Genomic DNA, 144179 nt, shown 5'->3' on the forward strand with positions numbered 1-144179 from the left:
GGTGTGCAAGTTTCTAAGGAGGCCTAATACTTGATACTAGTAGGGTTCGAATCCTGCCTGTGCCACTTACCAGCTACGCAGCCTCGAGCAATTTACTTACCCTCCTTCTGCCTCAGTTCGCAAACGGGAATAACAGTGTGCGTGGACCATGGGATTGTTGCAAGCATGACATTAGATTTTCCGTAGAAGGTTCTTAGAATGGTACTTGGCACAGAGCAAGGGCATGGTAGCGTCAGGTATTATTGTAATTACCACCATTAAAATGGAAATGGTATTTACTCTATAGCAGGATTGCAAACTTTATTTGAAGGATCACAAAGAAAAGATTTCAGCCTTTGTGGTCTCCGTGGCCTCTGTTGCAAATACTCCACTCTGTCCTACTGTGGAGAGAGTGACCACAGGCAGCGCATACACAGATGAGCACAGACGTGCTCCCATAAAGACTTCATGCACAAAAATAGGCGGCGGGTGGATTTGGGCAGCAGGCTCTAGTTTGTGCTGGAGGCTTACAGGTATGGAAAGCAAGAACAGGCCAAGTGCTTTGTGGACTACTTTGAATAAAACATGTATTTTTTATATCCATGTGAGGCAGCATCATATCTCACACCTTAGCCCAAATCCCAAACTGTGGAAGTTACTCTTACACACCTCAAATTTAGCTTCTGCTCTTACTACCTCCCACCGTCTTGACCGGTCCCCCAACGGCCATGGGACTGCACAGTTTCTGAACTTGAGGTGAGATCAAAGTTAAAAGCGTGGGCTTGGGAGTCAAAGGACTCCTGCAAGGCCGTCATTTTCTTCGTACACTCGAGGACATTGTTGCTCAGCAGGGGGGAGTAATTTGCCCAAAGTCAGGCAGCTAACCCATGATCATCAATTCCACGAGTCTGAAATGTGGTTCTAATCCAGAAACCCCAGGACCAGCTATGCGTCATCCTGACATTTTCTTTTCCTATTTCTAATCTCTAGGATAAAGGAGGGGAAGACTTGAGAAGAATTGATATTGAGTTGGTAATGAGGCTGATCGCTTGGGGGCACTTGAGACCCAAGGAGGAAGGAGAGCCCAGCCCTCAGAGACCACAAGAGAAGGTAGAAAGTGCACAGGGCTGACCTGCTCTGTCTTTCACTGGTGAACCCTAGCCTTGTACCTGGGCAGGTCTTCCCACCTCTTTGTGTCTCACTGGCCCCCAGTGTAATAAGAAGCAGCGTTTATTGAGTTCATACACAGGGCACAGTGCTTTCCAATACCTTTATCTCATTTTCTCCTTACCACAACCCTGAGATTTTTATCCCTGTGGCACCGATGAGTTACCCGAGGCTCGGAAAGCTCATTTGAATCGCCCGGGGTCACAGAGCTAGAAGTAGTGCTGCTGAGATTTGAGCAATAGCCTGACTGGTTACAAGTTTCTTGAGTGCAAAATACTCCTTAAAGGGGTCCACAAATGAGGGGCATGAGCACGGATGTCCTATAATCCTAGGAACAGAGCTAACGCATGTTGCACTGTCTATGTGCTTGGCACTGTGCAAGACCAGCCCTTCCAAAGAACCCTATGCACTGCGGGCTGACGGTACCCTCTTTCAGCACATTTGGAAACTGATGCTCATAGACTTCAAATAACTTGTCTAAAGTCATTCAGCTACTAAGAAACAGGTTGTGGTTTGAATCCAGGTCAAATTCACTCTCAAACCCATGCTCTTAATAGAGTGTATTGTTCAGCCCAGAACACTTTTTTTTTTTTTTTTTTAAGTAGGCTCCACCACCAGCATGGAGCCAACGCGGGGGTTTGAATTCACAACCCTGAGATCAAGATCAGAGCTGAGATCAAGAATTGGATGCTTCATGGACTGAGCCACCCAGGCGCCGCTGGCCCAGAACCCTTTTTAAAATATATATATATATATATTTTATTTGTTTATTGGAGAGAGTGAAAGAGAGAGAACAAGCGAGCACAAGCAGGGGGAGCAGCAGAGGGAGCGGGAGAAGCAGACTCTCCGCTGAGCAGGAAGCCCGATGTGGGGCTTGATCCCAGGACCCCAGGATCATGACCTGAGTGGAAGGCAGATGCTTAACCGACTGAGCCACCCAGGCGCCCTGGCCCAGAACACTTTTGAGAGTGAAAGTTGCCGTTAATGCCAGACAGAGGCAGACACAGGGACGTGTGGTCATCTCAACTCTTGACGCCTGAGTTCTCCCCACCCCTCAGGACCACCATGAATCATCATGACATGAATCTATGGCAGCTGGCAACACTACCATTTTTATTAACAATTAACAATGACATTGATCTCAGGAAGCATTTTAAGAAAGGGGCAAAGTCCTGTGGAAGTGAGGCATTTGGGATCGGGTCCTTGAGTTCTTTGGGAAGGGGTGAGTTTAATTGCCTCTGGGGCTGAGACAAGAAGCGGTCAACGAGCAGCTGGCACCAACCCCCTAGATCCCTTTGCGCTCTGACTGCAGGCGCTGGGTGAGACGGAGAGATGGATTAAAAGAGCAGTCCAAGGAAATGGAGATAAATGACTTCAGATTTGGTACGATAAGAAGACCACGGCATTTCTCAGATCCAGAAAGGCGACCAGACCATTATCAGGCTATTGTTTGAAACCACACATACCTCTAACTCAAGGCTATTATCAGGTGGGGGCAATGCTGGGGAGAATTGTCTGCATCAGAATTCCCAGAATTCTTCCATAAGGGCCTTATCCCTTTGGGTAAAAGTTTCATTCCTCTAGGACACCAGTTTTAAAAATAAACAACCCTAGAACTGTTGGAGTTCATGATCAGTTATACACGGGGCACTTATTACATTACAGATTTCCTTCTGAATCTGACAGTTGGCTGGGATGCAGGAAAGGTAAGTTGTGGCAGAGAAAAGGGCAGAGGGGAAGCTTCAGGACATGGGTTTTTGCCTGAGGAGGTTAGCTTAGTGTGGGGTTCCTGGCAGCCAGGAGGCATTGGAAAAGGCTTTGGGGCCTAAGTGCTGAGAAGATGGCCCTAGGAGGGCCAAGCCCACCTCTGCTGCCTTGACCATGCCAAGCTCCTGGGCAACCACCCTGCAGAGAATGGTGAGGTCATGGGAGGCAAAGTGGTACAAGGCAAAGAGGCTGGGGATCCAGGACCCTGGGGTGCTGGGGGGGCTCTTCTCGAGCGAGACTCCAGGCAAGATCATCACCCTGTGGCTCCTCATTGACCAAGCATGAAGCTGGGCTGAAAACAAATTAATCTCTGGGGTCTTTTCCAGCTCTCCTACCAGATGAGGCTCTAGACTGTGTCACTAAGTGAATCTCCTGGTGCCTAAATCAGCGGCTTACAGCTAAAAGGCTCCCGACTGGAGTGTAGGTGTGGCCCAAGCCAGGGGCCTCTCCCCCACACTGTCCCTTTGCCTTCATTGGTGACCGAGGGGGCTTTTCACCTCTCCTAGTCCCATTCCTTGTTTTTGATCTCTGAAGAGGGGGCAGGAAAGAAGGGCCAGCAAGCGGGCAGTGAGCCTGGGAAAAGGCTTCTGGTGGGTTCTACCTCCTAGGGTACCACCTTGGGGGGAGATCAGGAATTGCCTAAGAGAGAGCGGAAGAAAATAGTTGAGATCTTTGACTACCAACTACAGCAAAGATAGAATCTTATCTGGAGATGGCCCAAGGACTGACCGCAACGTCTCAGAGACGTGCTGGGTAATGTCAGCTAAGATTTAGCTTCTTGTGCTTTGGGTTTTCGTCATCTTTAATGAAGAATCAGGGGTAGACTATTAATATGAAATGGACATCTCCTCTGACAGGAGCTGGCTCGGTGCTTCCTGTATTATCTCATTTAGTGCTCACACAACCCTCCCAGGGAAATAGTATTTTCATCTTACACAGCAAGAAACAACAGCTTAGAGGAGAGAAATCATTTGCCCAAGTTTATACAGGTCAGAGGTAGAAGAGCTGGGATGCACGCCAGATCTGAGTGACCCTACGGCCAAAGGCTGGGCCCTCACATCCTGCTACTATCTTATGAAGGAGCGGATTTCATGATCCCTCCAGCTCACTCGACGGGTTTTGGTGCAGCAGTAGGGGGAGAGGGCAGGCTACCAGAGTCCCAATCTCATTTATTAGCCTGTTACTTGGAGCAAATTATTTAACCTCTCTGAGCCTTAGCTTCCTTACCTGTGCCGGGGGGATTAGAATAGTCCTGATCTCGGAGATGTGCTGTGAGGACGAAATGAACTTTCATTTCAAGTGTGAAATGGGTTTCCAGGCCCATAGTGAAGGCTTCACCCTTTTTAGCCATTATTATAATTCATGTTATTCTTAAATAGTATGCAAACCAAATGGTAGCTCCCCTGACTTCTACAGTTGGGGGGGTATATTCTCATAAATCCCTGCTGCTTTCAAGTGTCATTTGTGAAAGCTAAGAAGTCACTCCCACCATCGTCCGAAACCCTAACATGGGGCTGGTTCACGAGGAGTTTTTGCGGGATTTCATCAGCATGGCTCACCCATGAGGTAGGGAACACAGATGTGCTGGCTGACCACTCTGTGAAGGTAGGAAGAGTCGCCACAGTTGGAGGTGGGACAGAAGGCCTCTTTTGGTTTTGTGTTTAATTCCCAAGCCCAGAGCTTTCATCTACTATGTCATAGAGAATGAAATGCCTTCCCTTGGACCCTTCAGGTGTTTCTGTACATGGACAGATAGATGGCTACATTAATGAGGAAAGAGGAGAGAGTAGGCCTTGGACACCCCAGATTGAGAAAGGGATGTATTCAAGCTAAGCGCTTCACCTAACCCCTCGGCAATTCTTGGAAATTTGGTTTCTGGACTTGAACTCGGAGTGACTACACCACTCGATCTTACTCCTGGGCTGTGTCTCCTTGCACCAGGCAAAGTCCTTCCCCTCAGCGCTTTGCCAGGAGCCAGTGACTATCAGCCTTCATTGGGGACTTGTGGAAATGCACCTACCCTGATGTGTTCCCTTCCCAAAGCTTCCTGGGTATGGGTTGCAGCTGATCTCCAGGAGCCCCTTAGCTTGGTGTTGGCCACGTGGCTTTAGGAGATAATAACATTGCGTTGTCCCAGCTGGGTCTACTTGGCTACCCTGCTGCCTGTCTGCTGTTTCCCACTCAGGACTCTGTATTAGAAGGGCCGGCTCTGGGAGGATGGGCGGCTGGGAGCCTTCCTGTCCATTCTGCGACCCAATAGCGGCCTCTTGTGTCCATAAACAGAACTACAGGCACTACTGTCTGGTTTCCCTCTAAGTTTCTGGGTTTTCTTCAGCCTTTCTGTTCATCTTTGAGACCTACTGTGTGCCAGCCATGGTTCTAGACAGAGTGGACACACTAGTGAACAAAATAAAACCTTTCACTCATTACGCTTTAATGCGTGTGCTGGGGAGGCAGAAAATACACATACATGTATGTGCAGCTAGATGCTAGATGTTCAGAACTGTGGGAAAATTAAGCAGGGAAGAGGGGTCAGGTCGTGACGGGGAGGAGGGTAACTTTTCAATAAGGTGGTCAGAAAAGCCTCACTGATGAGGTGAGCTCTAAGAAGGACCCAAGAGAGATGGTGAGAGGCATCCGGCTGGGTGAGAGGGCAGGAATGAAAGCCCTTGAAGTGAAGGGGCACCCGGCTTGTTTCAGGGGCAAGGAGGCCAGTTGCACTGTGAGAAGAGCAGCAGGTGATGCTGTCTGAGAAGCCGTGGGGCCAGGTGGAGTAAGGCCAGGGTCCCCAGCCTAGCTTCAGTGTCTCGTGGGAGCTGGGTCCACATGCAAATTACTGGGCCCTGCCCCAGACGGGCTGAGCCGGGAACTCTGCGAGTGGTCTGGAGCAGTGTGTGTCCTCACAAGCCCTCCCGCTGAGTCTGCTGCCAGCTGCAGCTGAAAACCACTGATTTGGGGCCTTAGAGGTCATGGCTTTGACAAAGTCAAAAACGTTGACTTTTATTTTGAGATGAGAAACTGTTGGAAGTTTGGGGTGGAGGAGTGCCATGATAGACTCTAATAAAAACATGCTTTGGATTCTGATTTAATGAGTCTGAGATATGGGCTGGGCAATGAAATTTCTAAAACTCTCCAGGTAATTCTAAGGTGAGGCCAAGCATGAGGTCACTGGCTCCTGGCTTGAGAATAGCCCGAAGGGGGTCAAAGGAGCAAGCAGGGAGCTCAGCTGGAAGGCTACTGCTGTAACCGGGTGAGGCATGAAGACAGCTTGGACCGGAGTGGCAGTGGCAGAGGCGGTGAGAAGTGGTCAGATCCTGGATATACCCTGAAGGTAGTACTACCAGGATTTTCTGATGGGTTTGATGTGGGGTGTAAGAGAAAGTGAAAAGTCAGGATGACTCCCAGGTTTTTCCCCTGAGCAGTTGGAATGATGCAGTTTCCATTTGACACCGTGGGGGGAAACTGTGGGAGGGACAGGTCTCCCTAGGCAGGGGAACCAGGAGTTTGATTTTGAACATGTTAAGCCTGACATATCTATTTGAGAACCAAATGGAGATGCTGACTAGGCTCTGGGGAAATGGCCAGGCTGGACGTCCAAGTTCGTGCCTTGTCGGTGATAGATGACATTGAAAGCCATGCGGTTGGATGACACTTAGGGAGGGAATGTAGATAAGAAAAGAGAAGGCTGAGAAAGCCTTAGGGGCACTTTGATGTAGGAAGTAGGAAGAGAACCAAGAGCCAGTGGTGTCCCAGACACCCAAGTGAGAAAGTACTTCAAGAAGAAGAGACTGGTTCACGGTCACAAGCTGATGACCCTGTTATGCAGCATGAAGATTGCTGGACATAGCAGCATCTAGGTCATGGGGGCCACAGTGACTGTGGACAATGTCAGTGGAGGGAGTGGACAAGGGTGAAGGCCTGTTCGTAGAATGGGAGGAGAGGAGCTGGAGACAGAGGATAAATAAGTCTTCTGCAAGATGTTGCTGTAAAGGGAGGATGTTGGAGGAGGACGGGGTCAAGAAACCCCCCCCCCTTTTTAATATAAGAGAAATAACAACATGTTTCTACCTTTGTCAGGAAAGATCTTCCAGCACAGGGAGAAATTAATAGATATTTTAATAACAACAAACATTAGACACATTTTTATGCTCCTGGCACTGTGTTTAATGTTGTGCACGAATTATTTTCCTTACAACATCTGCTCCTCTCCACGATCCTAGGGGAGGGTCTATTATCATCCCCAGTTTATAGACAAGAGAGCTCGAGTGCTGAGGAATGAACTAATGCTCGACGCACAGCCAGGGCAATGGGAGAGCAGAGGTTGCATCTTGGAGTTGTTTCCAGGGCTAGAGCCCTTGACCCCTGCTCTAAAGCCTAGCTGTCAGGCTCCCCGCATGTGGGACACCCTCTAAAGTCTTGAATTTTTGGTGCTCAGCTAAAAGAGATGAAATGACTCAAAACTGTCCCAAAGAAACCAACAGTCAATTAAAAGTCATCACGACAAACGCACTGTTACAAAGTTTCCCAGTTACAACTGAGAGAAGCTTCTGGATATCTTACTCTTTACTCTGTCACCCCCAGCACAGCGTTGCTGTTGCATGGAACTGTTTATTGCCTGGAACATCCTGGGTGTTCAATCTGGCAGTGGTACCTATCTGCAAGGCACAGTCTCTTTGATTCCATTAAACATTCTCCCTTCCTTTGCTGGAGCCTTGATACTCAGCTCTACTCCCTGTCTCTTCCTCACAGAGGGCCCCTCTCTGCATGACCTCTGCAGGCTGCATGACCTGCCCAGCTCAGTGTCTGCTAATGGACACTGCTGTAACAGTCCGTATCCTTGGTAGAAGAAAAGGAAATAGCTGAGTAGTTTCCCCCCAAACTTCATGTCCACCTGGACCTTAGAATGGGACCTTATTTGGAAATGGGTCTTTGCAGGTATAATAGCAAAGTTACAGATGAGTCATACTGGATTGAGGTGGGGGGACAGCCTTTCTCCAGTGGTGGTCATCTTTATAAGAGAAAACAGAGACACAGACAGATCCTCAGGGGAATGCCATGTGAGCATGAAGTCAGAGATTGGACTGCTACAGCTACAAGCCCAGGAACACCAAGGATTGCTGGCCAGACCAGAAGCCTAGAAGAGGCGAGTATGGCCCTGCTGACACCGTGATTTCAGACTTCTAGCTTCCGAAACTGTGAGGGAGTATATCCCTTTTGTGTTAAAACCGCCACATTCGAGGCCGTTTATTCTGGGAGCCAAGGAAACGAACACAGTGCCCACTGGGCAGAACGTGGTAGTACACTTGTGAGGTAATGCAGGTCAGGCAGCTTAGTTTAAAGATGTGGAAGGTAAAGTCCAAGAAGGGCAAGAGGTTTCTCCGAGATCACATGGCTCTCTCATTTCAGGCCTCGTATCTGTTTGGTTCACATTGTACCCTCTATAACCTGGAACCCTGCCTGGTACCTAACAGGGTACAAATTTTTTTTTGTTGAATGAACAAATGATTATCTGGCTCAGGGTTCCTTCAAATTATGTTCTCATGACTTGCCAAGTTTGAAACCAACACTGCTTTTTCCAAATTGGCAATTCCTTTTCTCCCAGTGTTCAGATTAACACCTACCCACGATGGATTGATTTTTGCTGTTGAAAATGTCAAGGCTTCTTGGAGAACTAGCCAGAGAAAATTTCTAATACTGAGGCATAATGCTTTGTAGGTTTTCCTTTACTACCTAAAAAGGACTTTTCCTGTCCCGCCAGACATTCCTCTTAAATAAAGGGCTGAGTATCCCGAAAACAATGCCACCTAAAATTTCCTAAAATTGTGCCAACCCATTGACTCTAGTTACATTCAGCCTCAGGCCTTGGGGATAAATTCGCAAGGATAAAGGCAACATGACTGAGAGCCACCATCTATCAGGTAAATCTAGGGTGTCGGAGATTTGTTAAGGACTTTGCTATGTTATCACCTATCTTCGCAATAAAGATTAATGATACCTTTCAAGGTATTGATTGTACCTATGTTGTCCAATAAGATAGCCACTCCATGGAAGGAGCTATTTTCGGAGGCCTGACATTAGCGGGGACAAGCTTATGGCTTTACGAACATATTGGAGGATGCTGTGCTGGGTTTTAAAACTTCTAAGAACTTATTTTACAGATAAATCCCTTAAGTGTGCAAAGATATATGTCCAGAGATATTTGTTACAGAAATGTTTTTAAAAGCAAGAGATTGGAAACATCTAAAATGCCCATCAACAAGAGTTGGTTGAAGGGTACATTCCATTAATGGAATGCCAGAAAGCCACTCAAAAGAATGAGGCAAATCGATTGCTATTCCTACAGGAAAATGTTCAAGATATAGGGTCTGAATAGTTCCATTTGTGTATGGTTCTATTTGGGTGAAAACAAACAAACAAACAAACAAACAAACAAACAAACACAATGATATAAGATCCATATAGGAAGGAAGGTAGGAAAGGAGAGTATAATCTTATTTGTGTAAACTGAAGACAATTATGTAGAATGTACTTAGGGAGGAAGGGAGAACATTCCTGGAAGAATGTATAAGTCACTGCTAATATATAGGGAGTATAACCAGGAAGCAGGGTGTGGGAAACAAAGAAGAAATTGTTTTTTTTTAACCTAAAAACCTTCTATACTGTTCATATTTTAAAATAATATGCATGTATTAAACTTATCATTTAAAACCCACTTATTTAAAAATAATAAGAAAAATAGAGGGTGTGTGACTCGTTATTAACACCCTTGGGGGCTGCAAAGAGAGCACAAAGAAATCATGCAAGCATATTTCTGCACGGATGCTCAGAAATGAAGACAGCGTTGGCTCTTAGCAGAATTTATACTGCTACATGCAAGCTCAGGTTAATAACATGCTCAGAATAGATAGACCAGGGATAGCAGCATTGAACACATGCAAAACAGAGTTGGCCAAGCTGTTAGAGGAAAGATATTCCAGAGCACAAATGTGGGACAGATGGATGGTGCAAGATGCTTCCCAAAATGTTACTAAGTCTCAAAAGAATACGGAAAAATATAATATGTAGTTCTTAGTTCATAAGGGGTCTCTTTTTTTCCTGAAGGAAACATTCACTTCCAAATTCTTTCTCCTGTTTTATTGGGCTGATGTGTTAGCCATCGGCTGGTACGCTGTATGATTACAGAGCGATCTTAATATTTACTGACTGCTCTCTCTGTGCCCGCTGTTTGGCACTCACAACTGTCAAGTGAGGTCGGGTTTCACAGATAGGTAAAGCGGTGTTCAAAGAAGTAACTTAAGATTACTCGTTGAGTAGGTGGGAGAGACCCCTTTGAGCCTCCTGCCTGCTAAGCTGGGTGCCTCTCAGCATTGCCGAGAGTGGAGGGCCCCGTAGGCGCCTTATTCTGAGGAGAGGAAGCTGAGGTCCAGAGGGGAAGAGACCTCCCCAAGGCCAGGCAGGCCTCTGTTCCCAGTGCCTGTTCATCCGGCCTACAAACTTCTCCTTAGAGCAGAGGGTCCAGACAATGTCGGACTGAATTAAACTGGGCTCTTAACATGAACACTATTGTAACAGGCCTCCAGTAATGAGGTTTCTTTCTGAAACCTGCACTTTCCAAACCTGAATATCCACTTCTCGATTTTTGCGCTGCGTCTGTGACCCTGAACGCCACCTGTCAATTCCATAGCTTGTGGAAGGTGGATTACTGTGGCACACCTCTTTTAATCTCGTCTGAGCCAAAAATATGTGTGAAAGCACAAATGGGTTTAGTGGGTGCTTAATTTTCTTATAATACACATTTTGAGGTATAATGCTGACTGTGTTAACTCCTCTCTTTAAAAGCACGTAAGTTGTTTTTAGAATGAAGACTCAAATTCCTAGCCCGGCCCTTGGGGAGGCGGGGTCTACAATCTGGCCCCTCTGACTCTGTGGCACTATCAGAAGCCATGCTGGTCTTCTTTTGTCTGCTCAAATGCACCTTGGCTTTCACACTTCACAGCCCCTACACACGCCTCCCATCTTCCCGGGAACACTCTCCCCCTGAACTACTTGTTAGTAAGAATCAGCTTAAAGGCCATTTCTTTGGGGAGGCCTTTCCCAAGTACCAGGGGAGGCCTTTGAGATTCTTATCATACTTGTACTTGCTTGTTCGCTGTCATCTTTCCCAGCAGATTGTGGGCTCCAGGAAGCCAGGGGCCACATTTCTCTTGCTTATCACTCTGGGTAGAGTTCTCAGTCACCAGTCTGCTGGTGCTAATTGCCCTACTTGTTGATTAAATCAGTGAGAGAAGAGAGAAAAACCCTGGCAATACACACAAGAGATCTCAGAAAGCATAATAGTTCTACGTTTCTGTGATTTCAGAGTATAACACTATTTGATACCCAAATATAATAATATAAGCTTATAATGATGTCCCCAAGTTAGTGACAAAAAGGGCTCTGTTTGGTGTGCTGTCAGAGAAAGTGGCACTGAAATTCATTTGAAAACTATTTCCATTAAAACAGTCAAATTGAAAAAAGTCTACTTATAATGGGAACATTAACTATCTGAAAAAACAAAACACTTAGCAAAATACCTATTGATGCCAGATAAACAAAGTATTACTCTACTTTGAATTAATGTAAGCTGTATTTATGAATTTTTATATTACGAATGGGTACATTTCATTTTCCCCCATCTTACGCAGTCCCCAGGAGGTTCACGGTAATAAAACAAATGAATTTCTTTCTCCATTAGGCTGTCATTGCCACTTTCAAATGGCTCCTTGCCCATGCACTCCAATATTTTTCTCGTAATAAGTGGTAAAGCCCTCAGCCTTCTCATTATCTTAACCGCAGCCTTTGTGTTTCAGGAGAGACAAGTAGTATAATACCTTCAACCTACATCAGGGAAGGAGGTAAGTTGAGGCAAAGATGCTAAATGATTTACATTCACACAATTGTTCAGTATTCACTCATCCATCTTTATCAATGATGCAACAAATATTTAGTGACTGCCAATTTGGTGTCAAGCTCTATTTTAGTTCCTAGAAATATAATAGGAAATAAGATACATTAGGTCCCTGTTTTCGTGTAACTGATCCCCTAGCTGGGGGAAATTGCTGATTGACAAGCAAACAAGCACATAAAAAATTAATATAAAATAGTGCTGTAGACTAAATGTTTATATTCCCATAAATTCATATGTTAAAACCCACCCCTTAGTGTGATGCTATTAGAAGGCATAGCTTTTGGGAAGTGATTAGGTCATGAGTGCGAAGCCCACATGAATGGAATTAGTACCCTTATAAGAGAGGCCCCAGAGAGCTCTGTCACCCCTTTCCAAAGCTTGTGAGGACACAGTGAGAAGACAGCCATCTGTGAGCCAGGAAGCAGGTTCTCACCGGACACCCAGTCTGTTGGCACCTTGATCTCAGACTTCCCAGCCTCCCGGTGAGAAGTAAATGCGTGTTGTTTAATCCGCCCAGTCTGTGGTATCCTGTCCTAGCAGCCCAAATGGACTAAGGCAGGCAGTGACCAACACTGTGATGATAATAAAAGAGAGTTATGTAACCCCAACTCTAACTTCAGCCCTGGGTGCACCTCCCGTGCTGTGGTCGGGGAGGCCTCTCTGAAATGGGGACAAATGAGCTGAGATCTGCACACCAGGAAGAAGCCAGTGAAGGGCCCATGTCGGGGAAGATCACTCTAGGCGACTGGAACGAGACAGAGGTTTTGAGGTGGGAGCAAGCTTGCTGTGTTTGAGGAACAGCATGGAGGTCAGGATGACGTAATGAGTGAGTTGGAGTAGTAGGTGCTGAGCTCAGACACGCAGGAAGGACCTACCTCGTACAGGGCCTGTGGGCCATGGGAAAGACTTTGGGTTTTCTTCTACGATTTTCTTCTAATGATGGGAAACACTGTGGAATATAAACAGAGGATGACATGATGTGATTTATGCTTTTGAAAGTTCATTCTGGTTGTAGTGTGGAGAATGGATGACCTGGGGAGAAGAGTGGAAGCAGCTTGCTCAGAGGGGCCTCAAGCAGCACAGGCAAGAGGTGATGGTGTCTTGGACTGGGATGGAGTCAATGGAAGTAGAGAGTAGCGGGTGGATGAGATACATAGTTTTTGAAGCGAGACAGTAGAACTTGCTGATCTATTGGATATGAAAAGTAAGGCAAATCGAGTCAAGGATGACACAGGTTTTTGGCTTGAGCAAATGAGGGGATGGTAGTGCCATTTGCTCAGAGAAGATGGTGGGGGTAGAAACTGATGTATTCTTTTGTTCTCAGGGCAGGGAATCAAAAATTCTGTTGTGGGTGTATTAATTTTGAGATGCCTTTTAGAGATGCCTGGCCAAGTGGAGATGCCAAGTAGGGAGGTGTTAGATCCACGAGTCTGGAAGGGAGCATTTAGAGCCAAAAATATCCATTTGGGAGTTACCAGTGTGAAAATGGCTTTAAAACTTTGAAAGTGGGTGATGCCACCAAAGAAGAGAGTGCTGTTGGAGAAGGGGCAGGCACCCCCCCCCCAAGCCCTTATCCCTAAGTCCCAAACTGACCAATGGTCATGGTCATATACCATAACACAAGTTTCACCCCTCGCATTGCATTAAATTAAACAAACATTTACTGTCTTTTCTATATGAAAGGTGTTACCCTAGGGGCCACAGAGATAGGTGACTAATACACGATGCCATCTCTCAACCTGCTCACAAACTGGCAAGGAAAGAATATAATATAAAAGGAAGGATATGTTAGTGTATTTCTAAGGGAGTGGAAGGGTCCTCAAATGATAAACTTGGGGAGATAAATTAGTGAAGAAATTGGATTTGTTTTCTGCTTCCATCATAGGACACCATCAAAGTTTCCTGAGTTCCATGATCAGATTAACCCACGTCCTTCCCATCCGTGACTTCTTCAAAGTATTGCCCATCCTCTGCTACCACTGACTTTTCATCTTTAGCTCTTCTGCATTTATTATCTAGTGCTAATCCACTTAGCACTTGAAGATGCACTGTCTCTTTCAGGTGGTTTACTGTAGAAACATCTTACCTTTTCCATGGATCTATAAATTCCTTCTAAGTGGGATCCATGACTTAAATCCATAGTTTCTTGCTCAGGGATAGGAACATAATAAGTTCTCAAGCAGAGCCTATTGCTTCAAGTGTCCCTTCTTTAGGGAATTCTTTTCTGATCTCTGATTAGATCAGGCATCTTTGTTCTAGGCTCTCCCTGAATCGTTTTTTGCACACCTCTGTTTTTAATTATATACCCTCTGTGTAACTATTTGAATAGGCTCTGTCTTCCCCCAGGCTCTAAGTTCCCAAAAGCAGAGATCACCTCTGATTTTGCTTGTGATAGTTTGTGTGCAACAAACATTTGTTGAAAAATTGAATAGGCATGGCCTGTGGTGCTCAAGGGGTCAAGGGGCTCGAGCGGAGTAGCCTCAGGCGTGGTTCAACTGTCTGCCGGCTGCTTGTGAAAGAGCAAAGAAATTCACACAGCAAAACTACTGCACAGAGGGGGTTTCTACTGATGAACGTCCCTTCTGCTTAGGGACAAACTATTTCCCAGGGGGTGGCTCTTCTATCGGGAGGAGGCCCCTCGAAGGCTGATTTATCATCACTCCGGGCACTTGAGTCCTCCCTTTCGCACAGCGGAGCAGGAGGCAAAGCGGAGTTCCCGACTGCCAGGAAGAACAAGCACGCTGGCGGGAGCCACAGATCTTCCAGGCAGATGGAGCGACATATGCATATTTACATATATATTTCCTAATCAATAGGTTCCAGTGAAAACATGAAAACTCAAGAACATGATTGGAATTCAAGGAACTCTGAAGGAGTTTAATTCCTTAAAGAAGATTAGCACAATTGTTTCTTTAGCTGCAGATGACTTCAGGACAAAATAGTGCCATCGAATGATCAAACTTTCCTCCCTAAATCTGTAAATCTCCTCTTCCAAATTAGGTACTTCTAGCATTTCTTCATTAAAAAAATGCATTTCTGGGGCCAGCCAAAACAAACTTTGAAAACTTTTAACCATATTTCTGGCCCCTGCCTGCTTCTCCCTCTCACCTCACCAGCCACACATGCCTATTTCTTCTTTCTCTAACAGGCCAACCTTGTCCCCTAGGAGCTTTGTCATTGCTTGTTCCTTTGCCTGGAGCACCTCTTCCCCTAACCTTTGAATGTCTGGACCCTCATCAGTTCGGTCTCAGCCCAATGCCTTCTTTGGAGAGGGTTCTCTGGCCCTGATTAAAGATACCACCCGCCCATCACTACCACTGCAGAGTCCCTGGCCACTGGAAGCACCTGGCACGTAGCAGGTGGTCATTCAACATCTGTTAATGAATAAGCAGATTAAGATAAGACAATTATGCCCCAGCAGTATCCTATAACCTACCTGTCTGCTATTTGAGATCTTTGACACATGAGATCCATGTGTATTGGAGACAACATAAGTGATGGCTTCAAGATTTAGACTAGGATTTATTGCTTCTGATTCTTGCTTTGCTTGCAACTTTATCCACTACAGAACCCTATTTTGCTCCTGTTAATTCATGTGAAGATGACCTTGTTGCACATTACCAGTTGCCTGCAACTTCCACTCTATCCTTCCTTCCTTCATAATAGAACCTTTTAAGGCAGTGTGTCCAGTTAAAAAATACACATAGTCCTCTCCCCAGGCTTTCTTACAGTGACAACAGGTGCCATGTCACCCAGCTCTGGCAGCTGAGTGACAGAAGTCAGGTGAGGCTTCAGGAAAGCTATCTTCTTGATAAAAAGGTAGACTCAGGTGCTATGTGTCTTTGCCCTTTGCCCTTCTACCCTTCTCCCTGCCTGGAATGCAGACATGATGCTGAAGGTGCAGTTGTCTGTGTAGCGGGTGTTATCAGCGTTCCACCCGTGATCCCCCGACACTCACCATTCCTGTATTCAACACAGGCTTCCCTCCTGAAAGCTCCTGACTCTGAGGGCTTTTGCGGGTTATAGGATCATGCGAGCCTATGTGTGGCAGGTTGAAAGTGCCAGGGTTAGTGAACTTGGGGGCAGCCCTCAATGACAGATGGGAGTTGGCGCATGAATATCTGAGCTCCTTGGCCTTCAGGTGGGACGTCTGAGGCATGAGCTACATATACTGGGAGCAGAGCTCCCTGAGGTCCCCAGTGGGACTGCACAGCAGTTGCCCAAAGCAGTAACCCACTCATTAATGTACCCTGGATTTGGCTTCCTTTTCCCTGTCTCACTTCCCTACTCTCCTATCTCCTTGGGATCACCTTCCAAATAAACTAGTTACAGATGAATCCTTGTCTCAGGCATTCCTAGGGGAACCCAAGTTAGGGCATTTGTGACCATGTGGATGAAAGCCACATCTTAAGGGTGGAGAGGAATCTAGAAGCAGCCTGAGTACTTAATGCTGGATTGAGCCCTGCACTAGCCTGGGACTGGCTTCCCCTGTACTTATTATTTGAGAAAAATAAACGTCTTATTTGGGTAAGCCACCACAATTGGTTTTCTATGGCATGCAGCCAAATGCAACTATAACTGAGGTCTGGAGGAATTTGTAGTTGACCCCAAACACAAACAGTCATGGCCACTAACAAAGCTGACACTCTGAATGCACCATTATTGGCCCCTTACCCTCTATGGCATGTTAGAGCTAGCACAGTGTTTGCTGATATGTTGCTTTATTTAATGCCCATATTAATTTTGTGAGGTAGGTATCGTCACCTCCAGTCTGAAGTCCAAAGAGGCCAAGTCACATTGTTACACGGCTAGTGGTGGAATCGGGACTCCAAGTCCAGTGATCTTTTGCCCTAGGGAGATAGAAACTAGGTTTTCATTCTAAGAATGACAGATCTGTGGTATTTAGGTGATGAATTGTACCGTTACCTATTCCCTTTGCCTGTCTCCCGAGCTCCTGTGCTTTTCCATCATCACGCTTCACTCTTACGGGACTGCAGGCATTTGCTTGTACCACAGGTACCCCTCCCACACGCCAAATCTCGTCATACTTTATATACTAATTGCATTTTCCAAAACACATGCTAAATCCTCTTTAGGCCTTGCCAGGAATCCTTTACCTCAGAAGGGAAAAGCTGCTGCCCTTAGGTCTGCTAACTACATCCTCATGGTGACCGTGGGCAAGACATCCATCTTAGTATGGCCCACAGCACCAAAAGCATATAGATGCTCATTAAATATTTGTAAAATTAAAATGCATAGCCATGGAAGAATCCAAGTTGAATTCAAATTTACTCCTGTTTAAAATCGTTAACATCAAATTCCATCACACATAAAAATGTGTACTCAATAGAAGATTTCAGACAAATGAAATATAGTCCACTCAACATTTAATAAATATATTCAAGCATGACTTTAAAAGGACAAAATCATAATGCAAGTATTCATTAAAATGGTGATCATTTAAGCGTCATCTGAACCATACCAAATAACACTCACTTTTATGAAATGTGCTGAGAACTTAGGAGTTTATGTATAAAGCTGAGCATTTTCAAAATTCCCGGCCTAGATGAGACAAGATTGTGTTCTCTTACCGGTGACTCAGGACATATGATATGCTTGTGTTATAAGTGCTGGTGTGTGGAGTCAAGGCTAGCACCAAGGCCGGCTGTGCTCTGGAAAACAAGCATGCCATGCTCCCATGCCACTCTGGGACCCGGGAGAGTCTGATCCAGGGTGAAACTACATGCAGGGGGTGGAGAGGAATGCACCGAGGGGTTCACAGGGGCTCGAGGACCGAACAGAAAGCAGCGTGCTTTGACTTCAAAATGCATGTTAAGTGAGGCGAAGAAGCCAGGAACCTTCTCAAAACTGTTCCAGATCAGCAACTCCTAAGGTAATTATGTCAAGGTAGTTGGGAGAAATACAAATGCTCACTGGTCCTGAATCAAGAATTTAACGATCAGAACAGATGCGACTTCGAGGACAGGCTTATCAAACTACCTAAAACTCAAGTTGGATATCAGCTCAAAAGATGCCTGTCCTGGTTTCAGCTGGCAAGGAATCTATAAAAATGTTTACATATCTCTTTTTGTAAATTTATTTCACAAAGCCACCATTTCACTTCTTTTCATAAGGACTATAAGGTTCATTAAGTCACAATACAAAATTTATAAATGAGATAACAGGACTATTTAAACACATTTGCTGAGTAAAGGCATTTTTACTAACTATAAAATCCAGTGAAACAAAAGATTAATTACACCACAGTTATTGTCAAAAGACTTTTAGACTGTAGTTTAAGTTCAAAAGGTGAAGGATTTTACAAAAACATAACATGAGACTATTAATTATATATGAAGAGTATTTGATTAGATACAGAAAATAATAATGTGTGGTTTTCTTCCTCTTAGAAACTAGCTTAAGAAAGTAACACCAACTCCAATTAAATTTTGACTACTGCATTTCTTTATCACTGGCACCATAATCTGGAATATTCAAAGTAATCCATTCAGTTATTTTGGCCACCAAATTAAGTCACCAGTATGTTTCTAAAGTAATTTAACCAGGACACACTGGAGTATACAGTATTGTGTAAACTTACAGATTTTTTTCATTAGTTCTTATATTTTTCCAAAGTCCCATTTCCCAGGACTCTGACCGTTAAAAATGTCTACCTGAAGGTTCCAAACACTCATGTCCATTGTGAGAACATGTGGGATAAATCCATTTTCTTTAATGTGAGAAGTTACATTCTAAGAAATGACCCCAAACTCCCTACACTGGGATAGGTCTGGAGGTACTATCTAAAGATCTGAGGGATGGTCAGGGAACAGACCTCAGAGAAGAGATTTTTAGCATTTTCAATTTTTTAAGAGAAACAGCCTGGGAGGGGAAAAAGTGTTCTATAATCTAGGGTATGGTGAACAGCCCTTGCTCTCATAGCCAACTGTATGAAAACATTATTCCTTAAAGACATGCAGGTCTAGGAGCCAAGGCAAGCTTTGGTTAAAAGACTGGTAGCTTTTGTTTCGCTCTGGAGGTTTCCATGGAAACAGCCTGAGAGACAGAAAAGGCAGCATTATCATCTTTATCCGTAATGCCATCTGATAAAACTGCACACTGATTCATTCATGCTATCCAGAAGAGATGTATTACTTGCGATAAGCCTGGACAAAGGGAGGTGTGAGCTCTATCTGGTTATGCTATTTCCTTGCCTTCCTCCATTTGAAACCTTAAATTAAAATCCTGATAAAGCCTCTTCTGAACATTTCCCTCAGGAACCTCTAGTTCAAGTAATGCTTCAATAATCAGAAGCCAAATGAGGAAACATGAAGCACCAAATGGAGCTCCACTGCCAAGTTCTTAAAAATCGTATGACACCAAACTTCCTGTAGCTGAAGACATTATTCTGAAGAGTATTTACAATTCTATTATATATCAGGCTCAGTCAGGCAAGAAATACTGTCTCAAGTGTTCATTATACACAGTTCAATCAGGTGGCATCATCCATAATTTTTCTCCCTCTTTAAATCTAGATTATTTGTGTGTGTATATATATCTGCGTACTGCTGCCTATACCTATGCCTACATATTTAATATATTCACATATACCACACATCATTATCTAATCTTATTTCAGGTTAGTGCTTCTAAGAAAGACCATAAAAGCAGCCCTAGCTCAGAATTCTATATCTGAAGTGCACAAAAATAAAAACCTCAACAATAAAATATAAACAAAATAAACCAGATAGGGAGGCATGCAGCCTTTAGCACCATATTAACGATCAAGGAGGGCAAGAGTGTTGACAGAAGTCTAAAGAGGAACCTCCCGGAATGGGATCCCAAACACAGAACCCTCTTACAGAGTCCAGTACTTTCAAAAAGGGAAAGCCTGAGAAATTCTATTAACAGAAATGTCAAAAATCCATGATTTACCAGAGATAGATAGATGATTTAACATTGTTTCTTATTCTAGAAGCACTGAAGACATTATTCCTTAAGAACAAATTGCTCACTTTTGGAGATCAGCTGGGAAATCACCGCCAGCTCAATGAACTAAATGATACTTCAGTAAGTTAAAAAGACATGATGTATCCCCCAAAAGGACCAATTTACTCATGGAAAGTAGTTTATTAATGAGCAGTTAGCGCCCTGATATCTGTATAACAATACAGACATTGGCTACACTAAAGAGACCCAACCTAGCACATATAATTGCACACTCCACATGGCAAAACATCTGAAAAACACCCATACTTCTATGCACTATGGCATTGGTGTGGGAATCTAAATCACAAAATAAAGTCTCAGCTTGATCCTTTCCATAACAAGGGACTTAAAGTCTAGGGAAGGGTTTACTTCAAGATGTGCTGATGATTCTGGTGGTTTAAAGGGGACAGGTAAGATATTACAGGGCTAGAAATGACTTTAGATATCATCTAATGCAAATCCCTCATCTTACTGGTGGGAAAACTGAGGCCCCAGGATAAGTGTCAGCCCTAACCACTGGAAGAACCATGACGAGAAGAGAAGCCATGGAACTCTGAGTGTGGTACTTTATCCATTATGTTTATCTCTCAAGCTCCTTTAAGTCTTAGCATGTGTCATTTAATCAAGCTTGAGGAAAATGACTGAGAAATATCAGATAGGAAAAACACTGAATTTTTACAAAGATTTTGGCAATAATTCACATTCTGATGTGCTTAATATTAACAAGGGGAACCCCCCCCAGTTATCTTTTGGTAAAAATGTTATTTCCTGCATGAAACAGGTTCCTTTTGAGAGAGCTGTTTGTGTAGGTACTGGCATAGCTCACAACTGACGGCTTTCGTATGACCCATCTTTGGAGTAAGAGTTTGATTCGGCAGATCCCATATCATCAGATGGGCTGAAATGACTGCTGTCTTGAGAATCTGTATCAATACTTTTGGTTTCTGACTGAAGGTGGACAGAAACCTGAACTGCTATCTCCTGACCTTGTTCATTCAGAGAACCGTCATCTGAATCTCCTCCCGGTGAATTACTCCGGCCCATCTCCGGGTTAATGACATAGATGCCACCTTGAGCATTCAAGGCAGGTCTCTCTTTAATTCTTTCTCCCATGTCATCAGGGTCGTCCACTCGCACAGCCTCAAACATCTCCTCAACAAAGGCCCGACAGTTTAGAATAAGGGGCGGAAGAGGGACGCTTCTTGCCAACTCTTCGATGTAACGAGCAAACTCCATGGTCTTAAACTGTGTGACCTTGGCGAGCTCCAGAGTCTTGGCTGAGGTGATGATGGGGATGCGCTTTGCGATCTCAAAGGCCTTCTGAAGCTTCTCTGCGCCTTCAGTTCTGAAGAACTCATTGATCGCCTTCTCGGTCTTACGAAGATGGCTGCTCATCATGCACAGCCGTGTGACGTTCAAGATGAGGGTGATCGTAAAGGCGATCAGGCAAACAATCATGTAGTAGACACTCATGTCTCCCGACGTGAAGATAACACGCAGGGTGACAGAGTAGGAGGCACGAATTGGAGAGGTGACGAAACATGTATAAAGCCCTCGGTCATCAAAGACTACACTGGTGATATTCAGGAAGTTACCAGAAACCAACCATTTTCCACCTGATAACCCAACAGAAATAAAAACATTAAGGCATAAAGAATAGTATTACTGAATAAGCCAACTGCCTTGCCATAAATATGCCACCTCTTCATGACAGTGCTTTACCTCAACTCATCTCTTTTGTTCTGCTACTTGTTTAAATCATGTAAGAAAGGGCAGACTTTTCTGTCCAGAGTAGGAATTTAAACAGCATGGAAGTTCAAAAGGGAATCAAGATCTTCCTTCCTGATGTGAATGATACCATAGCTACATTTCGTGGCTAGACATAACAAGCCCTTCAGGGAGACGGGTATGTCTATACAATGCTAAGTGACCAATCCCCCCCCAAAAAAACTATGTGTGTGTGTACACCACAATCTCTAACCTATACATTTTCATATACTAGAAGGAAGCGCCTCAGAAATACCAAACAACGGTATTTCTGGGGTAATGCGTTGAGTGATCTACATTTTCTTCTTTTTATTTAACTGTATTTGTTTACTTTTGATAACAAGAGACAAAAATTAAAAATGAAAACAAAAACCAAACCCCCCTACCAATTTAGTGCATTGTTCAACTATTAACTGGCTAATCTGCACATTTGTTTTGTCTTGTTACAAAAGGTTTGTTGGTGATATCTTGATTTTCTGGCAAGAGTGACTGGAGCACAAGCCAAAAGACAGGTGTCACAAGTCAGGGTAAACGAACTGCTTGGCAAAGAGAATAAAGTTGCCCTTAAGATGCCTGAAGGACCTTTGGGTTCTGTTTTAAACCTAAGACATGCTGCCTGTCTTCCATATACGAAGGCATCTTCATTTAGGGAACATGAACACAAAAGCATCTAAGAGTATGAAAAGCAAAGCCTACGGACTACCCACCTTGATTCAACACCCTTTCGTAACTGGGCTCTGCCCACACAATTCTGTTTGTGGTCAATTCTCAGTGTATCCTGTACTTTAACTACAAAAGCCATTCAAAGATGGGATGGGCAGGCTAACCTGGGGTGTAGACGTGAGTCCTGATGACTAGAGGTGCTGTCCTGGAGGAGGCTTGGGGACTGCTTGTTAAGCACCAACTGAGCACCTAATCTTAAGATCTTGAAGTTGAGATCTTCAAGATTTCTTTTATCCCTGAGATTCTACGGTTCCAGATTATTTTAGTGGTACATCAATTAGTAAGCACTCTGGATTATGCCCATTTTTATTGTCATCAAAATTTGTCTAAATTCTATGGTTATATTTAAGAGCCATCACTTCACAAATGTAAAAAAAAAGAGTAAAATATATAGCTATGGAATATATTCATTATTCCACAAGCTTCTGTTCTATGAATTTGGAGCTATGAAAAGGCTATCCTAGGAATCCAAAGTATGGAAGTACATACACTCAATTCATCAACCACTGTACTACGACCACAATGTAAACTCTCTAGCTTACTTGCTGATAATAGCTCAAGATTTATGAACCTTATACTAGACTGACGGGCTCTTTAAACTCCTCTCACTGGAGATTCATAAAATTTAATACAGTTTTGCAGAGCTGCTACTGAAAGCATCAATGATAGATGTTAGTGGTTTTCAAAGTAAAGGCAAAAAGGAAAATGAAACTGCCATTTCACTTGTTGGTCTCATCCTAACCTAAGCTTTGTTGATGTGGTCAGTCTGCAATGATCACACCTACTCAATAATTCAAACCTCAGATGTGTTTGGTCAGGATCCTAGAGCCCAAAGGAAATAAGAGTCTAGATCATTGCGTCCAAATATGAAACCCCACATCAGGTTCAAAATATACATTCTAGGCACTACTCTAGAGATCCTGACTCAAAAGCTTCCTTAAGAAGCTGATTACAAATATTCTGTTTTTTCTAACAATTTAAACTCTTCAATCTCCTGGTGGCCAATTACTCAGTTTATACAAAGTTAAAATGTTTAGCGTGTACTTTAGAAGAAAACACCATCTGTCTCCTTTATTGTTTTCCATTCTAATATGAATAACCAAATATCCTTTCTATTCCAAGAGTTTAGACTACCTGTCTAGCAAAAAAGACAAGAAGGGCCTTTTCTGAAGGTGTAGCTTATGAGTATCCCAGAATTTAATCTTTATCCCATTGATTTTTCACGGTGATTTCTTTTTGAGGTACTTTAATACAAGCAGTTTCCAAAAAGATCTTTCTAGCAGAATATTAGTTAAGGAAATAATATTCTGATTAAGATGTGTTCACAGGTTCATAAACAGCAAAATCAAATAAAAACCTGTCAAAAAGGAGACCTTGGTTGCACTATTATGTCTGGGTGATTTTTAAGACTGAGAGGCAAAGGTACATGAAAAGCTCTCCTGTTTTCAAGTAAATCAAGGCATAGCACAGAAAAAAATTGAGCTGGAAGGGCTTATAGTGCTCCTTCTCAGTGCCTTTCTAATTCTCAGAGGGACTTAAAGTTTTATGCACAGAGCTATAATCTTTTAAAAACCATCCTAGATTTCCTCTAAAATTTTTAGTGACTCATTTTAAAACAAAATTTTAAAATTTATGACAAGCTTACATTAAGTCTAGCCACAACTCTTCCTCCTGTATTCACAAAGGGCCATCACACTATATTATTCATATTACAGTCTAGGTGAATGGGGCTGTGCAGTGCACAGCCTGCATAGCTGTCTGCAGCAGCCCTGATGTAGTCTACCTTCAATGAAGAAGGAAACCAGCTCACCAACAGGGGAGACGATAGCTCCCTGTCATCATGTGAGTATCTGTTAAATTTATACCTATTCTTTCTTTCTTCTTCTGGTTAAGTAATTATAATTATTTTGCTTCTTCCCACAGTTAGAACACTCCAGGCCTTTCAAAAGTTTTAACTATTCCCCCCAGCACTTCATCACTGACATTCCTTGTTGCATATGCCATCAAACCAAGGAGACAGAAGTAACAGGAAATGAGTAGCCTTGATTAATTATACCCTGGCATAGTTACCTCTGCCTCTGCCATCCAGCTGCTGTCCTTTTGAGTTGTACCAACGGACATCTTCATAGTGGTCGACTGTGAGAAGACACTCGAGTGAAACACTAGTTCCCTCTTTGGCTATGATGACATCGTCCCCTGAGTGGGAACCTGCTGAGAGCTCAAAGCTTGGAGGAAATGATGAATTGAAGGAACTATGATTTGTTCCCAGTGGGGTCATTTGGTTGAAGCCTACATCTTCCAAAACAAAAGCTGCTGGCACAGTAACACTCACCACTAAAGTGAACAGACAACAATGTGGCTTCATGGAAAAATGGGAGGAAGTCTTGTTTAGATTTGGAGAACTCAAAAGCTTCTATTCTATAACAAATGCACGGTAGGTGATTTATTGCTTGGTATTGGGAGTTTTCCAAAAAAAGTGGGAGATTCAGGCGTATTTTGAAATCTTCAAGATTAAAAGATGTGAGTGGAGACCAACCTAAAAGAAAGCCAGATATAAAGTTTAACCAACAAAGACTCATAATGGGGGGGAAACTCTAATGTTCTAGAAATGAATAGATGTGAAATTGATTAGAATAATTGGCACTGGCATCAGAGAGCAAAACAGGAAGAACACCACCTAAAAATCTCACACAGAGACAGCAGAAAGAGTACTGAATTAGGAAATGGCAGGCAGACCTAGATTCTGGCCCTGGCTGTGCTACTAACAAGCTGTAAGACCTTGGCAAGTAGCATTCTCCCTTGGCCGTTTTCTCATCTGTCAAATGAGAGACTAGATGAGACCTCTCTAAAGACTCTTCTAGTTCAGAAAGACTATGATTCTATTTTACTCTGACAAATCTTATGCCACAGGGAGCCAATGAAGGCTAAAATATTTACCTTAACGATCTTTTATTTCAACCTGCACCACTACCATCTGTTGTTATGTCAATAATGTAAATCTACTGATACATCATGATCACAACCATGGAGCTCAAAATTTGAGCAATCCAAGTATATAATATATTAGCTTTAAATAATGTAAGGACACTTAAGGTAGTTTTCTGTTTGTTTTAATATCAGAAAGAAAACTGCACTACTACCTACACATAAACAGTTATTGACTTCTGAGAATTTAGAACCTCCCTCTTGGGCAAGAATGTTAGACAAAAGAATTTTCCTTTAACAAATTCTTCAGTATCAAGAGACAAAATACGGTATATTTAATAGTTCGTGAGAATACCAAATTTTCGCTCAAAGTCTGCAAAATCAGCTCAGGGAGGAATTGACATCTTCAATGTCTAGTTGGTAGAAATGCAAATATAAGCTACAGGGAAAGAGTGCCAGACAAATAAAATACCACGAACAAAGAACAAAATACCCCAGCCTAAGAGTTCATGTGATTATGAGCATCTTCTTGGTAATTTGATTCCTCTTTTAAATCAATGACTCTCAAAGAAAAATTTCAACTTCCATTTCTATAAAATAGGATGAAATGCCTAGCTTTATTTCCTATGAAGGCCCAAAATAATTAGTTTTGGAAATGACTCTCCTTTGTACTTACGCGAAGGCTGCTTGATCACAGAACATAAAAAGCAATGGATCATTGTATTTAGCCATTAAACCCCTCAAAGTCTGAATCACAGTAAGCTGTAAATGTCATTTAATTTTCATTAGCCCTTGAAAGGATGGTTGAATGATAATAATAATTTTCTATATCTTGCTATATCTTTAAAATATAAGAATGGACTATTAAGAGTAAAACAAAAGACTTCAGATTTTGTCATACATAGTAGATAGAACACATGTGTTTCTTTCTATTTCTTCCCCAAACCCAACTAAAATGACACTACAGTAAACAAAGAACTTGGCATTGGAGGGGATTTTGGAAGATCCAACTCATTCACTTTACAGTGACTTGCTCCTTTAAATTATACTGTATGTTAGTAGGTGAATCCTGGTCTCTATTGGGCAAAGAGTGGTGAGTGGAAACAATAGAACCCTTAGTAAATGACTGCTACAACCCAGGCACCATGCTTGGAGCTTGACACGTGTGAGCTCCCAAGTTCTTTTTCAGTACAATATATACAACCGGTGGACAAAACTTTTGTCCTTTATTCTAGACTACTGCTTCCCAATCGTGAGAGGAAATGACTGCGCTGAAAAAGCGCTCTAGGTCTTCCCCAGGATTTTGATAATGAGTTCCTGTGGCTGTATCCAAGTTAGCATTTTCCCAATTTCATTCATTTCTTCTACTGGTATGATTTTTTTTTCTTTAAGTCAAGAATTTAAGTCATTATTTTACTTTCATACATTTATTTCAAAAGGAACGTCTATATCACATCTGTAAATAAGAGTAATCGTACACAGAAAGACGATAAAAACAAAGCAATGTTATTAACTGCTGTCTGCTAAAGGCTCTGAGCTGGAGGCCTCCTCTCTGTCAGGAAAACAAAAATAAAACAAATAAACCACCCACAACTCTACTTTATTCTAATACCACCTCATTTCTTAACCTGCCATCATCCCCTTCTTCCCTACCTATTTCACCAAGTCAGAACCACAATTTAATTATTTTATTTCATTCCATTTCAGAGAGAGAGAGAGAGAGCATGCACACGAGCAGGGGAGGGGCAGAGAGAGAGGGAGAGAGAATCTCAAACAGGCTCCACACTCAGCCCGAAGCCCAAAGCTTAATCTCAAGACCCTGAGATCATGACCTGAGCTGAAATCAAGACTTGGACGCTTAACCAACTGAGCTACCCGGGTACCCCAGAACCACAATTTTTGACTAGAGGTACACATTTTCATCTATTCACCTGTATCTACTGAGCACTTTCTATGTGCCAACCTATTGTGTAAGGACACCGTCTCTGCCTTCATAGAGCTAAGTCTGGCAGAGGACACAGATACTAACTAAACACATGCAAATACGGTAAATGCTGCCCAAGAGAAAGTACAGGATGCTATGGTAATACCCAATGTGGGGAGCTAAATGTGTCACAGAGAGCCGCCTTGAGAAAGTGAGGTGTGCAACAGTACTTGAGGGATAAATAGGAATCGATAATGGAAGAGAAATGTCCTAGTAAAGGAACAGAGGAAAAAGCAGAAAGATCACTGGTTAGGAGGTGTTGAGGAAAAATAGCTACAAGTTGTGGTAATGAGAAGGGATGGTCAGAGCGCTGGGAGTAGTCTCGGCCAACAGCAAATCTGGAGGTGGACTTTGGGAGCTGGAGTGAAGGCTGAAGTGAGTGAAGGAGACAGCCATCTAACAAGAAAAGGTCAAAGAATGTGGAGGCTCAAGAGTGGGGCAGATCACCTGTAGGAAAGGGAATGTACCCCAGGATCAAGGCAGCTAGAGTGGAAGACACTGGAAATAGAAAAAAAAAAATGGACTTTCTCTCCCTGCTGAGATGCAGGAGCTGTGGAAGAATGAACAGCCTCCATATGAGAGGGCTGTGGGTCAAGCGGGGTCCTGGCAATGTTACTACTGTGTGGAATTCCTTCGTGCAGCTTCCCCGAGTCTCCTCTCCAGTCCTGGCTCTCCCTCCCACGTGGTCCAGAGTACACCTGGATGCAGGCCGGCTCCCACCCCCCCCTCCCGCCCCCGCCGAGCTCCTATAGCTGTCGCCATTACGCTACTCACCGGCTCTGGTATGTGCTGCTCTGTACGTCTAGACAGTCCACCCCATCTCACCGAGGAGTTCCTGAAGCACAGGGACTGTATTTTGTGTTGCTATACTTCAAAACTAGCACAATAAATATTTACTCATGGAAATTAGTTTAAATTTGATAAAGTATGTGGTCTATCTTTGTAAACTGAAGAATGTTATGCACTAGGGATTGTAATTATTCAAACTGACATGCCTTTACTAGCACTTATTACATTGAGACAGCCAATGCTAACGATCTCCAGAGAACTCAAGAGGCATAATGCCTAAAGGCAGTCCTTGAGTCAACCCCAACTCCCAAAGTCTTCATTCACCATATTGTCCTAGAAGAAAATCGTGGGGATAAAAGATTACCAAGCCCAGGCTGACTACTAATATCCAGAGAGCTTGTTAAAAATACGGATTCCTGGGACCCACTCCAGCCCTAGTGAAGAAGAACCTCTGGACTTGGACCTTGGAATTTATGGTGTTTAATTAGCTCCCTGGATGATTCTGAGGCCGAGGGTCCATGGATTGGCATCCAGAGACTATGACTATACTTCCTTGTTTCCTCTACAACAGCACTGCAGACCGAACAGAAGAGAGAACTGTCACTCACATTCCATTCTGGACTTAGATTACCCTGGATCAGCAAACTGTAGGCCTCTGAGAAAGGCAGGGTAGCAGAGAGGTTCAGAGTACAGTCTCTACAGCCAGATTTCCTGGATTTGAATCCCGATGGACTCTGACCAGCTTTGCCACTTTTATAAATGACTTAATCTCCCTGTGCCTCAGTCCCCTCATCTTTAAAATAGGGAAAATAATAGTACCTGTTCTATAGGACTGTTGTGAGGTTTGAAGGAAATTGTCTGTATAAAACACTGCGTCTGGCAGTAGTAATCACTGAATAATCTCTAGTTATTATTGTTGATTGTCCTTTTAGATACTGTGCTAAAATCTACATCTGATAATAAAACATTATTTAAGATAAATGAAACACCTTTACTCAGAATACTATGCAACCATTTAAAAATCTTGGAGAGGAGAAATGATGTAATTTCAATCTGTAATTTTAAATTTCACATTTTTCTTTTGCTCATTGTAAATAAGTGATAATATGGATCAAACAGCCATTGTAAACTGAACTTGGGAGTCCAACCATGACACGTTAAATTATTTTTTGTGCATTCTGAGTTTGTGGTAAATTATCTTTGTTGTGACGTGCCTAGCTTACCTTCTTCCCCTTTTTTAAGACTTGCCTCTACGTTCGGGGGCCCAGGAGGAAGTCAACCTTTTGGCCAACTAAACTAATCAGACTTTGATATTGGAATTTGGATTTGAGACACAGTGGGTTAGGGCCATTTGAGAAAGAGAAGGCGCTGAGGCAGTCAGATTTGGGCCACATACAGACAGAAGCAGAGAGACAGGCCCACAGGGATGCAGAAGGGAAAGAGAGTGGTGAAAAAGAAGAAAGGGGAAAGGGAAGAGAAGTGGAAGGAAGGGGTGGGGGGGAGCAGAGGGGAAGAGAAAGAGACTCACTAAAGTGCTGCTCTGGCTCCTGACAGAATTCTACTCCTCCCTCCAATATGACTTCTTCTTCTTCTTCTTTTTTTTTTTTTTAAAGAAATAAACATCTTTATACAATTTCATTCAAAATTAAAACCACAAAAATTAAGACTAAATGTAAAACCAAGAAAGGAAATGGAGAAATGATTAGGTAGGAGAAAAAAGAAAAGTTCCCCAAACGGACTGAACTGTGGCTGTGGCTACCAGGCAATCTTCATCAAAGATTTCTACTGCCTCTCCTCCTTATGCACCAGAGTGTGGCGCACAGACTACCCATGAGGTCAAGATTTGCGGTTCCTATTCTGTACAGACACAATCATTAGCCTCTACTAGAAGTTTAGAGAAACCTATAAGACAGGGTTAAGAAAAATATGATGAACACTCTTAAATTGCTCTTATGACAAAGGTGGCAGAAGTAGCCTGGTACACTGATTTTATGCCAGAAGAACAACAGGTCCTACACTATTCTTACATGTCTGGTCAATAAAGGCAGGCTCAGCGTGGGCACTTTGTACTCTCATACATGGGCATCCCGAACACAAAGGACTTCTAGTCTGAGCTACTGAGACACAATCCACTTGCAAATAAGAGGCTGTTGAGCAGGTGGGAGAGAAAACAGTGGCAAAGGTATGGGTCCAAAAAGGTAACAAAGTGACAGAAAACAGAGTGAAGGAACAAATCACCCTTGGGATCAGAATAGGTCTTCGTACCAAATTTCCTTACTTGTATTAGAATCAGTCTGCTACTTTCAATAAAAATTACACTGACTACAACCATTCTACTCACTTTGGTGAGTATTTTTAAATAGCTCAGCTAAATCAGGGGCCCATCTTGCTCAAGATGAAGTAATGGGTGCTGCAAGGGATGGGTATTAGGATACTGTCTCATTGCCTCAGGAATTTACACACTAGTTTCAGGACTTCCCATAATAATATCATGCCTGCTGATTTTTTTTTTTAAGTTGGTCCCATGCTCAACGTGGGGCTTGAACTCACGACCCTGAGATCAATTGTGTGCTCTACCGACTGAGCCAGCTATTTCTTAATGCTGCAGTTGACATCTAAGGCTAAGAGGAAAGAGTTCAAAAAGGAAAATCAAAGTGCCACCTTATAAACAGTTAAAAAGGATTATGCTATACTTGTAGGTAAAGTTACTTGGTAGAATGTTTTATTACCTTTCTGCAGCATTAATAAGAATAACAGAAAAGTGATACTAGAATTTAATCCAACTCCTTTTTCATCTTTTAGGTACAATAAAACATAAGCTCTTCTAGGATCATGAATAATCAGAAATGTAGATAATTTTACCTGATAGAACCATTCTAAATATTGGCTATATGATAAAAAAAAATAAAGAAAGAAACAAAGAACAAAGAAAAGCCCCTAAGCTGTCATCCCTAACAGATTGCGTTGTTGCTGTTCCTGCCAACTTCAGAGAGAAGAAATATTTCCATTCTGCTCCAATTCTCAACAGAAGTAAATAAGGAAGTAATGTGGCTGATTTCCGTTCTCATGGCTCAATATTAAGTTGGCTGAGGAAACTGCTGTTTGCAGAAATAGTTCTGGGGTAACACAAAGTGGGGAAAAACACGGATGCCCAGATGGTATTGGTTTCAAGTATACTGGGATATTAATGCTTTATTCTCCATAATAAATGTATTCCAGGTTGTATTTACAGCTTATCTACTCTTCTCTGTCTGCACTGTTACACTTGGAAAATGGAGAAGATCCCCCACGCCGGGCACACAAATGGTCAAAGTAGCATTCTGAATTGGCAAGGGGGAGAAAAAGCAAATGAAGAGCAGATTGTCACTACTCCTCTATTCTTTGCAAAGAATAAACATAAAACTGTTCTGCTTATACTCAAGCTTATTATAGAGATCCGAACCATAAAAAGGTTAGTAATACTCCAACAGATCACCATTTTGAGGATCATTTTCTGAAAAGTTCCTAATTAAAAAAGCCCTTACGCTCCCAGTAGTATCTTGGAACCATCATACACTTCATATCTGGCATTTGGGCACTCACTTCAAACTTCAACTTGTTTTCTGGCCCACTGAAAAACACCTTCTTCTGTATTTACTGGAGCTTTGTTTTAAACTCAGGATTATTTCCTATAACTGTGACTTATACCCTTTTGCCATAAGCGTTCGCTGAAGCTACTGGATGCAAATGACAAAGATACCTACTGGATATAGTAAGTAATGGGCCTAGATTTTATGATCTCCTTACCCACTTTTTTTTTTCCCCTCTATAGCCTAAAAAATTACACTCGATATAACGAAAACAGAACTTCTCATTCTCACCCTCAGATCTATTTGCCAAGTATATACCTATCTTGGATGCTGGCCACACAATATAATTCTTTCAGTTTTGCAAGATCAAAGTTACAAGATCATCATGGCTTCTTGTTTAGTAGCATGGACTGAAGTACCTGATCCTATCCTTGGATGAAGCCGTGGGCTTGTGAGACCTTAGTTTTCACATCTACTGAATAAGGTTATTAACAGTAATGACCTCGTAGGGTAGTTATGAGCATTAGATGAACTAATGTGGGTATATTATAAATACATGCTATTGTTATTGTTATTCCATTTCCTAGATGTTTTTCAATTAAATCATACTGTGTCACCCACCCTAGGTCACAGTCCTTTTACCTTACCTGAGCACCAAACTATTCTTCAAATTTCTAAATGGGTCTCATTAACTCCAACTATACCCCAAACACTGCTCCTCTCAGAACTGGTCCTAAACACAAACTCAAAAAAGTGACTATGATTTAAAAATCTATTGCTTTTCCATTGCCCAAGAGATAAGCTTCAAATTTTGGTCAGGCATCCATAATTTCCAGAAAGATTCAGGTGGTAGAACAGAAGAAATAGCCGTAGGGAGCCCAGTAGTGTCTGTGTGCAGAATAATTGCTCGCTGAAGGAATGAATGGATCTAGAAGTTGGGTCTTCAGTTACACCTCTGTCACCAATTAGCTATGACCTGTAGTGGTCTGTTTCCTCATCTGGAGGCTAATTATCATTATTATTCCTTTCTTTGCTTAAATCTTATAATTTTCCCAGCTTCCTGTCATGGCTCAAAGCCTTAACTACACTTGTTCCACTCTAACCTCTCCAAGTAACTTTTTACTTTAAAGTTCTAGTTCTAGCTGTCCCTTTTGCTTGAAACTTCCCGATCCTCCCCACCAAAATCTTCCTGCAGAAATTCCACCCTCTCTACGGTATCCAACTCAAATTTCACCTTATTCAAGAAGCCCTCTCAACCTTTATCTTCTTCATTTTGGATGAATTTCTTTTGCTCTGTCAGTCGCCTAGCACACTAAGAGTCCTCAACTGTAAGACTTACCAGTTTCCCTCTTCTATCAGTTATCTATTTGTCCAAAAGACTGTAAGCTTACAGATCAGAGTTTAAAAACTTTCTCAGTTTTTGGCATAGGACTGGATTCAACAATTTGAATTCAGATGCTCATCAACCTGGCCGTTAGAAAGGTACTTGCTTTAGGTACAAACTTCTTGCTGACTTTCTAGAGTCTCAGTCTCTGGGAAGTGTTAATGGAGATTTTTGAAGATATGGAAATAACAGCTTTTAAAATTTTAGTGGGGAAAACACTCTAGAGTGAATTTGATCTGTAGCTGGTTTTCTCAAATTGCAGTTTTTGAGAACTTATATCAAATTCATCTGTGGTACTTGTTAAAGATAAATATTTCTTGGTCCCACTCAGACTTACTGATTTGGTATCTCTAAGGGCAAGGCCTGAGCACCTGCTTTTTAATGTGCATATAGTTCTAATGACTTACAAATCAAGCCCGTATTTCCTTGGATTGCCATAACAATATTGCAATCCAGTGATTCTCAAAGTGTGGTACAGGGGCCTTTGGGGTCCCTGGGACCTTTTCAAAATGATCTTCATAATAATACTAGGATCTTATTTACCTTTACATTCTCATTTTCACACAATATGTGCAATTTTCCAGATGCTACAAGACGAGTGCTATCACAAGAGAATGAATGCAGGAGATACGAGAATCTAGCTATCTTCTATTAAACCAGTCATTAAAAAGACTTGTAAAAATAAGCCTTTTTTTTTTTTTTTTGGAGAGGGAGAGGGGGGGTGGGAGGTAGAAAAAGATAAAAAGAAGGAGTGGGGAGGGGGAGGTCTGGAAGGGCAGAGGGAGATGGACAGAATCTTAAGCAGACTCCACGCCCAGCACCGAGCTCAATGTGGGCTGAGATCATGACCTGTGCCAAAATCAAGAGTCGGACTCTTAACTGACTGAGCCACCAGGCGCCCAAACAATGCCATTCTTAATGATTTTTTGTTTTGGAAAATATTCTTCATAGAAATGCTATTTATGTTAACACGTAATGAATTTATTATCTTAAATAAATTTTTCAAAGTTGTTTTGATACCTAAAATGGCAAACATTGATAGACACAAGTCCCACGCACAAACTCCTTGGTGTTCTCAGTAAGTTTTAGAAGTGTACTGGGATCCTGAGAACAAAATGTTTGAAAACTGCTGCTATAGTTATTATCAGCAGCATTTTAAATGTAAGATTAAGACACGGTTAAGTGACTTATCAGAGATTCCATTCTTAAGCCCCAAATTCTGTGCCATTTCCATTACCACAGAAAACCAGAGGAAACTACCTATCTTATACAGATTTCTTTTTGGAATAGGCATTTTAAACAAGCCACCAGGTGACAGTGATGCCCTTAAGTGGGGGAGAACCACCATGAAAAGCAGAGGAAACTATCTGAAGGGTTTTAGGAAGTGACAATTATTATATATGGACATTGAGATGATCATCCTGAAGGCAACAGATGGAGTTCAAAGACCTGGGTTCTTAAAAGACCAAATCCCTTCACCATTCTGGGACTTAGTTTTTCACATCTGTACAATGAAGTTGTCTCTAATGCGTCTTTCTGGCTTTCAGTCTGGGTTTCATGACCATTCTCACTGCTCAAAGACAAATGAAGACATGCATCTTTCTGATGAAGGTCAGTTTTAATTTTAAAGTCATAAATCAGAGCACTCTTCTGCATAGAAACCTTCTGCATAGAAACCTTCAATGGTTTCCCATTGTTCTCCAAATAAAAGTCCAACTCCTTGTCCTGGCTCATAGACACTACGAGATATGGCCCATTTAAGCCTCTGGCCTCATCTTCCTTCCTCTTTTTGCACCAGTAACAATGGCCTTTTTTCTTTTCCTTGACCTTGCTAAGTTTATTACCACTGTAAGTCCTTTGCACTTGCTATTCCTTCCGCCTCAAATGCTCTCCTCAAGATCTTCTTAAGGATTACTCCCTCACTTTGTTCCATTACATTATGCTGTTTAATTTTCTTTAAAGTACTCACAACCATCTTTCCCCGCCCACACTCCTATTTTAAATGATACTGTTTGCTTGTTGACTTGTTTACAGCCGGCCTCGCCCTAGAATGTCAACTACTTGGGAGCAGGGCCAGTGTCGGCTCCTAACCCGGTGTGTCCCAGGCCCCCAGGGTAGTTCCTGGCAGGTAGCCGATGCTTAGGAAACACGGACGGTGGTTGAACTGCAACTCAGACGGAGCCTTCAAAACGGACCGGGGATATCCTAGCTCCCTTCACGTCGGACCCCGACCCATCAGCTCAAAGCCGTGTGTTGAGCACCCCCAGTAACCTTCGCGCACGACCCCGACAGAACCCTCACTTACCAGACTGGCAGCTTCGCTTGTTTTGGCCCCAGCGGAGGCTTGACCCGGAAGTGCTCTGGAGCAGGCGGGACCGCCTCGCCCTGATGGTGTACTTCCGGGGAAGTAGGAGCGGCTCCTCGGCGGCTGTGGCGGCGGTGAGGGTGGCGGTGGGCTGGGTGCGGGGCTTTCAGGGAGGAGAACTGCGGGGTGCGGGGGCTCGGGACTCGGGGCCGGACCCTCCAGGTGGCTGGGGAGGGGGAGGAGGTGGTCTGGGGCTGGGCGGCAGACACCTCCCGGCTGGAAGCGGAGGCTGTAAAGCGCTTTGGTTATTGAAGCGCTACGTTTGTGTGAGGAACTCTGGATGTCCGCGTCGGAGAACTTGGGAGCGCTGGTTGACCTCAGATGTCCCGTTTGGGACCTGGTCTTGTATGTGGGAAGAAGTGAGAGCGCCTGTTTGTCCGTCTAGAGACAGCCATGTTAATAACGACAGTAATAACATAAACAACCACCTCCTCGGTCCTAATAGCAGCTGTTACTACGCGAGGCTGTGTGCCAGACTCTGTTCCAAGCCCCTCGCTTACCTCATGAGGTGGAATCCTTGTGGGAACCCTGCCAGGCAGGTGTCCAAGCCCCGTGTTACAGTTGAGGAAGCGGAGACACAGCTAGGTGAACTGACTTCCTCGCGGTTACCGCCCTCAGGAAAGTTGGAAGAAAGTCTTATTCCGGAGCCCGTGCTCTTAGCTGCTGAACTAAACCTCTTCCATTTTGGTAATTGTGTGACTGGAAGTTCCCAAGGAAAATGGGGGGAGGTATATGTGTACGTATGAATGTGTGCATTTTTATTTTTGAGAAATAGGACTCAGCTATTTAATTTTACTTGTAATGTGTCAGTTCTTGGAGTCTTTCCACTCCATTTATGAAAATAACATGCTCACTATGGGATACTTGGAAAACTTACAAAAACATTAAATACTGCGATTCCCTATACCTGAAATTTATTCCTTTTTTTTTTTTTTTGCTTTTCTTGTTAGAGTATGAATCCATTGAGAACAAGGATAGCACAGCCATTATAATAATGAAAGTGATAGTAATGGTAATATGAACAGCCACCACCTTTCCACTTAGCCGAATGTCTAGCACATTCTAGGTGCTCATTAAATCTTCGTTGCACAAATGAAGGAATAGACCCAGTGTTTACTATTTTGGAATATGTCCTTTCAGTCTTTTATAAAATTATATGAATTATTTATGTAATATGTATATTACATATACTATATAATAGTTGCCCCATATCTACAGGTGATATATTCCAAAACGTGAGATGATAAAATGCTTATGTGGTGAGATGTTATGAGGTGAATGATGTAGGCACTGTGATGTAGCATTATGCTGCTATTGACCTTCTGACAACACCTCACAAAGAGGATCATTTCCTTCCAGACTGTGGTTGACCACAGTTAACTGAAACCTTGGATAAGGGGGACTGCTGCATATAGTATACTATTTATAAAATTTATATTATTATGTGTTGTACTTTGGAAAGCACATATAAGGAAAGTGAGATGATAGTGTAAAAAAAGTACATATTAGCCACACAAAACATTGATTGAACTTTATGCAAAAACTGTGTAGTCTTTCCTATTAGGTTCTTGGAGTAAATGGGGCAGAAATTGTGTCATAAATTAATTCTTAATCTCCAAAACTTGGTACATAGTAGGTATTCAAAAAATGTTTGCAAATGAATGAATATTTCAGAGGTGGTTTGTATGTGTGTGGGTAGTTGCATCTGAATTTTTTTTTCTGTGTGTTTTGGGAATGTATAATGTATATATGTCATACACCCATATGATCTAGGTTCCATGATGTTCTGTAAATCTACCTTTCTAGCCTTTTGCCTTTTTATCATTCTCTCTGCTATATTAATTACTGTTATTTGTAGATATTCCATGTCTGTCCATTCCATTCACACTTCTTCCCATGTGTTGTTTCCACACCTTTGCATTTTCTCATTGGCACCTTTACCTGTCAAATCCCAAGTGCCCTTTAAGGCTGGTGTTGCAAGCTCAAATGTATACAGGGGCTAATCAGGTAAAAAATGAGTCAAGTAGATTTAGGTGGAGATTGTGGAGAACTAGAAAACATTATCCTGTCTAAAAAGGCCCAGCAACTCTGGTTTGAGCTAATTTTTACCATGTTAAAAGTGGGCCCATGTTACCAGATATTTCAACTTTACTAGAGAAGTTGAAAATCTGTATTCATGTATGAAGTCTGATTTTTAAATGTAAGCAATTAATATAAAAGTTTAAACACTGTGCAGGCCAAATAACATTTAAAGGCTGAATTTAGTAGTCACGTTCTCAGTTTGCGGCCACTATTCTATGCTTATTTCAGATACTTTGTGCATGAATCATATTCTCTGATTCCAGCAGACTTTTTCTTCTCTGTTCTTTCAGCATTTTATATATACCTCACTTACAGTGCTGTTTCCAAGGTGCCTTAGATCTTTTTTTTTTAAAGATTTTATTTATTTATTCGACAGAGATAGAGACAGCCAGTGAGAGAGGGAACACAAGCAGAGGGAGTGGGAGAGGAAGAAGCAGACTCATAGCGGAAGAGCCTGATGTGGAGCTCGATCCCATAAGGCCGGGATCACGCCCCGAGCTGAAGGCAGACGCTCAACCGCTGTGCCACCCAGGCGCCCCCCCCCTTTTTTTTTATATGGAGTGGGGAGAGGGAGAGGCAGGGGTGGGAGTGGGAGGGAGAGAATCCTAAGCAGGCTCCACACCCAGCATGGCGTCTGATGCGGGGCTTGCTTTCACAACCCTGAGATCATGACTTGAGTGGATGTCAAGAGTCAGATGCTTAACTGACTGAGCTACCTTGGTGCACCTGCCAAGCTGCCTTGATTCTTAATATGTTTTTCTCTTCTGTACATTGGAAACATTTGATGGCTTGGATTGGGTCTAATTCTGCACTTGGTAAATATTGGTATAAAATAAATGCTTATATACATAAGGCTTTGGTATATATACATTTATTTCTCCTCTGGTTATCTTTATTTCTCCTCTACTTGGTTATCTTGGAAACCAGCATCTGCTTCTTGTAAAAACACCAGTGGTATCTTGGCTTTAATTGGCTTTAATTGCTGAAGAGCTGTACTTATGGAAGGGACTGAATTGGTTAACATTGCTACTCAAAAGCTGGTTTGATTTAGATTCTATCTGATGGCTTAAATTTTATAATTTAATTTATAAATTGAGGTAGAAATAATGACTAAGATTTTTTAATGATAGTCAATAAGAAGAAAAATTGATAAATTGGACCTCATTGAAATGAAAAACTTTTGCTCTGTGAAAGACCCTGTGAAGAAGGTGAAAAGATAAGCTACAGGCTGGGATAAAATATTTGCAAACCACATATCTGACAAAGGACTTGAATCTAGAATATATAAAGAGCTCTCAAAACGTAAACAACAAAACAACAACAACAACAAAGAAAATGAGCAAAAGGTACAAATAGGTATTTCACTGAAGGGGATATACAGATGGCAAATAAGCATATGAGAAGAGGTTCAAAATCATTAGCCATTATAAAAATACAGCTTAAAGCCACAGTGATATTATTATTACACACCTGTCAGAATGGCTCGAGAGAAAAAAAAAAAAACCACCAAATGCTGGTGAGAATGCTAAGAAACGTGATCACTCATACATCACTGATGGTAATGTGAAATGGAAAGAGTGGCAGTTCTTATAAAACTGAACAAGTATTTAACATGATCCAGAAGTTGCACTCTTGGTCATTTATTTCAGGGAAATGAAAGCTATGTTCCCACAAAAACCTGTACATTAATGTTCATAGCCATTTTACTTGTAATAGCCCCAAACTGGGAATAATCCAGATATCCTTCAATGCATAAATGGTAAAACAAACTGAAATATATCCATACCAAGGAACACAGCTCAGCCAAAAGGAAGAAACTATTGATAAAACAACTACGATGGATCTTGAGGGACTTATGCTGAGTGAAAACAGTTGATCTCAAAAGTCACATATTGTATGAATCCATTTATATAACATCTTGTATAGAAATGGAGAACAGATTAGTGGTTGCTGTGGGTTGGTGGTTGGGGGTTGGGTGGGGGAATGTGACTGGAAAAGGACAACACAAGGGATCCCTGTGATTGAACTGTTCTGTATCCTGACTGTGGTGATGGTCACACAAGTCTTTACATATGATAAAATTTCATATAACTAAATACCCATATGTGAGTGCCTGTAAAACTGATGAAATCTGAAGATGGTCAGTGGGTTGTATCAGTTTTCTGGTTGTCATATTATACTGTGGTTACATAAGTTGTTGCCATTGGAGGAAACTGGGTGGAAGATATACAGATCTGTCTGTATTTCTTACACCTGCATGTGACTATGATAATCTCAAAAAGCTTAAACAAATAACTTACACCAATAAAGCCTATAAGATTAATTTTTTTCTTTGACTTTTATTTTACCAGGCAATGATCTAATCATGTCAGAGAAAGATGGTATTGAGACTCCAGTGATAACTGAAGTAACCTCCACCCTTGAAGATGGGAACTGTGAGCCAGCCAAGAATTCTGAGTCTGTTGATCAAAGTGCCAAGCTGGAGAATAAACCAGAACCTGTAGCTATCACTCGGAAAAGACCAGAGTCCAAACCTTCCAGTGACCTTGAGACTTCAGAAGTTCTCCCTGTTGAGGCATCACAGGCTGCAGGCAAAGTAGAGTATCTATTAAAACACTGGGATTAAAAGTTAGGGTTAAAAGGAATTTGGAACCAAAACCAATTTAAGATTGTATCTATTTCTTTTTTTTAAAAGCTGTAAAATTTTTTTCTCAGTTTTATAAATGACTTTATGAGTAGTTGCCTCTGCTACATGGTGCTTAAATGCAGGTGACATAACATCTGTCAGTGAAGCAATACAATTCTTTAGCTTAATGATGTGTATTTCTCTACCTGTACTTTGGGCTAATAATTAGATACCTTGTCTATACGCTCTCTTATTCTCTCCTTTTTCCCTTTTCTTTTGCCTTTTGTTTTTCTGCCTACTGGGAAGAATAGGAGACTGTTTCCAAAGATGTACCTCAAACTGGATGGGGATATTGGGGCAGCTGGGGCAAGTCCTTACTCTCTTCAGCCTCAGCTACAGTAGCTACAGTAGGTAAGATCATCCGTCATTTCATTAATTTTTGTGTGTATGTTGCTATAGATCTGTGTTAAAAATGACTTTGTTAATAATTCTTCCATATTTACTTACGGGCTTTATAGTTGGAGAATTCATTAGGAATGATGGGCTGATTTATAGTACACCTAGAGTTTGCAGCATTTTCTCATTAGCATTTCTTATTAGAGTTTCTCGTTAACCAGAAATTGTTAATACAAAACTATTGTGTGGTGGTAAATCAAGTTTGTTGGGTTTTTTTGTTTGTTTTGCTTTTTGGTAAGATTACACTCCCAAACATTAGGTATGTATAGGTCAGAATAACATGTCTGTGACCATAGTGATTTTAAAAATCTGCAGGATTGTTTTTGGTTTATTTCTTCAGTTTTGGTGACTGATAGTAGTATTCAAATGTAAAAATGTTACCATTTTTCTCCTTAGGACAGGGTATTTCAAATGTCATTGAGAAGGCAGAGACTTCTCTTGGAATTCCTAGTCCCAGTGAAATTTCAACCGAAGTTCAGTATGCAACAGGTCAGTATGTGGAAACATTAAGACCTAGAATTATGGGTCAAAATGAAACAGTTGAGCTCATTTTTCAGTATATATTTAATGAGTGTCTAATATTCAGGGCATCAGGGGACTGGTGAGAAAGTTTGGAATCTTTGACTACCAGAGGTCTGTGTCTTTTAGCCACTTTAGTCATCTACGAAGTGGGGTAATCTATGTCACAGGACTCTTACAAACATTAAATAAGGTCGTGAATGTAGAATATAAGAATTGCTCAGCATTGTGTTTGGCACAAATGAGTAAGAGCCCAAGAAGTATTAGCTGAGTTTGACTCCGTTGTGACACACAAAAAAATTTTAACATGTTTAGTTTTGGGGGTTTGTTTTTTTGTCTTTGGATTTTTATGAGGGTGAAATTTAATTTTGGATACCTGCTTTGATCACTGTACTCTCACTTAAGCCACAAAAGACAGAATTATAACCAGGGATCAAGATGGCCTGGGACCAGAAAACAGGAAGCTTTTCAGGCCCTGATTTTGCTTTTCTCCATCTCTTAGGGGCTTTATTGTCTCCCACTCTTGTTTCTCTTTGATTGTCTCATTTTTTTTTCTCAAATAAGCATAATTTTCTAGGATAAAATTTAAAATGGGCCATATTTTAAAAACTCAGATTTATTGCTTTTATAATTTATATGTATAATTAATTATAAATTATATGTAAATGTATAATTTACATACAGGAAAGCTTACTCTTTTTAGGTATACAGTTATGTGTTTCTTTTTTTTTTTTTAATGTTTTTTTATTATATTATGTTAGTCACCATACAGTACATCCCCGGTTTCCGATGTAAAGTTCGATGATTCATTAGTTGCGTATAATACCCAGTGCACCATGCAATATGTGCCCTCCTTACTACCCATCACCAGTCTATCCCATTCCCCCACCCCCTTCCCCTCTGAGGCCCCCAGTTTGTTTCTCATAGTCCATAGTCTCTCATGCTTCATTCCCCCTTCTGATTACCCCCCTTTCTTTATCCCTTTCTTCCTCTACCGATCTTCCTAGTTCTTATGTTCCATAGATGAGAGAAATCATATGATAATTGTCTTTCTCTGCTTGACTTATTTCACTTAGCATTATCTCCTCCAGTGCCGTCCATGTTGCAGCAAATGTTGAGAACTCGTTCTTTCTGATAGCTGAGTAATATTCCATTGTATATATGGACCACAACTTTTTAATCCATTCATCTGTTGAAGGACATCTCAGTTCCTTCCATTATTTGGCTATTGTGGACATTGCTGCTATGAACATTGGGGTGCATACGGCCCTTCTCTTCACTACGTCTGTATCTTTGGGGTAAATACCCAGTAGTGCAATGGCTGGGTCATAGGGTAGCTCAATTTTTAACTTTTTAAGGGACCTCCACACTGTTTTCCAGAGTGTCTGTACCAACTTGCATTCCCACCAACAATGTAGGAGGGATCCCCTTTCTCCACATCCTCTCCAGCAATTGTTGTTTCTTGCCTTGTCAATTTTTGCCATTCTAACTGGCGTAAGGTGGTATCTTAGTGTGGTTTTGATTTGAATTTCCCTGATGGCTAGAGATTTTGAACATTTTTTCATGTGTCAGCCATTTGTATGTCATCATTGGAAAAGTGTCTGTTCATATCTTCTGCCCATTTTATGATTTGTTTATTTGTTCTCGCGTATTGAGTTTGAGAAGTTCTTTGTAGATCTTGGATACCAGTCTTTTATCTGTAGCACCATTTGCAAATATCTTCTCCCATTCCGTGGGCTGCCTCTTAGTTTTTTTGACTGTTTCCTTGGCTGTGCAGAAGCTTTTTATCTTGATGAAGTCCCACAAGTTCAATTTATCTTTTGTTTCTCTTGCCTTTGGAGATGTGTCATGAAAAAGGTTGCTTTGGCCGATGTCGTAGAGGTTGCTGCCTATGTTCTCCTCTAGGATTTTGATGGATTCCTGTTTCACATCAAGGTCTTTCATCCATTTGGAGTTTATTTTTGTGTATGGTGTGAGAGAGTGGTCAAGTTTCATTCTTTTGCATGTAGCTGTCCAATTTTCCCAGCACCATTTATTGAAGAGACTGTCTTTTTTCCACCGGCTGTTTTTTCCTGCTTTATTAAAGATTAGTTGCCCAAAGAGGCGAGGGTCCATTTCTGGGTTCTCTATTCTGTTCCATTGGTCTACGTGTCTGTTTTTGTGCCAGTACCATGCTGTCTTTGTGATCACAGCTTTGTAGTACAGCTCGAAATCCGGCATTGTGATGCCCCGAGCTTTGTTTTTCCTTTTCAACAGTTCCTTGGAGATTCGGGGCCTTTTCTGGTTCCATACAAATTTAAGGACTATTTGTTCCAGTTCTTTGAAAAATGTCATTGGTATTTTGATCGGGATAGCATCGAAAGTGTAGATTGCTCTGGGTAGCATGGACATTTTAACTATGTTAATTCTTCTGATCCATGAGCATGGAATATTTTTCCATCTCTTTGTGTCTTCCTCAATGTCTTTCAAGAGTGATTTATAGTTTCTAGAATATAGATCCTTTACGTCTCTGGTTAAGTTAATTCCAAGGTAACGTATGGTTTTTGGTGCTATTGTAAATGGGATGGATTCCCTAATTTCTCTTTCTTCAGTCTCGTTATTCGTGTATAGAAATGCAACGATTTCTGAGCATTGATTTTGTATCCCGCCACATTACTGAATTGCTCTATAACTTCTGATAGTTTGGGAGTGGATTCTTTTGGGTTTTCCATATAGAGTATCATGTCATCTGCGAAGAGAGACATTTTGACTTCTTCTTTGCCGATTTGGATACCTTTTATTCCTTTTTGTTGTCTGATTGCTGTTGCAAGGACTTCTAGTACTATGTTGAATAATAGTGGCGAGAGTGGGCATCCTTGTCGTGTTCCTGATCTTAAGGGAAAGGCTTCCAGCTTTTCCCCATTGAGAATAATATTTGCTGTAGGCTTTTCATAGATGGCTTTTATGAGATTGAGAAATGTACCCTCTATTCCTACGTTCTGAAGGGTTTTAATCAGGAAAGGATGTTGTATTTTGTCAAATGCTTTTTCTGCATCAATTGAGCAGATCATATGGTTCCTGAGTCTTTTCTTGTTGATATGATGTATCACGCTGATCGATTTGCAAATGTCGAACCACGCTTGCATCCCAGGTATGAATCCCACTTGATCGTGATGGATAATCCTTTTAATGTACTGTTGGATTCTATTAGCTAGGATCTTGGTGAGGATTTTGGCGTCCATATTCATTAGGGAAATCGGTCTGTAATTCTCCTTTTTGATGGGGTCTTTGCCTGGTTTGGGGATCAAGGTAACATTGGCCTTATAGAATGAGTTTGATAGCTTTCCTTCTGTTTCTATTTTTTGAAATAGCTTTAGGAGAATAGGTATTATTTCTTCTTTGAATGTTTGGTAGAATTCCCCAGGAAAACCGTCCGGGCCTGGAGTTTTGTTATTTGGAAGGTTGTTTATCACTGACTCAATCTCTTCATAATTAATTGGTCTGTTTAAAAAATCAATTTCTTCCTGTTTCAGTCTTGGTAGTTTATAGGTTTCCAGGAAGGCCTCCATCTTTTCCAGATTGCATAATTTATTGGCATATAGCTGTTGATAAAAGTTTCTAATAATCCTTCCAATTTCATTGTTGTTGGTTGTGACCTCTCCTTTTTTATTCATAATTTTATTAATTTGGGTCCTTTCTCTATTCTTTTGGGTAAGTCTTGCCAACGGTTTGTCAATTTTATTGATTCTCTCAAAGAACCAGCTTCTAGTCCTGTTGGTCTGCTCTACTGTACTTCTGGTTTCTAATTCATTGATTTCTGCTCTAATCTTGGTCAACTGCTTCCTCGTGAGTGGATTAGGCCTGTCCCTCTGTTGCTGTTCCAGCTTCTTGAGGTGAGAATATAAAAACTGCATTTTAGATTTTTCTATTCTTTTGAGTGAGGCTTGGATGGCTATGTATTTCCCCCTTAGGACTGCCTTTGCAGTATCCCATAGCTTTTGGACCGTTGTGTTTTCATTCTCATTGGTCTCCATGAATTGTTGAAATTGATTTTTGATTTCCTGGTTTATCGAGTCATTCCTGAGCAGGATGGTTCTTAGTCTCCAAGTGTTTGTGTTTCTTCCAAATTTTTCCTTGTGGTTGAGTTCCAATTTCAGAGCGTTGTGGTCTGAGAATATGCAGGGGATAATTTCAGTCTTTTGGTATCGGTTGAGACCTGTTTTGTGTCCCAGAACATGGTCTATTCTTGAGAATGTTCCATGGGCATTAGAATAGAATGAGTATTCTTTGGTTCTGGGGTGTAGTGTTCTATATATATCTATGAGGTCCAAGTCGTCGAGTATGCCTTTCAAAGCTCTTGTTTCTATGTTGGTTTTCTGCTCTGATGCTCTGTCTATTGCTGATAGTGGAGTGGTGAGGTCCCCTACTATTAATGTATTTTTATCTATATGTCTCTTTATTCTGGTTAAGAGTTGGCTTGTGTATCTTGCTGCTCCCCTGGTGGGGGCATATATATTTATAATTGTCATATCCACTTGTTGGATACATCCTTTAAGAATAATATAGTGCCCTTCTGTGTCCCTAACTGTAGTCTTTAGCTTAAAATCCAATCTGTCTGATATGAGAATTGCTACCCCAGCTTTCTTTTGAGGTCCATTGGCGTGAAAGATGGTATTCCATCCCTTTACTTTCAGTCTGAATGTATCTTTAGGTTCAAAATGAGTCTCTTGTAGACAGCAAATGGATGGGTCATGTCTTACTATCCAGTCTGCAACCCTGTGGCATTATGGGAGCATTTAGGCCATTTACATTGAGACTGATTATTGAGAGATATGATTTTAATAATGCCATGTTGCCAGCAAAGTCTTTGTTTCTATCGATTGTGACTTTCTGTTCTGTATCAACTTGGGGCCTTTTTACTTTTATAGAACCCCCCTTAAAATCTCCTGTAGGGCTGGTTTCGTGGTTATGAAATTGATCAATGACTGGCGATTCTAGAAAGTCTTTATTTCTCCATCAATTCTGAATGACAGCCTTGCTGGATAGAGGATCCTTGGCTGCATGTTTTTCTCTGAAAGAGCTTTAAGAATGCCCCCCCCCAACCCTTTCTCTCATTCCAGGTCTGTGTAGACAGGTCTGACGTAATTCTGATACCTCTGCCTTGGTACGTGAGAAATTTCTTTGCCCTGGCCACTTTCAATACTGTATCCTTGCATCTAATATTTGCGAAATGCACTATGACGTGACGTGGTGTAAGTTTGTCGTGGTTGAGCTTGGGAGAGGTCCTCTCTGCCTCTTGGACAGAAATGTTTGTTTCCCTTGCTAGATTAGGGAAGTTTTCAGCTACAATTTGTTCAAATATCTCTTCTAGACCTCTGTTTTTCTCCACCCGCTCTGGGATGCCGATGATTCTGACATTGGAACATTTCATTGAGTCAGTAATCTCCCGTAACCTACATTCCTGTGTGTGGATTTTTTTGAGCCCAGATTCTATTTTAGTTTTTTCTTCTACTAACCCATCCTCCAATTCGCCGATTTGTTCTTCTGCCTCATTGACCCTGGCCGTCGGAGCCTCTAGTTTTGACTGCATTTGGCTCATAGAATTTTTAATTTCTGCCGAATTCGCTCTCATTTCCATCCTTAGAGATTCTGTATTCTCATTAACATTTTCGTTAATACTTTTTTCAAGTCTGCACATCATCTTGACCATTGTTACTCTGAATTCCATTTCTGATAATTTGGTTATATCCATATCCATTAGTTCTGTGGCAGAGGCCTGAGACTCATTGTCTTTTCTTTGCTGGGGGGGACTTGTCCTTCTCGTCATTCTGATGAAGAGAGGTTGCGGGGTTGTCCAGAGCCCAAATTATTGACCGGGACCCAGGCCGTGCGCCCTTGTTTTATAGGGATCTTAGGGATGTGGGCTTCTTGATTTTTCAGCCTGCCTTCTGGGGGAGGGGCCTGTCACGCCGATACTCAGGCAACCCTGTTTGGGTAGAGTCTCCGTGTCCCCTGCGAGGGGGGATGGGGATGGGCACACTGTGAGCCGGTGTTTCCAGGCTTTTGTACTGTGGTGGCTTTCCCTGGCGGTTTGATGTGCCTCTTCTGAGAGTCAAAGCAGCAGTGGCCGAATCTTAGCCTCTGTCTCAGAACAGAGGGATTGCAGATCGTTCTCCACCGATGTTCTGGCCACTTTAACTCTGTTACTGTTGGTGCTGCTCAACCCTGCAGTGTTCCAGGATGTGTGCCCCACACCCAGCGTCCCAGCCCTCACTTCCTGGGCCGGCGCATCTCTGTCCTTTGTGTTTCTAATACCGCCAGCCCCCCCCCCCCCACCCGCGCACGCTCCGAAGCTCTGGCCCTCAGTCTGGTGGCGTGCGTTCCCAGCTCACGGTCTCAAGTCTGCTCTCTCGCGGGTGCAGGTCCACAAGTCCGCCCGCTCCCCCGTGCAGGTGGCTACCAGCTTCCCGGTGCCCAAACACAGCGGCTCCCTCCCCCTTCCGTTTATCTTCCGATATCTGTGCACGGTTTCACGGCTCCCCGCTTCGTACCTCGATACTCAGCGCTGGAGATGTTCACTTGTAGAGATCCAGATGTATCTTCCTGCGTCTCAGGCTGATTCCGCGGATGTTCAGGCTGGTCGGGTACCTATCCAGCTTGACTCAGGGGACTGGCTGAAAAAGGGGTCCCCTACTCCTCCGCCATCTTAACTCCGACCAGTTTATGGTTTCAATGAACATACAATCCTGTTTACACAGTATAATCACAGTCCATTTTGATTATACAGTATTGAATATTTCCTATATGTGTATAGATAATCAAAATATAAGAATATTTTCATCACCCCCCGAAAGACTTCTCATACCCCTTTGTGGTCACTCCCATCACTTACTCTCAGTTTTTGGGAACTGCTAATCTATTTTCTGCCTAAGGTTTGACTTTGTGCAGAAGATCATATACATGGAATCATACAGTATATAATGTATTGTTACATATATCAGTAGCTTATTAAAACGACTGGATTTTGTTTTTGAAATGAAAATGAAAAAAGCTATGTTTTCATTTAAAAATATGTAAATAGTTTAAAATAATAAAATAAAAAGGGCTAAGGCTACTCTATGTATAGGAAGCAGGGTCTAATTTTTAAAATTTCACATAGATGCTGATAAAGCAAAACTATTTATGGACCATTGCTTCATCCCCTTCCTCCTGTAGGAGAGACAAATGCCAAAGAGAATGCAAACTCCTCCCCATTGACTGGGCCATTTGGTGTATTTTCAACCATCTCTACTGCTGTTCAGAGCACAGTGAGTAAAATGCATGATGGACTGTACCCCTCTGTGAATATAGTGGGCTTTTTTTTTTTAGATCTCTTTCTCCCTCTTTTTCTTGAAAAGCTGCGAGGATTGATTACTGTTATGGGAGTCCAGATTGCCAAAGATCAATCACTCTGATCCTAAGGGTAGAGTGAGAGCTACTTGAAAACTTTCTTTAAAGAAGTAGGAAGCAGAAGATGAAGAGTAACAGAGAGGCAATGTACATAATATTTTATGGACTATGAATTCTGAGTTTGGTGGCCCTAGAAAATGTCCCTACTTTACAAAAATGTTTTTCTCATAATTGCATAACTATAGATGATTAGAAACATTTTTTAAAAGGATTTTATAGGAAACTTTATGTCTTTCCTAATGAGGATAGATAACTAGCACTTATTAATTTTAACTTCTTGAAGTAAAACATATATATAGAAAAGTGAAATCATAAGTATTCAGTTTGAATTTTTACAATGTGAACACACTCAGACTAAGAAGCCAATATGATGGTATATCATAGGTTTTCCACCTGTACCCTCTCCCAGCCCTCTGCGCTTCTTCCTTTTGTCCATCAAGATAACCACAATCCTGACCTCTGCCATCATAGATTAATTTTGCCTACTTTTAAACTTGACGTAAACGGAATCATACAGTATGTACCTGATTGTATTTGGCTTCTTTCACTCAACATTATGTTTGTATGATTTCTCCATCTTGTAGTCTGTGTGGTGTATTCCATTTTCTTTGCCGTATTCCATTATGTGACTATGTAGCACTTATTTATTCCATGGTTAATGATTACTGGGGTTGTTTCCAGTTTTTAGCTTTTACAAATAGTACTGCCATGAACATTTTGTATGTCTTTTGATGAGCTTCTGTACACATTTCTGTTGAGTATGCAACCATGTGTAGAGTTGCTGGGTCATAGGATATTCATGTGGTCAGCTGTAGTAGATACTGACATACAGTTCTACAGAGTGTTTAAACCTGTTTACATTCCCACAAGCAATGGATGATTGTTTTAGGTGCTCCACATTCTTGCCAGTGCTTGGTATTGTTAGCCACTAGTTTATATAATCAAAACATGCAGATGTCTTTTTTCAGTATTACTGTAATGAAGTTGCATGTGTTTCCTAGGGAAAGAGCGTGATCAGTGGGGGTTTGGATGCCTTAGAATTCATTGGGAAAAAGACAATGGATGTAATAGCAGAAGGGGATCCTGGATTTAAAAGAACCAAGGGTCTGATGAACCGAAATTCTACATTGTCTCAGGTACTGTTGTCTCTACCCATTTACTTCATGTTTCTGTTTTGATCTGTATTTTTTCCTGTAGTAGATCTTGTTAATAATGCCTTTTGAAAACTTTTCAATGATATTTTTATTAAGGCTTTTTTGGGGTGGGGGGTAGCTGGTGAGAGCTCTGATATTAAGAAAAATGCCCAGTTCTTTTTCTCCTCCTCTTTCTTTTCTGTAGGAGCCTCCTGTCAGTGCAGTAGAAGGTGACAAGCCCTTTCAGAGTTGTTGAGTACATTAATGTTTAAAGCACTTTCCACCTGGTTCCTTGGGTGTTATTTACCCTGTCCAGAATCGAATTATGTGTGACCATTTTTTCCCAGCAGCTCCTTAGCCTATCAGCTTCGAATTGCAGTGCCAGGAATGAAAGGGCAGTGCTCTGTCCTGTTACCATCTTAGCTTTGCTTCCTTCAGCTATCAGAACTCACCCTTGAGCTCTCATTACTTGTTTCAGGGTAAGCCTCCACCTTTTTTTCAGGTTTTACGAGAGGCAAAGGAGAAAGAAGAGCTGTGGACCTCCAATGATGTTGCCTTGGAAACAGACAAGAAAACTCATTATGGGCTCCTCTTTGATGAATTTCAAGGCCTCTCACATCTGGAAGCTCTGGAGATGCTTTCCCGAGAAAGTGAAATAAAGGTAATTCCAAACAAACAATTTCAAATGGATGGTCTCCAAGCAAAGGAGTGCTGCATAGTTTCTTCTCTGTTTGTACAGTTGGAAGATGAAATATATTTCACACGGAGGCTTGAGACTCTTTGAAAATACTATACCAAGACAAATAAACTAATGTTTGAACTAATTGCAGGAAATAGAAAGAGTCAGGTGTTATTTATTTTAATTTAAGTAGAAAAGGACAAGTTAACCAAGCGGTCTTAATAATACATCTGTATTTTGCCTTGGCCTTTTTTTTTTTTTTTTTTTGGTAGTCTCTCAGGCTTAAGCTGCCAATTTGAATACAATTACCTCTTATTTTTTAATTGATTCAAGACTCTTTAACTTCCCCCTAATTTCTTAGCCATTGTTAAGCACTAATAATTTCAGGATGTTTCTGGCTTTTAATTTTTTTTTCTTAAGTATAAATTCTCCCTATCTTTCTGTAATGACTAGCCTCTTATATTAAGTTTCTTAAAGAATAGTTTGTATTGGCTGGTGAGCTCATAATTTTTATTTTAAGTTGGTCTGTAGCCTCTTCTCCATCTGAAAATGTTTTTCTTTTTCTTTTGTACTCTCGCAACTTCTTATTATTTTATATCCATTCAGGTGAAATCTATTCTTAATTCTCTAAGTGGAGAAGAATTAGAGACTCTAAAACTTGAATTGGAGCAACTCAAGGAAGCATTTTCCCTAGCAGAGTTCTGTGAGGAAGAAGAAGAAGAGAAAAAAGGTAATATGAAAATCCAGTATTTGAGTGGGAGGGATGTAGCATGTTTATATGCAGTGTATTGCCCTTGAAATAAATTATTTTCTAATTACACTAGTCTGATTTTACTTTTTGCTGCCTTGTCCCTGACTAGGTATTGAAATGAGCAGTTGGCCTTAAGTGCATATCTTTTTGCCCCACTCCTCCCTTCTGCCTCCAAACTGTTTGTGACTTTCTAGGTCTTACCTTGCAACTCAAAAAACGGCCTGCTTTTTTGGTTAGAGAATTGCCCTTGTTAGATTCCTGCCTCAGTCTGGCTGGTCATCCCTGTGAGCTTTTATATCCCCAGATACTGCTCCTGTGCCTCTCTGACTCCAGTGATCCCTATCCTTATCTTGAATTCAGGCATGTAGGGTGGCAGTTATTCAAAATGTGGGTGATAATTTGTCTTTTTTATTTTCCGAAGTTTTTTTTTTTTTATGTCATATTCTTAGTATCTGCATACTCTTGAAAATGCAAGTATAGTAACTACTCATTTTCGCAAAATTATAAGGAAACAAGGTCGTTTACATAAAGCATAATTTCTGGTCAACTGAGTCTTAAGCTTTTTTTTTTTAAAGATTTTATTTATTTATTTATTTATTTATTTATTTATTTATTTGACAGAGAGAGACAGCTAGAAAGGGAACACAAGCAAGGGGAGTGTGAGAGGGAGAAGCAGGCTTCCCGCCAAGCAGGGAGCCCGATGTGGGGCTCGATCCCAGGACACAGGGATCATGACCTGAGCCAAAGGCAGACGCTTAATGTCTGAGCCACCCAGGCACCCCGAATCTTAAGCTTTTTTTTTTTTTTTAAAGATTTTATTTATTTATTTGACAGAGAGAGAGACAGCCAAGACAGCCAGCGAGAGAGGGAACACAGGCAGGGGGAGTCGGAGAGGAAGAAGCAGGCTCCCAGCGGGAAAGCCCGATGTGGGGCTCGATCCCAGAACTCCGAGATCACGCCCTGAGCCAAAGGCAGATGCTTAACGACTGAGCCACCCAGGCGCCCCCCGAATCTTAAGCTTTTAAGAGTTGTTTTATTTTAAAGTTCAGCTGTAAATATTTCTAATATGTATTACTAACTTTTTTTTTTAGTAGAATCTAATGAGCACAGTTTTTTGCCTTTTTTTTTTTTTTCTGATGAAATGATCAGTTATAAACATTAAAAGTGGCTAGAAAAATTCATTCAGGGTCCATCAAGACACATGAGCCAATCACCCATGTGGTAGATTAAAGTCAGTGATTTGAAAAGTGTAGTCTGCAGATTCTCGGGTCCCCAGGATCTCTTCAGGGAATCCATGAGTCAATGTTTTTTTCTTTTTAAAAAAAAATGTGTCATTTTGACATTTGCACTGATGGTGCAGAAGCAGTGGTGAGTAAAATTACTGGTGTCTTAACACAGATTAAGACAGTGGTACCAAACTATACTAATATTTTATTTTCAGTGCCATGCATTCATAGTAAAAAAATAAATAAATTAAATAAAATTTTAAAGTGTCAGTTTCATTTAACCTTGTCCTTATGAAACAACAGTGATTTATCTTACTAAGTCTTGACCCTTGTGTACACTTATTTTTCATATTTGTGTGATGAATACTGAAGTGTCTCAAGGAAAAGCACTGTTTTTTGAGTTGTATGCTGAAGTACCTGTTTTTTCATGGGACACCATTTTTATTTAAAAAGATTGCAGTCACAGACTGTTCAGAGTAGGATATTTGGTAAACATTTTCTTGAAAATGAATGAAATGAGCTTTCACTTAAGGAAAGAAATATTTGTGACTAGTAAAATTTAAACTAAGCAAAAGTTAGAATTTTGTAAAACTTCTGTGGTGAGCTTGACAGCTTCCCAGTGCTTACAGATTTTTTTGATGAAATTGGTGGTCATAGTAACATATTTGATCTCCTGGGGGTATTTAAATGTGTTAGCATTTAGAAGATTTGCATAATTCAGAGAACCAGTATTTTCCACATGACTAATGGGTGGTGTCACAAAGTCATGCTTGGGCAAGAGATAGACCAGCGGATTTTAATTTAATGTAACTGAATTCAAAATTTCATGATATGATTTCAGGTTCTACATTATAACTAACCTTTAAGAAATAACTATTTGAGTTTTGCTGTACTGTAAAAGAACATTCACAGTTATCTGCAAAGGGTATTAAATTGTTCTCCTCTTTCCAACTATGTGAGCTTGAATTTTCTTTGCGTACTTAAAACAGCATATCACAACAGATTGAATGTAAAAGCAGATAAAAGAATCTAGCTGTCTTTAAGCTAGGCATTAAAGAGATTTGCGGAGATATGAAACAATGGCATTCATCTCACTAAAATTTTTCTTTTTCGGAAAATATAATTGTTTTTCTTAAAAATTATGTCAACAAGTGTGTTTAAAGAATTCAAACATTTCAGTTTTAATTTTTAATATAAGTGTTGACAGATATGTAACTTACATTAAAAAAGACACTTTGGGGTTCTCAAAAAGTTTTAAGAGTATAAAGGGGTCCTAAGACCAAAGTGTTTTTGAGAGCTGCTATATTAAATTACCCTAAACTGCTATGCTTTTATTTTTATTTTTTTTACTTTTTATAATAATTTTTTATTATGTTATGTTAGTCACCATACAGTACATCCCTAGTTTTTAATGCTATGCTTTTAGAAATGTCTCTTTTGCTTTTCAGAATTGTGCATCTTTATGTTCTGTGCATTTATCTGCCCATCTTTTAATTCTCTTCACTATCAGTGAGCTTCCTTCTAATACTCTCTGAATCTCATTTTCTATCTTTAATCAGCTTTGGGTGGAAAACCAGTTAACCTAGTCTTATTCAAGTTGTGTATTAAAAGGGCACTTTGAGAGTCTTAGGGCTTTTCTTGTGAGAGAAGGAAGTAAAGTAGAATGTATGGATTCTATACTAAGAGATACTTCCTCTTTTTTGTTCCCATTTGTGTTTTGCACTGCATTCTAAGAAGTCATATTGGCTGGTTATATAACATCTTGCTATATATTCTATGTAAAGATACTGGTCCTAATATGAAATGGCTCATGAATACAAGTTTTTAAAACTTACCTGAAGTACTGAGAAGGCAGTATAGCATGGTGGATGAAAGGATGGGTTTTGGAGTTAGACTGGGGTTCAGAATCAAGATCTGCTATTTCCTAAGCCATGTGACCTTGGAAAATTACTTAACACTGAAATTCTGTTTTCTCAACTGTAAGAAGATGCTAATTCCTCTCAGGTTGTTATAAGGACTAAATGAAATATTTAAGGTGTGACACATGGTAAGCACTCAACAAATGGTGGCTGGTATTTTCACTATTAGGGTGGCATAAGTAAATAAAGATCTATGCTTAGCAGGAAATCCATAAATTAATTTTTATTTACTTAAGTTGCTCTATTGTACCTAACTGAGCCCTAGTGTGGCAATCCCCAGTTATTTATAAACTTAATTTATTTGTACATAATGCCATTAACAGTATTTGTTCAATTTAGTCAACATCTGGCTTTGCATAGTAATCAGAAATCCTGATCTTTAAGTACCAATTTGAGGACTCTAATGGCATTTTGGAACAGATGGATTTGTGTCTATGACATTTTTCTCCCCTACCTGTTTGCCAGAGATCAGGACTCTGAAAAGAGAGCACTGAAGTGCTGCACACTACCCTCCCCAACAATTTTTCCCAGGGATTTTGGATGAAAATGCAACACTGACCTTGCTATTATATCTCAATGAAAATGTTAAAAAAAAAAAAAGGGCAGTGGTAGCAAAGGGAAGAGAAAACTGTAGAAAGAGGGAGACCCCAGCATCTTCTGAGTCCTTCCAAAGCACTAGCCCTGTCCTCCTTTCCATCCTCACGCTTTTTTAAAAAAAATATTTTATTTATTTGTCAGAGAATGAGAGAGAGAGAGAGAGAGAGAGAGAGAGGGAAAGCACAAGCTGGGGGAGCAGCAGGCAGAGGAAGAAGCAGGCTCCTCACTGAGCAAGGAGCCCAATGTGGGACTCAATCCCAGGACCCTGGAATCATGACCTGAGCCAAGGGCAGATGCTCAGTCGACTCAGCCACCCAGGTGTTCCTCATCCTCACACTTTTATCTGAGCACAGCAACTACTTTTTATACCTAGATCTGTGGGGAGTACGTGACAGGATCTCCAAACATTTTTTGATCAACCCATAGCAGTAAAAGTTTTTTTGAGTACTTAGACTTAATGTATGTACATTTGATACTTAAAAATTATATATATGTACTGCTATAATAGTATATTACTTGCATTCTAAAGTATACCCTAAAATAGAAGTTTTTAAAGGATGAGACAAATGTACACAAATAAAAGTTCTGTTTTTCCTCCTGAACTCCATTGGATTATTTTATGAACCCTTTGGGGTACATGCATCCCAGTATAGATTCAGATACTCCCTTGCTCCCGAATAATTTAGAAGCTTTGGTAGGAAAACAAAATGCCTGTTAGATTTTAGATTTTTAGGCAGTAGGATTTGATTAGGAGTTGCTAAGAGGACATACACAGGTTACAGCTATAGTATTTAGGAGATCAGCTTTTCCCAAACCATATTATACTGGAGATCACCAAACCATTTGAATTCTCTGTCTTGAGCACCTTGAGAGAAGGAGAAAGGGATAACAAATGGAGAGAGAAGAACGAAGAAGGAATTTTTTTTCTAAGGGTTTTGGGGAGAAAACAGGTATGAAGAAGTAATCATTTGCCTGGTAAACCATGAACTGTTGACTAAGAAATACTCGTATAGATTGTAAGTGCTAGAAGATTTCTATATACAAGAGTTCTCCCTACATTGTACAGTTAAGAGAAGTCTTGATATGAGGAAATTAAGTAAGATTTAGATGAGTAGAAAGGAAAACAGGATTTCTTGCCATTTGTTTGGGTGTGTGTGTGTTTTTTTTATATTGACTCACCTATTTGCCTGTATGTTTCTCATATATAAGCGTTATGTGTTTCCCATCATCTCTTAGGCTTCTTAGCCACCAGCTTTCTTTTTTTTTTTAAATAATATTTTTTATTATGTTAGTCACCATACAGTACATCCTTAGTTTTTGATGTAGTGTTCCATGATTCATTATTTGCGTATAACACCCAGTGCTCCATGCGATACGTGCCCTCCTTAATACCCATCACCAGCCTAGCCCAAACCCCCACCCCCCTCCCCTCTGAAACCCTCAGTTTGTTTCCCAGAGTCCATAGTCTCTCGTGGTTCATTCCCCCTTCTGTTTACTCCCCCTTCATTCTTCCCTTCCTCCTTCTACCGATCTCCCTGCTATTCCTTATGTTCCATAAATGAGTGAAGCCATAAGATAATTGTCTTTCTCTGCTTGACTTATTTCACTTAGCATAATCTCCTCCAGTCCCGTCCATGTTGCTGCAAATGTTGGGTGATTGTTCTTTCTGATGGCTGAGTAATATTCCATTGTATATATGGACCACATCTTCTTAATCCAGTCATCTGTTGAAGGGCATCTTGGCTCCTTCCACAATTTAGTTATTGTGGACAATGCTGCTATGAACATTAGGGTGCATATGGCCCTTCACTACGTCTGTATCTTTGGGGTACATACCCAGTAGTGCAGTTGCTGGATCATAGGGTAGCTCTATTTTTAACTTTTTAAGGGACCTCCACACTGTTTTCCAAAGTGGCTATACCAATTTCCATTCCCACCAACAGTGTAAGAGGGTTCCCCTTTCTCTACATCCTCTCCAACATTTGTTGTTTCTTGCCTTGTCCATGTTTGCTATTCTAACTGGCATAAGGTGGTATCTCAGTGTGGTTTTGATTTAAATTTCCCTGATAGCTAATGATTTTGAACATTTTTTCATGTGTCTGTTAGCCATTTGTATGTCTTCTTTGGAAAAGTGTCTGTTCATATCTTCTGCCCATTTTTTGATTTGATTATTTGTATCTCGTGTGTTGAGTTTGAGAAGTTCTTTGTAGATCTTGGATACCAGCCTTTTATCTGTAGTGTCATTTCCAAATATCTTCTCCCATTCTGAGCCAACAGCTTTCTTACCATGCTTCCAACATTCTGGAATCCCTTTTCCTCTTCCTTTCTTGTTATCCATCATCATTATTTCCTACTTGAATCCTGGATTGTTGCCTCAGCCTTCCTGCCCCTCTTTTTGTTCCCATTTCAGTTCATCCTCCACTCAGGAGCCAAAGTGGATCTTTCTAAAATTTAAATTGGACATATCTGTCTCTCTTTAAAAATCATTCAGTGTCTCCTCACTCCCTCAATAAAAAGCTTGAATTCCTCACCATGGTTTTTAAGGCCCTTTTTTACCTGGATCCTACTTAACTTTCTAGCTTCATTCTTACCTCTCTTCTCTTCCTTACATTAAGGCACTCCCAAACATATTAAACTTGTTGCCATGCTTTCTTTCACCTCTGCATGTTTTACTTGTTTTCACTGTCTGAGACTCTTCCTTTTCTCCTAAGTTGTACTCACTTTTTATGTCCTGACTTAAATTCCACTTTCTTGGAAGCACAGACATAGTACCTGCTTAGTACTCTGCCTTCACCAGTTCTCATTCCTACGTCTGGAATATAATATAAAGAGCACAGGATTTGGACCGGGGTGGGAAGACCAAGGTTTGACTCCTAATCTTTTCTATGAGATTTTGGGGAAATACATTAACCCCTTTAAGCCCTAGTTTCCTTATCTCTAAAATGGGATAATGGCACTTTTTACAAGCCCATTGGAAGACATCATTGGCATATGTAGAAGGATTCTGTAAGCACTAACGCACCATGCTCATTTACACTGCTGTTGCTGTGACCATTAGTGCTGCTGCTCCTGCCATGCCTCTCTTCCCCCTTACCACCCACCATCCCCATCCCTGTCAGTCTTTCTGCAGTGTCTTCAATGGGACTTGGGTTTTGTTGTACTTTTTTTTCTTTTTTAAAGATTTTATTTATTTGAGAGAGAGAGAGAGAGCACAAGCTGGGAGAGAGGCAGAGGGAGAGAGAGAGGTAGGCTCCCCAGTGAGCAGGGAGCCTGATGTAGGACTTGAACCCAGGACCCTGGGACCATGACCCACGCCCAAGGCAGATGCTTAACCGACTAAGCTACCCAGACACCCCTGTTTTTTATGTTTTTTTTTTAGGGGATGAAGACTTTACCAAAGAGATAACAGAGCTATTTTCCCAGCTGCATGTCTCCTCCAAACCTGAGAAACTTGCCAGGGTAAGTTATTACTTCTTGGTGATTTTCATTTTTTTTACTTGTGTTGATTTAGTGGATAAAGAATATTAGATTCTAACTTCCTGGCAAGGGTGTCACCAAATTGGGGGTATATTCCAAGTTCCATACCTTCTGCCTGCCTCCTGCTCTCACAGGTTAGCATGCAGATCTCACATCTGCACTGCCTGCCCATACTTCTGCCATCCTCACCTATTTGCATTTGGAATGCTTGCTTATCCGAAAGCTCACATTAGGTCACAGTGTTGGCAGTGCTCCCCAGCCTTCATGAGACCAGTGGGCTAGCCTCAATTGAGGTCTCCCTCTTCTCAGGGCTCTGAGTGATTCAAAGATGATGGAACGTGGCCCCGGCCCTTATGGACCTGGATGGAGGTTATTTCCCAGAGCCCAGTGGCCATTTAGCATGTGGAAATGAGAGTCCCATGGCCTAGGCCTTGGTCTTTGATGGTGATGTCTGAGCTATCTTCACACATTTGGAACACGGAAGGCCTTTGTCAAAGTGGGTAGGGAGGGTCTATTTTCAGAGCAGTACTCATGTTAGCATATATGCCAGTACCAGCTCATGGGACACTGTCCACTGGGTCTTGGGCTGCTTGCTGCCTCTTCATCCTCCTCTCCCAATCTCTGGAAATATCTCTGGACCAGTTAATGGCAGGCACACATTGCTGCCTGGCCAGGATGGCCATTACAGTCACCTGCATACCGCAGGGTAAGGAATGCGATACTTGATTTGTTATCCCACTGTCGCATGCCCAGTGAAAATGATGCATTCCCCAAGAAAGCTTTTCGGATCACTCCCAGGCAGCTCCTCTTCCTTAACTGTAGCACTTGACTTCAGCACTTTCTAGCTTGTATCATCATAGTGTTTTTTTAGCTGGAAATAATATCAAATTTAGAGAAAACTTGCACAGAGAGAGCAAATAATATTCATATATCTTTTATGCAGATACACCTGTTGTTACAGTTAACTCCATACATGTAATCATTCATGTTTGAGCATTTGTTCTCTCATTCCCTGTCCTATCCCTTCCCCTCCTTTTGCCCTTCTTCCCCTTCTTCCCCATACAGCACCACACACACATACACATACACGCATGCATGTTGTGATGATTATTGGGACTGTTTTGGGGAATTAATTATAAACATGATAGCCTCTTACTCATAAATATTTTAATATGTACCTGCTAAAAATACGGATATTCCCTTAAGTCACCACAGTAGTTACCACCTGCAGTAAACTTAACATTGACACCATATATTTTTTTAAAGATTTTATTAATTAGAGAGCAAGAGAGCGAGAGAGTGAGAGCATGAGCAGGGGGAGTGCCAGAGGGAGAGGGAGAGCAGACTCCCCTCTGAGCAGGGAGCCTGACCCAGGGCTCGATCCCAGGACCCAGAGATCATGATCTGAGCTGTAGGCAGACGCTTAACTGACTGAGGCACCCAGGTGCCCCTGATACCATATTTTTATTTAATCTGTTGTCCACTTGTTCACATTCTGGTTTTGGCAGTTGGCCCAACAATGTCCTTTGTATCAGATTTTTTCCTGTAACATTGGAGCCAGTACATAATTGTGTTTAGTTGTCATGTACTTTCAGTCTCTTTTAATGTGGAGTAGTTCTTCACTTTTCCTTGTCTTTTATGATGAGAAATACAAACTCCTTTCCCCCTGTATAAAAATAGAGTATTCCTCATTTGGGGTATGTCTGGTGTTTTCTCATGGCTAAAGTCAGATTATGTCTTCCCAGGCAAGACACTTCATAAGCGACGTTATATCCTTCCCAGGTTATCACACCTAAGGCACATGATGTCCATCTTCCCCTTATTGTGATGTGTTGCCTGATTTCTCACTGTATGGTTACAGTTTTTTCCCTGTGTTACTAACAAACTTTCTGTGGGGAGACATTTTAAGACCAACCAATATCCTGATCCTCATGATAATTTCCCTCCTAGATTGAGCATCTATCCATGATTCTTGCTGCATCAGTGTTTACTGTGATGGTTGCAAAAGGATAATGTGTTTTAACCCCAGGATTTGTTCCACATTATCATTTGGCTCTTGGCATTCTACTATAGTTAAGAGCTCTCCCTTCTCCTATTTCTTTCTTTAGTATCTGTTATTTAATATGATCTCATGGGTTTCTGTTTTTTTCCTTTGGTTTGTAATTCATTACTGTTTTTAATTAGTTTGGTATTCAGATTGTCCTTCAAATGGACTCCTTTGTGACATGCCCTTATCATTGTTTGGAGTATTTCCTTATTTTCTGTCATAACAAGATATCATGGACTCACTTTGTACCTTCCATACACCAGTCCTGCAATCAGCCATTTCTTCAAGGAGCCGTAGTTCCTTTTTACTAGTACAGGCTAAGATGTGGGTGGTAGGTGTGCTCTTCACTGCTGGGGTGTCTTTGCTTCTAGGCCCTGGGGGCAGAGCTAGGAAATGTACTCAGAGACACACATCCCTATATTTGTACACGTACACACATACATAAGTTAGAGATCATGAATTCATCCTGGGAACTCCAATTTCAGTCCATCCCTACAGGGTTCTTGCCTTGCCTTTCTTCATGACACATTAGTGTCTCTCTTCTTCCACAGTAAGAACCCCATCTCCCAACATTAGCACATGTCCTTGTTTCCTCAGTTCTGTAATGCATCTGAAATAGTTTCATTGCTTTGCCCATGCTACTGTAAAACCAACCTATGGAAAGAATGTATGATTTATTTGCTTTCCCCCTTGTTAATTTAATTTTCGAATATATGGAGTGTTATGTTTCTGAAAGTCAAAACTGTATAATTCCCATCCATTCCATTTTCCCTTCTCTTTTAGGTATTAAACTTTCTTGCTTTCTGGCATGTCCTCCTTGTGTGTCTTTTTTTAGATAAGTAGATATATTTTAAAGATAAGCAGATATGTTTTCTTCTTATACAATAGTTAACATACTGTGTATGTAATAGCATTTTGCTTTATTCACTTAACCTTATGCATATGTATTTCTATATATGTATCATAAGTTGTTTTTACTTGTTTTTTTAAATGTGTACCTCCCATCCTGAATCTTTTTTTTTTTTTGTTTTAAGACTTATTTATTTGAGAGAGAGAAAGAGATTGTGCACAGAGGGGAGGCGCAGAGGGAGAGAGAGAATCTCAAGCAGACTCCCTGCTGAATGCAGAGCTTGATACAGGGCTGATCCCACGACCTTGAGATCATTACCCGAGCCAAAATCAAGAGTCAGAAGCTTAACCAACTGAGCCACCTGGGTGCGCCACCTTCCATCCTAAATCTTAAATTTCTTCAAGACCGGATCTTTGCTTTATTGGCCCTTAAAATCCCAGATCTACTTACTACTTCTTACTTTGTAGTTGAGCAAGTTGTTTAATCTCTCTGCCTCAGTTCTTCTGGCTGTGAGCTAGGGATGATGTAGAGTTCTTGTGAAGAATTAATGTGTTAATACACACAAAACTTTTATGGAGTCTCTGGCTCATAGTAAGTGATCACCACTGATGGTCCTAGGTATAGAAGCTAGCCCCATGTATTATACATTTAGGTATTTGATAAATATACATATGTCAAGTAACTTTTATTTTGCTAGGTGCTAGGGAAACAGTAATGAAAAAGACAGAATTTGTGTACTCAAGGAGATCATAATAATAAGTTATTTTAAAAAGGCAAGTAACCCCTTAGCTGTTTGGTAATACTAGTCATTCTCTGAAAGCAGTCTTCATATTGTTTACATTTTGGGTTTTGAGTCATGAGAGGTAGAATAGTTAAAGGTCAGGGCCTGATTTTCCCCCAAGGATTTATATGGGAGACTGTGTCATATAGGGGAAAAGCAATGAAGCAGGAGTCTGAGAACACAGTTCTGATTCTTATTCTGACACATGTGATGTGGGCAAATCCCATTTCTTTTCTAGGCTTCATTTTTTTTCCAACTAATAAAAAATAAGTGGTTGGAGTAGCTAAGCTCAAAGGTCCTTTTTAATTCCTAAGTCTCTAGGTCTTTCCAGTGGGAAGTTCCAGACTGAATTCTGGGTGTGAGGTGTGGGTAGCATTGCTGATTTTCAAAAGGTATGATAAGTTACCTTGAGTTGGCACAGTAGTTCATGATGACTTCAATTAATGTATTTATTACAAGAGCTGTCATTTTGAGTATGTACTCTGCCTACTTAAATATCTCCTTCAAGTATACTACTTTTATGATACCGCTTTCTTCTTTTGTGTGGCCTTATCTCTCCATTTTTCTTTCTTCTTTTAATCTGAGATAAATCAATCCCTGGTTTTTCTCTCATTTTATCTCTTCAGAGGAATTGCAGAGCATTTCATATATTATTGAGACTGTTAGTCATCTGTTAGGATTCTTTCCAGCCTCATCTCCCACTGTTCTCTTCTCTCAAAATCTCACCACTCCATCCTCATCTTCTACCATGCTTCTCCCATATTGGTCTTCCTTCTGTTCCTTCAGTACACCCACCTGATTTCCCTCTGCTTACAACTCTTGTTGTCTAAATATTTGCATGGCTGACTCCTTTTAACCTTCAGATTTCAGTTCAAATTTCACTCCTTGAGACCCCTCCTGACCACCCAAGCCGAGTCTGCCTTCTCATCCAGTCCATACTTTCCATCGCTCCATTTTATTTTCTTCACTCATTTGTTTGTTTGTTTGTTAATTGTCTTTCTGCTCTAGGGTAAAGAAGAGCAGGACCATGGTTTATATTAGTCGCCACTGCATTCCCAGCACCTAGGACAGTGCGTAGTAAATATTTGTAATGGATGAACTAATTAACAAATGCACTGTCTGCTCTGGTCTTACTAGTTGCTTCACAGTTTTCTCAGCACATTTTGAGTTTTCTTGTTTCCAGTCTTTTATATAGTTTTTCTTTTATTTGAGAAGTTAATGCATAGGGAAGTTATAAATCAGAGCCAGGTTGTTCTTGAGGTAATTTTAATGGGAGTTCCTGCATCATAGAAGAAAGAACCTTGAAATGAATGTCTGGGTACATAGGTTCTGCTCTAGCTCATTCATGATGTACCCTTGGGTATAGCCCCATCTGTTGATTTTAAAGGCTCAACCCCAGTGCTATATATGTAATAAAACCTGTGATTCTCATTTCTCAGCTGGAATGACTCTCGTGGTCTTCCCTGAATTCCTATTGCCTACTTACAGCTCTGAGCACATTCTGTCTATATAAAGTTCCTCAAGTGGATTCCTTCATTTAATGACAATAAACCTTTTCTTAGAAGCCAGAACACTCTCAGTTGCAAATGGCAGAAACTCTAGTCAGACTGGCTTAAGAAAAAAGGGGCATTCATTAGCTCAAGAAACTAGAAAATCAAGGGGCAAGACTGGCTTCAGGCATGGCTTTCTACCCAGGAACCCCACCCACCCTCCACCCCAATCCCCATACCAATCTCTTGACTCTGCTTTCTTCTGTTTTGGCTTTATTTTTAGAGAATCTTTTCCACATAGTGGTAGGATGACTACTGGCAACTTCAGGGTGTCTTTTTTTTTTTTTTTTTCAGTTGTATAACTCCAACAGAAGGAGGGCTTCCCTTCCCCAATAATTTTATCGGATGTCCTGAGGCTGACGCCTATTGACTTGGGTTGGGGTCACTTTTCCATCCATGAAGTAATTACTGTATGGACAGGGGGTATTAACATTGGTAATTAAACCTGAATTGTTTGCCAACCCTTGAAGCCAGAGGGTGGAAGCAACCCCACCCAAACCACATGAACTGAGAAAAATCTGGAACCTTCCACTAAAAGAAAGGAGATATGGTTGCTGGCTAGGTAAAAACAGTAGGCATCTTTTATAGTGTGCCAGGCACTGGGTGTGCACATCCAAATAAGACAGTCTGTAACTATCCTATAGCAGTGTTGTTTATGTAGGAGATAGACACATTTAATTTCAGTATCTTTTGGTAAGTACTAAGTTGAAGGGAGGGTGCTCAGGGGACTGTGGACACACGGAAAAGGGTTGTTTAGGTGCCCAGTCTCCTGGAAGATTTTTGAAAGTTACCTGGAAGAAGCAATGTCTGGGTGGAGGATTGAAAGAAAACTAAAAGCTGCCTTTATTTAGAGAAAAGAAAAGGGTGGGGAAGGGCATTCTAACCTAAGGGAATAGCAAGAATGAAGAATGGGCACATTATAGATTATTATTATAAGATCTTAAAATGGAAATGGTCAGAGATGAAGCTGGAGATATAGGTAGGGTCTAGGTCACGGGTACTTCTTCAGTCATGTCAAAGAACATGATCTGGTTGATGGGGAGCCATTGAAGGGAAGAGGAATGATCAGCCTATAAAATACCATAATATATATGTCCAGCAAGCAGTTGGAATATGTTGTTTTCAGGAGAGGTCAGTGCTGGAAATAAGGATTTAGGAGTTTGCAGCAGGTAGAGAATACTTAAAATTATAGGAACAAGATGGGTTGAGGGAAGACGGAATAGGGTGAGACAAGTAGAGAGCCAGGCTAGAACTCCAGGTGATGCTGGTGTTTAAAGGGCTGAAAAAGAAGGATCAATACATTCATACAAGAGCCTGAGGAGGAATGCTTATAAGGGTGGAAGCAGAACTGGAAGATGGTGGTATTATAAAAGTCAAAACCAGAAACAACTCAAAGACCCATCATCGGGAGAATGGTAAATTATGGTACATGTATAAAATGAACTACCACACAGCAAGAAATAAGAATGAGCTACTGATACTTGGAATAGCGTGGATAAACCTAACGGTATGTTGGGCATAAGAAGCCAGACACAAATTAGAATGGACTTAAGATTTCATTTGTATGCATCTTAAGGATAGGTAAAATAAATTTACAGTGAGGCAGAAGAATGGTTACCTTTGGGCAAGGGAAACGGTGACTCAGTTTGAGCAGTATTGACTAGGAAGAGGCATGAGGGGACCTTCTATTCTAGGGTGATGGGAATGTTCTCGATCTCGATCTGGGTCGCAGTTACAAAGACATATACACATGTGAACATTTCTTGAATTGTGCTCTGAAGATTTGTGCACTTTATGTAAGTTATACCTCAGTTTTCAAAAAGGCCAAAGGATTAGAGAATTTCAAGAAGGAATGAGTGGACAGTAGTGTTAGGTGTTGTCAAGAGAAGTAGTAAGGTAAGTAGATACGTGTATGATAAATGTATGTTTGGGTGAGAACAAGAATGCTGACTTACATGATGCTAACATGTTCCTGGTAGGTGCACAATGTGTGCAGTCACCTTTTGGTGAGCTGAATTGAATTGTTGACGGGCAGTGATCTTTTTCTTATTTAGGCAAGAAATACTGCCTACGAATGGATCAGTACATCTCTGGCCAAGCCATTAGAAGAGAAGGAAGAAGAAGAGAAACAGTTGGAAACAGAAAAAACTGACCAAATCAATAAAAATTCAATAGAGGTACCAAAGCAACTAAACCTTTTTTTCTTTTTTAACAGTGTGGAAATGTGGGTATCATGATGAGGGATGGAGGCACCTTCTGTTTTCTTGCGTCACTACTCGTCATTTCAACCTTATAATCCAAGCTTGTAGCAACCTTGTTGCAGACTGTAGGATGAAAGGAGTGAAGGAAAAGAGACTTAAGGGTTTGTGTGTGTTGTATCATGAGGAAAGTTCCCAGAAGCTACTACAAGCCACTTTTTTTATCTAAATCTTTTGGCCAAAACATAGTCACATGGTCACAACTCGCGTTGGGGGAGCTTCTGTTTTTATAGTTATGAGCCCAGCTGTAAAATGACATCCCTGCTGTGGTAGAAGAAGAGGTTTATTGAAGGGCATCCATTGGTCTCTGCTGTTTTCAAGATACCGAATCCTCCAGTATGAGAGAAGCAAGCTGACATCATTTCCTCTGGCTAAAAAAACCCAAAAAACCAAATGCCTTGTTTTGTTTTTCCGTTCAGGATATCCATGCATTTGCAATCCGGAGCCTAGCAGAACTGACTGCCTGCTCAATTGAACTGTTTCACAAAACAGCAGCTCTGGTTCTGCATGGCCAGAAGCAGGAAGTGACAGCCATAGAAAGGAGCAAAACTCTTTCCCAGTAAGTATAAAGGGAATCCCTGTAAATGCTGCAAATTGCTCAGAGTTTTCTCAGCTACCTTCCAAAGTTTTAAGAAACTTTCCTCTCAACAAGATGCTATTCACAGGTTAGAGGTTTGTTCATTTTGGGTTTTAGTTATTAAGTAGCCAAAGTGGCTATTTCTTTTCATTGAGCCATAAGTCTACATTATAAATGTTTTTATTAACTGGTTGTTTTATTAATTGTTTTTTATTATTGATAATCTGAAAATTAGTTCTCAGGTTATTGGTTTTAATAAAAATAAAATTTTACATGAGTAAAAACAGAATGGTTCTTTTTAAAAAAATTTTAAGAAGATTTTATTTATTTATTTGACGGTGAGAGAGAGAGAAAATGCATGCATAAATGGGGAGCGTCAGGCAGAGGGAGAGGAAGAAGCAGGCTCTCCACAAACAGGGGGAACATCATACAGAGGGAGAGGGAGAAACAGGCTCCCCGCTTAGCAGGAAGCCTGACATGGGGCTCGATCCCAGGACCCTTGGATCATGGCCTGAGCCGAAGGCAGAGGCTTAACTGATTGAGCCACCCAGGTGCCCCAAAACACAGAATAGTTCTAAGAACCTCAATTCTTAATAATGTTTATATTCATTATTGAGTGCTGATTATATGCTAGGCATCATGCTAAGGGACTTACGTGTATCATTTCTAATTTATACAATAACTCTAAAGGTAAGTGATTAGTCCCACTTTAAAGAAAATGAAGAATACAGACCCAAGAGAAATGAAATAATCTGCCCAGTTTGTGCAGACTGGGATTTAATCCTAGGCCAGGTTAAGTCCCTAAGCCCCCTTTCCCGCCATATTACTGATTTTGAGTAAGAATTTCAAAAATAATAGAAAGTAGAGAGTCATAAGAGAAAAAAAGATCTGCTTTCTAAATAAATCTAAATAATGAGAATTTTCACGGGAAAAAAAAATGTGTGGGAGTGTCTAGTGTGTTAGGATTGGGAGGGGCCCTTGATGTTTTCCAGACCTCTTCTTTACCCATAACTTCACTGTTCTATAACATCCCGCAACAGGGGGCTGGTTTTGTCTTCAACATCTTAGGATGAGGGACTCAACTTCACAGTAGCCTGTTTTTTGGAAAAGTGGCTGTTTCCACTTTTCCACGTGTATATCTGTGTTTATATGTACACGTATGCATATATATGTATGTGTACAGTAGGTATATGTGTGTATAAACACACACACATATGTATGGTCTCCCCATTAATTATCAGTAAGTTAGAATCCATGGAAACTGGGCTTTTGCTTGTTTACTGTTAACTCCCCAGCTCTTAGAACAGTACCTGGTACATAGAAGACTTCCAGTAAATATTGTTGAATGATTGAATGCATATTTATTTTAACTACACTTGTGAATGGAATGTAGGATCTTTTAAGTACTACCTTATCTTCTTAAAATGTATGTTAGTTATTTCCTTTGATTTAACTTGAAAATCTAGTACTTTTAGAGGATTTTGCAGAAAAATGTTTTCCCAAGGACTGAACCTCCTCTGCCCGCAGCATGAATGCCTGCTCAAATGGGTCCCCAGATACATCAAGTAGCTGATGAAGGCATATTTACTCCCTTTAAAAAAAGCTTTCTTCTTTCACATTTATTACCAGGAGTGATTTGTTTTCTTATGGTTGTTAAATATGCTTATTTAAAAAAAAAAAGAGAAAGAAAAACAAAAAGAGGAACCCTCCTGAATTTGCTCACTTCTTTCCTAGGATGACAGTTGTGTTGTGTAAAGAGTTGTCTTCTCTGTCTAAAGAGTTTACCATCTGCCTAACAACTGCCGGGGTAAGAATTCTGGCCTTTTATTGGGCTAATATCTGTTCTGTGGGCTTTTTAAAAGCAGCTCTATTAATATAAAGTTTTTGTACCATAAAATTTTCCCATTTCAAGGGTACCATTCAGTGGTTTTTAGTATATTTACAAAGTTGTGCAACTATGACCATAACCTAATTTTAGACGGTTTTCATCATCCCCCAGAAAACCTTATACCATTAGCAGTCACTCCCATTCCCTTCCCCTCCACACTCTCCTAGCGCAAAACAACACTAATCTGCTTTCTGTCTATAGATTTGCCTATTCTGGACATTTCATATATATATGGTGTCATACAACATGTGATATTTTGTGTCTGATTTCTTTCAGTTAGCCTAATGTTTTTGAGATTCATCCACATTGTAGCATGTATCAGTACTTATTTTTGTTACCAAATAATCTTTTATGGACATATACCACATTTTTCTGTTCATCCATTCATAGACATTTGGATTGTTTCCATTTTTCAGCTATAATCAATAATGTTGCTATAAACATGCATGTGTGTTTTCATTTCTCTTGGGTGGATAGGTAGGAGTGGAATTGCTGGGTCATATGGGTAATGTGGGCCATTGAAGAACTGCCAAACTGTTTTACAAAGTGGCTGTACCGTTTTACATTCTTGCCAGCAGTATTTGAAAGTTCCAATTCCTCCACATCCTCCTCAACACTTGCTATTGTCCATTGTTTTTTGTTTTTGTTTTGTTTTGTTTTTAAATTTTAGCCGTCCGAGTGGGTGTGAAGTGGGTATCTCATTGCAGCTTTTATTTGCATTTCCCTGATGGTTAATGATGTTGAACTTCTTTTCATGTACTGTTGGCCATTGGTATGTCTTAAAAGAAATGTCTTTCCTAGTTTTGCCTACTTTCAAATTAGGTTTTTTAAAAAAAAATTATAAATTGGGTTATTTATTTCATTATCTTTTTGTCATTTATAATTTTAATCATTTGCCTTTTTATTACTTACTATTATTGAGTTGTAAAAATGCTTTATGTATTCTGGGTATAAGTTCATTATCAGATGCATGATATGCATGTATTTTCTCCCAGGCCATGGGTTCTTTTTTTCTTTCTAGATAGTGTCCCTGCACAAAAGTTTTTAATATTGACAAAGTCCAGTTTGTCATTGTTCTCTTTTATCACTGTTCAGTACTTCTGGTATTATATCTAAAGAATCATTGCCTAACCCAAGATCATGAAGATTTACTCCTGTGTTTTCTCCTAAGAGTTTTGTTGTAGCTCTTCCATGTATGTCTATGATCCATTTTGAGTTAATTTTTTATGTAGGGTGTGAGGTGGGGTACACCTTCATTCTTTTGCATGTGGATATTACACTTCTGCATGTCTCAGCACCATTTGTTGAAAAGTGTTTCCCTATTGAATTGTCTTGGCCCTTTTGTCAAAAACAATTAACCATAGATATACAGGTTTATTTCTGGACTCTCATTTCTATTTTATTGTTTATATGTGTGTGTATCCATATGCCAGTGCCATATTGTCTTGTAGTAAGTTTTGAAATCATGATGAAATCTTCTGACTTCGTTCTTCTTTTTCAAGATCTTTTATCTTTTGGGGGCTCTATGCATTTTCATGTGAATTTTAGGATCAGCTCATGTATGTTTAGCTGATTTTTGCAACTTATTTTTGTTTTCTCATTTTATGAAATTTGCAGTATATTTTGTGCTACTCTTTGGACATGTAGACCTTGATAAAATAAAAACCCTAAAGTTTGGCTCTAGTTTTAAGGAGCAACGCCTTATTTAGACTGTGACAGTCCTTATACTTTGCACTTGCCAACCAGGAGGAGAGTTGTAATTAAAACAGCTCAAGCTTTTTTTTCTTTTTAAAGGAATTGTAAAAATTTACTGAGGTGTGTAAACTATAGAACATGATCAGAAATCAGTAACCTTGAATTAGGATAAAATCAAGGGCATTTTAAATGAGCAAATAAAAATCACTTTGTAGTAAAACCAAATTCATAGATACAGAGAACAGATTGGTGATTGCCAGGGGGAGTGAAGGGTGGCCTAAACAGGTGAGGGGGATTTAAAGGTATAAACTTTCAGTTATAAATAAGTTATGGGGATGTAATGTACAGCATAGTGATTATAGTTAATAATTCTGTACTGCATTTTCGAAAGTTGCTAAGAGAGTATATCTTGAAACTTCTCATCACAAGAAAAATATTTTTGTAACCATGTATGGTGACACATGTTAACTAGACTTATTATGGTCTTCATTTATAGTCTATGTAGATACCAAATCTTGTTGTACACCTGAAACTAGTACGGTGTTGTATGTCAGTTATACCTCAATCTAAAAAAATCACTTTGTAATAAGTATATAAGTGTCAGTGTGGCAGCAAATTCTGGGCCCTTAAACTTATTTAAGAGCGTAGCCCAAATTAACTTTTCTTACTTTAGGAGTTTAGATTATTCCTGTAAGGGATAATCCTGGGATTGTCTTTTTTCCTTAATGCTGTCTTTAAAAGAGCTTCTGGTCTTCCTGAAGCTAATCTTCTGAGGCCAAATCTTTCCATGTGTTTCACATAAAGATACTTTAACCCAGCAAGTGAACTATAAAGTGCTAACACATGGGGGTAATAAATTTCCATGATTTATTTCCATGTTTTTCAGACAGCCTATCTTAAAAACCATTGAGTATTTTGAGCACATGTTCCATATCTGCATATTCTGTTTTAAAATTGTTCTAAAGTTTCTGGTCATATGTATCATTTCTACCCCCTCTTCCAAAATGAAGATACTTTTTAAAGTCAATAAAAAACTACAGAGGAATACACTGTCAATTGGACGGCACAGGAAGATATAAAGAAGGAAATTTAAAGCACTTCCAGAGATGATATTTTGCTCTTTCTCAGTCCAGACTTTTTCTATACTTAAATTATGTATGGGGGTGTGTGTGTGTGTTTATGTGTGTGTGTGTCTGTTTCAAAGTGGGATCATACTCTGCCTACTGGTGCTCACTTAACAGTGTGTCTTTTTTTCTAGGTCAAAGAAAAGGCAGACATTCTTAATCCCCTAATCACTGCAGTATTTCTAGAGGTTAGTAGTTAATTGTAAGTCTCTAACTTTAAGGGTATTAGGTATTATTAATAAGCTCTTCTTCAGTCTTTGTTTTTGGCTTTTTTATTTTTTTAATCACATTGGTAGTTTAGCCATACTGATGCAGGTGTGACCAAAATGGTGTGTAGTTGATACAAATTCCCTATTCATCATTACAGAGCATAATGATGAAGCTGCTATGTAAAGTGCAGACCAGCAGTGGGCTGTCAGTAGTTAGTACTATCCACTGGCAGCTGATGGACGATCCTTAGTAATGAAACACCTTCTGGAGACCAGGGCTAAACTTGAAGGGCTGAAAATTACAAACAGGCAAACACTGCTTCTGAAAGGACTGAAGTTTATACAGGGGAGATTTGTTACAAAACAAGACAAAACATTTTGTTGTGTCATTTCCTTGCCAAGAAAATTTTTTTTGTCACAGGTACCTGCATTTACACAGGTCCATTAGATCTAAGGAGGTGGGTGGTTTAAGTCCACGGAAAACGGGGACGTAAGAGGATCACATGATCGATTATAATGCCTCCTTGTGTGACACTTTCTGCATTCCATATTTTAAAAATTCTGTCTTGTCAATTAATGGTGCAAACAATTAGACGTTTGAAGATCTTTTTAAAATATATTTATGTAAGTCAGGGGAGATAATTCGTTAGGTTTTATTTTTTTATTTTTTTAATTTTTTTAAGATTTTATTTATTTATTCTACAGAGATAGAGACAGCCAGCGAGAGAGGGAACACAAGCAGGGGGAGTGGGAGAGGAAGAAGCAGGCTCATAGCGGAGGAGCCTGATGTGGGGCTCGATCCCATAACGCCGGGATCACGCCCTGAGCCGAAGGCAGACGCTTAACCGCTGTGCCACCCAGGCGCCCCAATTCGTTAGGTTTTAAATATGAATTGAAAAAAATTTTTAACGATTGGGTTGTTAATTCTTTAAAAATTATCACCAAGGAACTACCTTTAATTTCTTAACTGCACAGTTTCCCTTGAATATCAGGGTAATTATTCTGAATATTAACACTTAAATAGTGTTTTTAAAACTTTGTGATTAAGTAGATGGCAGAGTGGTATAGGTGAGAAGTTTGTAAACCAGGAGCCTAGTTGTGTCCTGGATCTCCCCTGATTTGCTGTGTGACCTGGACCAGGCGTTTACCTTCTTGACAGTCTCATCTTTAGGTGCAATATAAGAGATTTAACTGGATGATCTCTGAGGTCTCTTTTGGTTGGAAAATTTGGCAGCAAATGTCACATTAAAGTTTAAATAGGAGTACGTGCTATTGATAAATCCAAAAAAGGTAAAGTCACTTAGTAAATTTTCCTTATTGCTATTTGGATTTGGTTGTTCTTAATTACATATTTGGAAGAGTCTTGTCCTTGAAATTATATATTTTTAACTTCATGTAATGAACTCTCTATTATTCTTCTGGATGATCAAAACTTGTTAGCTATGAAGTCTGGAAAACTCTGAGCATATTCCATAAATATGTCTGTTGTACCAGATAGAAATATATCTATACTTACCACCTTTGAAAGCAGTTTTCTTTGTTTGTATTTATAGTCCCTGTCTTGTATTTACTAATTATATTGAGTCCATGGAAGAAGAGCTGTCATAATGGACTGAAAATCCTATTGGTGTAAGATTCATAGCCTTCTAAAGTCCTTTGAGTAATTGACTAAAATGTTGTGACGGAACGTACCCATTTAGTAGAGGAATAAATAAGCTTCAAATGCCAAATTCAAGCATGATGTCAAAGAACAGATACCATTTCTGATGGGCAAGTTGGACAAAAATGCTGACATTCTTTTTTGGTACTGTCACATCTTGAGAGCTAGATCGTTCTTTCTTCTCTTCACTTTAACTAACATGGTTAGTTTGTGCTTTTGTTTGCCAGGCTACAGATCAGTTAGATTGTACAAGTTAATCTGTTTTTGTTGTCTTTTAGTATATTTTCTCTTTTAAGTGACTGTGATATTTTCTTTTTTTCAATCTTGACAGGCATCAAATAGTGCTTCCTATATTCAGGATGCCTTTCAGCTGCTCTTACCTGTGCTGGAGATCTCTCTCATTGAGAACAAAACCGAACTGCCAGAGGCATGAGCTGCAGGCCCAGGGTCTTTGTCAGAACATTGAAGAACAGAGAAGATTCAACCCAAAACTTGTGACAGCCAAGAAATGCCACTCTCTTTTAGGTACCCCTGAAGAAGTGAAGGAGAAAGGATTATTTTAGTGTATAAAATTTAGGCAGGAGAGCAGGTTTAAAGGACGTTTGTTACCTTCATTGCTTGGCTGAAATATTCAGGTCTTCACACTGCCCTTCCAAGTTGTTAGAATTATTAAATTATTTGAGAAGAAACTTTTATAGGAAGTTCAAGAATAATAGCTCTAGATAAAGGTTAATGGAGTACTCAGGCAAAAATACTGGTTCTTCTTGGACATGATGCAAAACACTAACAGGTTTGTTATGGTTCTGTGTGATTTTGCAGCCCACTGATATAATTGGTTGTGAAGCAAGAGAGAAACAATTTAGTACTCTAGAATTCCTGTGCTTGATCTATTGATGCCATGCCCTTTCTCCTTTCTATAATAAAATCTGTGGCTTTAAGAAAACAGTATATAGAAACTGTAATGATTACCTAAATTCTTTGGACTTGGTTAGAAAGTTTCGTGTGCTCTTTAATTCTCAATAGATATTTGGCATGAAGGAGAAACATCTGAAATGTACCCAAAGCCACATGAATTAACTACAGCAAAGTGCCCTTTGGCTTCAAACTGCTCTCCTACCCTAAGGTGACAAGCTTCAACTCAACTGGTTCCAGACCAACAGGTGCAACTTAGAGAAACAGTTTCAGGTTTGCAGGTATCCCGAGTCTCTCCAGGATGTTTTTCATGCATACCTTACATGCAGGATCAATTCTGTAATAGCCAGCTCCAAAGGAGTATCGAAACTCTTTTAGTCATTTGAATATTGTTGAAGGGGATTATAGAATCCCATAGAAATCATTTATAACAGGATTTAACCTGTAAGACACAGTACAATATGTTTTTCCTTATTCTTTTTTGTTTTGTTTTAATGTATTCCTTAGCATGTTTATAAATATAACTTTTATCCGTTAAATCTTAAGCCTTCTTTTGTTCTCTTCAACAATGTAAGAGGCTAATAAGGTGTTATCTTCCTAAAAGTTATTTGGTATCCACTCTTTTAAAAAAATTCTCCAACTTTGTGGTTGGAGGTAACTTTTGTGAGCTCTACTGCTCATCTTCTAAAACCTTTAAATAAAATGTAATAATTATGTCAATTGATCCTTTCACTTTCACTTACTTTTCCAAACATAAGCCTAAATATCTTTTTCAGACCAAAGAAATAGCAAAGCAAGGCTCTAACATTGATCTCAACACTATTTCTATGTAATTGCCTTATTTGGGGGTAAGGGACAGTTTGTAAAGCAAGGAGGAAATAAATAGATTTGGGCTAAAAAGTTACCTCATTAGCACTAAAATGTCACTCTGCTTATGTTCTGTTCTGATATGATCAGAGAACTTTCAAACATTTCTTTTTTAAGGTAAGTCTCACCCTTCCCAAAGTGAGTAATTCTGAAATTTCAGAAAAAACAATTGGCTGTGGTTACTAAAGCTGGTGTCCCCAGTCCTGATTTGTTGCTTCAAGCCCATTTGCTGTGTCTGATCCTGGTTTAGGAACTACTCACACTGCTGACCACCTGTTCAGACATTTGTACAATGGTGGCTTGCACTTTTTACTTTTCAGTCTAGAAATATAGCTAAGGTTTTTTTTTCAAGAAGAGTGATATAGATATGGGGGACAGAACAGTGACTCTTTTTATGCACCTATCTGGATTGCAGCCCTGAATATGACCAGTTTTAGATTAGATCTTACAAAAGACACATGTGACTCACTGCCTTTTTTTTCCTTATTTATCCCCCCTCAGCAGCTTCCCCACCCACCCAAATGTCTTTTAATGGATTTAGGAGACCATCAGTGAAACAATGATGAAAGGACCAATTAATTCCGAATAACAATTGCCTACCTTTCACCTAAAATATAATGAAAAAGAATGAAAGTTCCTTGATCTAGTAGAAAGAAAAATAAGAACATAAAAGTTCGTTGGCAGGTGAAAAGGTAAATTCAGGGGATACTTTGGAACTTACTGGATTATGGTGATGATTTTTGTATGGTGTGTGCTTTATTCTGTTTGGGGTGGGTACAGAATGTAGTTTCTTGATGATACCTCGTCTTTTGGTGCTATTTCTTTTAAATTTTCTCCTGTCTTTTACTGCCACGTCCTAATGTGTGCTACACCAGCCCCTCTTCCCAATTCACTTAACACCTTATTGGTAAAATGTTCGGTTATTACTGGGGTAAGATGGTTCTCTTCCTACTATTGGGATCTTTAAAGGCTGTGATTAAAAGAGACTTCATTAATTTGGTCTAAAAGAAATAGAAACATCTACAAACTAATTCTTGTTTTCTCTTTATGTAATGCCTTGCAGCTGTGTTAAGGACAAGCTATATTTACCTTACTTGCTTCGATAGTTTTTTTTAAGGCATAGACACCTAAATTGACAGGCTTGTGAAATGTGAATCAGCAATCCATGTGGCTGGCATTCACAGAAATCTGAAATCAGTGTGATAAACAAATGTGGATTTTCTAGGCCTACAATGAGGAAACAAGAGCCTGTCAGTACTACCCCGAGTGAGGACCCTCTCTTTTGTACTTGTTTTTATCTAAAGACCTCTTTAAAGGAGAGATGTTTATAAGTAACTATTGATGTCATCATTTGAGAAATAAGACATCTTTATTTCTAGATGTATTCTGAGTTTTAAAAGTGGGAATATTCTTCAGGTTGGGAAAACACAGATTAAAACTGTACCCACAGGGGGCCCTCAATAAGCGTGATATTTCACAAATATCAAAGATTGAAATCTCTTATGTCTTACCAATATAACGTGATGTCCATTATCATAAAAGACTTAAAATGAAGCATTTGAGAAATGAGGAAGTTCTAAAAATAGCAAACCTTAATTAATGTGTCATCAAGGTCTCTGGCTAATGTATGAGGAGAATTTTGAAAACTTGCCCAGTAATATCACTTTCCAGCTGTACCCTGATATTCCACAAGCACCATGCACTCATTTCCCTGTTTTACTGTAGCCCGTGTTAAACCACATCCTTGCTTGTGATTACCTCATCTGGCCAAACCCCAAAGTCCCTTCATGTCTAACTGTCGCTTCCCCAATCAACTCTTTAGGAAATTTTTTAACAATTGAAATATTCATCTGTCCTGTAAGCTCACGCTGGTACCACGGTCTGAGCAATCTCTGCCTTGTAGCTGCAGAGCTCTCCAAGAAAGGAAGTGGGGCAGATGATCTGTTGACATGGACTGTGGCTGAGTTGGGTGAATGTGTCTCAAATCTCGTTGTCATGATTGGGATGCACGTGTTTGCCAGGTGCATCCATCAGAACTCTCAAATCACTACTTTTGGGGGCTTGTGTCTTAAGAGACCAATTTCTGCCATCTATATAAAACTACAGAATGATCTATTGTTCATCAAGTACCAGTACTTACAAAGAGGAAACTGATGTGTGTGGGGCAGCTTGAGTACCAGGCACCACAGAATACACTTTGGTTTGTAATCCTCACAACTGTACAGGACAGGGCAGTGGCACCCTAGCATATGGGCCTGCAGTATGGCGTAGAAGTTAGGAGCAAAGACAGACTCAAAAATGGACCTCAGCTCCCTCATATTCCAGACTTGTGATCATGAGCAGGTGACTTAATCCCTTAAATTGCAGTTTTGTCATCTGTGAAATCGATCTTGAACAGCACTTGTATTATAAAGTCACTGATAGGATTAAATAAAACGATCTGTATGCAGTGCTTAGAAGAGCGCCTGCCACGTGGCAATATGTGCTTAATGCTTACTAGCCAGACACTGCTCTGAACGTTTTATGGGGACTAATTCAGTCCTCACAACAGCTCCCTGAGATAGGCACTGTTAGCATGCCCATTTACAGAAGAGAAAACTGAGGCACAAGGTTAAATAACTTGCCTGAGATCACACAGTCAACAAGTGGTAGAGTCAGGATGCAAACCCAGGCAGCATGGCACCTGAGGTCTGTTTTCAACTATGACCTCACACTGCCACCGTAACAACCATGAGCTACTTTGTTACGATGGTTATGAAACAGTCTCAGAGGGTTCAGTGACTTGCCAGGCATTTCACAACTCTAAATGACAGAGCTCTTGCAGTGTGAGCCCAGGTTGTCTGGCTCCCAAACTCACGTTTGTTCTATTTTATTTTTTTAAGGGGAAAGGCTTGGAGGTTCCTGTCTGGTGATAAATACCTGTAGGGGAGCATCTGGGCACATTATCCGAAGCCACTAGGAGCTGGCACGGAAAGGATGGTGTGGTGACAAGTCCTGTTTGCCACAGCAGAAACAAAGATCTCCGTGAAGTAAGAGCATCTGTATCAATTAGTGATCAAAAAGGAGAGAGGAGTACACGAACGTTCATAGCAGCCTTATTATTAACAGCCCCAAACTGGAAACTACGCAGATAGTTTTCAGTGGGTGAATGCTTGAACAGACGTACACCCACACCATGGATAGCCACTCAGAAATTACAAGGAATTAACTATTGATCCATGCAGGAACTTGTGTGAATCTCCAGAGAATTATGCTGAATAAAAAAATCCCCAAAGGTTACATAATATATATTCCATTCATATAACATTGAGATGACAAATTTATAGAAATGGGGATGTGGCTTAAAAAAAAAAAAAAAGAAATGGAGACCAATTAATCGTTGCCAGGGGTTAGGAATGGGGATGGAGAGGAGATAGGTTAAGTGTGGGTTTAGAAGGGTACTAGGAGGGATTCTTGTGGTGATGGGGTACCTTAACTGTGGTGGACACATGGACCTACTCGTGTGGTAAAGTGCATAGAATTTTAAATGCAGGGGCACACACACACACACACACATACACACAAATGAGTATAAGAAAAACTAAGGACTCTGAACGAGATAGGTAGATTGTATCATTGTAGTATCCTGGTTGTAAAATTTAGTTCTGCATGATGTTACCATTGAGGGAAATTGGGTAAACGATATACAGGATCTCTCTGTTATAATTGCATATAGATCTACAATTATTTCAATAACTATTAGAATTAAAAATAAAGAGGCGCCTGGGTGGCATAGTCAGTTAAGTGTCTGACTCTTGGATATGATCTCAGGGTCCTGGGATCCAGCCCTGCGTTGGGCTCCGTGCTCAGCACGGAGTTTGCATAGGATTCTCTCTCCCTGCTCCCTTTGCCCCTTTTCCCCCACTCAAATCAATCAATCAATCAGTCTTGGGGGGGAGAAGGAAGGAGAGGGCTTTGTGCCAGGGGAGTCAGAGAGTCCAAAAATGTTGTCCACTGTCCGGACTTAACAAAGATCTAGGGGCCTCTTATGTGAACGTCCCTGTCGCAGACACTTGGAAGCAAGGATGGTGGCAAATGTGGCTCTGTCAGGCTCCTCTCAATAAGCAGGCACTTTGGTAGCAGGTTTTAGGCTGCACTACAGGCCAAAGCAGAAGAGAAATATCAAGATCCAAAGTGAGGGGAGAGAGAATACACAATAGCAACCATCACAGATAAATACTGCTGAGGTTTTTTTCTTCTACATTTCATAAGTCTTCAGGATCGGAGGAAGAGACCTTTGGGGTGGTTCTTGGTTCTATATCATCAGGGTTTGCATGGCTTAAAAAGGGGGCTGCTCAAATGGAATTGGGGTGAGGGAACATTGCCACCTAGTGTTGGTGGCGTGTGAGATCCAACAGCAGGAGTGGAGGTTGGTTGTGGGGTGAGGTAAACCTATGACCAGCTTCTGGACACCCTTACCAGTGTGACCCTGCTCAATTCTGCTTGTTTCCTTCATCGTGGAATCAAAGCTATGGGTTGGGCTTCATTTCCCCACCATCCCCCATCCTTTGTGACTGATGAGCTCCGCTTAGAGAGTGACTGTGAGCATGGCCGTAAGGGGTCTGGATCGGGAACACCGGGAGCATCTGGATGCCCAGCAATATTCCTCTGTACGCTGGGTTTCTCTTAGGGCTTTTTCTCGATACTTCCCCACCAAAGGCATGCTTGTGCACATTTCCAGTGCCCAGTGCCCATACTTTGTTAGCTCTTCCATAGACAAGTCATCCATACGGTGAAAGTAGCCCACTTCTGGCCAGTCCTTGCCAGTCAATGCAGGCAAAGTCAGGTGGTGGCTGCTGAGAACTGTACCACCTTCATTTGTAAAGAGCTTCCACTACGTATTTTCACTCCCATTTTAAGATGGGGCATTTGAGTTCTGAGGGAGTCGAGGAGTGTCCAAAGTCAGTCAGCTTGTAGGTGGTTCTGCTGCAGTGTGCTCCCTGTAGGTCTTTTCTGGAGCCCACTCAGGTTCCTGGAGACAGTGGAATCTCACAGCCAGGAGAAAGCCTCATCCTACTGGGTCCGGCAGGCGCCCAGATGACAGAAAAGAGATTTGGAGGTGTGAGGGCTTTCCTAATGCCCTGGTAAGACCTTACTAGGCTCTGCCTTCTCCCTCCCGGCGAGAGGCTGATGCTGGTATGAGTTGTGATGGCCTCGATCGTGGCTGGAGAGCGTCAGGGGCTACTGCCCCGAAGGTGTGCCCCACTTATGCGTCACCTGACTTCCTGTAGCCCAGTGTTGAGGCCACAGACTCGGGGGTCAAACTGATCTGGGTTCAAATTCTGCCTAAGCTATTTCCAGCTGTCTTACCTTGGGCGATGTACATTCTAAGCCCAACTTCCTTGCCTGTAAAAAGGAATAAAATAAGCACATTCCTTGTAGGGATGTTTTGGGCTTACCCTGGGGGTGGCTACTTAACTTGCAAAATGAAAATGCGGGGCTCCTTGTTCAAAAAGCAAGAATAAAGCCTTTCCTCTTCTTCCACAGTCCCTCCCTTGGCCTGTCATGGTGGTGTTTATTTGCTAGTGAATGGTGTGCCTCCTCAGGCACAAGGCTACTTTCTGGGTGAGTGCAGATCCTTGCAGGTGCCTGGGATCCCACCCAAGACTTAAGTGCCCCTGGGCCGAGTGTAAGCCAAGGCTCCAAGCCCCCAGCACGTATTTCATTACCCTATCAGTCTTTACTTACTAAAGCTAAATTAAAGATAAAATAATTGAGCATTTCAAGATGGTGACCACAGAACCCTTAACCCCCAAATATAGCTCCTTCTGAGTGTGGGCCTTATGTGACTCCATTGGTGGCCTGCCCCTGAAGCTGGCCCTGAACATGCTTGTAAGCATTTAGCACAGTCTCGAGCCCACAGTAAGGACTCAGCAAATGGTCAGTTGAAAAAGCCACAGTTTTGCTCCCCGGTCACCTCCGGAATCCCACAGCTCAAGCCTTCTCGGGAGCTTTGCATGTGCAACCGGCTTATGGGAGAGTCAGGGAGGGTGTTAATGATCACCTTTGTAGAAATGGGGAAACTGAGGCCCAGAGAGGAGATAAGACTTGGCGATGCTCACCCTCTAGTTTCAGAGTCAGAAGGCAGTGGTAATCTCTAGACTCTGAGCCAATCCTGAGCATCTCAGGTTCAGCGTCCATGCCGGGCCTCCTGATATTACTTGGGCATCGTGAGTGGTGATAGCTCGTGGGCTCCCTGCTCCTCCCCCTTCCATAGCTTTCCGAACTGCTCACTACTAATCTCTTCCAGAAAGCCTTTCCTGCCAAGGACCTCCCCATAGGACTTTCTCTTGCATGTGCTCATTTACACAAAATTCGATCGTATGGAATTTGGTTTATTTCCTGTGTTTTTAATCTTACCAAACATTATGAGCATGTTTCTGGCTTATTAAATGTTTTTTAACCTTATTTAAAATAGCTCTATTTTAAGGAAGCTCCATAATTTATTTGACCAATCCCAAATTATTAGACAGGTTGTTTCTAATTGTTTGTCAATTATTGAAAAGTGATGTGTGAAGTTCTAAACTGAGAACAATCATCGTACCTGGCTCATGGGCCATTGTGAAGATTAAATAAATACAGGAATAGCATTTAAGAAATGAAACAAGTACTATGCATGTGTTAATATTATTCTGTTAGCTCTATTACTTTAATAATGCTAGAGTTGATACCGTTTTATTCCCATCTTTGAACATGTAAGGGACAATGTCCTAGAAGTTGCATTATGGAGTCTGAGGGGAGAGCGCTGACATGGAATGTGCCCACGATTTATGGAGGGTGTGCCCTGCAGCTGGCAGGGAGACCAAGGGGTCAAGAGGGGTGGTAGGATTGAGCCCTAGGCTTTGGCTGGAAACATTTGTCATGATCTGACTGTGATGCCTGAGGACATTTAGACAACCAGTCTGTCCACTTCAGGGCTGAAAACAGGAAGGTGTGGGGAGTACAAACCCATCGCAAGGGACCCAGAAAGGCTCTGCCAGCCCAGCATAGACAGAGAAGTTTGCCCTCAGCTCCAGAACATCAGGTGGGTATTTTTCTGTGTTCTCTTCCTTGGTTCCTGCTACGACTACGGAATTTGGGCCTTGCATGCAAGGGTGCGGAGATGAAATGATGGGACCATTGAGTCTTAAATAACCAGGGATCTGTAATATTAGGCTGTCACTTCGGGTCAGCACTGGGTAGAGGAGCAAGGGAGGATTAACAGCTATCTTGGTGGTCTGCCTGCCCCCAGATATCGCCTGTCAACTGTCTTCCATCATGAGTTTCTGGCTTTGTAACGTAAAAGTAATTGTCTTTAGGATGCGTTTTGTAGCACACAGATACCCAAGGAAGAAGGTATTTCATGGAATGGTAGAATCCTAGGATTTCAGAGATGAAAGGGAATGAATCTCAGCTAGTTCCTCCTAGAGCAGAAATTCTCAGATACTTATTTGTGAGTCAGAATCCTACATCAGAATCGCCTGGGAGCTTATTAAAAAGGTAGACCCCTGGACCCACACTGAGTTTAATTCAGTGCATCTTGAGTGGAATCTGCCTCTTTAAGAATTTCTGCCTCCCTGGGTCACTCATGCTGATGCAGGGGAGCTACACTTTGAGGAGCTCTGTTCTATAATATCCCAAGCAAGTTGGTTGCCTCTAGTGTTGGGGAGCTCACCACCCCAGGAGGCAGCCTATTCTATTTTAGAACAGATTTAACTATAAGAAAGTTCTGCTATGTGGACCTGGAAACTGCCTCTGTATAAATTCCAGCCACTGGACCACACACCAGGGCCATGTAGAGAGAGTCCAATTCCTCTAGCCTTTGATGGGCAGGCAGACTTGGTAATTCTGTGACCTGAGAGTCTGTGAGTCAAGGTTGTGTTGTCAGAGAGCACCTATGTTTCTGAGTTGGCTCGGCTTTGAGAAACTCATTTCCCCTTCTTGCTGGGGTGGGTGCCTCCTTCCAAATCCAGGAGCAGCTTTCAAATCAGAGAGCAGACTCCCGGGGGGGGGGGGGGGCGGGGGGAAGAAGGGCATCGTTGGGCAAGTCAAGGGGCTGTGAAAGCAATTCCTGTGATTGGGGTGGTGGGGGCTGAGTGGAGGCCTGGCCAGAGGTGGTGCTGGCGGTTCCAGGATCTGGCTCCTGCCCGGCTCTGCCTCTAACCCCCCAGCAGATTCTGAGCAAGTCCTTGTCCACCCTCCCCCCACCCCCGGCAGGGGAGGCACAGTTTTCACATCTGCACAATCACCCTTTCCAGTCTTTCCATTCTGAGGTCCCATTTTCCAAGCCTGGCTCACTCTGATCTGCCAGCCTCCTCTTTGCTACACTGGCCAGGTTCCTGGCGGGGGCAGCAGGAGGAGCACAGTTCGTGTTCTTAGGAGGGACTCACAAGACTGGGACTGAGAAGGGGCACATCAGGCTCACGCAGCGGAGTGGTTCTTGTTGGCGCAGGGCGGAGCTGGAGGCATGAAGATGGAGGGGTGGGCTTCAGCGGCTGGTGTCCCTGCTCTGCTACAGGGGTCGGGGGCTGGGGGTCTCTGGAGCCGGTGCTGTGGGCCTTGCCCAGGGAGACAGCAGGAAAACAAGGAAGGTCTATGGATTGTCAAAGGTTCCCTTTTCTGCACCCACCCCGGGTCTTCACCTGACCCCATTTCCTTCTTTACTCAGGAGTGATCAGCAAAGAGAGCTCTATGCCTCCGAACACGGACTCTCTGTGTGTTTTTGGGACATTGCTCTCACTTCCCTGCACCTCCGTTTCCTCATCTGTCTGATGGGCTAACAGTGCTGACCTCACAGGTCTGATGTGCCCGTCCGAGAAGACAATGTCCCTCATCACCCTCTGTAGACTGTTACATGCCCGGGAGAGGCTGGCTGCTGTGACTCTAGTTGTCCTCAGTTTGGCACGACAGAAGCAAGAGATCCCCTTCAAGATAGCTTCTGTCGTAAAGTGTGAGTTCCTGGCCTCCTGCTTACTTGGGATTTTTTCTCTGTATCCTGGTCACTTGGTTAAGGAGGCCGTGACTGGGGGTGTGACAGGAAAAGGGGCCAATTCGGCAGGAAACTCTCCCCAGGGTTGCCAGAGGTCTGACTAGTTTTTACGGAGAAAGGCAACATCTCTCAGGAAACCTGGAGGCACAGACCAGCAGTCCAGGGCTACCAGGGAGCTTATACGTGGGGGTTGTAGAATTGGAAAGCACACACTCATTCAGGCCGTATGCACATACCTCATACGGGGACCTTTCCTCGTCACGCCAGGCGCCATGCATCCCTTCCCACAGCCCACGTGAGCCCCAAAGGCTGACAGCCTATGCAGTGCTTAGTAGAGGCTCCAGGTCTTTCCTGGGGAAGTGCTTACACATAGGGCCACCGTCCAGTGTTGATGGGGGAGCCGGGGTAGTTCCTTCATCTACAGTCATGTCCTACTTGGTGGGGGAAGGACCCTGGACCAGGAAGAAGCAATCTGATATTCTACCCCCACCATGACACCCACTTCCTCATATCTTTTTAGAGATGACCTTTCCTTCTCTGGATCTCGGTTTCCTTCTCTGTAAAATGGGTCCATAACCGCTTCCCCACCAGGTTCTGAAAATGGCAGTAGCGTTCAAGTGGAAGAGTAGATGCGAATGTGCTTTGAGAAAGCTGAGCAAACGTGTGTGCAGGAGGGAAGAGAGGGGCCGGGAAAGGACGGCATGGGGAGAAGCAGACTCGGACCCTTTCAGGACACACCAGCATGCTAGCCTCCTCCTGAGCCTGATTTCTCTCCACTATCCCCTCCAGGGTTGGCAAAGATGCTGACAAAGAGAAGAGGCAGCAGCAGGAGAAGGGGACTCTGACAGGCAAGCCCTGTGAGGGTTCGCAGCAGAAGGTGCAGCGGGATGGGGAGGCCCTGGTACCCTCGCTGGGGCAGAGCCATCCGGAAACGAGCTGGCCCAGGTCACAGCCACCAGCCCGAGTGGAGCCTCTCTCTGGGGTGACTGTGCTGTCCAGATTTAAGTTGCTCCTAGAAGGCAGATGGCAGGTCTTGGGATGAGGAGAAGCTGGCTCTACTCAGGGGTGAGAAGACCCAGGGAAGAAGCTGTTGGCCAACTGTGAAGTGACTTCAGTGCTGTGTGAATGGACCAATCAACATCAAGGGGCTGTATGCGTGGATTCAAAACCCACCTATGTAGATTACTGAGTAGGGCTGAGAGGCCTGGGGAAAGACACTGTAGGCTTCACGGGGTGAGGGTGATTATGAGGACGCTGTTCCTGTCCCCGGACTGAGCAACTCTGCTCCTGATTCCACTCCAGCCTCACTTTCACTGGTCAGGGAAATGAAGTCATTGGTCCAAGTCCTGTGTCTAAATGCTGCATCTGCAGCATTCCCATTTACTATCCTCCTTTTCTCCCGAAACTGACCTTCTGAAACAAACTTCTCTTTGAAGTTGGTGAAGAAGAGATCAATTGATGTAGCTGCCTTTTGCCTAGGGCAGCTCTTGGAGAAATCATAAAGGAGGAAAAGTTAGATGCTAAACCATCATTTCTCTGCTTCTCTCCCCTCCCCTTGTAACCTCTCAGTGCCCAGGGATCTTTCCCTTTCCCTTTCCCATGCTTGCTAGAAAGAATCTGATAGCAGCCATTTATAGTTAAAGGTCAGAGACTTTTTAGAAGCTAGTGTCAGAATTTGGACGGAAGTCTATGTCTCCCCATCGTGTTGTCCTCTTCGCTGGTCTTTGCTGCACTAGGTTGAATTTGTTCCCCATCACTGCTCCCCAGCGCACCTCATGACTCCTCTCATTTGGCGCCCCGTGCATATCCCACACCTAGCCGAGGGTCTGGAGGAGGGGGAGATCCTCTGAGGGCAGTGAGGGCTCTGGACACTGTAGGAGAACCTGACCCAGCCGTGGGACCCCCACATTGACATCGTGTCTCCCTGGCAGGAGGACGAAGGCAGTGAGCGTGACAGCAGCAACAGTGATGAGGACCCCATACGAAAGGCCTGTAAGAGGCACCAACCGGACTGTCGTCTTGGACTCAAGCACCCAAAGCACCAGGGAAACTGAGTCCTGAGTGGGAAAGGACTTGCCAGAGGTCACACTGAGAGTCAAAGACAGCAGTGTTGGTCCTCAGGGCTGCTAAATCCCGGGGCAGAAGTGAACTCACTGGGGAGGCTCTGACTGAGTGCTGGTGTCACCCCAGAGTGCCAGAGAGGGTGCCCAATATCAGGTGTCAGAGCAGGGCCAGACCTCGGACAGGACCTCTGCACTCCTAGCTCAGTGCTCCCTCTACTGCCCTAAGCAGCCTGAGTTCTTGGCCTTGAGCCCCTGGCATTATGCAGGAGACAAGGAAAGAAAGTGCCCCCTCTGTCTCCAGAAGGAAGCTTCAGGTCTCTCTTTGAGAAGATGGGGATTAGCTTGGGCTGTGAGGAGATGGGAAGCTCTCTGGCTGAGTCCTGAAGAATCTGCCAGAGAGGTTCACAGGCGTGGAGGGACGAGGGAGTGGAAACAGGGATAAGCAATTTAATTCTGGAGAAATTCAAGGTGTGAAGAAGTGGGGTCAGAGTCAGGGCTTGGGACCCCCATGACCTGCCTGGGAGTTCCCACACGCTCTGGCCACACAGCCCCTGCCACTTCCCTTCCTCACCGTCTCCTTGGCAAGGTCTGACTTTTCTCCTGTCACACAGAACCAGGAGGGGATCACCATGAAAAAGAAGAAATGCGTCAATTAACGGCAGGAACTGGCTGACAGGGGAGCCAGGAGCTGGAGCCCAGGAGAGATGGGAGCAAGGGCAGCTTAGGAGGAATGTCACAAAATGAAATTGTCCACTTAGACCAGTAAAGCCTTTCATGTTCATCTTTGTCATTTCATTTAGGTCATTTTTGACAGAAGTGTCCTTACAGCAATAAAACGCTAGTATTTATTGAGCACCTACCATACCAGAGTCATGGTGCTCGGTGCTCTTCTCAATTATTTAATGTACTCCTCCAAACAACCCAAGAGGTCCGTGGCATCATCATTCTAAATTACTGACGAGGACGCAGGTCTAGAGAATTTAACAATCTTGCCCACAGTCAACATAGCTGTGGGGTGGGTGGGGTGGGAGGAGGGGCTCAAATGCGAGTCTTCGGTGATAGTGCCCATGCACGGGTGAAACCCATGAAAGCCCCGCCCCCATCCACTGAAATGTTCCCTGCATGTCTCTCAGGGCGCTCCCCAGCCCCACCAACCTGAGAGGAATGAGCTATAACTAGACCAGGGCGTCTTGGAGAGAACTCAGCTTGACCAGAGTCTTGAGGCATAAGCAGGGAGGAGAGTGGGATAGAAGGATACTTCCTGGCTTCAAGGGCAGGAGATGAGATTGGTTCCCAGCCTTGACACTGAGCAGGTGGGAGACCTCGAGCACTCTCTTACTGCCTCTGGGGTTTAGTGTCTGCATCTGTAGCCCCAGAAGCAAAAACTGAAATAGAACCGTTTTGGTTTCCAGGGCGTTTGGCTCCATCTTCTGGTCAGTTCTTGCCACTGCGGCTTTTGCAGTGTTGTGATTCACCGTGGACAGCAGGTAATTTTGAGGCTTCTGGGAAACTTCTGGTAACTGTGGGGGCTGGGGGTGGAGCGGGCCAGAGCCAGAGCTGACCTGAAAGTCCAAGGAATTGCTCTGGTCTCTGGGCTGCATTGGCTCTCTGCTGCTAGTGGCTGGGTGGACACACTCAAGGAGCCAGCCAGTGGGGGTGAAGCCCTGCATAGCAGAGAATGATGGGACATTAGAGACCATGGAGTCTTACCCCACCAAAGTACAGAAGGGGAAACTAAGACCTGGGAAGAGGCAGGGACCCACTCCAGGCCACGCACATAGGTTCCAGATCTCCTGACACCCAAATTCCCTGGCCTCCCCTCTGCCCAGCTGCTCCCTTCTTGCCAAGATGTCCATCCCAGCTGGTCTCTTCTCTCCTTCCTTCTGAGACGGAGCCATTGGCTTAATAAGCGCACTGCCCTGTCCACCTGCTGTCACGACGCCCCACCCTCTCCTGGTCCAAGCTCCAGCCCTGACTATGTGAGGTGGTCCCTCCACGTCTCTGAGCCAGGATTTTCCTGAGGGAATGGAGACACGGAAGAAAGAGGGAGGTAGAGACGTGCATTCTCCTCCAGCCCTGCCTCTCTTCCATCCCAGCCTTCTGCACCTCAGTTTCCCCATCTGATACACAACCAATCAGCTCCCCGCCCCAAGACGGTCGAGAAGATGAAACAGGTAGGTGGCGTGCAGGTGCACTGTGAATTCTTGAGACTTTGTTAAAGTATTACATTTCCACATGTGTCCGGGGCCTTCTCAAGCCACATGGGTTCCCACATCTTGATTGGAACGTGGTTAGCCCGCAGGCTGAGGGCGATGCATGGAGAGCTGGAGAAATCTGGAAGGTGCGGATACAGGGGCAATACGTAAACTTCCAGCCCCGCCTGGGGAGGACCCGAGGTGGCCATCCTTCTAATCTTCTGGCTTCGGAATCCTGGGGCCTCTTGGCAGAGTCTAGAGGTGAACTCCCTCCTCTTGCCCAGACCTCACTTCTGGAAGCGGAATGAGTACAAGTCTGAGAGAATATCTCGGAGGCACTCCGCTGACCCAGAATCCAGCCTTCAAAGCCCCAAGAGATGTGATGGGGGAGGCAGAGAAGGATCCGTTTGCCCCTGTGTCTTCTCTTCCCTTGTTTGGACGTCAGATCCGTGGCCTCTAGGGGAAGAGGGTGAGGCCCAGAGGAGCGGCTTGGAGAGGCTGCGACCCTTCCCTGCTTGGGTCTTGAGCTCCCAGGGCAGTCTGGATTCTGTTTGAATTTCTGAGTGTTGGAGAAACAGGAGGTGAGGAGGGAAGGCTGGCGTCACCCAGAGCAGCTTGGCTGGCCTTTCTTAAACGGCCCCAAAGGTGCGGGGTCCCTGCCTTTCCTAGAAAGCCCTGTTCCTCCTAAGGCAGCTATTTGAAAAGTCCTGCTCAGTGTTTCCAGGGGGTGGTTCTGAGTCCACGTGCGTCAGAGTCCCCCCGGGTGAGTTGGTGCATCAGACCATGCGAGATGGGCCTGGGAATCTGCAACCACGGCAGCCTCTGCAAGCTTCAGGAACCACTGGTCCTGCTCTGTTACTTTGGGATCCACACCCCCCCACTCTCACCCCCTGCCCTGGAGACAGTTCCACCAACTGTTTCTGAACAGATGTGGTTTTTTTCTTTTCTCAATATTCTGCTCCTTTGTCACTTCCCATGTTCTTCCCTCTTATTCCTGGTCTCCATGCCCGTTTTGTAAATAGAACACCATAGGATTGGGGGATAGAGGTGTTTTTAACAGAATACCTACCCAACTCCTCATTTTCTAGATGGGGTCTTTGAGACCCAGAGATGGGCACGTCCTGCTGCGGGTCACACAGCTGCTCCGTGAGAGCTGGTAGGAGATGCTCTTCTCCCTGTGCAGCTCCTGCTCTCAAAGCTGCCCTGTGGCACGAATGCCTGTCCCAGACCCCTTCTTAGATGAAGTCATTGGAGTGTCGTCACCTGACTCTCCCTGGTCAGAACTGGTGGGACCAGGAGCGGTCATCAATCCTCTGAGCTGCCCCATTGACTTTTCTCTTGAAAGAAGCTTGTTGCTGAGGTTCACTGATGCTATTTAGCCCTGGGGCTAAGAGGTCAAGTAGATTCCAGAGTTGGGGTGCCAATTTGTGCCATGCATGCCGGGGAGCAGGTAGAGAAGGATGACCTACGGAGAGAAATGGACCAGGTGTGGGAGATTGTGCAATGAGAGAGAGGGAGAGAGAGACTCAGAGAGTGAAAGAGATTGGAATAGAGGACAGAGAGCCCTACACACACGCTAGAGGAAACACACACACACACACACACACACACACACCCCGGGGGATGGGAAGAGCTGGAGGGATATAAAGGTAGAGAGACACAGACACAGAGGGAGAGAGTGGGATGGAGTTCAGAGAGAGATGTTTAGAGAGAGATAATGAAAGAGAAAAAGAGACAGCACCCCTGCCCTGGCACTGGGTACGACCCCAGTGTTTCTCAAGGTCGAGCTGCTCTCCCTGCCCTTGTCTTCCGGAGAAATGCCGAATCTTCCCCCAGCCACCTTTACACTTGAGCGAGCTTCAGGGAGTCTCTGGTTCTTTTGAGAACCACCAGCTCCCAAGCAAGGCTGGAGGAGGCTGTGGGGAACCCCCCCCCCCCCCGCAGACCTGCCTGAGAAGCACATGGTGCAAGCTGGGGAGGCAGACGCTGCACTCTGCTCAGCAGACCACCTGTCACTTCTAGTTACCTGCAGGACCCAGAGATGACTCTGTTCCTCGGCAAGCGTCCACAGAGCTGCCAGCTCCCAGGGGCTGGCTGGTCTCCGGCCGGCGGAGCGGAGTTAACGAGGCCCTGGCTGTGCTCACTGGCCCCTCCAGGCCCGCGTTCACCTGACGCTCTGCCCTCCCTGGGGCTGTCCCTGCTGGCCTCTGCTCAAGCCAGGCCCTGTTCTGCCCCCACCCCCGCCGGGAAGCCGTCCTCACGAGCGACCTGCAGCACACACAGATCCTTTCCTTTCTAAACTTTCTTAGCATCTCTTATCTCTCGTGTCCTTTTGTGCATATGGCTCTGCGATTATGTCGCATAAGGGGCTATTACACTGGTTATAGGTCCCTCGCGCTGGCCACGTGAGTGAGAGGAAAAAGAAATCACTGAATTCATATTACTTAGGATAACAAGAGCCCTTTGTGATGGAGAGTGCTACGTGGATTCTGTGAACCTTCCAGGTGCTATTCTAAGCACTCGTTCTCTAGCCACTCATTTGCTCCTCGTGGCTGCGTACAGAACAGGAACCTGGGTGCAGGGAGGGTGTCCCTTGCTAAAGGTCATGTCTATGGCCAAAGACAGAGGGCAAAGGAGATTTTGTGGCAGATTCCTTTCCCTCCCACTCGGTTGGCCAATGCCTAACCAGCCACCATTGGAATCTTGTCCTGTTACCCTAAGGCTGTGAACCTATAAAATCCAGGTATTTTTTGGCAGAAGGAGAGCTGAGGCAGAGGGAAGGAAGGCCTCCTAGACCACCCCAAATGACCTCCGTGGGCCAGAACATCTGCATGACTAGCACCCTCCCATTTTCTAAGTGCATCCTATGGAATGTTAACTTGTTGGGATATTAAATAATATTTACTAAAAAAAAAAAGTCAAGTGTGGGAAGCATTAGGTTAAACGGTTGTCTGTGCAGTATGACTTCTCAGAGCCTTAACATGGTGGGGTGCACTGTTGGTCTAGAAGAAGGGGAGGAATGTGCTGTATTCACTAGACAAATTTGACCACAGATTTTATTCTTACCAATCACCTCTCAAATCAGGCTTCCATGGACACTTCTTTGCGAGATGCTGCCCGAACCCCCTGGGTAACCATGTCACCACTGACTACAATTACTCGCGTTTTCAGGGCTTCCTGTGGGCACGTAACAGGGCTTCCTGCCCTTCATTCGCATTCGGTGGCCTTGCCTGCAGTGGTTTCTCAGGTAGACAAGACAGACTGACCCAAATGACCTGTCTTCTCCTTCCCTCCAGGACTGCAGGCTGCCCTGTGTCTAAGTAGCTGCATTTCCAGGGTCGGGAGCATGGAGCAGCTGGCTCTCTTTGCCCCAGGTCCCTGCTCAACCTCACTCTCTCATCCTTTCAGAAAACGTTTCTAGCATTTCCAAGGGGCTAGGTCCCGGCGGGCTCCCTGAGGGAATCGGAGCCTGCCCTGGCCTGGGATCTGCTTGGGTGGGTCAGTAGGACACAGGGAAGGGGAATGTGGCAGAGCTAGGCCTAGGAGGGGACAAGAGGTGATGGGTAGAGCTTGTGGCTGGGAGCGGGCAGCAGCAGATCAGCCCCTGACAGGGGCCCTGACCCCTCCACCCCTGTCTGGCTGTGGAGAGTGGTCGAGCCCACAGGAATGGCTGTGCTGGGACCCTTTGACCATCGGGATCCCAGGCTGGCAGGTGCCCTTCTGCGCTCTCCCTCTCCGCGGCTAACCCTCTGCAAACTTGGGAGGGAGACAGCATCTGCGCTGGGACTCTGGGGGGCAGGGGCCATGTTTGTCGTGTTCTCCTTGTACCCCCAACCTCTGCGGTGGGACCCACGGCTCTTCGCTCCCTTCTCCGAGCCCCTGTCTTCCCGCTGTGCTTTCTGGGTACCCAGCCCCTTATTCCAATCCCTGTTGGTGAGTCTACTGAAGAGGGAGCCACTCCAGAAGCAGTTTTGTTTTCATATGGAACTCTTGAAAAGCAAAGAGACATGAAAGTTCACAAGTGAAGTTCCATAGAATCGGGTCCTGGAACATCAGAGTCAACTGAGAATGGAGAGAGGCAGGCGGCTTCCAGAATGGTGGCAGGTCCGGCACCGGGATGCAGGGCCAGACCGGGGCCAAGGGAGACTCCGATATCAGGGTTTCTAAATCACCTGTCAGGCGTGTGTTAGAAGACACACAGATCCTGGAGTCCAGCTTGCTTCAGGTCCCCACCCCACAGTGGACTGCGTGAGCTTCATTGGGGTTTAGGGGCTCTGGTTCCTTCCCCACAGAATGGTGGAATCGTCTGTCAGGAGGGATTATTGCATTAAATGAGGCAAGGCTTGTTAAAGTCCTGTGTTCGTTAACCAGCTGCTGGCCCACAAGTGAAACGACCACCCCATGATGTTCTGCACCCTGGGCCTTTGAGCATAGGGTGTCACGGTGTTTGGGTCCCGGCTTGCTTCCCCATCCTTTTTTCTGTTGCTGTGCAACCCACTTCTCTGTAACACTCCCCCCTCCTCACACTGGGTTTTCATATTTCCCCTGGAGCCTTTCTCTCAGCATGAGAGCCTTTCAGATCCACTTATGTGCATTGTGTCCAGCAATCTGAGACTTGGTTTCCACATCTGTAGGATGGCCATACCATTGGCTCTTGCCAGATGTGGCCCGAGTGGCCATGAGATTGGGTGGGGTGGAGGGAGGTTGGAGACAGAGGAAACAAGTGGCAAGTCATAAGGTTTGTTCAGGGGACAGACAGGAGGCCGTCCTGGCCCGAGTTGTTGGTTTGTTGAGGAAACCAGAGGAAGATAAACCTGCAAGAAGAGGGTGGGGCCCTGGAGTCATAAAAGGTAGAGCTGGAGGGGCCACCCGGGTCACGGGTCCCTGTCTCTTCCCTGCACTGGGAATACAGATGTATCACTCGGTGGTGATGAGAGCCTGGTCTGAGGTTCAACTCTGCTGTGTGTTCTTGAGTAAATTCCACGGCATCTCTGATCTGGATTACTCCCCTGTGTCAGGGAAATACGAATTCTTGCCCTGCCTACTGAAGGGGAGCAGAATATGCCACCCCCGAATATGCCCCTTTGGCATACAGATTATCTTGAATTAAAATTATTTGAGAATCAGCCAGTACAGGAAGGATACTCGGACCCTCCTCTGTCCCCCAGAAAGCAGGAAACGATCTTGCCAAGTAAAAGGTGCTCTCCCTGTACCAGGAGGAGGAGAGACACCCTTACCAGCAGAGATAGGGAATTCAGGGCTGAGAAGTCTATATAAACAAATCTGTTAATTCCTCACCCATTTGCTACCGCAAGCCCAACCTTCTTTGTCTTTCCAATTCTTTTTTTGGGAAGATTTTGTTTATTTATTTATTTGAGAGAAAGGGAGAGGGGGGAGGGGCAGAGGGAGAGGAGAGAATCCCAAGTAGACTCCCTGCTGAGTGGGGAGCCTGATGCGGGGCTTGATCTTATGACCCTGAGATGACCTGAGCCCAAATGAAGAGCTGGATGCTTAACCTACTGAGCCACCCAGGCGCCCCAAGTCTTACCAATTCTTCACAAATTTATTGTTTTTTGTGTAAAAGGTGTAAAACTGCCTGCTTCGGTCACTTTTCTGTCTCATATTTTCAAGGGGGCTCCTGTATCTATGAAATTAAATTTGTTTTTCTCCTGCTAATCTGTCTTATGTCACTTTAATTATTAGACTAGCCAAAGCACCGAGAAGGGAAGAAGGGAAATGTTTTCCTCCCTAACACTACTCTGTAATTGTCATGAGGATTTATTGAGCCTTAGGCTGAGGATTCACTAAGAGATGCTGGGCAAGGTGCTCCCTTCTCTATGGGCCTTCATTTTACTGTCTGTGAGTGGAAATCCCACCGGTCTCTGGGTGTAGGGAGGCTGTGTCTAGCCAGGATACAGGTCCCCAGGAGGGTGGCCTGGGAGGGCCCCAGGGAAATGGAGGGGCTGGTGCTCTAGGCAAAACCAGGATTCTTCCCCTCCCTCCCCACTGGGTTCTCAGAAAGGACCAGCTGAGCGTGGTGGTTGCTGTGGGTCCCAAAGCTGGGATTCTCTGTTCCTTTCTCTTGCTGAGATGGGTTACACAGCTCACGGGTGACGAGCTCCCGCTGTGACTGAGTGTTGAGCTCATCTGTCCTGCACACCCGGGCCCCATCCTGACTTCATGGCTTCCTCCCTGCCCAGGCCTTGCATTTTCCAGGACAGAGCCTACAGAGGGGACAGTCCCCTGCCGTTCTGACCACTCCTGCTTCTCATGCCAGCACTGGCATCCGTTCTCAAAGTACACCCCCCTCCCCCAGGAGGCATTGCAGGCAGGACTCTAGGCCACATTTCACAGGTGGGGAAATGAAGGCCAAGAGAGGCCAAAGGAGACACACTTCTGGCAGACTCAGATCCCTGCCCTGGTGTTCTTTGCACTGTGCTGGTGACTCTAAAACACACAGTGGCCTAAGGGTCACGTGGGAGTGTGCTAAAATGCAGATTCCTAGGCCATCAGCCCCAGACAGCAAATTCAGAGCAATGTCAGAGGGGCTCGAGCATCTCCATTTTTGACCAGCACTCAGGAGTGATGATCCACACCAGAGCTCTGGAACCCCCCCCACTGCTCCTCCCCTTCTAAATCCCAGAGGTGTGGTGTGGTGGGAGCAGAGGTCCAGAGGGAAGGATAACCTTTACAGAGTTCTCACCATGTCAGTTCCTTTACCTGCATTATCACCCTAGAAGGAGACCTTATTATTCCCATCACATAGGTGGGAAAACTGAGGCCGGGGGGGAGGTTACACAGTTTTTCCGAAGTCTCAAAGCTGGGACTTGTACTCAGGTCTCATAGCTCCAGAGCTCAAATCCCTTCCACCCAAACATTTCCAATGAAATCAGCCCTACGCCTCCCCCCCCCCTTAATATCTGCCAGCTGGGATTCAAGATCCCCCAGCCCGGCTGAAAGCGGTCTTTTCATGCAAACCTTCTTTCCTGCCAACAGGTGGCAGTGCTGCACTGAGTATGTGGTGAAGGGGCGGGAGAAGCTAATGGGAGGACGGTGATCTTTACTATTCCTCAACCAGTTTTAAGGGCTCTTTCCCGCCCACCTTCCAGCCATCCTAGGCTGTGAGATTTGCATTTGCGGAGCCTCTTCTGTTCGTTAGTTCAGTTCTGATCTCCCAGGCTGGGACGCCCCAGGGATTCGGAATCTCCCAGTATGGTCATCCGGTGGGAGGCCGGCAGCCAGTGGCCGCAGCCCCAGTGTACTTGCGGTCCTCTGTCCTTAGGGGCTTCCTGTGCATTACCCCAAACCTTCTCCAAGCCAGGTGCTATCATTCCACCCGCTTGTTCGGAAGAGGAGACTGGAGCTCAGAGAGGCTTGGGCACTTGAGCCTGGAAGTTTCTGCCTGTAGAGCTGTGCACAGAACATTATCATCTCATTTACAGAACTACGTAACCACTACTATCTCATTTACATAGGTGGGGAAACTGATGCCTGGAAGAGAGGATTCACTCTTGGGGATCCGTGACAGGGCTGTCACGAGGATCCAGGTCTTCTCACAGTTTGGGGCCTGCCCTAACTCTTGCCCTTGAGCAGCTGTGGATGAGGGCCTGGGCAGCTGGGAGTCTTTGGGGAGGCACAGGGTAGTTGGCGGGTGCTGTGCTCAGAGCCAGACCCGCGTGGCAGGGAGAATGGCATTGTGGGGCAGGGACCCTGGCAGCCTTGGCACCATGCGTCCCCAGCTCCCAGCATGGTCTGGCATAGAGTCAGCACCGAATTAATATTTATGGAGGAAAGGGCCATTCTTCCTCTTTGTCGTCTTAAGCTCTCTTCCCTGGTAGCTCAGGCAGCTGGCATTCCATATCCTTGGGATCCTCTAGCCCTGCTGGGGGCAAACATTCGCCTTCTTAGCACAGAGTGTCTCCTTGTTCTTCAGCTTTCCAGATCGGTCCTTTATCTGTCCTGCCTCCGCTCCAGACGGAAAGACCCTGGGGGCCAACGTCTTACATTCCTAGGCGTGCTTCATGGTGTTTATCACAAGGTTGAATATAAAATAAGCTCCATACGGAAACAACAGTCTCCTGTTTTATCCAAGCGGTGTGTAGTCATTGTTGCAAAATAGAAAAGAAGCCAAAGGAAAAAATTAAAATCATCCCCATGATAATAGCACCCTTTTCTTCAATGATATGTAATGGCATTGACTTTTTCCCTTTCTCTTTTTATTATGCAAGAAATACGTATTTCTTGTACAAATGTAAAAAATACAGAGAAGAAAAAACATTTTAATTCCCTGGAAACACCACTTCATAAGCCTGTCAACAATCCCATTAACAATGATAATGGCAATAACCACCTCTAGGTACCAGCAGTTCTACCTAAGTTTTTGAGAACTTTATTGAGGTATAATTTATATGCCATAAAATCCCTTGTTTTAGTGATTAATGAATCATTTTAATGCAAAGATTTTTACTAAATTTATGGGGCTGTGCAACGATCGGTATAGTCCATTTTATAATATTTCCATTGCCCCAGTAAAATCCCTTGGGCCCATTTTCAGTTAATCTCCAGCCCCAGGCAACCCCTAATCTCTTTGCCATCTGCACAGTTTTGCCTTTTCCCGACATTTCATATAAATGGAAATGTGTTTGATTCATACACCGGTGATGGTAGGCGCTGCCTCTCCTTTCCAGGTGAGGAAACTGAGTCTCTGTGGGGGCAGGTGCCTTGCTGAGAGTGGCCACTGGGCAGCGAGTGGAGTCGCCTGGCTTCCGGGGAGGTTTCCAGCAGCCTTCACCACCTTGTCATTGTGATGGGGCTTTTCATGTCCTGGCCTCTGCAGCCACATATTCATCTGTGTTTTTTATTCCCAAAGGGACTGTACTCTGTGTATTCTTAACGCCACTCGCTTTCTCACTTAACAATGGACCGTGAGCACGTTTCCATGGGATTCAGTGTCCGTCAGCGATAGCCACAGCCCGTTCTTGGCAAGCACAGCGCGGCCTTTAAGACTTTGGGGTCTCATTGGCGGGACGTCAGTACCAATGCTGCCACTTATCAGCCATGCGACTTTGGAAAATTTACTTAATGGCTGTGTGCCTCAGTTTCCTTGTCTGGAAAAAGGAAGTGGTTGTGCTGAGCTCATGAGGCTGCCGTGAGGATTATATGAGCTAATAGGTCCAGAGCAGCTGGCCCCAGGCTCCGCTCAGTCAGTGCTGGCTTGTTGGCTGGCAGCTGTCGACTCACGAACAGACCCCTGCTCTGCACATCGATTTCGTCCTGGAAGCTGGCATCCAGGACGGGGCAGCTCCGCACTTGACCGACCAGCTGGAGAAGGTTGCGCTGTCTCCCTGCCGTCTGCCCCCGCAGCTGGAGTCCCGGCCAGCTCTCTGTGGAGTAGTGGAGGAAGGGCCTGACAAGGTCCGCAGATTGATGACAGCCTTTTTCTGGCTGCAAGTCCCTTCCCGGAGTGTTTAGCAGCCAAGCTCCAGGGCTGGGAAAAATGCTGGGTAAAGGCTCCCCAGTTCATGGAACGGGAACGGGGGTCAGCTCCCTGCCCCAGCCCACTTGGGTCTGAGGCGCCCGTGTGGGTTCTGTTTGCTGCTACCCAGGAGCCAGAACGCAGTTCCGGCGCCATCAGTCAGCCTGCAATTAATGAAACGGAGGCACACATGCTGGCTTGCAGATTGTGGGTGGGAGGACAGGATGCGGTGGGAAATAGCTCTCCGACTCTAGGGGCGGGGGTGGCATTTGTCTGTGTTCCCTGGTGATTTGGCAACAGAGGCTGCCGGGCACTCACATGGGGGTGGCGGCCTTTGAAAAACTCTGCCAGGACCCAAACCCTTTCCTTCCGTGGGGTCAGAGGTGGGGCCACCAGCATCCCTCTCTGAGCGGCAGGGTCAGCAAGGCCGAAGCCAGGACACCAGGCACATCCTAGGGCAGCAGCGTGGAGCTGAGGACAGGCATGAGAGAGGGAAGGCCTGACCTCGGGTGTGGGCTGGGGAGCCAGGAGCTGGGCCGGGGCCATGAGCCCAGGAGGGGAGCTCAGGCTGCCGTGGACGGAGCTCGACCACAGGGACTCAGAGGACAGACCTTGGCCATCTGTTGGTGCCTAGGTCAGCGCATGGAAGTTGATATAAACCATCTCAAGAGTTTGGGTGGAAATTCAGTTTTCCGGCTTGTCTTGGAGAACCAGAAGTTCAGTAGCACAGGTCCATTCCTGCAAAGCAGCACCCCATCTGGGGCCGCCCAGGGGCTGCTCCCTTTGGATGGGGCGCCCACCTCCCGGTCTGATGGAGTCATCCAGCCCAGACACCATAGCTATTCACTCACTTACACAGCTCAAGTTTCATTCCGTTTTTGTGAGTTTGTGACCTTTGGCCTGGGAATTCTGTGCTCAAGATCTGGCTCCCTCTTTAGGGTGGTCAGAAGACTCTGGAGGTAGTGACTCCATGCTGAGACCCCAAGGCCCAGCCTGTCCTAGGAAGAGCACTCCGGGCAGAGGGTATAGCAAGGGCCAAGGCCCGGAGGCAGGAAAGGGCTTCCTGTGCTCTTGGAACTTGAGGAATGGAGTGCTCAAGGCAGACTGCACATTGGGAAGAGGAAAGAGAATATTTTGGAACAAGCTGGACAGATATCCCAGCCGGGGCCACTGAGAATAAATAGCCCACTGCAACAGAGGATAGAGCTCGCCGATGGCGAGCGGTTCGGGCAGCCAAGGGCTCCCAGGGCATCTCTGCCTTGAGGCTGACCTGGTCCTCAGGGATGATGGAAATTGCTGGACGCTGCCTTTACCTGTTTCTGACCATAAAGGGAATTTCTGCACTCCCCTCTTAAGGGAGCTCTCAGTAAACTGTCCTCATTCAGTGGCATCTGAGCCTCATTCGCCAGTTCTCCTCTGGACTCAGGGTGGGAGGGTAGGGGGTTCTCCTTGGCTGGGACCTGACATCAGAGCAGAGGCTGGGATGTCGTCCAACCTTGACTCCTCTGCAGCCTGACACACCCCAGGAGGCTGCCCATCCAGGGAGCCACCGGATTCAGGACACTGGGTCTCAGGGGCTGGCGGGAAACACAACACCGAGGAGCTGCCCTTTGGGGGTCCCTTTTGGACTCTCTGATAGTGGGGAGGAGGCTACTCAGCTAAGCACTATGTCTATGTGGCTCCCTCCTCTGGGCCCCAAGGGGGCAGCTGGCCTGAGTCCTACTGGGGGAGCAGCAGGGTCCTGAGCCCCTGGGGGCTGTGTTGCTGGAGGACTTGCTGTCCCTTGGGGGCCCTTGTGAGCTTTGGGGACTTCAGGGAACACAGAGACCTTTCTGTTCTGTTTTAAATACAATTTAATTTCTTCTAATTATGAAAGAAATGAGTGTTAATTGCAGAAAATATGGACAAGAATGCAGAGAAAAATGATGACTACCGAGGTTATGCTGTGAAGCTCTTAGTACATAAGCCTCTGGGCGTCTTCTCTTCAGAGGTGTGCTCACACGGTGTGGCACGGACGGTGGGGACTGTGGAAGGCGAGGGACACTCTGGACTCAGATGACCTAGATTCGAAACCTCATTCTGTTGCTTGTAGGCGGCATGGCCTTCAGGGAGCTACTTTGTTTCTTTGTGCCTCAGTTTCCTGACCTGGAAAATGACAGTCATGACATTGCCTTCCTCGTGGGATGACACAGACCACACCGTGTTGTGACTTGTTCCTTCAGTCAGTATGGATTTTATTCCACAAATCTGGCATGGAAGGAGAGGCATATTAGCTCTACCAATCAAGTATTTCCTCACTCTGTGTATCCCCTCTGCCTCACTGGTAGGCTGTCCATGTCACCCCTTGGGTCTCACTGAAACTGGCCTGGAAATAGTGACAGCCTGGCCTCAGGGCCTTTGCATGTGCCATGAAGTGGGCTCACTGCTGCTCGTGCGGGGTCCCTTGATGGCAGGCTGGCTGCAGTTTCTGTGCCGGGTTTGGCAAGGTGATCTTGGTCAGGATGAGGCAGGGCAGGGGCTGGAACTCAGGTCGATCCCCCTGAGGCATGCTGCCACCTTTCCCCTGAGGACCATCATCTGCCTGAGGTGTGGTCAGGGGAGCAAGACAAGGAAGTGAGGAGGGGCAAACAGTCCCCATAGACTTTCTTCACAACTCTCTCTTCCCTCACGTCTTTCCCTCCCCATCCATAGCTTCTCCCTTTCCCCTGAAAATTGCCCCAGTGAATTGAGAATTTAGGACCAAAACCCAGAAGGGAGGTTGCCTTGCCACACATATCTCCCCTGAGGCTGGTAAGCACAGCCTTGGCTTGTATGGGGGAGGAAACTACAATGTCCCAGTTCTCCCCAGTTCTTCTAACCAGTGACGACAAACACCAGTGAATATCTCAGCTTATTACAGTGTGAATATTTTCTTTTTTTTTTTTAATAATGATTTTTTATTATATTATGTTAGTCACCATACAGTACATCCCTGGTTTTCGATGTAAGGCTTGATGATTCATTAGTTGTGTATAATACCCAGTGCACCATGCAATATGTGCCCTCCTTACTACCCATCACCGGTCTATCCCATTCCCCCACCCCCTCCCCTCTGTAGCCCTCAGTTTGTTTCTCAGAGTCCATAGTCTCTCATGTTTCATTCCCCCTTCTGATTACCCCCCCTTTCTTTATCCCTTTCTTCCCCTACTGATCATTCTAGTTCTTATGTTCCATAGATGAGAGAAATCATATGATAGTTGTCTTTCTCTGCTTGACTTATTTCACTTAGCATTACCTCCTCCAGTGCCGTCCATGTTGTAGCAAATGTTGAGAACTCGTTCTTTCTGATAGCTGAGTAATATTCCATTGTATATATGGACCACAACTTCTTAATCCAGTCATCTGTTGAAGGGCATCTCGGCTCCTTCCACGATTTAGCTATTGTGGACATTGCTAGTGTGAATATTTTCTTAAAGTCAGTATGAATTATTTTACAAGATAGTCTTTATTAGTTGCAAGAGATCCCGCTATGTAGATATTTCCAGTTTTTCTCTAGGCTTTCCTACTGCATGTAACCAGAATGAACATTCTTATACCCAAAATGCAGATGGATCTCTGATGTTTTCTCAGAATTCCTAGACGTGGAATTATTGAGTCAGATGGTCTAGCTTTAAAAATATATATATCGGGGCACCTGGGTGACTCAGTCGGTTAAGTGCCTGACTCTTGATTTTGGCTCAGGTCATGACCTCAGGGCTGTGAGATCAAGCCCCACATTCGGCTCTGTGCTCAGCGGGAGTCTGCTTGAGATTCTCTCTCTCCCTCTCTCTTTCTCCCTCACCCTGCTCATGCTCTGTCTCTCTAAATAAGTAAATAAAATATTTAAAAAATGCATATGTATTTTGTAAATTTAATTTTTTCCTTGTGGTAAGAACAGATAACATGAGATCTACTCTCCACAAATGTTAAATGGACACACAGTATTGTTAACTACTGGGGCAATGTCGTATAGCAGGTCTCTGGAACGGTTCATCTCACAGAACTGACAGTTTATGACCTACTGAACAGCACCTCCCATGTCCCTGAACATCCAGCCTCTCCTCTGGCTTGTTTTAAAAGTATTTGGTCTTTTTTTGTCCTCCAAATTAGCAATACACCAGAGTCCTAAGTTCTTCTCAGGGACAGGAGAGGATGCTTGGACTGGCTCCAGGGGCTTCACCAGGCCTGACTTTTGGGACCCAGCAGCTTCTTTCTGTAGGTTTCCTGAAAGCTTCGTGGAGCCCAGCAGTAAAATCCCCCTGGCCATGTAGCACCCAGCAGAGCGTGCCTCCCTCCTGGGTGGCTTTCCCTGAAGTAGAACCCGGAGCTCACCTCGTGCGCGCCTAGCGGTGGGGACCAGACACACAGTAGGTCCCTAGGATGCAGCCACTACAGGCCCTGCTCCGGGCAGGCCCCCAGTGAGGGGCGAGGCTCTTGAAGGGGCACACATAAGCCTCAGAGCCCATGTGCGTGCACTGCACCACAGACTTACCTCTGGGAGGCTGGCAGAGGACGGGTGACAGGCACTGACGTGGCAGAGGTCTTTGGGACATCATCGCAGTGCCGTGGCCTTGTGGAAGGGACAGGATTTGCGAGAGGCAGCAGTGGGCAGAGGTTGAGTTGGTCATGCGAGATAAGCGGCCTGAAGGCCGGAGGCCGGAGGGAGGGGTCCAGGCTGTCCAATATGAGCAGGTCTAATGTCACAGGTCTAATGTTGGCTCTCAGTGGGTCCTGGTGGGAGGCCACAGTGTCTGCTTCGTGGTGGAGGAAGGTCACAGTTTGGGTATTTTGCGTAAAGGGGAGGTTCTCTGAACAACAGAGACCCATTCCTTCATTTTTAGAATTAGGTGGTTTTTTCTCTTCAAAAATTGTTTTCTGCAGTTGCTTCTAAATGTCCATTTGCAAACTGTGTCGGTCTACGATGGGATGGGATTTTCATTTGCTGTGGCAAACTGAGAAAGAAAAAGAAAGACTGTGAAGTGAATTTTTAATGAGGCTAGATTTATTTAATTTAAGGACTCTCCTTTCTTCTGAGGCAATGACCTTCCTTTTGGTGTTAAAATGTTCTTTCTTTTATGAAATGATAATGAAAGTAAATGGCATTCTCTTTCACTCTCCTCACTTAGCAATTTAAAAAGCTGAAAGTTCTATGCGGATACCCTTCCGTGCATGCCACTCCCCCTTTTGTGTTCGTGTGTGAGCTTAGTCAATAAAAATCCAAAAATTTAGGGTCTACTGGGTTAAGTCCTCTCAAGAGTGAATGTAGCCCAAGGTTTTACTTATCCTCCTATTTGTTTTTAATCCACAAACTATTTGACAAATATTAAGGGCCCACTCTGTGCCAGGCCTCGTACTGGGAGCTGTGGTGGTGAGCCTGGCTGGGCGTGGGATGGGTCACACTTGGCCAAGGTTCCCAAGGCCTTGACCTGCCTGTGGTAGACTGAAATGCCTCCCAGAGATGTCCATGTCAAATCTCTGGAACCCATGAATGGACTTTATTTTACAAACACTGTGATTAAGTTTGGGATCTTGAGAGGAGGCATTTAGCTCGATTATCCAGTGGCTCCTAATCGCAAATCACATATAGCCTTTTAAGATAATCAGAGAAGGGCAGAGGAAGTTTTGAGACAGACACACGGAAGAGAAGAAGGCGATGTGGAGATGGAGGCCTCAAGTAGGAGAGCCTGCAGCCACCACAATTTGGAAGGACAAAGAACAGCTCCTCCCCTAGGGCCTCTGGAGGGAATGTGGCTCTGTCAACACCTTGACTTTGGATTTCTGGCCTCCAGAGCTGTGAAAGAATACTTTTCTCATCTTTTCAGCCTCCGAGTTTGTGGTAATTTGTTGTTGCTAGAAACTAATATACCTCCAGCCAAGGCAAGGAGAGAGGCTACCAGGGTAAATTACTGGGGGCTGGCTGTCCCGAAGGGGTCAGGACCAACTACATTACTTATCAGTACAAATCCTGTGCGATGAGTTTCCTTGCTGGGAACCCCCTGAATCTTTATCACCAAGGCCTAAACTGGCCCTTCGTGGCCTTGCCTCCCACTCTGCTCTACACGATTGTACACCTGCCCATAGTTAGTAACATCAGAGCGTCAGGTGGGAAATCGACTTCAAATAGGTGCATGCCGTAGTTATTTTATTTCTCTAAGAGAAGTTGAATCTGCTGCAAGATTTCATTTTTCTGGGTGGTGGGGAATTCAACTTCAGTCATCCCTGGGGCTTTTCCTTGTCCCTGAGCATGGAGAAAGGTTTGAGGTCTCAAGCATTTGCTGGGGGGCTCAAAACTTGTGTCTCTACAGTTACACCAGTTACCCTCCTTGTTCAAGTCTATGCGACTGCGCAGTCAGATGGCTCTGTGCCTTCTGTGCCAGGCTGGTCCGTAGAAGTCACATAGAATGACAGCACACTGCCTCTTGAGATGTGCCCCTTTGATTTCCTCCAAGGCATCCCCTTTGATTTCCCAGCAAGGGGCTGGAGGCACCCATAGACAGCTGGCCTTCATTCACTCGGCCTTGGAGGACATGTACTATTGCTTCCCCCTCGGACTCTTTCTGCTTTTTAAACTTTCAGGCTTACCCTTCTCCCTCAACTCTGTAACAGTCCAGAGGAATCCTCCTGTTATGGACTAAACTGTATCCCCCGTAAACATGCTGGTTGGAACCCCTAGAGTGGCTGTATTCGGGGGTGGGGCCTTTAAGGAGGTCATTAACGTTAAATGAGATCATAAGGGTGGTCTTCATCTGATAGGACGGGAGCCCTTAGAAACGCCAGGGATGTGTGCGCCCAGAGAAGAGATCATGGCTGGACACGGCAAGAAGGTGGTTGCTGGCCAGCCGGAGGTGAGGTCTCACCAGCCCTGACAGCACCTTGATCTTGAACTCAGAGCCTCCAGAACTGTGAGTTTTTGTTGTTTAAGCCACTCGGTCTGTGGTATTTTGTTATGGCGGCCTTGGAAGACTAATATACCACCTCAGCGAGGGTCGGCTTTTCTAAAATAGAAGCCAAGGAAGGAGTTATTCTTCTGATAGCTTCCTTGATCTTTTTATCCCGAAATACCCAAGGCTGGGGCAGGGGGCTGACTTGGGGGTGGGGTGGGGAAGAAAGTGTGCGGTGAGACCCTCTACTGGTGATGTTCTGGGATGGGGAAGCATCTTGTAGCCTACCTATGGCAGGAGAGCACCCATATACAGCTAATTCATTATCCTGCCATCTTTGCCCTGGTTCTGTTTGCAAGCACACGGATATCTTGGGGCTGACAGTGTGCTGTCCGACATACTCCCTTAAAGACATGGTGTGCCCAGAGCCTCCGGCTCCCAGGTGGTCCTCTTCAAGCCCTCACATGAGTGGGCAGGAGAGGCACACGTGACGGTAATGCCCCAGCGGTGAGAAGGAGGAGGTAGAGAATTTTACATTCAGTGTTTCCCAAAATACAACTCCTGGAGTCAGTGGTGGTACCTAGAGCAGAGTTCTGTGGTGTCAGAAGAGGGAAATGTTGGCTTAAACTGATTTAAGCTTGAAGGGGGAGTTCACATATGCAGCATTTCCCAAACTCTGAGGCCACTGAACTGTCCCTTGACCCAGCATCTTGTAAGATTAGTGTTTGGTGAACCCTCTTTTGCAAACTGCTCATATTCAGTGGAGAATTACGAAACATGAGACCTGGAAAGCATTTTTGAGGTAATATAGTCTGAAGCTGTTGGATCTAAATTGGGGGAAATTGAGGCCCAGGGAGATGAAGGGACTTGCCAGGATTGTCCGTAGAAGAGCCAGGGCTGGATCCCACGGCCCCTGATGCCCAGCCTGGTGTTATGGGAGGCACTTTGCTGGAAAACACTGGCTCCAGGGAGACTCAGCTGGGCACTCAGCCTTGACCCGACTCCTACTCGGGGGCAGCGCGGGCTTTGGTGGGACGTAATTCTGACAGTGCGTGGCCTGGGAAGGTACTCCGTATCTTGCCTATTTTCTTAAAAGGAAGAAAACATTTTGCATGTGATAAATCAAATCCAAATATATTTTATCCAGCACATTTCCTGTAAGATTGAAGGCCTCAGGGAAATTTAATCCCCTGTTTCTGATTCATCTTCATTGGAACTCATCTGTTTTCGTTCTATACATTATTTCCCTGGTCCCAGCTGTCTGAGCTTTCCTCTGAGTTCTCTTACTGCAGAAACAAGGCATTCTATTTGAACAGATGGAAAGGTTCCCTACCCCCAATCATCACGCCTCCCCCCCCCCCCCAAAAACACCCAGGGAATTCTTAAGTACCTTTCCAAATGGAGAGTGCATGTCAGAGGGCTGCAGAGAATCAAAGCGTGTTTGGGATAAGAGGATGGAAGTGATTAATGACCCCCAAAAATCAGGCCTGGGAAGATCCGGAATGATTCAACCTACATAAGTGGTCAAGGGGTGATTTAACAATATTTGCAGAAGAGCAATTATTTCAAAGCCTGGGACCAGTTCCTCCTAGAAGAGAAGAGGAGGAAAGGATCTGAAGCTGCAGCATGAAGGAATTAGGTTAGACATATGGAAGGATTTCTTGATTGAGATGATCTCGAACCCACTGGAGGGTAGATGAAGGATTTACAGAGAGGCCTGTGGGATGGCAGAAAGATCATAGGCTTTGAAAGCAGATGTTCTGTGTCTGGTCCTGCTATTTTTGATGTATGGAACCTTGGGTAAGATACTGACCTTGAGATCCCACATCTCTACCTGAAGAAGTGGAGGTGTCGTACCCATCTCACAGCATTGTTGGGAGGATGGATAATGTATGCCATGCTCTTGGCTCACATGAAAGTCTCAAAACTGGTGGGTCTTAATATGATGATGATCCCGATGATTATGACAAGTGACCAATAAGCATCCGTTCTTGTTCCCTTACCTGACAGTCTCGGTGGGGGTGAAATCCTGTGCTTGTGAATTACCCAATACCTGGGTGCTCTTCAGGAATGCTTGGGCACAGACTCGACTTTCCTCCCTCACAGGGGAAGATATGGCCCCACCGATGCTGAGATTGTTTCAAAGACCCTGGGGGGCCTAACATCGAGAAATATTCCCTTCCATGCACAGATTACTTGAGTCAATTCTTCCTGAATGGTGATGTGAGACCATTACAAGAAGACTCTAATATAGCTAAAATAGGTTTTTCAGATGGGGGAAGATTCTGTCTTTGGTGGAGAAAGACATGGGTGTCCAAGGGTCCTCGCTTTAGGGGATTTTGGGGTCATCTGGAAGCTGTTGCACTGTGTGGGCACTTTCCTTTGGCGTAAGTTTCTGATTTATTTTCGCAAGTATTCAGGAATTTTTAGTAGGTGTCAGTGTGTGGGCTCTTCCAGCCAATAAACAGCCTATGCAAAAAATGCTGTCCCAATTAGCTAGCGAACCTTGCAAGGTAAAGGCCAAAGTGAGTACAAGCAGTGTAGACTAAAATAGAGAAGGATAAGGTCAGGACAGCCAGAGCAATCAAGGCAAGCTTTCTGAAGGAGTAGGACTTGTCTAAGCCGTACAAGGACTGCTAGCGCTTACGCAGGGATGATGGGTGAGAGGCCATTCGGGTGGGGAGACAGCCTGGACCCATGGTCAGAAATGAGTGTGTGGGTGCCATTTAGGAGAGGAGGAAGAAATGAGGCTGGTCAGAGGGTTGAGGGTGGCTTATTGAGTCTTTGGGAGTCACACTATGTGCCATTTGAACTTGATATCTTTCCAATGAGGAACCAAGGAAGGTTTTTGACGAGGACAAGATGGCAAAATGGCATGACTACATATGGCAAACGATATTTAAGTGCTGAGTGGAAAATCTACCAAACCTAGAGGAGAAAACTGGTGTGGGGGGGGGGGGAGGGTGGTGGAATTCAACTATACAAAGAATTTGTGTTCATGGTTTAACATGTAGAAAATACAGAAAAGTATAAGAGGAAAAAAATAGTCCTACCACTTCCAGATGATTTGTATCATTTTGCTTTTTCTTTATTTCATTTTGCATAGTTTTTGCATGTATACGTATAATTTGTATATAACTCTTTATAAATATATCTAATATCTCATGATATTCTAAGATAGACCAAAGCGTTCCCTTGTTTGTAGATTTTTATTTTGTTTTAAAATTTCTATTTATAATAAATGTGATTTAGTAAACATTTTGTGTGGGGGGATATATAGAGAGAGCTGTGCTTACATTTGTTTGTTTTAAATACTACCCAAAGTAGAAAGATTGCATCAAAGTGTATGAATAAATAAAAGAATTAAAGATTTTTGGAAAATATTGCAAAATTGCTTTCCAAAAGGGTGGTGCCACTTTACATGTCTGTTAACAATGTTTGATCATGTTTGTTTCAATACCTCTTGCCTACACTGCATACTCTAAATTAAAAAAAAAACCTAACTTGAAAGGTATAAATATTTTAATTTTCATCTCTTTTGATTACTTGTAAGGCTGAATATTTTTCCATATGTTTGTATGTTTTTTAAACTCCTTTTATAAATTGCTTACTAACACCCTTTGACCAGTTACTGATGTTTTCTTATTATTGAATGAGCTCTTTATATAGTGATGATTTTTAATAGATTTTTTTTCTGTTAGAAAGGTTTCTCTTTGAAAAAAATCAGAAAATGAAAATCCATTTTTAAAAAAGAAGGTAAATGTCAATTATAATCTAACCAATCCAGGGAATAGTATTGTTGATACTGTGGTGAACATCCTTACAGGTTTTTTTTTCTCCTGGTCATATATATGTACATAAATAGGGACATATGTCAAAAATCAGAAAAATGGCGCCACAATTTTGATATTATTTTGTAATTGCTTTGTTTCATATAGCAAGTTATAGACATCTTTGCCATGCTAGTAAATGGAATATAGACTTATCCTTGTTACTATTTGGGTAGTATTTCATTGCAGAGATATATATCTTGTTTATTTGATCAATCTCTAATTTATATATTGAAGAGTTTCTGTTTTTTTCTACGTTACAATGAATATATTGTAGTTATAAGTAAGTGTCATTGTCCTATTTCCGGAGGAATCATTCTACTGGGTCACAGAGTGTTTTGATACGTATTGCCAAACTGTTCTCTGTGAAGTGTTAAGAATTCTCCCTTCTGTCCACCACAGTGTATTTCCCACCATATCACTAATGCCGAATATTTCTGTTTTTTTTTTTTTTACAACTTTGTCAATCTGGTGAAAAATAGGTGAAAAATAACTATGTATGTATGTATATATGTATGTATGTATTTAAGGGTGTTTACAGGGATCAAGGAACTTTTAATTCACCAACCAGCTATTATAATGTCCTTGTCCATAGGTTGTCCATTTTTCTTCTGGGATGTTTATACTGAGATATTTATCTTTTTCTATGAATTCCACATATTTTTTATAGTTAATTCTATCTTTTTTTTAACCCTATAAATCTCTTCTTTCTGATTTTCTAATTAGATCTGAGGAGGTAGCTTTTGAATTACCTTTTTGATATCTGGGAAGAACATGGCTCTTTTGAGAGATGGAGGAAGGCTGGTAATTTGGAGATAGTGATAGAAACAGTTGTGTTATACATGGAGCATAATGGAAGATTAGTTTGAATCTTTCCCAATTTCTAGCTGCTGTTGTTTTAAGTGACACCTCCATTGTCCTGGATATGGAAATCATCTTCTCATCTCTATTTCTTCATTTCATATATTCAGTGGTTCAACTTCTTCCATTTCTTCCTCTGAAACGCATCTTGGGTTTGAACTTTCCTTTCTCCCCTATATCCTCTGGTCTGGATTATTACCACCGTGTGTGTGTGTGTGTGTGTATGAGAGTGTGTGCGTGTATGTGTGCACGCGTGATCGTGCCCACATACAGCTCTAGGAGGTTAGACTTTTGGCCACCTTACTGACTATTTAATTCCAGCACCCAAAACAGACCCTGAAACTGAGTAGGTGCTCAACTGATAGAATTTAAAATGAACAGATGGATTAGTAGCAAGCGGTGGGTGGTTTAGCTGCTTTGCCCATCAGAGACTGCCTCTCAGGAAGAAATCAGTCTGTCTACCGTCTATCGATCTAACCATCCATTCTTTTTTTTTTTTTAAGTTTTTATTTAAATTTCAGTTAGTTAACATACGGTATAATATTAGTTTCACGTATACAATATAGTGATTCAACACCTCCATACAACACCTGGTTTTCATCACAAGTGCCCTCCTTCGTCCACATCACCTGTTTCACCCATTCTCCCCCACCTCTGATAGCTGTCAGTCTGTTCTCTATAGTTAAGAGTCTATTTTGTGATTTGTCTCTCTCTCTTTTTTTTTTCCTTTGGTCATTTGTTTTGTTTCTTAAATTCCACATAAGAATGAAATCATATGGTATTTGTCTTTCTCTGACTTATTTCGCTTAACACTATACTCTCTAGCTCCATCCACATCATTGTAAATGACAAGATTTTATTCTTTTTTTAGTGGCTGAGTAGTAGTCCATTGTGTGTGTGTATGTGTGTGTGTGTGTGTGGGCGCATGTGCGAATATCTATATCACATCTTCTTTAGCCATTCATCAGTTGATGGACACAGGCTCTTTCTATAATTTGGCTATTATAGTTAATGATGTTATAAACATCAGGGTGCCTGTATTCCTTTGAATTAGTATTTTTGTGTTTTTTGGGTAAATACCTAGTAGTACAATTGCTGAATTGTAGGGTAGTTCTATTTTCAAAAAGGTTTTATTGATTTTGAGAGAGAGTACATGCATACAAGTGGGGGCGGGGCAGAGGGACATGAAGAGGGGGAGAGAAGCGGACTTCCCACTAAGGAGGGAGCCTGATGCAGGGCTTGACCTCATGACCCTGAGATCATGACCTGAGCTGGAATCAAGGGTCGGATGCTAAACAGACTGAGTCACTCAGGCACTCCAGGGTAGTGCTATTTTTAACTTTTCGAGGAACCTCCATACCGTTTTCCAGAGTGGCTGCACCAGTTTACATTCCTACCAACAGTACAAGAGGGTTTCCCTTTCTCCACATCCCCACCAACACCCGTTGTTTCTTGTATAGTTGATTTTTGCAAATGACCTATCTGATAAAGCATTAGTATCCAAAATGTATAAAGAACTTATAAAACTCAACATACAGAATCCAATTTAATTTTTTAAAATATTTTATTTATTTATTTGACAGAGAGAGAGAGACAGACAGACAGACAGCGAGAGAGGGAACACAAGCAGGGGGAGTGGGAGAGGAAGAAGCAGGCTCCCAGAGGAAGAGCCCGATGTGGGGCTTGATCCCAGAACTTTGGGATCACGCCCTGAGCCGAAGGCAGACGCTTAACGACTGAGCCACCCAGGCGCCCCAATAATCCAATTTAAAAATGGGCAGAAAGCATGAATAGAGGTTTTTCCAAAAAAGACCTATTGATGGCCAACAGTCACATGAAAAGATGTTCAACATCACTGATCATCAGGGAAATACAAATCAAAACTACAATGAGATAGCACCTCATACCTGTCAGAATGGCTAAAATCAACACAAGGACCATCCATTCTTTATCCGTGGGTGCCTGAAACCCCTTGTGCAAAGAGACAGTTAAAAAATGAATTAATTGCAGTATTAGCTAAGATTCTGTCAGTAATAGAAGTTAAGCTACATCAAGTAAAAAGGGGGGACTCACAGTAAGGCTATGGATTATTTTCATGGAAATCACAGGCAGCAATGTATGTAGCTGGACCCTAGAAAGGGGCTAGAATGGAGACTGAGAATTTGGGTCTTTGGACTTACTTTCCTTTCTGGTTGTCTGCTCTTGTCTATAATTTTTTATTAATGCTGAAGAGCACTTTCCTCTTTTTCTTGGACCACAGGGATGCCAGTTTATAGCCATGTCATAGCTCCTGAATTTGTATCTCCTCTATTCAAGAGACTTGCCTAAACTAGAATCTCTCAATTCCGTTTCCAAAAGAAAAGGACCAAGCAACTGTGACTTGGGGACAGAGTCATCTTGTATAAGCATGGCTTGTAGGGGCCCACAGCCTGAAGAGTAGTTAAGGGGATGCTGGGGAGCTTTATAGATGCTGTGAAGGGTCTACAGTTACTATCATGAGCAAGCCTTCAGGCTGAGTGGAACAGGCTATCTTTGTCAGCCAAACTCTATTGAGCTTTTTCCCTTGGAATAGCCTACCTGGATTCAATCCATTTGGTCAAGGATTTCACAAGAGTATCCAGAAGAGGGGAAAATAATTGTAGTACTAATGGAGCACCAAGGAAATGGGACTATATGGGAAAGTGTGGAACAATGTTAACACATGAGCTTTGGGATTAGTGGTAACTTTTCTTAAGGACACAGCTCTCTACACTCCACCTTAATTATTCTCCCCAACTAGGGTTGCCAGAGTTCACTGGTATGTGTGGTTATGTATGTCCCATGCAGTACTTAGGACATATTTATACTAAAAAAAGTATTCATTGTTTGTTTGAAATTATAATTTAACTGGATGTCCAGTATTTTACCTGGAGATCTTACCCCCAACATTATTAGTTATAATTGGGGAGGAAGGTTTGAGTAAATTGAAATATATTAATCATATTTTTTGAGATTCAAGTGTGTTTGGCACCTCTCAAACTAGTGTGTTTGATTATAAATCATTTATTGCATATTCCTAGAAGGCAGGACTGAGGGCAATGCAAAAAAGGGGTACATTTATGGCGTAAACATTAGAACTGGGGCTAATCAATTCAGTGTTCCTTTTTCTATCTTACACACTAAACAATTCAACCCTCAGAAACCCCATTCAGTTGTGTTTGGATTTTTAATATTAGAGATTTATTCCTTTGGCAAAAATCCCCAACATTTGGATAAAATGAATATCTACTTAGAACAGCAACAAGTCTCACCAGGCATTTGATACCTTATCAGAGTCTCCCGATGAATAAGTAGTATAGCTCCAATTGCTTTCTCCTCTACACTCAACCCCATTGAAACTAATTTCTATCCCTTCTACATTCCCATAGGTTTATTTGTTCATTCTACAAGTCTTTATTAAGTACCTATTATTTATTTACGAGGCATTTTGCTAGCTACTAAGTAGAAAGTGATGTCCGAGACATCCCTGCCCTCCCCCATCAGAATTCTCAGCACTATATATGAGTGTGTGCTCTCTGCCTACCCATAGGCCAGGGGTTCCTCATGTCTGTAACCTTGGCTTCTAGCATAGCTTCTCACGGAATTGTCAAATGTGCTTGAAAGTTTGAGAGGGAAAAGTTCTAGAACATGTGGCTGATGGGTTGAAGATACCTTGGCTTCATTCGTGATTTCCAGATAGGCTGGTTCTTTCCAGAGGGTTGGCTACCAACCAATCCCACATGTCAGCCCACGGTCTCTATGAAATGTTCTGGGAGAAGATGTGGGACTTTTTTGAACATAGATAGACTAGTGCTGAACACAGCAATATTGGGGGAAGGGCATGGAAGTGAAGCAAAGTGTCTTCAGGGAAGAAAAACCATTACATTTAATGCAAGGCATGGACTACTATTTTCTCTAGCCCTGCAGCTGTCTCAGAAAGTGTCTGGGGATTCAGACATGACTTGGAGTAACATTTCAGCAAGTATTACATTTGATATAATATTGGAAAAGGCAATTCACTTTTTCTGAAGGTGTTGATGGCTGCTCTTATTTCCGAGGAGAGTTCTCTACACTCATGACAGTTTGACTCCTTCCCTCTGCGTGCTCCCTCCTTCATCAAAGCAGCATAAACTTCCCTAGCTAGAGGGAACCTTGGACATCAGAAAGGCTACCCCTTTTATTTAGCTGACCAGGGTAAACTGGTTTAGAGAGGTGAAGTTACTTGTGTGAGGCCACATAGGAAATTCATCTTTTGATTTCTAGTCCACTACGTCATCATTTCCATAAATGGTTTACAAACATTTAGAGTAATTTTTAACAACAGTCTTTAAAAAAAATCAATTGTATGAGGGATACATATGTACACATGCGTATACGTACACACATACACATACATATAGATAAGGGTGGAGTTGCCTTGATTAAAGTAAGGGTGATGGCCAGCTCTACCATGCCAGTTTTCCTTTCACCCCCTTTGGAGCACCTCCAAAGAATCACAGGGCATGGGGAAACCCACTTGGATAACCACTACATCATCCCACATTGCACCCTAACTTTGACCCCGAAAATTTTTTCATAAGAAATCAAATAGATTTCTGGCCATAATCATTCTAAAGTGTGAGAGTGTGCTAGGCTTGCTCCATTTTGTCTCTAATGCAGAACAGAAATCTGGTGCGGGGGAGAAATTACAGACAGCCAGGAAGATGTCTAATACAGTTTAGGAACCAAGAGGGTGATGGGAAAAACTGTCATCCCCCAGCCAAGCTGAAGGATGAAGATAACATGATCAGCATCTCTGCACCCACCCACTGCTTTTCAGCAGGAACACAATCTAGTTTTCTTCCTCTGTGTTTGTGTTTCTACACTCAGATTTATGATAGATAGAATCATCAAGTGCATTTTAACATAACAAGATTTCCCCCCAAAGGTAAATACCCAAATACAGCTATTTCTACCACTTGTTAGTGATAAGGAAGATGAAGGAAGACACAAGACTCCTGCAATGATGAAAGCTTTTAGAGGATCTTTCCCATGAGTGTGGGACACAGCACTATTTATTGGATGATTACATCTCTGGACAGACTCTTTTATCATTCATAGACTGAGGCAGAAATTTCATTTTTTCTTTCCAATTCCCCATATCCTGTCTAACCTAACAAAGATGGCGACTCCCCTTAACTTCAGATTTCAACTTTTTAGACTTTTAAAAAACAAATTCTTAATAGATGATTATCACTATAATAGAATCAGAGAGAAAAAGTAAGATACTCTTTGGAAGACACTGTTTATGCCCTCCCAGGCTCCAAGACTTTGCTATTAAGCTAACAGATGGGCGCATCGAAGCTTTTCAATCTTCCCTTGGGGTTGGTATCTGAAGTCTTTTTTGGATTATGAAAGATATTTACATGTTTAAAGTGACTGTCCCTTTAGCTAAAATGCAAAAACCACTTGGGCATAAGCATAGAAAATCTCTTCATTCTGAGATGGAGAGCAATCTACACCATCCAAGGCATTTTTGCATTTAGATTTTCCCTTTGTCCTTGCGGTTATGCTCAGATGATACCCAGAATTTTCAGGCAGTCACTTTAAGAAGTCAAAACAATCACTTTTTAAATACCTTAAGCTCCAATCCTAAAGCAAGAGCTGTGGTATACTACCAGAGATCCATCACCCCAACCAACCCCCTGCTGCAAGATCTCTGATCCATAGTCCCCTTATATTTTGTTGATTTAAGGGCAGTTTTCTTCTAACATGATACAAATTTGCAGTTCTAACCTCATGACCAAAGAAAGCAAAAAATATATTTGCAATGTTCCTTGAATTAAAGATGAGTTTTACATTTTGTTTTCTGAATGACAAAAAGAGAGTATTTTATTAAAACCAAAGAAACTCTAGCAATAGCAAAGTCTACCCTATTTAACATCAGTAGAACTTGTATGCAATAAATAATTAAATAGTAACAACCTGAAGATCAGTTCATTCAATTGCTAGTATTTGGTAATTGTGTTCCTTCTCCTTGCTACAACCCTGCAAACTGTCTGTCTCCCTTATCCCTGCTGGGAGGCTCACTTCTGCTCAACACACTGCAGGTAGTCCAAGTGAACATTCAGACTTGGCGTTTTTGCTGGAGCACGTCACTGGTGTGGATAGGACCTCTGGATATGCTAAGTCACTCAGTGAGGACCTCGTGATCTCTGTTCATGTGTTCTGGCAGAATAGCCACATTCTCTGAGAAGTTCTGTCATCTTCCTGTATAGCCATTAAAATAATTGGGACCACTCCAGCCCTCCACAGACTTCTGTGCTGGGGACACCATATCTCCAAGCTCCTTATATGATGGCAGAAGCTCTTTGTCCAACATTTTATGACTGTTTCATTTTTCCTATATCCTTTTCTGAAGTGACTACCTTTTCTCCATTCTTATTCTCATCGCGGACCTGGTGCGTAGGTACAGGAATTCTTTACAGGAAAAGGTTAATAAAAAATGCTGTCTTCACGTATTGCATGGTGCACTGGGTGTTATACGCAACTAATGAATCATTGAACTTTACATCAAAAACCAGGGATGTACTGTATGGTGACTAACATAATATAATAAAAAAACATTAAAAAAAGTATTCTCTAATTGCTTAAAAAAAAAAAGAATGCTGTCCTTAGAGAGGCCTGCTTACACAATTGACCCTTGGCCAAAAAGTTGGATTTTGAGAGGTTCCCATAATTCCCTAAACGATGCTCTCACTGTACCTTCCCTGTTTGTACAGATGACGTGGTTTATGCTACACACTTGCTTTCCTTCTGGGAGTCTGGAACTTTAGAATGCGCTAGGCAGAGGGTATCTACATGAGCAGCCCCCAGTAAAAAACTTGGATGTTGAACCCCTAATGAGCTTCCTGGTAGACAGCACTTGATACATGTCATAATTTGACGCTAGAGGAATTAATCCCATGTGACTCCACTGGGAGAGGACTATTGGAAGCTTGCTCCTAGTTTCCTCTAGACCTTGCCCCGTGTGCCTTTTCCCTCTGCTCATTTTGCTTTGTATCCTATGATAACTTTTACTGTAATAAGTATTAGCTGTGTGCTGAGTCCTGCATTCTAGTGAGTATTAGCTGTGTGCTGAGTCCTATATTCTAGTGAGTGATCAAAACTGGGGGTAGTTTTGGGGGACCCCCCTCTCTAACATAGTGGTTCTTCAACTCAGGGCTCTAGACTCTACAGCTGGACATTTGTCCATAGACTGCAGTTTCTCTAACAGCTGTAGAAAAGCAAGAGGGTTTCACTGTAGATAGTGTGGCAGCAGCATTGTCCTCGTTCCATTTCTTTTTTTATTGAGGTGTGATTTACTTAAGTGAGGTGTTCAAATCCTCTTGTTTAGCTCGTGTGATGTATTTCTAAAAAAAAAAAAAAACTCAGCTTTTACTGGGCAGGAGCTGATGATGCTATTGTCCTAAAGTTAACTCCTGGGTCTATAGTTTGAGTTGCAGTAGAGGCTGGTATCAGGTGTGTTTGCAACTGGTTGGGAGAGTCCCTGTGATGGGTAATTTTATGTGTCAACTTGGATGGGCCATGGGATGCCCAGGTATTTGTCAAACATTCTGGGTGCATCTTTGAAGGTGTTCGAAGCGTTTCCAAATGAGATTAATATTTGAATTAGGAGTGGGTCTCATCCAATCAGTTAAAGGCCTGAATAAAACAAAAGTCTGGCTCTCCTATTGCCTGACTGCCCAATTTTTTGGGCCAGGACAAAAGTCTTATCCTGCCTTCAGACTTGAACTGAAATAGCAGCTCTTACTTGTTCTTGAGCCTGTTGGACTTCAAACTGGAACTTACACCTTTGGCTCCCCTGGGTCTCCAGCTTGCCCACTCCCTGTAGATCTTGGGACATTTCAGTCTCTATAAACATGTGAGTCAATTCTGTGTAGTAAGTCTTTCTCTCCCTATCAATATATTCTGTTGGTAAATTTCTTTGGATGACCCTGACTAATGGTCCTCAAGCCAAACCTTCTTGTATTAGGTGTTGAGAGGGACAACCCTATAGGAGGTATGGTAGTTGTCTTTCCTGGGTTCCAAGTGAACCTGTCCATAGGAGCACCAATGCCTCCAAATGAAATCTGCTCATGACTCTAAATTCTCAGCCATAGCTATTATTCCCACTCTAGACTCTAAAGTACAGATCAATTTCTTACAAGATGAACATTTTTTCTTTTTCTTTACCATGTGTCTTTATCCTCTTCCCTAAAGCTTGTTTCTTTTTTTATTTTCTTTTATTTCCTTATTTTGGATTCATATGTATATTTATGATTTTCATCTTGGCTGCTGTTCCCAAGTGTTTTTATGCCCAAGATTGTGATTCTTGGTCCATATTATTCCCCTTTTATTATTTTCCTTCCTTTCTTTTAACAAGAACCCATAGCTCCTTATCTATAGCCATAGCCTGCTCTTATGTGTTTTCCACAAACATTGGCACAAAGCTTCAGCTGTCTTTGGTAAAGACACTTTGGGAGATGTTATGCTCATGAGTGTTGTGCAATGGACAATGTGTTCTAAAGAAAAACATTTGAGGTGGGAAAATTTACAAAGTGGTATGGTACTGCGGCTCCAGCTCCTATGTTACGGCGATACCACCCATTGAGAAGGCTCATGCCCGCCCTTTTGTCTGCTTCTCCCTTAATATTATCCCTATGATTTCCCTTCCCGACACTTGGTTATACTTTCCTCTGATTCTCCAACTGTAGGCTGATTTGTGTTTCTAACAAGATCCCCAGTGATTCTGAGTGCCTGATCTGAAGACTACACTACCTGATCTCTTTGCCTCCTAGTCCTATTATAAACAAGTCCCACCAGTGGACACAGGCCTGAGAAAGCAGGGAAGGGGTCATGGGTGGCATCTAAACTTCAGATTGTGGGAAATCAGAGCTGTTCCTCTGGGCTTCTTTTGGCTTTGAGAAATTGAGCTGAACAATATAGATAGTATTCCTGGGGGGTTAGGTGGATTCATTCTATCATTCCAACTGTTGTGTCCTGAGAACCAGGATTGAAATAGAGAGCTAGAAGGCTTTGTCACTGGGAGTTTTGCTGAGTTAGAGAGAAGGGCAACGTGAACCCAAATTTAATCCCCCTCTGGGTGATGAAAGATGAAACAAAAAGACACCAAGAGCAGTTGAGCAACCATTAAAGGTTCCTTGTTAATATGACTAGATGAGAAGGCATTTGAAATCCAAGAGGAATGAAACAGGACTCCCAAGAAGAGAGGACATTATGAACTGCATTGTAGCAAAGGATTAAGGATTGAGAGAAACCAATTTTTTTTTCAATGTTGCTAATTTGATGTGGGAGATTTTTCACAGCGAGTCATCAAACTTGGTGACAACAAAATGAAGGAGTCAAACTGTCATGTACTCAGGGCCCTTTGTGGCTACCCTCTGTGACACTGGCTTTGTCAGGAATTCCACTCCCAGAAATCCTTGGCATAAAAAATGCATCACCTTGTGAAGACATTAAACAGTTGGCTCAAGAAAAAAAGAATGTAGCCAAGAGAAAGTTTTTATTATAACAGTGGCTTTTAATGCTTCCTGGAATGGTCAAGCCAGAGACAAAAAGGGATGTCAGTGTCCATCATTCAAATTTCCAGGCTTGAGTTTGCAGAGCTTTCACCCCATGGTGTATCTGTCCAACAGAAGTAGGACGTAGGGCACAAATTCAAGCCATAGGCTTTCAATTTTCTGGTATACAACATTTTCAATTTTCTGATAGCCACATTAAAGAAAGGAAAGGGAAATAGGAGAAATTAATTTAAAATACATTTTATTTAACCCAATATATAAAATAAAATATATGTCAGCATGTGATTAAAGTAAAAATTGTTAATGAAATATTTTACTTTGTTGTTGTTGTTGTTGTTGTTGTTGTTGTTCTCCGGCTTTAAATTCCTGTGTGTGTCTGTGTGTGTGTGTGTGTGTTTTATTTACAGCACATCTCATTTCAGACTTACCTATTTCAAGTGCTCAATAGCCACATGTGGCTGGCTGGTGGTTAGTGTTATAGCACAGCTCTACAGCTTGTTTGCCTCTTCTGAGTTGCTTTGGCTGCAAAGGTGATGCTGGCATGTTTCATGATTCAGTCAATTACAGTTCCAATTTATATGGTAAATGGAGATGTGGCTTATAGCATACATTTCTGCTTTTTGTATGAATGTAGAACTCTTTATTTAAATAGTTGAACATACCCATCAATTGGTGTTACTATAATATTTTAACATTATTATAATACATAATTTAGAGTAAGAGTTTTAGAAATGCAACACTTTTCAACAAATACTCAGTTATTACCTGTTAGTACTCACTATGCACCAGCGGTGTTCTAGGAGCTAGGGGTAAAGTAATGAACAAAACAGGCATAGTCATTGCCCATATGGAGTCCACATTCTTGATTGAGGAGGTAGGCAATAATTAAACAAATAAACATATTATGTGTTAATTATATAAGTGATATGGAGAAAAAGAGAGGAAGGGGGATAGAGAGCTTTGAGGGAGATTTTACTTGTAAATTCTAACAGTATCCAGTAGTGATTAAAAGTCTTTCTTCTTTTTCCTCTGAGAACCTTATAGGGAGATATCTTTTTGCCCACTTTTCATCTCTTTACTTCAGTGACCCTCTATCCCTTCCTCCCAAAATCCAGAGCTCACAGAATGAAAGACACTGTATTTTATTCTTTCTGGTGCAGATGTTAACATGTCCAGGGAGAATTATTCAACTGATATTTTGAAGTTCAAGGCAAAATGCTTTTGAAATTTTTTTATTTTAGTTCTATTCTCTGCTCACTGATAGCAATAGAAAATAAAATGAATGCTGAGGGTGATAGTTTGCATGAAACCACAAGACATTGTAGATATAAATCATGAAAATTATTTACTGTTACTATTTGTTTCTTTCTGAGGTGACTTTGCTCCTATCACTACTTATATAATGTTGCTCCAATTTGTCAAACTTCTAACAATTGACTGGAACACAGCTCAAGCTATTAAATCTTTAAAAGGGCAATTATTGACTCTTATAACTGTAAAGTCTAGAGTACATGGCTTTAGGCATAGTTGGATCTAGGTGCTTAAATGCAATCACTGGAAATTTGTGTTTCTCTATGTCTCAGCCCTGATTTTTACTGTACTGCTTTACCTAGGCAGGGATTTTTCCATGTCATGGTAATATGGCTTACAGTCTGCCAGCTTAGCAACCCATGTGAAAATACCTTTTCCTCCATTGGATTCAGCAAGGATTTCTTTCTTTCTTTTATTATGTTCAGTTAGCCAGGGTATAGTACATCATTAGTTCTTGATGTAGTGGTTCAATAATTCATTAGTTGCGTATAACACCCCATGCTCATGTATTGTGATCAGCAAGGATTTCTGGTGGCTTTCAGTGGCTGTGCCTATCCAGGGGGAATTCAGTGTTATGATTGGCCTATCATGGGTTACATGTTCACTTTTGGAGTTGTGATGGAATTAGTCCCATAATTAGCACAAGATCTGAAAAAGGAGGAGAGGTGCTTCTATCAGAATAAAGTAGAATGGTTGCTGGGAAGGCAAACAAACAAACAAAAAGCCAAGGAAAGAAAGGAAGAAAGGAAGGAAGAAAAGAAGAAAGGGGGAGGGAGGGAGGGAGAAAGAAAGGAAGAAAGAAAGAAGTTCATACTATGAACTAGCTATTACAGGTATGACATGGGCAGCATGATTTGGAGAAAAAGCCTTGAGCTCCAAGCCAAAAGACTAGGTCTGGGTACTCTATAATCTATAAATTACTAAGAAGCTATTTTGCATTCTTAAATGTCACTTATGGGGTAGGGATAATATTCCTTGTTCCACTTAATTTATATGGCTGTTAGGAGAATAAATTTTGATCAAGGTTGTATCAAAGATATGCATATCTTAAACTATAGTACAAATATTTTATGATCCACAATCACTAGTTCCTTTATCAACACACTGCAATTCAAGAGACTAGATGAGAAAATGCTTCCTGTTCAAACACTTTGAGTTATGGAAATTATAGCTATAGACAACTCATTTTTAAAGATATTAAAAATAGAATTTACCAAGGTTTTAAACTAGGGATATAAGGTAGTTCTTAAACAGTAAGCAATAGGAGGAAATAGATGGAAGATTTTTCAGAATCTTCCTTCACTTCTCACTCTTAATTTCCCTCTCCATTTAGGAGCAGCTGTTTTCCTGTCCTCCCCTTTGGCTCCAAGGTTGCTAAATTACTGCCTCGAAAGGAAGTACATAAGTAGATAATCCCACAGGAGCAAGAGATTCTGTTAGTATCTAGCTCAGTTGGCAGTACCCTAAATCTTTTCATTAGTCTAGATTTTCCAAGAAACAGAAGCCAAGATGGGGTTCAATGTCCAAGGATTTCATTAGGGAAAACAACTTAGAGAAAAAATGTGGAGGGAGGCAGAAGAGTCTGGGGGAGCTATGAAACTGCAACACAAACCAGACTCCTAATGAAGGAGAGAAGGAAAGAAGGCCTTGTAAAATCATCATAGACTGAGGCGCAGTCAAAAGCAAGCTCAGCAAGGCTATTCAGGAGTCCTGTATCTCCCGGAATGGGCTTCCATAAAATCCCTGACGCACTCAGTCATTGGTTCGGAGCAGTCCATGTGAAACTTGGTGATCTAATCCGCAGGAGCCTTTGGTGAATTATGCTCTGTGCAGTTGAAGATATGTGAAGTACACTTGCATGGCCACCACATATTTTGGTCTTTTTTTTTTTCACTTGTTTATTCAGTAGGTATATATTGAGAGTCTAATGTGATCAGGCACCATTAAGCGGTTGGAGATCTAGTAATAAATATGACAGAAGAAGTCTCTGCCTTCATTAAGCTTACGTTGTACTGCTCTGATGATCAATTTTCCATCGGGAACCCCTGGGTTTTATGTTTTTACAAACTAGCTACTCTCTCATTTCTGTGTACTTCTCATCCATATTAGTTCTGGCTTGATTGCTAAACTCAGTTTTAGATAGTCTGAACTTAGAGATCAAAACCATAACTAGAGAAATCAGAAGATTGGCTGGTCCTAAGGATTAATTTTCAAGATGAGTCCAGAGGAAGATGGGAAGCCCTTATCCATCTGTAAGCTCTGTCTGGCAAGTCTTCATTAGCAAGATTATCTAATCACATTTGAAAGTAATTGAACTCCCTTACCCTAGCATAAAAAGCCCTATTTGATTATGCCTCTTCTTTTCTTCTAAGTCTTATTTCCCTCACTCACCAGGCTGCAGCTACCCAAGCTTTGTTTCTGTTCTTTGAACATACCAAACTCAGTCTCCTCTAGGGTGTTTTCCTGGAATGATTTTAGTTTGGCTGCAGATTCTTGTCTCCAGACCCCATTGTAAATATTACTTTCTCAGAGAGGCTTCCCTGACCATCCAATCTAGAGTTGCCACTTCTTATCTCTCATGTCATCTCATTCTAATTCTCTGCATTGCCTTTACCAGAATTGGTATATATATTTTTTCTTTTCTTTGTTTAGTGTCTTTGTCTACAACTTGAATGTAAGTTCCAGGAATGCAGAACTATTATTTATCTTGTTGATCACCCACTGCACTTCTAATCTACAGCCTAGAGCCATCATTTTAGGGAAGGACACTGATAATTCCTTATTGAATGAGTTAAGGGAAATTGGTTGATGACTGTTGAACATGGAAAGCTCCCACCAAGTCTTCGGGCTCCCCAAACTTCCATTAAATGGATCCAATTTCTGACTTGTAATTAGAGGGCAGGGATTCCCTGAGAAGTTGAGACCTTCAGGTGTCCTGATTGGATGGGATGACTCAAACGGCACCTGCCAGATTTTCTTTTCCAGCTTAGTTCTGTCTTGTACTGTTTTGTAGAAGCACACCGAGATTTCCCTTACCAAGGCTGGCCAGGTCTCTTGGGAATACTACCTTAATCTAACTATTTCTTCTCCATGTTTTGTGTGGGCTACTTTTCTTTTCCTCAGGGCAGCCCCTAGTTGTTGAGTACCTTCTCTGTGCCAGGAATTGTGTGTGTTGTTAAGAATTCAGAATTGAATAAACTGGGCCCTTGTTCTTGAGGGGTTTGCTGTTCCCTCAGGAAAGCATGCTACAAAAGAAAATGAAAGAAAGGGCTATGGTGTTAGAGATGATAGAATGCCTGAATAATTATTTATCAATAGAGAAACACTGAGTTTTAAAGAACTGATAAGAGTTTATAAAGCAGTTTATAAAGCAGAACATACAGGAAGAACATTTTAGAAAAAAGCATAAAAAGAATCAGGAAAGTATATGATGAATTCAGAAAATGGGTGGCTGAAATACATATGGTGGTGAGAAGCAGAAGGAAATAAAGCGGAAGTGGTAGGATAAGGCCGGATTATAAAACGAATGTCATACAAATGGGACTTTTTTTTTTCTGTAATAGTAGATAGGCTTAGAAAGGGTTTTGAGTAGGAGAGAGAGAATTTCAGATGCTGCTTTGAGAATACCACTGTGTTGTAAAGATTGAAGGAGATAATGGACAAAAAAGGGCTTTTAAAACAAAACCACCATCCTATGGTAAGATGGAGTCGTTGTCATTCTTACTGTTGCAAGTAAAACCCTTACCAGGAGCTACTCAGTGGCAATGTCTGTTTGGGTCAGTGCAGTTAATAAAACTTTCTTTTTCTTTTTTAACACAAGTGATGTAAGTTTGTAACAGAAAAAAAATACCGATGAGCAATAAGGAAAATAAATCATCCCTTAACCCATCACTAAGAGATAACTATAGTTAGAAGTGTGTGTGTGTGCGTGTGTGTGTGTGTATTTTAAGGGGAGCTATTCTGCACATTTATTTTGCACATATTCTGTACATATGCTTTTTTGCTCCATAATACATCATGGACATAATTCATCATATCAATAATTATAGACCTTCCTCATTATTTTAAGGGTTGCGTATACTTCCATTGGGCTGATGTACCCTTAAAGTCTTTAACCAATTTCCTCCTATAAGAATTATCCCATATTCGGTAAGAGAATACCAGTGGAAAATGGGGAAAGGACTATAAACTTTGGGCAGGAAAAAATTCTGAAGATTTTTCAAGGAGAGGATTAACATGACTGGATACCAGCTTGGCCCAAAATTTTAAACTCTGTGAGGCTTTTCCACAAGCTGGTAGCCTGTTAGGCTTGAGATAGGGCTGGAGGGTGACCCTTGGGGTTTTCTCTGGGTTCAGGAACTCAAATGGCTGAGTTATTCTTATCTGCCTGCTGCCATGACAGGAACTTGGCATCTGAAGCAGAACTGCAGTGACTCTGGCAAAGATGACCGGAGGCCAGGAGCACTTCTGGGGCCTGGGTTTCCACATCCCCAAGCTGTGAGCCTTTAGACCAGAAACTCCCAAACTTTCTGGACCAGTTTCCCTCTCAGTAAAATACTGCTGTGCACCACCACAAATATATGCACATTTATTCTAAAATTACACTCAACTACCACTGTACTAGATTTTTGGTACATTATAAAATCTAAAGCAAATAGAAAATTTAAAAGCATGAGAATGGAAGTGACATATTTTAAAATAAAAGCAAAATCTTTTTGCTTTCAGTTAAATAGCAATATAGCATGTAAAATAGTTATTAATATTTTAGGGAGATCATTGTGGTTGAACTACACTTCACTATGCTTTTTTAAAAAAATCTTGATTTAAAAACTTTGAAAAAATCTTGATTTAAAATTTTGATGCTTATGAATTCTTGTCCAAATTTAGTTTATTTTGACAGAGTTTTTACTATCAAAATCAAAAATATACTGCACAGAGATGTGTTGATTCAACAAAGGGTATAATTGGATGTACTTTGTAAATCAGGATGTTCATTCTAAAATTCCATCCACTACTTTACATAAAGGTTTTGGTTGAAATTTAGCTAGTAAATTTCTAGCTTCTTAGATGTCATTTAGTTGATTTATTTTAAAAAACTGGGCCAAAACCACTGAAATTACTCATTTAGAGGACTTTTAAATAGGTTAAGAAACAAAGTTTTTATTCAGGACACAATTGAGGCAGTATGAAATGGGGCAGCATTTCCAACCTCTGTTTTCAAAATGCTCTCTCCATAGCAAGAGTTATTTTTTAAAAAACCAAATAAAAATGAGTAGCTTAATTTTAATTTTTTTTCTTTTCTTTCCTTTCCTTTTTTTTTTTTTTTTGCTTAACTTTAATTTCAACAACTGTTCAGTATTTTCCTATAAAATAATCGGCTAATCTCAGCGGGGTACTAAAGATTTTCATGATTACTTCCTACCTCATTATAGAGGAGTATAAACATTCCACAATTCAGCAGCCTTATTTCTTTTATTATTTAACAACCTCGTGATGTGGTGGGGCATCTAAATTTCAGTACCTTGTAATACTCTAAACCCAAGCAAACAAGAGAAGACCCACTTTTGACTCCTTTGAGCTGTGTAACTCCTTTCAGAACCCATTGGAGTCCTCACCTCAGACCGAGGGAACCAGGGCTGGCCTGCATATTATGTAGTAGTAAAGCTTAATTTCTTTCTCAATTTCAATACAAAACTTATTATGAGAGGTCCTGACTTCTTTTCTTCCTGTACTCCAATCCTGCATGTCCCTTGAAGTTCATGGTCACCATCAGTCCCTTTTCTTCTCTGGGATACTGTTTCCCACCTTTAAAATGGGGTGGTGGTGGTGGGAAATGGATAAGATTATATGTTTGAGACTTTCCTACTCTGACATTCTAAAATTCTTTCAGTTTCTCAGCATAATAGGGGTCAACTAGCAGAAACCTGAAGTGTTGGGTTGCTGGTGGCTGAGTTTTCCTGAGGGAGTGGGTGTAAGAGAAGTACCATGAAATGTAGATATGCTGTGATAGGTAGTCCCAGGTGGTAAAAGGTGTTGGACTAACATAAAATATAAATACACAGATATAAAAGTGAGGAAAGGATTCTGGAGACACTGCTTTTGCTTTTGGCCTTGGGCATGTTATTTTTGTCTTTCTGAACCTCAGCGACCTCATGGGAAAATGGAGTGGGGAAGAGGAATTGATTATCTTTCAGGTCTCTTTGAGCTTCAAAACACCCCAAGTCTATGGGGTCCTTGGAGGAATAGAGAATACCATGGAACAGGTGTGTCTCAACCTGGAGCCCTGGGTCACCTTTCTAGAGCTGGCAAAGGTGACCTTGGTCACGACTGTAGATTCGGGGACCTGGGGACTTTCCCACAGTGGTAACGTGACAGAGCTGTTGGTAGGGCAGCCTCTAGGCTCAAATGCCCCAGCCCTGCCACGTACTACCTGTGTGACTTTGGACAACTTTTTGAGTCTGTCTGCCTCTCATTTTCATCATTTGTAGAAATAGTCATAATGACAGGACTTCCCTCCTGGGTTGCTGGGGAGTTTAAGCTAAATGAAATAATACAAAGTAGAAAGTTTAACACAGTGTCCCGCATATGTACATCTTAAATAAACAGCTGTAATTATTCCTGTAGTCCTTATTATGCTTCCCTCCTCTCGCCTGGAGGGAACCTGCAGACTTTTTTTTTAATCAAACCTAAACTCAGCCCTACCAAACAAAACAATAACAACAAACTAAATTTGCAGAAATAGAAAAGCCTTTCTTCTCACTGGGTCTGTTCTGAAGTCCCATGAATAATAAACTCTTCCAGTTTCTTACACTAGTCTTTAAATATTTTTTCTTCCTCCATCCCTGCACATGCCACCTCTTTGCCCTGAACAAATCTCAATGCCAAATACAACAAAGTCTTTTCTTTTTCTTTCTTTTCTTCTTTAAAGAACAGCTTGAAGCTTGGTTGAAGCAGAAATATTACTCTGTTAGAGCTTAAAATTTGCAAGTGTAAATCTCTTCCACAGCCAGGTGCATGGGTCCAAAAAGATAAGGGTGTTAAGAGGTGCATTTCCATGCTGGAAATATCCTCAGATTAATTTGAAGGCACTTGTTAATAGCATACTCTTTCTCCACTCTTGGGCACATTATTATTGCTCAACTTGCCAACTTGATGTCTTAAAATCAAACTCTTGATTAAAAAATGGAAGAAGGAATTAAATATCACTACTACTTAGAAGTTGGCCCCAAATAAATAAGCACATGAAATACTTTTGGTTGCCTTTTTGGAAGATGGAAAGCTTTCCAAGAAAGAAGGCAGGAGTAGAGGACTCAAAGCCAGGAGTTTGCTCTGCAACGAGTGAGTCGCATTGCCACAGCCAGGTGTGGGCAGCTGAGATGGAGTAGGTGCCCCCATCACCAGCCTGGGGGAGCTGGCAATTCCAGAAGACTATCCAAAATGCTCTCTGAAAACATGCCAGAATAGCCCGTCATGTATAAATTTTGATGGACCTATTTGATTTTCTGTGTTTCCAGCTGGCACATGTGCGTCTTCAGGAGTCTATGGTGCTGTGGCCAAGAGACACCTGAGGCTGCAGAACAAACATGGCGTGTTTTGTAGGACCAGTTGGTCTTGACACCTCCTCCTCTCTTAAAGATGAATATTACCAGGAGATAATTTGGAAGCTGTTTAGTAAATGTACAGTTAGAAACACAGGCCTTGTGTTTAGGTAAAAATGCACCAAATCCTCTCTGAATCTCAATTTTACCATGTGTGGAATGGGGGTAATAATACCTATTTCCTAGGATGATAATGGAGACTAAATGTAAGTCTGGCTCTGAGCACAATGCCTGGTACCCGTAAGTGCTCAGTAAGTGGTGACTATTTTAAGTTCTTGGTAGAGGCAGAGTTCATTTGGTTGCAAGCAACAGCAGTTAACTCAATTTAGCTTGATAAAGGGAGGTTTATTGAAGAATATAGCAGGTAATCTCAAGGCAACCAAAGATGGGAAATATATTTGAGCTGGTTTTGTAGGGCTCACCTGGTAAGTCTAAAACCAGTGACTCCTTCCTTATGCTTTTCTACATATCTTTATTCCATTTGTCTCCATTTATAATACTTTGTCAGAAGAACTTTCGGAAGTTTGACTGAATGCGCTCCTAATATCATGGATGCAAAAGAAGAGAAATGATGGACTGTCAGAGCAGAAGAACCTCAGATATCATCTGCTCCATGGATGGCCACAGCCATAGCGCCAGAGTTGTTTCTCACCCCTCTTAAGCCCATGGCAGCCATCACCAATTGATCTTGACAATCTTTTTTTTTTTTTTTTAAGATTTTATTATTTGAGTTAGAGAGAGAGAGAGAGAGACAGATCACGAGCAAGGGGGAGGGGTAGAGGGAGAAGCAGACTCCCTGCCAAGCAGGGAGCCCAATGTGGGACTCGATCCCAGGACCTGGGATCATGACCCGAACTGAAAGCAGACACTTAACCAACTGAGCCACCCAGGTGCCCTTGGCAATCTTTTATGCCGAGTTCAGAGTTGACCTCATAATCCTTAACATTGCACTTCTAGATAGCCACTAGCAAATGAATGGAGAAAGCTCATGAAAGAAAATTGATCTGCCATTCTTAATCCAACCACTTTGTTATAGATGAAGAATGGAGGTTTAGAGGGAGAAAGTGACTAGTCCAAGGTCACATTGTTGAGCTAGAATTAGAACCACACATTCTTTGGTGGAGGGGATAAAACTATCCCACAAGAAAAATCAGAACACAATGAAGAGGTAAGCCAGGGGGCACTGGAAAACTCTGGGAAGGCTTTCTCGCAGGGGTTGAAACTACCTGAACCTGAACCTGAGAGGATTTGTAGAGAAGAGAGAGCAGCATTTTTATTGATGTACAGGTTTTCAAAGTTGGGGAGAGGATGGGGAGACCTAGTCTTTGAGGCAAAGTTCTTCCATACATTGCCCTCCTGTCCTGGTGGTTGCCATAGGAATCATTACCATCGTACCTGTTTCTGGTGAGAGGCAAGGAATACAGTCTAATGCAGTGGTCTACTAATGGTTATCCTGATGACAACCAGCTTGCCTTCTCATCATTGAGTAGACTAAAGATGTTGACATTGCACAGGAGACTTGATTGGTGCACTTAAAAAATGTTTTTCATTTTTTAAAAAAGATTTATTTATTGGGGTGCGTAGGTGGTTCAGTCAGTTAAGTGTCTGCCTTTGGCTTAGGTCCTGATCTCAGGGTTCTGGGATGAAGCCCTGAGTCATGCTCCCTGCTCAGCAGGGAGTCTGCTTCTCCCTCTCCCTCTGTCCCTGCCCCCTGTTTGTGCTTGCTCTCTTTCTCTCAAATAATCTTTTTAAAAATTTTTTATTTACTTGAGGAGAGCGGAGGGGCAGAGGCAGAGAGAGAAACTCTAAGCAGACTCTGCGCTGAGCAAGGAGCCTGACTCGGGGCTTCATCTCACTACCCTGAGATCATGACCTGAGCCAAAACCAAGTCAGATGCTTAACTGACTGTGCCACCCAGGTGCCCCTGTTTTTCGTTTTTTTGTTGTGTTTTGTTTTTTAGCACCGTTTTTGCTGTAAGAAGATACAACAACAAGAGGAATGCAGAGTTCCTTTGTTTTTGGTGGATCACTTTAGAAAGAGGCAATCATACCTCTCCTCTCTTTAAGTGGGACCTAAGACTATAGGTTTTGTTTGCCTGTGATCTCCACTTCTAAGAGGCTGAATATTTTAGAAAATTTTCACCATTGCATGTCTTCAGGAAGAGCCTGTTAATTGGAATTTTCAAAGACAATTTCTGCTCCATGAAGCAGATGATATCTGAGATTTCTGAGAGATGCTTTGGAGTAAGGCCCAGTTGAATTCCAATACCTGATAGCTGTGTAACTTCAAGCAGGTTACTTAACCACTCTGTGCCTCCATTTCTTCCTCTGTAAAATGTGGATAATATGAGCACAGATCTTACAGGGTTGTTAAAGAGCTCAGTGGAACAATATATGGAATACTCAGCAAAATGTCCCCATAAATGATAGTTATTAGATTTTTTATAATTAATCTGTAACTAGAATGTTCTCTTGGCTCTCTAGGATTCTGTGATTTCCTACAACATTTAAGGATTCCTGCAAAGAGGCAATGCTAGGTATTTTTCATTTTCACCATGGCGTTCTTCATTCCAGAAAGCTAAAGGTGGCATTTGAACAGGAAGGAAGGAATCTGAAAACATGTCAGAGCTGGAAAGACACTTTGAGGCCAGACAGCTCTAGTTCATCTCCTCACTCATACAGATATAGAGATCCAAGCCCAGAGAGACTAGTGACTTGCCCAAAGTCACACAGCAATTTGTTACAGAGCAAAATGAATGAAGCAGGTGAGAACTGAAGAGCTGCCCATGCTGGACAGTCCAATGTCTTTTGTTTATTTGTTTTATTGTCTATTGATTAGTTCAGGCCCTGGTGGGAGGAGGGAGCATAAGAGAGACTTAAATTCATACCCAGCGTCTGCCAATAAGTAACTACATGACCTTACAGGCGTTTCTGAGCCTCACTTCTCTCATTGGCAGAGAGGAAAATTCATCCTCATTCATCATTATAACATAGCCTCATAAGGTTGTTGGTGAATGAAAGGAGGTCATACACATGAGATGGCTCTGGACAGTGCCTGATCCAGAGTAAGCTCTCAGAAAGCATCAGCGATGATGATGATGATGATGATGATGATGATGACGACGACGACGACGACGACGATGACGACGACGACGACAACAACGTTGATAGCTTCCAGAAAATTAGATCTGAGCAGGTCAAAATAAGCCCAGGCAGTGGATGTATGAGGAAGTCTCCTTTGTCAGCCCCTCTCATTTAGCTCTACGGTGTGGTGTTCATTGGGCGTATGTCTGGCAGAGGACACCGTGGATGTCCTCCAGAAGACTGGAGATGGGGCTGGGTGGGCAAACACCGTGGATGTCCTCCAGAAGACTGGAGATGGGGCTGGGTGGGCAAACATCTGACTCTGTAGAACTGCAGCCAGGCAGGCTACAGTGCAGTGGAGTGCTGACAGGATGAGATGGGATGAAGGAGGAGATAGTACTGGGTTAAGAGAGTGTTAAAAATCCAGGGTTCAAATCCACCTGGCTTTCACTTGGACTAATGAATCTCCTCTTTGAGTTTTTCTGTTTCCTATTCTGTGGAAAGGATGTTCCTGTGATTCATTTGTGAACTGCTGACTGGGCCCCTGCTCTGTGCTGGGCACTGGACTAGGTGTGCAGACACAGCAGACATCCTGGTTCTCCCTCTGTGTCTGGCCGAACAGTCTCTTTTGTGCTTACCACCTGGGGATGCTGTGAAGACCAGATGCTCTCAGAAATAGAAGGGATTAGCAATTTAAATTATAATTACAAATTTAATTACAAATTCAAATTGTGTTCTAAAAGGAACAACAACAGTAACAATAAAAAGATTATTCTGGCATATGATGGACACCTCACAAATCCGTATTAGATAGATGAGAGGATGTGAAAGGACCAAGGGCTGAATGTGTGAAAAATACTTAAGAACGAGTCTAATTACTCTTGTTTTCCAGAAGAATCAAGATGGCGCCTCTGTGGGGAGAGGAGCAGTGAGGTAGGAAAGAGGTTACAGATGCTATTAGAGAAGTGGCAAGATGTCCAAGATAAATTTCACCTTCCTCACCTGCTTGTTCAGGGCTGTGTCAGCCCTAGTGAAGTACATATTATTTTCCAATTTCACAGCCCATCATTCTTCCCTTTTTCTTTTCTTTTCTGACTTTTCATTCTTCTGTGTTCAGTAAAACCCTTCTGGCACTTGCTCTCCTGGGAACACTGGTTGTTAGTCAAACCCTTCTTCCCTTCAGGGAAACAAAAGCAAATCAATATATGATATTAAACAACCTGGAAGACCCTCGTGATTTAACACTTCCCATAAATGTCAGCCAGCCCTGCAGCTGTGGATGGTCTCACTCTTCACATCTGTCATTTCCTCTCTTCTCTCAGCTGTCCTTTGATGTCTCCCTTGGAGTGGCTTGAAGAGGCAAGGAAAACATAAGCTTGGAAGAAATACTAAAAGTTAGAGTGGTCCCTGCAACTGAAGGTAATCAAAGGGAGGCTTGGTGACCTTCCTGTGTGGGACAGTGTGTCATTCAGGATTCTTTGCATTGTAAATGACAGAAAACTCATCTCAAGTAACTAAGAAAGAAAATTTAAAGGTTTAGGGCATTTAAAGTTCAGGAATAGGGATGGCTTCAGGGACAGTCTGATATTGGGACTTAAATAATGTCATTGGGAACCAATTTATTTCTTTTCATCTCTTGGCTCCATTTTCTGTTGCTTAAGCTTGCATTCAGGCTCCAAGATGAGAGCAGAAAATTAAGATCTACCATATTCTCAGCTTTATACCCAGCAGGGAAGAACACATATCTCCATGTCAGCATTCCTAGCAAAAGGTGGTTCCTTTCATTTGCTCTGCTTGGATCCCATGTCTAGCCCTGAACCCATCACTGTGTTGAGGGGAAATAGGATGGTCTTATTGGCTTGGGGTATGGCTTCTATGATCTACACATGGAGTTAGGGGTGGAACTCTCTCCAATGCCTATTGGCAGAGAGTGGTGAAGAATGTGGTTTTCAGAGGGAAAACCAGGGTACAGCTCCCAGGAAAGTGGGGAACTGATGGAGGACATCACAAGTTAACGATGACCATGACCTGTTCTGTTGCTTTCTAGGGCCTCTGTTCAGGCAGACTACCAAGTGACATTCAGGTTATGTTGTGTGTATGACTCAGGATTGTAAACCCCCCTGTTGGTGATATTTGTCATTGATAAAAGCCAGGACACTGTTCTCTTAGAACCTGGTGATCAAGTGGAGGCCCAGAGAGGGGGAAGGATTGTCCATGCTCACTCAGCGTGTGGATGGCAGAGCTGGAGTGAGGCCGCAGCCTCCTGGGTTCTTCCCATGCCTTTGTTTCCCCATCTCCCCAGACTGCTTCTGGAAGAGCTGTTTGCCTGGTCAAGTCGAGTCCTGCCTTAGAGGGGCGGATCCCTTCTTCATAGAGTGGGTGATTAATGGTAACCCTGGATCCACACTGAGGGTGTGGCAAGCATTGGACTGGTCACCTATGTGAGCATGGCCCTTTTATGCCTTGTCACTGCGGTATCCCCCAGAACTTGATGGCCTGCAGAGCACAACTTCAGAAGGACTACCTTCCCTTGGAGGTGTGTGATGTGACAGCCAACAAGTCCCTGGCACTTAGTAAGTACTCAGTAAATATTTGTAGAATGACTGAATATAATTTGAGCAAAGGCTCAGCAGAACCCAAGGGGAATTCTTCCCATTATAAGGTTACTTCTTTAGGTCTTGAAAACCCTTCTTATTTTGGGCTTCTTTTAAAATGCAGACCATCTCTGCATTGTTTGCATTTTATTTTATTTTTTATTTTTTAAAATTTTTATTTATTTTTTAAATTTAAATTCAATTAGCCAACATATAGTACACCATTAGTTTTAGATGTAGTGTTCAGTGACTCATCAGTTGCATATAACATCCAGTGTTCATCACATCACGTGCCGTCCTTAATGCCCATCACCCTGTTACCCCATTGCCCCTCCAACCTCCCCTTCCACAACCGTCAGTTTGTTTCCCAGAGTCAAGAGTCTCTCATGGTTTGTCTCCCTCTCTGATTTCTTCCCATTCAGTTTTCCCTCCCTTTCCCTATGTTCCTCTGCACTATTTCTTATATTTCACATATGAGTGAAACCATATGATAATTGTCTTTCTCTGAGTTTGCGTTTTAAACTCTAAACAAATAGCATCTTTTGATTGAGAGAATCGAAGGAACTCAGATTAGGGGCTTGATGGTGGGGGCAGTGGAGAAATGACTAAGTATAGGATTCACAAGGCCTAAAAGCTGGTTTTGGTGTGGAAGTTGGGTTTCTACGCAATTAAAAAAAATTGTGAAATCTTTCAAGCATCCAAGGTGAACTGACAATATAATGAATATCCATATATTTACCACCAAGTTTTGGAAATAAAATATTTCAAATAAATTGTAAGCTTCTTATGGTGTCCTTTCCCTATTCTCCTGTATTCCCAGAGCAAACCATGATCGTGACTGGAGTTTAATATTCCCATAATGCTTTTTATATTCCGTGTATATGTGTATGTATGTACAAGCAATATGTAAAGGTTTACTTATTGAATAACTTCATAGAAATGGACCATATAGTATGCATCATTCTGCAGTGTGCCTTTTCCCTTTCTTATTGTTTTGATGTTTATCCATATTGAAACATGTAGTTCTAGTTGATTCATTTTAAATGCTGTATAGTAATCCCTTGAATGACAATAATATGCAGTCTGCCTTTTCATTCTCCCACTGATGCTTATTTCAGTTGCTTCTATGCTTTTGCTATAACCAACACTCTGTGATGAACCTCCATGTAAATATCTCCTTATAATATGTGCATGAGTTTTTCTGGGGCATATGCCTAGAAACAGGATTCCCAGGACATGGTATAGTCACATCTCCAACTTTATTAAATGTTGAGACAAGTCTCCAAAGTCTTAGTACCAATTTGCACCCTTCCGCCCCCTCCCCCAAGCATTGTGAGACAACTCAGTCCTGAGTGATGCTGACCAGTTCCATGAAACACTAATCAGTCCCATTTTTATGTCATGGCAAAAACCTGCACGCTTACGCAAACACCATCTGTCTTCCTGACATGGACTGTCTAAGAGGAAGGGAGGTGAAAGGAAAAGTCTTAGGGGATTTTTAACTGAGTTAGACACAAATATATATTTTTGGGGAGCTAGTATAACATAGACTTTGAAATTTGATGGATTAGAATCCTGGCACTGCCATTTGCTTGTTGTGTGTCTTTACGCACATAGTTGGTCTTGTCTCAGTTTTGCCCTCTGTCAAATGGGGATGGTAATAGCACTAACTTCGTGGGTTATTCGAAGTATCGAATGAAGTATACTTGTAACACTTAGTATTGTGTGTGGACTGGTCCATAGTAAATGGTCAATACATGATAGATATTAGCCTCATTATTGGTCATAGTGCTTAGTCATTGTTTTTTTCATCCTTGAGGACTCCTTTCTTGGCCAGGAAGCTCACATTTTTAAATTATTATTATTTTTTTTTATTTTTTATTTTTTTAAAGAGAGAGAGAGCTCAAGCAGGAGGAGGGGCAGAAGGAAAGGGAGAGAGAATCCTAAGCAGGCTCCACACCCAGCATGGAGCCCAGCGCGGGGCTTGATCTCACAATCCTGAGATCATGACCTGAGTTGAAATCAAGAGTCGGATGCTTAAATGACGGAGCCACCCAGGCGCCGCAGGTAGCTCACATTTTAAAACAAACAAAAAAATAAATATTTTGTGTTGAACAAACTAAATGAATTCAGAAACATTTAATTCCTTATTTCATTTTCATCTATCAAAGCCATCCGTAACTGCTAACCAGCTTCTGACTAGCAGAATGAAACCGTGTTGACACACCTGGTCATATAATTACAGTCCAAACAAGGAAACTTGGTTTTTAGTTAGCCAGTGTGGCCTCATCACCTGTAAGTGTGTAGTTTCCCCCAGGTAAGAAATATTGTCTCTTACCAGTGATTACCCATGATGACTTCTAGGTTATGGCCCTTGATCTTGTCCTACTTCTGTGTTTCATTGGTGGGAAAACAGAGGCCCAAAGAACAGAAACAAACTTCTAATTGTTCCTTCATGGGGACATAGTCACTCACTCAGTGGCCAAGCCTTGTCTTGGTTTATACATAGGACTAATGGGAAGAGGGTGTCTGGTTATCTATTTATTGTATAGCAGTCATTAAAAAACGTCCCCATAGTTCAGTGGTTTAAAACAGGAATTTGGGGCGCCTGGGTGGCACAGCGGTTAAGCGTCTGCCTTCAGCTCAGGGCGTGATCCCGGCGTTATGGGATCGAGCCCCACATCAGGCTCCTCTCTGTGAGCCTGCTTCTTCCTCTCCCACTCCCCCTGCTTGTGTTCCCTCTCTCGCTGGCTGTCACTATCTCTGTCAAATAAATAAATAAAATCTTTAAAAAAAAAATAAAATAAAACAGGAATTTATCCTTGCTCATCTTTCTGTTGAAGGGGCTCAGCTGGGTGGTTCTCACATGTGGCTGTTCCTGTAGTTGCGGTCAGATGGTGGCTGGGGCTGTAGGCATCGGGAGGCTTGAACAGACTGGAGATCTGAGAGGGCTCCCTCACATGGTTGGCGGTCTGGGCTGGCTGTCAACCAGAGTTCTGTATATGGTCTCTCTGTGAGGCTTGGATGTCTCACAGAATGGTGGTGAGGCTCTGGGAGGGATCATCTCAAGAGTGGGTGTTTTAAGAGGAAGGAAGCAGAAGCTGCCAGGCCAGGTTAGGGTTGGGCCACTTCACGTCTGCCATATTCTTCTAGTCTAGGAGATCAAGTAGGTTCTATTTCTTGTTGAGGGGGTGCCAAAGTCATACTGCAAAAGAGTGTGGGATGAGAAATATTACAGTTATCTTTGAAAAGGGGTAGAAACTCTGCCATGGCAATTTTTTCCCCTTCCTCCCAAGATTTGAAAACATCTGTGCTCACATGCTGAGGGAAGTAAATGAAACTGTGGCCTTTCCTCCTGGGCTCTGCCAGTTGTAGGGGCAGGAAGTAGAGGCAACTTAATCCCATTTGAAAGAATCATGGAAAGGGTGAAAAACTCTCCACTCTCTGACAAAGAAGAAATATCAAATATTTCTTAAAAAATACTTTACTGGAGCAACCACATGCATACTAATAAGAACAGAATTTTTTTTAACTTGTTTTTGGGAAACGTTCATAATAAAACATCCTGTACTTGAATTATTAAAAACAATGTTGAGTAAAGAATTGCTTAATTTAGTAAATAATTTTAAAGCAAGCCATTATTTTCCCCAAACTTGAATTTGCTGAAAGCACTCCAAGAATTTTATTACCAGCATGACTGCATAATGTAATTGTGTAATTAGTAATACATCTGACAATGTTGGAGAGATTTAGTTTTACTTAGGGCAAGAACAAAATGTAGTACTTTATTATTTTATAAGACTGCATGAAGGACAATGCCCTGTTTTGCTGGTTGAGTTTTTTTTTTTTTAATACATTGTATGGCTGAAGTCACAGAGAAAGAACCAACATTTATTTTATATATTTATTATTTTTTTTAGAGAGAGAAAGAGAGAGCGAGTCCGGGGGAGGGGCAGAGGGAGAGAGGGAGGGGCAGAGAGAGAGGGAGAGAATCTTAAGCAGGCTTCACGCCCAGTGCAGAGCCTGATGTGGGGCTCTGTCTCACAACCCTGAGATCATGACCTGAGCTGAAATCAAGAGTTGGATGCTTAACTGACTGAGCCCCACAGGCGCTCCCCAGCATGTATTGTTATTGGGTCTGTGGATAGAACACGTAGTGTAAAATTGAAATTACCTTACCTGGGTTTGAATCCATGCTTCCTCTTGCTATTTGTGTTTTTCTTGAGCAAGTCACATAACCAAAATTTCAGATTCATTATGTATAGAATGGTAATGAGAATATTTAATTATCTATAGAATGGTAATGAGAATATTTATTTCATAAGATCACTTTGATTCTTAAATGGCATAATGTATGTAGAAGGCCTAGGGTGGGTAGTAGGACGGGATCCTTTGTCTCTCCTACTGATTCTATTTGAGTGCTTGATTTTGCAAGTGCTTGGCTTGTATGGTCAGTGGAAGATCCAGCTTAGGTGTGTTTGTTGCACTCAGGCTCTGTTTGGCGAGTAAGGGGACTGCCAATTTTTTCACAAAGAATCATTAACAGAAGTGTCTGTTCAAGGAATCTACAACCTACATGCTTAGAATGCCTGGAATTCACAGTTATAAACACATCTTACACAATGAACTCCTCTTACATTATTTGGTTTGGAGGGACAAATCTGATTTAGGGAGAAGTTAGGAAACTATTGCTGTAATCTGAAGGGTTGGTGACTTCAGCATGACTGATGAAGTTGTGTTCTGTCAGAGTCTTGGGTCATAGTCCCAGTGTGGAAGGAAGAATTCTAAAATGACCCCCATTGACCCTCACTCTTATGTCATCTCCTGCCCTTGAGTGTGGGTGAAATCTGTGAATATGACTGGCTATCACACTCATGATTATGTTATCTGTCAAAGGGACTTTGCAGATGTGATTAAGGTTACTTATCAGTTGACTCTGAGTTAATCCAAAGAATGGGCCTCACCTAACCACACAAGTCCTTTAAATATAGGTCTAGAAGTTAGAGATGGAGTAAGATACTCAAAGCCTGAGGAAGATTCAATGTGAAGAAGCTCCATCACTGGCTTCATAGATGGGGGGGGGGGTACATGGTGGGGACAGGGGACTACCTCCAGGAGAGGAAAGTGACCCCTAGCCAATAGCAGCAAGAAATGAGGACCTTGGTCCTACAATTGCAAGAAACTGCTTTTTTTCCTATAACCGTGTGAGCTTGAAAGAGGACCCGGAGCTATGGAAAGGATGGCAGCCCAGCCAACACCTCAATCCCAGTCCAATGAAACATGAGCACAGAGCTCAGCCATGTTGTGCCCAGACATTTCACCTACAGAAACTGTGAGATAATAGATTTGTGTTGTGTCCAGGCACTAAGTTAGTGGTAATTTGTTCTGCACACTATAAGACTAATAGGCCCAGTGACTCTCACTATGAGATCTCAAGCTGAATCATTTCCTTATCATAGTTGTCAATTTCCTTGCCTTGAAGTAAGAGCATTTTCTAGTCTAAAGCACTGGTTAAACTAATTGTGCATTAAAATCACTTAGATTATGGGGACCAGCTTATAATGTAGATTTCAGACCTTTCTCTTGATCTGAATCAGATGATCTGGGGGTAAGGCTAGGGGCTGCATTGTTAACAGAGTTTCCCAGGTGATTCTGATGTTTGTGGTCCTGGATCATACGGACACTGGCACTGGCAGGTAAAAGTGACAAGGGAGTCCTTTTCTGTTAAAGTAAGAGTCATAGCCATGTGGATACAGGGCTTCCTGGGCATAAGGCACTTTGTGGGGGGCTCTGTATGAGAGGGCTCTCGTGTGAGCCTTGTAATTACCTGTCATTAGCTATAAGGTAGGCCCATTTATTAGCTGAATTTCACTGAAGCTTGGGGAGGCAGGGTCAAAGTTACATGGTACAAAAGAGGTAGAACTGGAATTTGAACCCTAGTCTCAGTCACTTCCAGTTGGGGTCTTAACCACCAAGCATATTGTCTGCCATGAAACCCTGTCTATTCTGTAACTGCAGCACCAAACACACGTCTTTGGTAGATGAATAAGAAACATATTTTGGTGCGTGAATTCTTCTCCACCCAGTGCAGAACAGTGTTTGTGACAATGGAGTGGGAGGAGGAAGCTGGCAAGGGCCTTTTCTGTAGCAGGGCTCCTTGACCACCCCAACCTCTTTATGTAGCTTTTTGCCTCATTTGTTTTCTATTCCAAGGCCAAAGCTGCTAAGGCTCAGCCTCCACAAGGCTCTGCTGACCGGGTCTCAGCTGAGTAGAGCACGCAGTGGTCAGGTGGGGCCCCAGGGGGGGATTGAGTAGCTGGATATGTGATTAGCTCTGCACTTGCCCCAGCTGCACCTTCACGTGGATGAGTTAACAGCAGCCAATCCCAGGCCGTGCGACCCGTTCCCCTGGCTGGAGCTGATTGATCCAGGGCAGAGCACTGAGATTCAGAAGTTTGGAGTGGAAAGACCTCTGATCTGCTGGTCCCTGGAGCCGAGTTCCCATAATGGCAGCGCTCTGGTAAGAAGCCCTCACACCCTCCCTGCTGCCCAGGCCCCTGGAGCCAAACTGCCTCCTGCCCTTCTTGATATTTCAGTATCTTTCCACTATGTTCCTGCCGTGATTTAAGACAGCCAAAGTCAGACTTTGTTGCTGGTAATCAAAAGAACCTCTGCTCATGGAGGAGTAGAGACTTTAAGAGCTGGAAGATGGCTGGAACGTCATCTGTCTCCCTGTGCAGTCCTGCTGGGCTTGCAGAGCTCTCTCTGCCCTGCAAGGATCCTCCTCCGTGCCCTTCAGACTGGCCCATTTCTCTAGACTCACTCATGCCTCCTCCACCGTCTGTGGGAACCCTCTCCCCACACCCCTCCCAACTGACTCAACTTTGAAGGTGCTATACAAGCCCCATCTCCTCCATGTGAAAGGCTTAAAACTGTTGCGCCATAAATATTTAAAATATCTTTTCCTTTCTACTCTACCCTTTGATATTCTCTCTTTCACTGGTTATAAAACAAGGGTGTTTTTAGGTTAAGATAAATCTCCTTTCTGTATGAACTGTGGCAAATTCCAACTTTGTGGCATCAGAATAATAGCTAATGTGTCTATTGGAAGTCAGGCTTATTCATATGTAAATGCTTCATGAAGTTTGACTTAATCTCAAAAAATTCATTGAGGTGTACTTATTATTCCTCCCTGTTTTATAGATGCAGAAAATGAGGGTTCAGGAGCTTCCAAATGAACGAGGTTATATTTCAGACTTGCCTTGTGTCCAAATAATAATGGCAGGACCAAATGGTGAGGCATCTCTAATTCCTCTTTGTGTTGCCATGTCTGTGCCATTTATTTTCCATATTAAGAAAACAAAAAGGATGGTGGTGAGAGCTCAGGGTAATGTGAATGCCACAAGAACCTTGGGCATAGAGGGAAGGAGTATGTTACGTTGAGGTGAAGAATGAGGGAAGACTGGAGAAGTACCACCTGGGAAGTGTGGTGGATTGTATTTTTCAAAGAAAGCTGCAATGATCTTTCTATCCCATATGATTTTCTGAATCTTAATAATCTCCCGTCAAGAGGTAGAGTCCATATCCCCTCCCCTTGAACCTGAGTGGGTCCTTGTGACTGCCTGGACAAACAGACCACAGAGGACATGATGCTATGTGATCTCTGTGGCTCAGTCATAAAAATGCCATGCTCTCCTGTGTCTTGGGGTGCTCGTTCTTATGACCTGGTCACCATACTGCCAGGAAGCCCATTCATCTGATGGAGACAAACCGAGTCCCACAGCCCTGGCTGAGCTCCCCGCCACAGCCTTGCATCGGTGTTGTACCGGTGTGAATGAGTCAGCCTGAAAGTAAGTCCTTTAGTCGCCACTTGAGCTATTCCAGCTGCTGTCACATGAAGTAGGGCAAGCCATTCCTCTGGGTCCTGTTGAAATTATAGATTCATAAGCAAAATTAATAACTGTTGTTTTAGACCACTAAGTTTTGGAGTGGTTTGTTAAACAGCAATAGATTAATGATACAAAAGAGGCTTTTAAAGATGGAAATCTTTCCAGACGAGGTTAGGGAGGCCCTATGCTGATTATTGGCAGCAGGTGGTGGCAGTAGTTGTGGTGGTAAATATAATGATCCCCCTCTTAGCAATGGTAGCATTAGCTAAGTTTCATTGGTTTTTTCTGTGCTATGCTCATACTAAGTGGTCCACTCTTTACCTCATTGAATTCCAGGTATATGGATAGGTAGATACTATTATCCTCATTTTATAGATGAGGAATCTGAGGATTGGAGAATTTGAGTTTACTTTAAGGTCACACAGATAGCTTCTAAATGGTGCTCTCTACCCCTCTTCCCAAATTCCCTTTTGTAGTATCCCCAGGTGCTAACATTTCCTTCCTGACGGCCTTTCCTTCCTTTCCTTCCTACCTGCTCTATCGGAAGGTTCATTCCCTCTCCCAGACAGTGTCCATGGAGGAAAATGATGCCTTTAACCAGATTCATACTGAAGTGGGAGTGAGTGGTAGGTAGACCAATGCAGTCTCTCACCAATCTGTTTACAAAGTGGATGCTGGTTCATCAAAATGAAGAGCTCTTCTGGAGAGCATTTTTCCAGAGTACTCCAGAGGCAGAGGAACTTGTCCTAGCCCTTGTTCAGATAATTTTGTGTCCCAGATGAAGGGCTGACCTGGTCCAGACAGCTTACAATTGTTTCCCCTTTTGGCAGTTTGGAAAACAGTCCTTCCCTCCAAGCTGTGTCCCAACCTGGGGGGCAAGGTAGTTGAGTTATCACCCCTACCGTACCCACGAGGAAACTACAGCTCAGAGACGCCCACAGCTTGCCCAGTTCACACAAAGGAACCGAGACTTGAATGTGCGTCTTCTAACGTCAAAAGCTGGGTCCAGCCTGCAACATGACTCTTGCTGTACCTTCCCCGCACTGCGTGGACAATTTAGGGAGGCGAATGATAAAAGACAGCAGCTGGCAGAAGGAAAGCATTGATCTGAACACCTAAGGGGAATCCTAAAAACAGCAGGGAGAAGAAAGCAAATGTGAAAAACCCATGGGTAGAAAAAATAGAGGGAAAAGAAATAAAGCCATTTGGAAGTGCTCATTGAGTTGATGCAGTGGATAATTTAATAAGCCGTCTGTTCTGATCCGTCTTGCTTGCCTGCTCTCAGCAGGGTGCCGTATGGGAGCTCCTACTCAGTAATTATAAAAAATGATCTTTCCCCTGTCTGGGATCTTATGGTGTGATTTGGGGAGCTCAGCTGCTAAGTTGTTTTTTGGGGGAGGCAGAGTTTGGAGCAAACACGAGTGTGTCTGAGTGTGTGTTGTGGGGATAAGGGACAGAGCCTGGGATTGGACCTTACAATCTCTTTGCTCTTGTAGCAACCTGATTTCTGAGGCCTGCAGGCCAGCGTGAACTTCCTGTCTTCTTCCCGATCAAATCTTATCCAGCCTGTGACCTCAGGATTCATCTTCCTGCTAAATGCCAATAAATTCATCAGACAAATGAATTTTTCCTTAGTGATTATGGTTCCTGCTCAGTTAAGAACATTCATTCCCTCACCAAATAATTACTGAAATCTGTGAGTCAGGCACTCTATGAGAATGTCCATGTTCTCACCGAATCTGTGTTTTAGTAGAGAAAGTTGGTAGGAAGCCAAAAAAGAAAGAAATATGGGTTTCAGAGACTGGTAAGTGGTAAGAATACTCTGGTGTCATGTTTTGTTTGGGTGATCAGGGGGTGAGTTTTGAGGTGATTTAGAGTGGAGACCTGGATTATGAGAAGGGGCCAGTTGTGGTAAGGGCTGGAGGCCCATGCCCTGGGCAGAGAGCTGTGAATTTAGAGACTCTGAGGTGAGGAACCGGCTTGTGTATTGAAGGAACAGCAGAAAGTCACAGAGGACAGTGGTCAAGATGAGGCTGAGAGTGGCAGAAGCCAAATAACTGAGACCTAAAGACCAGGGCAACCAGCTGGGTGACAGGATCTGATTTATAGTTTGTTCTGAGAGCTAGTCTTCGCACATTGCGGGGGAGGGTGCTTTAGAACTCAGAGGGAACTTTCCCAAGGCTCCGGGGCTGGTTAGTGACAGAACCGGGACAGGCACTGCTCTGATTTGAACAGTGTTCATTGTCCTTGCGATTTTTCAGTCCTTCTGCGGGCACTGCCAGAGCCGGATATATTGAAAATATTGCGGGAATATGTTGAATCAGGTGTTCTTTTTTTGTGTGATGGAGATACACTCGACATAAAACATTGTGTAAGTGTAAGGTACTGGTTTGATATATTTATATATGGCAATACGATTATCATAGTAGCCTTAGCTGATACCTCTGTCATGTCACATAATTATTATTTTTTTTTTTTGTGGTAGACATTTCAGATCTAGTCTCCTAGCAACTGGAAGTATATAATACAATATTGTGAAGTATAGTCGCTATGCTGTGCATTGGATCCCCAGAACGGACTCCTTCTAACTGCAAGTTTGTATGCATTGGCCAATCTTCCCAATTCACCCACCACCAGCCCCTGGTATCCATCATTCTACTGTTTCAGCTTTTTAAGACCCGACTTATGGTGTTAGAACACAGTCTTTGTTTTTCTCTGACTTCTTTCACTTAGCGTAACGCCACCAAGGTCCCTCCATGCTGCTGTACATGGTAGGATTTCCTTATTTCTCAAGGCCGAATAATATTCTATTGTGTGGATACCATTTCCTTTTTATCTATTCATGTGTTGATGGCCACTGAGGTTTCGTTCGTGTGGTGGCTATAGGGGGTAATGCGGCACTGGACATGGGACTGTGGGGATTTTTTGAGATCCTGTTTTCATTTCCTTTGGGTAAATACCCAGAAGTGGGATTGCTGGATTGTATGGTAGTTCTGTTTTTAAGTTTTTGAGGAAAATCCATATTCTTTTCTAGAGTGGCTACAACATTTTACCTTCCCACCAGCAGTGCACAAGCGTTCCAATTTCTCCACATCCTCACCAACATTTGCTAACTCTTTTTTTTTTT

The 144179-nt window shown here is 42.7% G+C and overlaps 2 protein-coding genes across 4 annotated transcripts; one reads left to right on the forward strand and one right to left on the reverse strand.

Moving 5' to 3' along the window:
* Nucleotides 1-17230: 17230 nt before the first annotated feature.
* Nucleotides 17231-35364, reverse strand: MFAP3 (microfibril associated protein 3). Its single transcript, XM_045791963.2, has 3 exons — nucleotides 35296-35364; nucleotides 24410-24875; nucleotides 17231-21465 (listed from the first exon to the last, which is right to left on the reverse strand). Exons 2-3 carry the CDS (start codon nucleotides 24702-24704, stop codon nucleotides 20672-20674), a joined length of 1089 nt encoding a protein of 362 aa, XP_045647919.1. The 5' UTR covers nucleotides 24705-24875; nucleotides 35296-35364; the 3' UTR covers nucleotides 17231-20671.
* On the forward strand, nucleotides 35362-74519 carry FAM114A2 (family with sequence similarity 114 member A2). Of its 3 annotated transcripts, none has more exons than XM_045791961.2 (14): nucleotides 35362-35429; nucleotides 39789-40033; nucleotides 40375-40474; nucleotides 40916-41008; nucleotides 48233-48324; nucleotides 49468-49602; nucleotides 50102-50260; nucleotides 50885-51008; nucleotides 58151-58230; nucleotides 65531-65653; nucleotides 66154-66293; nucleotides 68046-68118; nucleotides 71153-71206; nucleotides 73219-74519. In XM_045791961.2, the coding sequence occupies exons 2-14, from the start codon at nucleotides 39803-39805 to the stop codon at nucleotides 73318-73320; spliced, it is 1506 nt and encodes a 501-aa protein (XP_045647917.2). In that variant the 5' UTR covers nucleotides 35362-35429; nucleotides 39789-39802; the 3' UTR covers nucleotides 73321-74519. The 3 variants fall into 3 exon arrangements, with proteins under 3 accessions (XP_045647917.2, XP_045647918.2, XP_087723964.1); XM_045791962.2 differs by having other exon boundaries at nucleotides 35422-35481; XM_087867838.1 differs by lacking the exon at nucleotides 35362-35429 and adding an exon at nucleotides 38572-38783.
* The last annotated feature ends 69660 nt before the right edge of the window (nucleotides 74520-144179 follow it).

The sequence above is a fragment of the Ursus americanus genome, chromosome 15 (assembly GCF_024610735.1).
Source record: "Ursus americanus isolate L20-20 chromosome 15, mUrsAme1.1.p, whole genome shotgun sequence".
NCBI classification, from domain to species: Eukaryota; Metazoa; Chordata; class Mammalia; order Carnivora; family Ursidae; genus Ursus; species Ursus americanus.

Excerpts from the sequence above, each read along its gene's own strand:
- MFAP3 (XM_045791963.2), bottom strand. The coding sequence starts at position 24,704 with ATGAAGCCACATTGTTGTCTGTTCACTTTAGTGGTGAGTGTTACTGTG. Across the intron at positions 21,466-24,409 it reads GCTGGATGGCAGAGGCAGAG|GTGGAAAATGGTTGGTTTCT; the intron begins GTAACTATGCCA and ends TTGGGTTATCAG.
- FAM114A2 (XM_045791961.2), top strand. The coding sequence starts at position 39,803 with ATGTCAGAGAAAGATGGTATTGAGACTCCAGTGATAACTGAAGTAACC. Across the intron at positions 66,294-68,045 it reads AGGAGCAAAACTCTTTCCCA|GATGACAGTTGTGTTGTGTA; the intron begins GTAAGTATAAAG and ends CTTCTTTCCTAG. Across the intron at positions 68,119-71,152 it reads TCTGCCTAACAACTGCCGGG|GTCAAAGAAAAGGCAGACAT; the intron begins GTAAGAATTCTG and ends CTTTTTTTCTAG.